This window comes from Mus caroli, unplaced genomic scaffold, assembly GCF_978045245.1.
Source record: "Mus caroli unplaced genomic scaffold, Mus_caroli_1 scaffold_8, whole genome shotgun sequence".
Taxonomy (NCBI): domain Eukaryota; kingdom Metazoa; phylum Chordata; class Mammalia; order Rodentia; family Muridae; genus Mus; species Mus caroli.
Genome location: NW_028227263.1, coordinates 141,362,624 through 141,490,585, shown reverse-complemented (window position 1 = coordinate 141,490,585; position 127,962 = coordinate 141,362,624). Strand labels below are relative to the sequence as shown.

General features: G+C 47.7%; 6 protein-coding genes across 13 annotated transcripts; 2 read left to right on the top strand and 4 right to left on the bottom strand.

Annotated features, from left to right (window-relative positions):
* The first annotated feature begins 6,598 nt into the window (after nucleotides 1-6,598).
* On the top strand, nucleotides 6,599-7,159 carry LOC110297353 (MAPK-interacting and spindle-stabilizing protein-like). Its single transcript, XM_085842490.1, has one exon. The coding sequence runs from the start codon at nucleotides 6,599-6,601 to the stop codon at nucleotides 7,157-7,159; it is 561 nt and encodes a 186-aa protein (XP_085698616.1).
* A 16,347-nt stretch (nucleotides 7,160-23,506) lies between these two features.
* On the bottom strand, nucleotides 23,507-26,630 carry Tmem86b (transmembrane protein 86B). 2 transcript variants are annotated; one of them, XM_021166173.3, is made up of 4 exons: nucleotides 26,381-26,630; nucleotides 25,705-25,785; nucleotides 25,044-25,290; nucleotides 23,507-24,220 (listed from the first exon to the last, which is right to left on the bottom strand). In XM_021166173.3, exons 2-4 carry the CDS (start codon nucleotides 25,753-25,755, stop codon nucleotides 23,838-23,840), a joined length of 681 nt encoding a protein of 226 aa, XP_021021832.1. In that variant the 5' UTR covers nucleotides 25,756-25,785; nucleotides 26,381-26,630; the 3' UTR covers nucleotides 23,507-23,837. The 2 variants fall into 2 exon arrangements, with proteins under 2 accessions (XP_021021832.1, XP_085698536.1); XM_085842410.1 differs by lacking the exon at nucleotides 26,381-26,630 and having other exon boundaries at nucleotides 25,705-26,358.
* Nucleotides 26,631-26,762: 132 nt separating this feature from the next.
* Nucleotides 26,763-58,597, bottom strand: Ppp6r1 (protein phosphatase 6 regulatory subunit 1). Of its 4 annotated transcripts, none has more exons than XM_021166168.3 (24): nucleotides 58,503-58,597; nucleotides 42,317-42,549; nucleotides 38,972-39,158; nucleotides 38,750-38,887; nucleotides 38,602-38,667; nucleotides 37,745-37,857; nucleotides 37,537-37,650; nucleotides 37,120-37,282; nucleotides 36,872-37,024; nucleotides 36,653-36,787; nucleotides 35,918-35,982; nucleotides 35,682-35,797; nucleotides 35,502-35,587; nucleotides 35,302-35,391; nucleotides 35,126-35,223; nucleotides 31,363-31,420; nucleotides 31,109-31,284; nucleotides 28,923-29,056; nucleotides 28,698-28,830; nucleotides 28,502-28,572; nucleotides 28,288-28,369; nucleotides 27,715-27,825; nucleotides 27,568-27,624; nucleotides 26,763-27,468 (listed from the first exon to the last, which is right to left on the bottom strand). In XM_021166168.3, the coding sequence occupies exons 1-24, from the start codon at nucleotides 58,575-58,577 to the stop codon at nucleotides 27,465-27,467; spliced, it is 2,658 nt and encodes an 885-aa protein (XP_021021827.1). In that variant the 5' UTR covers nucleotides 58,578-58,597; the 3' UTR covers nucleotides 26,763-27,464. The 4 variants fall into 4 exon arrangements, with proteins under 4 accessions (XP_021021827.1, XP_021021829.1, XP_021021828.1 ...); XM_021166170.2 differs by lacking the exon at nucleotides 58,503-58,597 and adding an exon at nucleotides 57,675-58,226; XM_021166169.3 differs by lacking the exon at nucleotides 58,503-58,597 and adding an exon at nucleotides 56,757-56,892.
* A 1,127-nt stretch (nucleotides 58,598-59,724) lies between these two features.
* Hspbp1 (HSPA (Hsp70) binding protein 1) lies at nucleotides 59,725-82,067 on the bottom strand. Of its 2 annotated transcripts, none has more exons than XM_021167017.3 (8): nucleotides 81,907-82,067; nucleotides 81,285-81,579; nucleotides 78,555-78,759; nucleotides 75,406-75,630; nucleotides 63,826-63,981; nucleotides 63,622-63,718; nucleotides 62,421-62,532; nucleotides 59,725-60,051 (listed from the first exon to the last, which is right to left on the bottom strand). In XM_021167017.3, the coding sequence occupies exons 2-8, from the start codon at nucleotides 81,486-81,488 to the stop codon at nucleotides 59,977-59,979; spliced, it is 1,074 nt and encodes a 357-aa protein (XP_021022676.1). In that variant the 5' UTR covers nucleotides 81,489-81,579; nucleotides 81,907-82,067; the 3' UTR covers nucleotides 59,725-59,976. The 2 variants fall into 2 exon arrangements, with proteins under 2 accessions (XP_021022676.1, XP_021022677.1); XM_021167018.3 differs by having other exon boundaries at nucleotides 81,285-81,582; nucleotides 81,907-82,065.
* Nucleotides 82,068-87,495: 5,428 nt separating this feature from the next.
* On the top strand, nucleotides 87,496-111,910 carry Brsk1 (BR serine/threonine kinase 1). 2 transcript variants are annotated; one of them, XM_021166339.3, is made up of 19 exons: nucleotides 87,496-87,962; nucleotides 89,376-89,470; nucleotides 89,579-89,664; nucleotides 91,356-91,496; nucleotides 95,433-95,549; nucleotides 95,660-95,693; nucleotides 95,780-95,848; nucleotides 100,626-100,772; nucleotides 101,191-101,222; nucleotides 101,573-101,743; nucleotides 102,540-102,637; nucleotides 102,854-103,013; nucleotides 103,185-103,245; nucleotides 103,638-104,007; nucleotides 104,431-104,479; nucleotides 104,582-104,705; nucleotides 105,341-105,539; nucleotides 106,815-106,904; nucleotides 111,581-111,910. In XM_021166339.3, the coding sequence occupies exons 1-19, from the start codon at nucleotides 87,827-87,829 to the stop codon at nucleotides 111,736-111,738; spliced, it is 2,337 nt and encodes a 778-aa protein (XP_021021998.1). In that variant the 5' UTR covers nucleotides 87,496-87,826; the 3' UTR covers nucleotides 111,739-111,910. The 2 variants fall into 2 exon arrangements, with proteins under 2 accessions (XP_021021998.1, XP_029335936.1); XM_029480076.2 differs by having other exon boundaries at nucleotides 87,497-87,962; nucleotides 89,579-89,668; nucleotides 111,581-111,909.
* On the bottom strand, nucleotides 105,531-121,048 carry Tmem150b (transmembrane protein 150B). 2 transcript variants are annotated; one of them, XM_029480077.2, is made up of 6 exons: nucleotides 120,586-121,048; nucleotides 120,176-120,235; nucleotides 120,020-120,087; nucleotides 119,509-119,636; nucleotides 116,587-116,770; nucleotides 112,088-112,660 (listed from the first exon to the last, which is right to left on the bottom strand). In XM_029480077.2, exons 1-6 carry the CDS (start codon nucleotides 120,651-120,653, stop codon nucleotides 112,452-112,454), a joined length of 717 nt encoding a protein of 238 aa, XP_029335937.2. In that variant the 5' UTR covers nucleotides 120,654-121,048; the 3' UTR covers nucleotides 112,088-112,451. The 2 variants fall into 2 exon arrangements, with proteins under 2 accessions (XP_021022000.1, XP_029335937.2); XM_021166341.3 differs by lacking the exons at nucleotides 112,088-112,660; nucleotides 116,587-116,770 and adding an exon at nucleotides 105,531-105,578.
* Nucleotides 121,049-127,962: the final 6,914 nt, after the last annotated feature.

Here is a 127,962-nt window from a genome sequence, read left to right as displayed (position 1 = left end):
TTGTTCCTTAACTAGTTTGTAACTTAGATTAACCCATTTATAATATTCTCTGTCTGCCACATGGCTGGTTACCTCTCCTCAGTTTCATATGCCTGAGTCTGGATGGAGAATCTTCCCATTGGCTGTTTCCCAGGGCCTTGTGCATTCTCCTAACAGAATTTTATTCCCTGATATAATTTTCATTTAGTTTTTGAGACAGGGTCTCACTTTGTAGCTCTGTCTAGCCTGGAACTCACTACGTAGACTAGGCTGGCCTTGAACTTACAAAGATCTACACTTGCCTCTACTTCAGTATTATTTTTCCTCTAGAGTGTTAAGAATGAAGGCATGCCAAACCACACCAGGCTGTTGTATTTCTTGAGACTTCATCTCAGATAGCTCAGGATGGCCTTGAAAGATCATGAATGCCTAATTGACTCCCTCCAGGTGCCACTGTGACAGGAGTAGACACTGTCTTTCCTAACCCTGTCCCAGAAGGCCCACACTTACCACTAATACCTTTCCCTCTCCGGCACTGGAAGGCACAGCTTGAAAGTGTAAGAAGCAGGAAGTGAGAGTCACGAGTGCCCATCTTGGATGGTGTCATCCATTATGACTTATTGGTTCACAATAAATGTTTGCCCTTTTTCGTCGTTCTCGCACTCTCCCTTCAATCAAGGAGAGTTACAAGGGGGAAGGGCGGGGAGGGAATTACCACTTACTGCCCCATGCTGAAAACATCTCAGGACATTGTTCCTGAGTCAGAGGAGGAAGGAATCAAGCTCAAGGGGGTCATAATCAAGTGTTGCACTTTGGCCTCCAGGACAGATGTCACTTCCTAACCTTCACTTCCACCCTACCCCATCCCAACTTGCCTCTCTTCTACAGCTCCTGGGATATGAGGATACAGTTATCTGCATAGCTAACCCAATAAGGCATTCCTGATTGTTCCACCATTAAGAGGTGAGGCCAGCCTGGTGTACATAGCCAGTTCCACAGTCCAGCCTGGGCTATATGGTGAGGATCTGTCTCAAAAAATAAAAAAAGGAATATTAATTCTCACTGAACCTGGCTGGAATTCACCAACAGGCTAAACAAGCTGGACAGTGAACTCCAGGATCTTCCTGTCTCTTCCCCACCCATCTCAGGTTTTATATATATATATATATATATATATAGTCTCTCCCCCACCCATCTCTCTCTCTCTCTCTCTCTCTCTCTCACACACACACACACACACACACCTTCTCTGGTGTTGTCTGGATTCTGAATGGCTAAAGGATCGTGTGCCCATTCAGGGGCAAAGCACATCTTATAAAAGATGTGTAGGATCTTCCTTTTCTTCCTTGACCCTTCCTTGACTTTGACTTTCCCTGACCCGTACTCGCTCACTCACTCACTCCCCTCCCACCTCTCTCCCAGTCCCCCTCCCCCACCTCTACCCATATCCTGTAACTGAAGAAAATGCAAGGTTACTTTCCTATTGCTCTGAAGAGATGCTGTTGCCAAGGTACGTTATAGAAGAAAATGTTTATTTGGGGCTTACAGTGTCAGAGAGTGAGACTGTGATCGTCCTGGCAGAGTGTGGAAGAAGGAAAGCAGGCACCGTGATTCAGGTTTGTCATCCTAGATTTTGGGAGCGAATGTTGAAGGATCACTGTGAGAGGAAGGACAGCCTGGGCTATAGTGTAAGGCCATCTCAAATAACACATGAATACACACAAACACACACTACTTACTGACTCTTACTGCAAATATCTGTGAGCAACCAAATGCTCCCAGGAGCTATGTGGCAGCTCTGTGCCTGGGAAAAAGATCAAGGCACCAAACACAACCACACGGACAGGCTCACTGCCCGTTTCCAGCTCCCAGCAAGTTTCACACACAGAAGCACTTCGGTCTGGAACATGTTCCCTTCAGGGGGAACTTGCAGAGGCCAATCAAAACTTAGGAAGGAAACCTTCCACCTAGCTTCTCTCTGAGGCAGGTTTCCAGTGTCCTGGAAGATCCTGGAAAGAGGGATTACAGTTACTGCACCCTGGCTCTGATTCGACAGTAAACAGTAAGGGATACAAACGCTCACTGTGGGGGCTGGAGAGATTGTTCAGTGGTCAAGAGCACAGGCAACCTCGGGACATAGGAGGTTGGGGGACACTCCAGAATGCAATAGAGACCTGGGAGGTGAGAGACTCTCAGGACCCACAGGGAGGGACCTTAGATGAAATGCCTGACACTAGGAAGAGGGAACTTAGAGAGCCACCTCCAGCAGGAAGACAGGACATCAAGTGAGCCAGTGGGGGCCATCCCACAGTCATAACTGTAACCCATAACTGTTCCTATCTGAAAGAATTCCAGGGATGGAAATGGAAATGGAGAGGAACCTGTAGAAAAGAGGGTCCAGTGACGGCCCAAAGTAAGATCCAGCTCAAGGGGATGTCCCAAGGCCTGACTCTATTACTGAGGCTATGGAGTGCTCACAAAAAGAGACCTAGCATGGCTGCACTCTGAAAGACCCAACAAGCAGCTAAGAGAGTCAGAGGCAGATATTTGCACCCAACCAATGGACAGAAGCTGCTGGCCCCTGTTGTTGAATTAGGGAAGGCTGAAAGAAGTTGAGGAGAAGGGCGATCCTGTAGGAGGACCAGCAGTCTCAATTAATCTGGACCCCAGAGATCTCTCAAACACTGGACCACCAAACAGACAGCATACACCAGCTGATAAGAGGCCCCCAACACACATACAGTAGAGGACTGCCGGGTCTGGGTTTAGTCAGAGAAGATGCACCTAACTTCAAGAGACTGGAGGCCCCAGGGAGGTTAGAGGTCAGGTGGAGTTGGGGGTGGGGACATCCACGTAGAGAAAGTGGAGTGGGGAGGAGGTGTGGAATGTGGAATAGTCGAAGAATAAATAAATTAATTAATTAAATTAAACCAAACACTAATATAAAAGTAATTTCATTTAAAAGGTCACAATGACTCCAGATCTGGCTAAGGCTGGGGGGAGGGAGAATGTATTATTAGTTAATTTTCTGTACACTGTGATTAAAATACCTGACAAAAGCAAGTTAAAGAGGTACTTTGGACTCAGGGCTGCAGAAGGTACAGGTCATCACCAGGGAGGCGTGGCACTGGGAGGCATGGCACTGGTAGGTGTGGCACTGGGAGGCGTGGCACTGGGACGTTACAATCTAATGGATTCACATATCTGAGCTCAGGAAGTTGGACCCAGCTACAACCCTCAAGCAATCCACTTCGGCCAACAAGGCACAGTCTCCTGAAAGTCCGTCCCCACATGGTGCCAATTGCTGGAATCAAGAGTTCAAACACAGGATCCTGTGAGAACATTTCACTTTCTTTTTTTTGGGGGGGGGAGTTATTTATTTATTTTTTATTAAATATTTTCTTTATATACATTTCAAATGCTATCCCGAAAGTTCCCTATACCCTCCCTCCGCCCTGCTTCCCTACCCACCCACTCCCACTTCTTGGCCTTGGCATTTCCCTGTACTGGGGCATATAAAGTTTGCAATACCAAGGGGCCTCTCTTCCCAGTGATGGCCAACTAGGCCATCTTCTGCTACATATGCAGCTAGAGACACAAGCTCTGGAGGTACTGGTTAGTTCATATTGTTGTTCCACCTATAGGGTTGCAGACCCCTTCAGCTCCTTGGGTGCTTTCTCTAGCTTCTCCACTGGGGGCCCTGTGTTCCATCTTATAGATGACTGTGAGCATCCACTTCTGTATTTGCCAGGCACTGGCATAGCCTCATACAAGACAGCTATAACAGGGTCCCTTCAGCAAAATCTTTCTGGCATTGTGCAATAGTGTCTGGGTTTGGTGGCTGATTATGGGATGGATCCCCGAGTGGGGTAGTCTCTGGATAGTCCATCTTTTCATCTTAGTTCCAAACTTTGTCTGTAACTCCTTACCTGGGTATTTTGTTCCCTATTCTAAGGAGGAATGATGTATCCACCCATTGGTCTTCCCTCTTCTTGATTTTCTTGTGTTTTGCAAATTGTATCTTGGGTGTTCTATGTTTCTGGGCTAATATCCACTTATCAGTGAGTGCATATCTAATGACTTCTTTTGTGACTGGGTTACCTCACTAAGGATGATATCCTCCAGGTACCTCCATATTTGTCCAAGAATTTCATAAATCCATTGTTTTTAATTGCTGAGTGACATTTCACTTTCTAATAATGATAAGTACACAAGGATGACTGTAGCTAAGGCTGTCCCTCAGCTGGGACAGAAGCCCCATGTGTTTCTTGCCTTTGTTCTTGTACATGTGGGTGAAAGGGTTATGCTCATAAGTTAGTAGACATTTCGGCCTTCTCAATCTATAGCAGGAGGACTTCCCATCCATCCTAAATAGTAAACCCAGGGAACAGACCAGTGCTGCCATGATACTCAGGGGACTGGCTGCAGCTTACAGATGGAGATCCCTATAGCATTCTCCTTTTGGTTTCCTGGTACTAGGCTTGGACCCTGAGGCCTCTCACACACTAGTCAAACACTCTACTGAAGAGAGACAACTCACTGAGGATGACCTTGAATTCCTGATCCTTCTGCCCTGTTTTAGTTACGTTTCTAGTCCTGTGATAAGACACCGTGACTAAGGCAACTCAGAAGAGAGTTTACTGGAACTTACACGACAGAGGGTGAGTCCAGGACCATCATGGTGAAGAGTATGGAAGCAGGCAGGCATGGAACTGGAGCAGTAGCTGAGAGCTTATATCCTATATACTGACCTACAAACATGAGAGGGGGGAGGAAGAGGGAGAGGGGGAGGGGGAGGGGGAGGGAGAGGGAGAAAGAGAGAGGTGCTAACTGGGAATGACACGTGCTTTTGAAATCTCAGAGTCACCATCTTAGCTAGAGCTTCTATTCCTGCCATGAAACATAAAGGAGGAAAGGGTTTATTCAGCTTACACTTCCATCACTGAAAGGATGTCAGGACGGAACCCAAATAGGGTAAGATCCTGGAGGCAGGAGCTGATGCAGAAACCATGGAGGGGTGCTGCTTTCTGGCTTGCGTCCCATGGCTTGCTCAATCTGGTTTCTTATAGATCCCAAGACCACCAGCCTAGGGATGGCACCCCCTACCATGGTCTGGGTCATGCCCCATTCTCAATAGAGACTCCTTCTTCTCTGCTGACTCTAACTTGTGTCAAGTTGCCACACACACACACACACACACACACACACACACAAATCAGCAGTAAAACTGTCAACTTGACACAAAACCACATCACTGCTAAGCCCAACCTTTCCTTTCTTATTCATCCCCAAGATCTCACATGAAAAACACAAATAACTTTCAAAGTTCCATCAGTCTTCTAAGCTGGAGAGATGGCTCAGTGGTTAAGAGCACTGATTGCTCTTCCAGAGGTCCTGAGTTCAAATCCCAGCAACCACATGGCGGTTTGGCTTGCAACCATCTCTAACGGGATCCAACGCCCTCTTCCGGTGTGTCTGAAGACACCAACAGTGTACTCACATACATAAAATGAATCTTTAAAAAATTCAGTCTCCTTAAAATATCCAATATCTCTAAAAATACAAAATCTCTTCTAAAAGTTCAAGGTCTTTCAGCTATGGGCACCTGTAAAGATCAACATTAAATTAAATATCTTCTTCAAATTGGAAGAACTAGGGCACAGCGCAATCACAGTCTGAACCAAGCAAAACTAAACTCCAATAGTAGAAGTAACTCAATGTCCAATGTCTAGAATCCACTCATGATCTTCTGGGCTCCTCCAAAGGGCTTGGGTCACTTCTTCAGCTCTGTCCTTTGCAGCAAACACAGCTTAGCGTCTAGGTTCTGGCTGGCTCCACCCCACTGCTGCTGCTGTTCTTGGTGGTTATCCCATGGTACTGGCATCTCCAAAACTATTGGGGTCCCTTGCTTCAATTGGGCTGCACGTTCACCAACGGCCTCTCATAAGCGCTCTTCCTGGTGCCAAGCCTCAACTTCTTTGCTTGGCCCCTTCAGTCCTGGGCCTTCAACTGCCACTGAGGCTGCATCTTCACAAATGGCCTCTCATAATACCAAGACTCAGTTGTTGTCCATGACTCCTTCCCTTCATGCTTTCAAAACCAGTACCACCTGGACCACTCTTACACATTACCAAGTCCAATGGCCACCAGGAGATCCAACTATGATTCCATGACTCCCTCTGAAACACAGTTCTCTGTGCTCTCAGGAAATATTTCCCAGAAGATTTCACCTCGGTAATGCTGGTCTCTTCTCCTCCCCTTTCCTCCCCCCCTCCTTCCTCCTCCTCCTCCTTCCTCCTCCTCTTCCTTCCTCCTCCTTCCTCCTTCTTCTTACCTTTTACTTGTTATTCTTTGGAGTTTCACGCCATCCACGCCAGTCCTACTCATCTCTGTATTCCCTTGCATCCACCCTTGTGAACTCCACTCACCAAAAGAAAATAACACACAAATAAACAAACAAACAAACAAACAAACAAAAAACCAAATTATTGCTTCCGGTGCCAGGAGGAGCTGCATCGCTGCCACGGGGTCCATCAGGCCTCCAGTGGATCTCCATTGCCTGTCTCTCTGGACTCACTGCTGCCACTGTGCCATGCCTAGGAATTCGAATCCTGCTGGGATGTTAGATGAATTTTCGTTGGCAGATGCGCTACCTGAAGAGTCCTCTGCCAAACCGCCTACTGTGACCAATACAAAAGTTGGCCATTCTCCTCCAGGGTGGCCAGGCTCCAAGTGCTCCACCTGCAGTGCCGCCTGGACTCCCCCCGCCCCCCAGGAGTGCAGCAGCCTCTATTTTGGACTAGTACCAACAGGAATGCATCCCTCCATGCCTCCAACCAGACCACCTCCCAGCCCTCCCCCCTTTCCTCCTCCTGGACCATCATGTCCCCCACCTGGTGTTCCTTATCCAGCCTCTGCAGTGCCAGGCCCTGGCCCCACAGAGCCATATGCTACACCAAATATGCCTATGCCAGAGATGCCTAGGCCATATGGTGCACCCACAGATCCAGCTGCAGCCGGTTCTTTAGGTCCTCGGGAATCCATCTCTTCTGGACCTTGGCCACCAGGAATTGAGGGGCAGCATCCTAATGTGCCAGGGCCATATCAGGAGCACGATGTGATCCGTGGGGCACTGTGCCACCGGGAGCCTGGGGACCGCTTCCTGCACCAGACCAGGTGAAGGAAGCAGAGCTTGGCAGGCAGCTCCTGCAAGCGCTTAAGCATCTAGATCAATGGCAGGGTTGTTAATGAGGACATTTCTGGCACCTCCTGTGTTTTCTGTGCAGCTCTCTTAGAAGCAACAAGGCCAGGGAGCAGTTAGTCCCATGTGCATGGCAAACCCTCTCCACCGGACTTACTGGGTTCAAGACGATCCTGGATTTATTTCCTGCTGTGTTCAGAACCTTTTAATGAGAATGTGGCCAGAACCCCAGCAGGGGCTCCTGGCTGTGCACTGGCGGTGTGGGCTCTGGCATTTTGGTGTGGTCCAGCTTCTGTCAGATCTAGAGTCTTCACCCTCACAGAAAAGCTGGGTTGCAGGGCTATGACAGCAGTGATTGGTGACCTAGAAATATCGCTGATCTTCCTACCACATGGGTCAAAACAGATTTATCAACGATACCTTCTTAATTAAGCCTAGGAACTTGGTTTGAGTGCATTTGATGCCAACATTTTTTGTCTGGAGCTCAGTCCGAGCAAGAAACCTTTCCTAGGGGCTCAGCACAGTTTTGAGAGAAACATTTTGTTGTTTTGGTAGAACTGGGTATAATGGTTGAATTAAACTTACTAATACAAGTATGTCACTAAAATATAAAAAGAAACCCTAGCTGTAGGTAGAGGAACTCCTCTTACCCCCTGGAGGATTTGTCCTCTAGGGTATATTTGAGGTTCTTTCATTGGTTTCAATATTGGATAAAGCCATCCTATTAGGCTTTGCTGAAGTAACAACTTCTTTTGGACTCCACAAAGATTGCTGGTTCTCTCCTGGGAGCTTCTTGGATATGGAGCCTGCCCTGCCAGCCTGAGCATCGAAGCCCCGGAACATATGTCACTGCCCTGCCTACCTACATAACTAAGCCAATAACTATCAGTTGCCACGGTCATCAGCTGGTGTTGGGTTTTGTTGTTCTTTGTAGGGTCATTGGTGTTCTTGTTAATAGAATTTAACAACCCACCCTGTGTGGTGTGCTCTGGACAGTACTTCCATTAAACCCTTGGTGTTTTGTTTTGTTTTGTTTAGGACTTTACGACTGAATAATTGGGAGTTACCGGACTTATTATTATTGAATGTAAGAGTGGAAATCAAAGGGATAGCAGGTTTTCTTGTTTTGTTTTCAGAACATGTCTCTTGTTGCCTTAAGTGTAGGGTGTTTCTGGGTTCAGGGAAGAATGAAGAAAAGCTAAAATAAAATGAATAAACAGTAACAAAATGATGAAAATAATCTGCAAGGGGGGGTCTGGTTTTATTTTAACCTAAGAACAATCCAGCTTTCAGAGCAAACAACGTAAGCCATGACTGGTCTACTGAAAAGACAGGTTGTCAATAAGTATTTGGTCTTAAGGGAATCCAAATTATAGAATTTGTTGACATGGCCTCACAATAATGCTTAAATAAGTACAATAGAGATGGTTGAGATGTGTACAAGGACAGTTTTTGTGAAGTTGAAGTCTTTGGTTTTGCAATGTTCCGTTCTTTACAAAGCCTCCCTCCTGCCTTTGTTGATCTTGCTATCAGTAGTGGTTAACAGTCCGTTTCTCATGACACACCTCACGTGTGGCCTCACCTAGACAGCTTTTGAAGTTGTAGATTGGAGATAGCCCCACTCTGTTTCTGGTAAGATACTGCCTCATTTCCAGTGGTTGCCTACACTTATCAACTGGTGCCACGTAGTCCTCACCCTGAGTGACTTAGAGCTAGCTTTCTCAAATGCCAAGATTACAAACTCTGGAAGTTTCACAGGGCTTTGAATCCTTCCAGTGTTTAGAGAAGCAGATGCCTAACTGAACCTAGTGCTGGTGAGCAGCGGATACTTTCGGGGAAAGCTGATCTTACTTTCAGAATCCTGCCAGTGGAAACAACAGTGGATGATGGGATCGAGATTTCATGCTTGCTTCTAGCTGCAGAGCCCATCTGAGGACTGAGCCTGTCCCATGTGCACATCCGGGGTGAAGCTCTGGTCCCTGTGTCCCATGTGCACATCTGGGATGGAGCTCTGGTCCCTGTGTCCAGGACCTTCCTGGTGAGGCACACCGCTACCAGCTGTCTAGATGAGAAGTGATTAGTGTCTTGGGTGTTTTTTAAAATGTGGCATTTTGTTTTGTTTTGTTTTTGAGGTCTCACCATGTAACTCTGGTTAGTCTGGAGCTCTTTGTACAGTTGAAGGACTCACAAAAATCTTCCTGTCTTTGTCTCCCAGGTGCTGAAATTAGAGTTATGTTATGTGGCTGGCTTAATAAACGTGTGTGTGTGTGTGTGTGTGTGTGTGTGTGTGTGTGTGTGTAAATGAATATCTTTCAAGAACCAAGTGTGGTGGCACATGCCTTTGATCCCAGCATGTGGAAGGCAGAGGCAGTCAGATCTCTTAAGTTCAAGGACAGCCTGGTCTTCAGAGAATTACGGGGCAACCAGGGCTATACAGGGAAATGAAGTCTCAAAAAAAAAATAAAATAAATAAAACAAAAACAAATGTCATTCCAAGATTGTAGTGTTCATCAGTGCAACTATTGAAGTGCCCGGCGTAGCAGGATTGTTCCCGCTCTGCTGGTTGACAGACTCGGACGTCATGAAGTAGACACTACTTTTTATATGTTCTCTATAAAAGGTTTTGTAATACTTTTTTTGAGATTATGATTTTTTTCATTTATTGAATAATGTCAAATTTGATGTATTTTACAGTCTATGCGTTTTAAGTTAAGCTGCCTGAACTGTGGTTTGAGAGACAGTTCATACTGTAAGCAATGCAAGGAACTAGATTTTGTCACCTGTTGCTGCATTTGGAAACAAAGACAAATGTTGCTTGAAGAAGTAATTATAATTAGGAGTAGGCTACTGATGTGATCATTGATATTTTTAAGGTAAAATTGTTTGCTTTTGTGTGTAATGCCTGAAAGCTTTTTAAAGAAAATATATTTTCGAGATTTCATGGTTTCTTTGTGTATTTTATTACCTGGGCCCGATTCTAGGCTTCCCTAAACCAAGTACAGAGCCCCCTTAGTTTTCCGTGTGTAGTAATAAAGAAAACAAGGGTCTGAAAAAAAAAACAAAATTATAGAAAACATCTCATCATGGAAGCTGCAGTGTGTCCCAGTGTGTCCCACAGTGCACCCCTCTCTGTCCACACATCGTGACTTGAAAATGTTCATTGCAATGAGTCATTGGTCTGGTTCGAGGTCTCTGGCTCCTGTTACACTATCAATATTGGATCCTCAACAAGACTCCTCCCTATTGTCCTGTTGTGACCCTGTGTCATGGAGATCCTACAGCTCTGGATCAGCAAGATGGCCCTTTCACACGCTCCAACAGCTCCAAGATGATGTGGATTTTTGTGGAGGCTAACTCAATGCCCTGGACCTGGGCCGGGGTGGTATCTGAGCTGGTCAGCCTGCTGGCTCTCCCACATCCACACCACCAGACTTGTGCACTACCAAAGCACTCCAATACTGCTCTGACTAGGCACTCTCAATGGCACCATGGGTAGAAGGCAGGATTAGCTCTCCTGCTTTTGTGTCTGCTGGGCCAGCTCACCTGCACCCATGCCTCCAGGGCCAGCTTCACTGTGCTCTGGAGTTCAGAGCCCACCCTCCCAAGTGACGCAGCCAGTGAGGAACAGGGCCAGCTCTCCACTCTCAAATCCCTAGACCAGCTCTCTAGATTCCCTCAGGTATCAAGGGAGTGTGGGGTGGGGGGTGGCAAAGGGCACCAACCCTGAGCCCAACCCACCTGATGTCAGACCAGGTGTGAGGTCAGTTGTCCCTAGCTCATGCCCTCAGGCCTGCTCGCCCTCACCCCTGCACCACGATCAGCTTGGCTGTGCTGCCCAGGTGAGGTGCAGGAATCCCTGTCCCAAGTTCTGCTACTGGTGAGATATGGGGCCAGGTTTCCAGAGTGACATAACCAGTGCTAGTTCTGCACAACCCCTGTTGTGCAGATGTGGTCCCAGATGGCTGCCCAGACTAGGGACGTCTTCATGGTCTCTAGTGGTAACATAGGTCATGGATATAGACACTGACACCTGCAGCTGCATGACTACATACCCAGCCATGGCCTTCAGTGGCAGCAAGGGCTGGAACTTCACCATAGCCTCAGGTGGTAGAACTGGCTAGTCACAAGAGACTACTCCTCTCTACCTCCCATCTCCAGTTCCACCTCTCTTCATAATGCTCAAACTGTTCTGCTTCTCTTTCTCTTTCTCTCTCACGAGTCTAGCACACACTTGCACATTGCACATTGCTCTCACTGCATGGGGGCCATGTGGCCGGCAGGCTTAAGGGTGACCTCCTTTGCCTTACCTATGTGCTATAGTGGCAAGAAGGTCTCTAAGTGTCTACAGCCCACCTCTATGGCAGGGTGGCAGACTGGTCTATGGATGACTTCCACTTGTGCTGCATTCTGTGGTGGCAGGTGGGGCTCTATGAGTCTAGGGCCTGTTTTTGCTATGCAATAGAGGGCAGGTTTCTGGTCACCTATCCCTGCCAGGACAGCCTGGCATGGGGATGGGTGGGTCTCCCTGGTTTCTTATTAATTACTGCTAAATTTGTGGGGGGGGCATTGAGACAGGGTTTCTCTGTGTAGTCCTGGCTGTCCTGGAACTCACTCTGTAGACCAGGCTGGCCTCAAACTCAGAAATCCGACTGCCTCTGCCTCCCAAGTGCTGAGATTAAAGGCATGTGCCATTACTACTGCTAAATTCTTAACTCCAGCTAGCCAGCATCAATTATTCCCATAAAATAAAGGTTTCACTTTAGTAGTTCTGGTATCTTGTTAATCATGGCTGATTTTTCAATCCCAGCTAACCAGAACTACAGAATCTTAAATCAAAATAGGGAACATTTCCAATAATCGTTAAACTTTCCTCTGAAATTTCACAAGTCAGGCCTCCATCATCTGCATTGCTCTCAACATTCTTGTCTTCCAAGCTCCCACTTGATGGCTTTCCTAGCTCAAAGTTCCAAAGTACTTCCACAAACTTCACCAAAACACTGTCAGGTCTGCCACAGCAACAACCCACTCCTGGTACCAACTTGTTTTCGTTAGGGTGTTTATTGCTGCCATGAAAGACCATGACCAAAAAAGTTGAGGATGAAAGAGTTCATTTGATTTATACTTCTAGATCATAGTCCATCTTTGGAGGAAGTCAGACAGGAACTCAACTAGGGCTGGAATCTAGAGGCAGAAGCTGATGTAGAGGCAACGGAGGGGTCCTGCTTACTGGCTTGTTTCCCATAGCTTGCTCAGCCTGCTTCATTACAGAACTCGGAACCACCACTCTAGAGATGGCACCATTCAAAATGGGCTGGGCCCTCCCCCACTGGTCACTAATTGAAAAAATGTCTCAAAGTTGGCTCTCATTGGAGGCATTTCTTCAATCATGGGTCCTTCCCTCTGATGACTCTAACCTGAGTCAAGTGACATACAAAACTAGCTAGTACACCCACATCTAGTGACACACTTCCTCCAACAAGGTCTCATCTCCTAGTCCTTTCCAAACAGTTCCACCAGCTAGAGACCAAGAATTCAAATATGAGCCCTTGAGGGCATTTTGGTTCAAACCATCATCATGTGCCCACCTCCCAAGGATTCTGTGCCTTCTAGGTGGGCATCTACCAACTGACCTACATCCTCAGCCCTAACTCTCTCCCTCTAGGTACATGATTTATCTGTGCAGGAGATAGTGGATCTTGGAAAATGGAATCGAAGGTAGATGTGAACTTTATAGTGACACCTTAAGAGGCAGCTGGTGTTCTCAGTATGGGGTCTGCTTTCCCAGACAACACCTTGCCTGGAACTCAGTATTTGGGTAACAAACCGGATGGAAGATACATTTTGCCCCAGTTGCAATTGGCCCTATTGTCATCTATTCAACAGAGGTGGTGGAGTCTACAATGATTCTCTTGAGGATTTCCTGGGGCCTAGATCATCCTATCACCCACAAAGGTCACAATGGTCCCCCTCACACTTAGGTAGTGAGATCTGCCCACAGGGACAGACACAATAAGGTTCTAGCTTGTTTGCTTATGCAATATGAGCAACTGAACCATGGGCCTCCTGCATACTAGGCTGGCACTGTCCTGTGAAGCCATACACCCCAAGTTCTTCACTGATAGCCTCTGGGTAAGATGCTCAACCACTGGTCTATATCCCCATCTCTCTTTTACTTGGTGTTTTTGTTTTGCGACAGGACCTCACTTTTTATTTCTAGATGGCCTGGAATTCCCTATGTAAACCAGGCTGCCATTAAACCCACAGAGATCCTGCCTCTGCCTCCATGTTCAGTCCTTTTTTATTTTTATTTTTCAGTTTTGGATGGGGTTTCAAATGGTTTCATGTTAGCTTTGAAGTTGCTACATAGTCAAAGCTGGCCTCCAACTCCTCCTGTTCCTGCCTCCCTAATGCTGTGGTTACAATATCCAACTCTCTTTTTATCTTTAACTCAGTTTTATATTTTCTTTCTTTCTTGAAGGTGGTGATAATGGAGTTTCTCTGTGTAGCCCTGGTTTTCCTTGAATTCATTTTGTAGACCAGGTTGGCCTCAAACTATCAGAGATGTAGTAATAATTTTGGAATCTTGGTTTCTTTGAAAAACACAGAAATGTGGCTAGTGAGATGGGTCAGTGGTTAAGAGACTGCTCTTCCAGAGGTCCTGAGTTCAATCTTCAGCAACCACATGGTGGCTCACAACCATCTTTAAAGGGATCTGAGGCCCTCTTCTTTCATGCAGATGCCCATGCAGACAGATGACTCATACATTAAACAGAATACATAAATAAAAACAGAAATATTAAAAGAATGTTTTCATTTTAAGCCCATATGTGGGGATATGGAGTTGCTTCAGACTGACTGCGGCAGCTGACTATGATCTGCCTCGTGCTTTAGCAGAGGCATGGTTTTGCCAGCTGCATGTAGTTTGTGATCTGTGACTGTGTGATGTTTGGAATTCTGGGAACTTTTCAGAGGGCCCTGGGAGGTAGTGGTGGAGGTGTTGGCTGTGCTCAAAGAAGAAGCAGAAGGAAAGGAAATAGATTTAGGGATCTCTCCCCCGCCCCCATCTTTCTTTCTCTCCTATCTAGTGATAGGGGTAAAACTGGGGGGATAAAGGTTGGGAAAAATAAGAACCCACAAAGCAGCAAAGGTCAGCTACACAGAGATCCACTTGCAAAGGTCTGTGCCACCATCGCCAGGCTTGTATTTCTTTCTTTAGTGCATGTACATGAATACAAGCATGCTATGACACATGCACGGACATAAGAGGACCACTTTCAGGAGTCAGTTATCACCTTCCATCGTGTGGATACAGAAAACTGAATTTAGGTCACATCAGGCTTGGCAGCAAGTGCCTTCACCCACTCTTGTCTGTTGTCATCTTACTGGTCCTCCTTTTACTTTTTTTTTTTTTTTAAGATTTATTTATTATTGCCAGGCAGTGGTGGTGGCACACGCCTTTAGTCCCAGCACTTGGGAGGCAGAGGCAGGCAGATTTCTGAGCTCAAGGCCAACCTGGTCTACAGAGTGAGTTCCAGGACAGCCAGAGTTACACAGAGAAACCCTGTCTCGAAAAAACTAAAAAAAAAAAAAAAAAAAAGAGTTATTTATTATTCTATGTAAGTACACTGTAGCTGTCTTCAGACACACCAGAAGAAAGCATCAGATCTCATTACGGGTGGTTGTGAGCCACCAGCTCTTCACTCAATGCAACCCTCACTGGACATCCCTGGGAGGCTGGGAACACAGTGGAGCATAAGGAAGAGACCAGACTCTTCAGGACTGCAGGCAGCAAGACTGCCTTGCCAGAAAGCCTTCTTCCTGGCCTGCAGATTTCTGAGCTCAAGGCCAACCTGGTCTACAGAGTGAGTTCCAGGACAGCCAGAGTTACACAGAGAAACCCTGTCTCGAAAAAACTAAAAAAAAAAAAAAAAAAAAAAAAAAGAGTTATTTATTATTCTATGTAAGTACACTGTAGCTGTCTTCAGACACACCAGAAGAAAGCATCAGATCTCATTACGAGTGGTTGTGAGCCACCAGCTCTTCACTCAATGCAACCCTCACTGGACATCCCTGGGAGGCTGGGAACACAGTGGAGCATAAGGAAGAGACCAGACTCTTCAGGACTGCAGGCAGCAAGACTGCCTTGCCAGAAAGCCTTCTTCCTGGCCTGCAAGGCTCCCTGGTGCTGTCCTTGGTGCTGATGTGGGTCTGTAATTGAGTCTAGAATGGCTGGCATTGCTCCTGGAGAACTCACCATATATAGCACAGTGCAGGTCCATAGAGAGTCCCGCCAATAAGGTCCAGAGACAAGTGGCCTATACCTTAGAGAGGCATCAAAAGAAGGACTGCTATTGTAGATGAGATGGTTTGTACATGCTCAGCCAAGGGAGTGGCACTATTAAAAGGTGTGGCCCTGTTGGAGTAGGTGTGTCACTGTGGGTGTGGGCTTTAAAACCCTCATCCTTGCTGCCTGGAAGTCAGTCTTCTGCTAGCAGCCTTCAGATGATGATGTAGAGCTCTCCTGCTCCATGCCTACCTGGATGCTGCCATGTCCCTAATTTGATGATAATGCACTGAGCTTCTGAACCTGTTAACCAGCCCCGATTAAATGTTGTCCTTCTAAGAGTTGCCTTGGTCATGGGGTCTGTTCACAGCAGTAACACCCTAACTCAGACAGTGGACTGAAAGTGGGGTTACTCTCCATATTTCAGCATTGTTCAGGGTGTGTATGTTTGTGTGTGCAAAGACAACCTCAGCTTTTGTTTTTATTGATTTGTTGTTGTTGTTTTTTCTCAACAGTGTCTCACTATTTGGCACCAAGGACAGCACCAGGGAGCCTTGCAGCCCAGGAAGGCGGCTTTCTGGCAAGGCAGCCTTGTTGCCTGCAGCCCTGAAGAGTCTGGTCTCTTCCTTATGCTCCACTGTGTTCCCAGCCTCCCAGGGATGTCCAGTGAGGGTTGCATTGAGTGAAGAGCTGGTGGCTCTCTTGGAACTCACTGTGTAGACCAACCAGACTGGCCTTGAACTCACACAGATCCATGATTCCCTATAAGCTGTAGTATGCAAAATGAGGGCTGTATCTAGGACTAGGAACAAACTGTAATTATTAAGCCCCACTTCAGCCCCTCACTGGTAGATGCCAGGGCAGATGCTCTACCACTGAACCATGGCTCTAGGCCCTCAGTGGTAGATTCTAAGAGTGTGCACCACAGCTGAGGCATCTCTAGCCCTTTTAATTTTCTTTCTCTCTCTCTCTCTTTCTTTTTTTTCGAGACAGGGTTTCTCTGTAGCTCCGGCTGTCCTGGAACTCACTTTGTAGACCAGGCTGGCCTCGAACTCAGAAATCCGCCTGCCTCTGCCTCCCAAGTGCTGGGATTAAAGATGTGCACCACCACGCTTAGTGCCCTTTTAATTTGTAATCTTTAAAAGATTATTTTATGTATCTGAGTACACTGTAAGGACATGTATGGTATGTACTCACTAATAAGTGGATGTTAGTCAATAAATATAAGTTAAATAAATAAATAAATAGATAGATAGATAGATAGTACAGAATATCAAGATACAGTCCACAGAACTCAAAAAGGTCAACAAGCTGAAGTGCCTAAGTGGGGATGCCTTAGTTCCACTTGGGAGGGAGAAGAAAGCAATCACAAGTGGAGAGGGAGGGAGGGAGGGAGGGAGGGTGGGTTCTGGGAAGTAAAGGGGGGGCCTGATCTGGTATTAGGTAAGGGGAAAGGACTGAAGCCCTGAGGGCCTACAGAAAGAATGGAAACAAGCAACCTCAGGAGGTAGGAGGTTGGGGGAACCTTCCAGAATGCACCAGAGACCTGAAGGTGAGACTCTCAGGACTCAAAGGGAGTGAACTTGTCCAACAGTAGGGAGAGGGAACTTATAGAGCCCACCTCCAGCAGGAAGACAGGGCATCAAAGGAGGGAGAGGGGGCCATCCCACAGTCACAACTCTGACCCATAATTGTTCCTGTCTGAAAGAATTACAGGGATGGAAATGGAGAGGAAGTTGAGGAAAAGAAGGTCCAGAGACAGGCCCAAAGTGGGATCCAGCTCAAGGGGATACATACGTGTGCATGCACACAGAGAGAAAGGTGGTTCCATTCAAATCCACAACACCTGTGTAAATATTGGGTGGGTATGGCCTGTCTGTAGTCTTAGCAGAGATGTGGTCTCTAGAGCAAGCTGGCTACCTAGACTTGCTCATCAGTGAGAGACCCTTCTCAACCACAAGGTGGGTAGAAACAGAAGGAAGCCAACATTAGCCTCTAACCTCCATATATACGCTTGTGCATTGCCATACACACACAAGAGCATGTACATGTACACACACACACACAGACACACACACACTTTTCTTTTTATCAATTTATTTATATCCCAAATGCTGTCTTCCCTCCCAGTCCCCCCTGCCATTGTTTACCACCACCACCACTACCATGAACTAAAAATCATATAGGGGCTGAAACCAGACTATTTATTTATGATTTTCAAAATAGGGCTTCTCTCTGTAGCCCTGGCTGCCCTGGAACTAGCTTTGTAGACCAGGCTAGCAAATAACAGAGATCTGCCTGCCTCTACCTCCTCTGCCTCTGCCTCCCTCCTGACTCCCCAAGTGCTGGGATTAAGGGTGTGTACCACCACAACCCAGCTGAGTGAGAGACTTTTGAGTTATCCAAGGAGAACATAGAAACAAACCTGTAAAAGGCAGGACCACAAGAATTAGAAGAACAGGGCTGGTGAGATGGCTCAGTGGGTAAGAGCACCCAACTGCTCTTCCAAAGGTCCGGAGTTCAAATCCCAGCAACCACATGGTGGCTCACAACCATCTGTAACAAGATCTGACTCCCTCTTCTGGAGTGTCTGAAGACAGCTACAGTGTACTTACATATAATCAATAAATAAATCTTAAAAAAAAAAAAGAATTAGAAGAACAATCTTCCCCCAAAAAGTGTCCAGTGAGCATGCCAACAGGCATATGAGGAGCAGAATGCAAAACCACATTTTTCAATGAGGGCTGAAGAGATAGCTCAGTGGTTAAGAGCACTGGGTGCTCTTCAAGAGGACCTAGGTTTGATTCCTAACATCCGTGGAGTGACTTACAACTGTCTATAGTCCCAGTTCCAAGGGCCCAGATGCCTTCTTCTGAACTCCACAGGTCCCAGGCATGCATGTGGTACACAGGCATAAATGCAGGCAAAACATTTTGATACATAATCTTTTAAAATTAAACACACAAACACTGAAGTATCTCCACACATCCATTAGGATTTCTGTTAACTACTTTTCCCATCTCTGTTTCAAAATGCCTGTCAGAAGCAACTTAAGCGAAGCCAGGTGTGGTGATGAACACCTACAAGCCTAAAATCCAGGAAGTGGAGGGAGACATGTCAGACATTCAAGGTCATCCACTCCTCCACTACACAGTGAGTGTGAGACCAGCCTGGGCTATGTTAGACTCCATCTCAAAATTTAAAAGAGGAGGAGGAAGAAAGGAGGAGGAGGAGGAGGAGGAGGAGGAGGAACTACTTAAGGAAGGTTTATTTTGGCACATAATTTCAAGAGAGTCCACAGTAATGGGAAGGATATGGTAGCCAGAGCAGCTCCATCTGTGGTAGTGGGAACTTCTTCACTTCTCTGTGGGTCAGGAAGCAGAGGGTCCAGGAAGGAGGCTCCAGCTCCACCTCCACCAGCAAGATCCAGCACCCTGCCCTTCCTCCAAACAGTACAAGGTGAGCACAGTTAAAAATACATAATCCTGTGAGGGGCATTTCACATCCAAACAACCATAACAACCAGTACTTTAAAGGGTGGTAGTGGAGAGATGGCTCAGTGGTTATGAGTGCATGCTGGGGTTTTTGTTTTGTTTTTATTGTTTGCTTTCTTTGGAAGCAGGGTCTTGGTTGGCCTAGAAGTCACTATGTGGATGAGGCTGCCTCTGCCTCCCAAGTGCTGGGATTAGAGTGTACTGCTTTGTGTACTGTTCTTACAGAGGACCCAAGTACATGGGATGGCTGCCTGAACCATCTCTGAGTATACACATACAGAGAGAGAGAGAGAGAGAGAGAGAGAGAGAGAGGGAGAGGGAGAGGGAGAGGGAGAGGGAGAGGGAGAGAGAGAGGGAGAGGGAGAGAGGGAGAGGGAGAGGGAGAGGGAGAGAGAGAGGGAGAGGGAGAGGGAGAGAGGGAGAGGGAGAGGGAGAGGGAGAGGGAGAGGGAGAGGGAGAGGGAGAGGGACAGAGAGACAGAGAGAGAGAGAGAGAGAGAGAGGGAGAGGGAGAGGGAGAGGGAGAGGGAGAGGGAGAGGGAGAGGGAGAGGGAGAGGGAGAGAGAGAGAGAGAGAGAGAGGGGGAGAGGGAGACAGAGAGAGAGAGAGGGAGAGAGAGAGAGAGAGAGAGAGAGAGAGAGAGAGAGATTTTCTGTCTTAAGAAAAACCAGGAGTGGGGGGGGGGGGCGGAGAGAGATGGCTCAGCAGTTAAGAGTCCCAGCAGCTCCCCCAGAGAGCCCGAGTTCAATTCCTGGCAATGAGATGGTTGCGCACAACCTTCTCTAATGGGATCTGATGCCCTATTCTAGTACACAGGTGTCCATGCTGATAGAGCACTCATGCACATAAAATAAATCTTTAAAACAGACAAAAACAGGACCGTAGGGAAAACAAAAACTCACAGGTTGTTATAGTGAGGCTGTAGGAAACGTGCACCTTGCACATTGGTAGAAATGTAAGGTGGTATGGCTGCTGGGGGATCCTGTAACAGCCCTTCGAGGAATTAAAGCTCAACTAGCAGGCAGGGGAAGCTCAGTGGTAAACTACTTGCTGTGAAAGCATGATAACCAGAGTACCATATCCAGCACCCATTAAATCCCAGGCATAAGAGCACACACAAACCTGTAATGACAGCCTTGGGTTGGTGGAGGCAGGAGAATGTCTGGAGCTTGCCAGCTAACCAGTCTACCCTGTGAGTTCCATTTCAGTGAGAGATGCGCTCACGGGATGGCTCAGTGGGTAAGAGCACTTAACTGCTCCTGCAGGAAACATGAAGGGTCACACCTGCCTGCCACTCTGCTTCCAGGGCATCTGATGCCCTCTTCTGACTTCTGCTGGCACTGCAGAAGTCCTGGGGTAGGTATATTTAAGATAGACTATATACATGTCAGAAACTATCAAAGAATAAATTGATGGGAAAATAAAGTTAACTAAAGTCTTTCCACTTCTGGGAAGTACCTAGAATAGTGGGATTTACAGATAGGGAAGAGGACTGGGATGCTAGTTAACGGGTATAGAATTTCAGTTTTTACCCAGCTGTGCTGGCTCATAGCTATTATCCTAGCACTTAGGAAGCTGAGGCAGAGAACTGCTGTGAGCCTGAACATACGTGGACTACAGTGAATTTTACCCCAGCCTGTACTAGAGAGTGAGATCTGTCCATAAATACAAGACAGGTTAGAAGATGGTTCAACAGGTAAAGTACTGCAACCTTTGTATGAGGGCCAGGGTTCTGATCCCCAGAATCCCCAGACAAGATGGGTGGCTATGGCAGCTTGACCGTAACCCCAATGGACAAGAAGTAGAGACAAGAAATATCTGGAGAAAGCTGGCTAGTCAGCCAGTATAAGTTCAGCAAGATTCTACTTCAATAAATATGGTGGACAGTGATTGAAGAAAGTCACTCAATGCCAACCTTGGGCCTCTGTAGGGAGCACACTCGTAGATAGCGCTGGGGAAAACAGGACTGTTAGACATGCAGGTTGTCTTTTCTGCCCAGAAGGCTGGAGATGGAGGTGCTAATAACCTAAGCGATCCTTGTACTATGTGTAGGGTCAGACTACAAGCAGGACAGGAGGCCACTACAGCCAACCTCATCTTTGCCTTATCTATGGCCAAGGGCTCCTCCAAGCAGGGTCAGAGGTGGCTGATAACCCACATGAGCTAAACACTGTATGGCCAAGGCCACATAAGATCCTCCCCTAGGCCCATAATACATGTAATTTATCTCTAAAACCCATCTTCATGAATGTGGCATGTACTTTGAGAAGTGCTACGATGTAATTATGCCTCCTTGTGCACAGGAGATTGTGTTATACCTGTAAACTTTTGTTTTCAAATTGTACAAATAAAATATGCCTCAAATAAACTGCTCAGGGTCAGACTCTATAAGTTTGAACACACTGGCTACAGCTGAGTTGGCTTGAACCCGATTTCCTTCTTGTCTCATGTGGATTGTTACTCTGATGGTCCTGGTGTCTGCAGAGACCCTCACAAGTCTCAACATGCAGGATACACATGCACCAACGTCTCTACATGTGAACACACATACACATATGCATGCACACCACACATACATAGAAAGGTTTAAAAAAAAAAAGTACTTGCTTTTGAGCCTGATAAGCTGAGGTAGGTGTTGGACCTCATCATGTGTTCTGACACAGCAGGAAGCCCAGACATGGGAAGTGACTTATCACACTGCTGATGAGAACCACCCCTAAGTTCTTCCTCCCTACTGTACACCCATCTGCAATTACCTGTCGCCTCTAGGTCCCTCCGTCCTCACTTCTTCCTGACACTGTAACTACTGTGGCTGTGTTCCCCAGAAAGCTGTCTTGCTGAGGATGTAGCTCAATAGTGGAGTGCCTGCCTAACATGCACAAAATCCTAGATTCTGTCCCCACCACTACAAAAATGTATGCATGTGTTAGTTGTAACACTTGAGAGGTGGAGGCAGGAGCACTGTAAGTTCATGGTCATCTTCAGCTACACAGTGGGTTCAAAGACTACCAGATAAATGGGGATAGGCAGGTAAAAAGGTTGGTAAAATGCTTGCTATATAAACATGGGGACCTAAAATTTGATTCCCCAGAACCCACATAAAGTCAGGCATGGTAGCATTTGTTTATAATCCTACTCCCTGGAGTTCATTGATCAGCCCCCTCCCTCACACACACACACACACACACAGCGTGAGGGGCCTGGGATGTGATCAGGCAACAGACCTTGAATCACGGGGATTAATCACGATGTTTGCTTGAGGGGCTGGCTGAGGCAGGATAGCGAATTTGAGAGTACCATAGGTTATGGGTTACATGGTAAAATCCTATCTGAAAAGAAACATATAAGGGCTGGAGCAGCAAATGACTCAGCAGTCAAGAGTGCTTATTATGGGCTGATCTGAGTTCAAGGCCAGCCTGAGTTACAAAGTGAGAAATAAATAAATAAAAATAAAAAAGATTGGGGAACATAGAAATTACTTGAATACATGTTTTGCTAAGTGGTGTTGGCACACACCTTTATTAATTCCAGCACTTGGGAGGCAGAGGCAGGCAGATCTCTGAGTTCAAGGCCAGCCTGGTCTACAGAGCTAGTTCCAGGACAGCCAGGGCTACACAGAGAAACCCTGAATGGGGTTTCTGAATGGGGTGGGGGTTGGGGGGGGGTGGAAAGGCAGCTCACAACTGCTTGTAATCCAGATCCAGAAGATCTGACACCTCCAACCTCCATAGGTACTTTCACTCGTTTTTACTGTGTACAGATACACACAGATAAATACAAGTTCACATAATCCAGTGTGTGTGTGTGTGTGTGAGAGAGAGAGAGAGAGAGAGAGATGTATGTACTTGCTGTGCAATCATGGGGACTAGAGTTTAAATCTTATAAGCCCAGCTCTGGGGAGGGCAGACAGGCTGGAGCTTGTTGGTCTAGTGGAGAAACTGCAAGCCTCAGGCTCTGGGAAGACTCTGCCTCAGACAGATGGAGAGAGAGGATACCAGATATTCTCTTCTGATGTCAGTAGGAGCATATAAGTTCACACATCTGTACACACATGTATACCCACTGTACTGGCTGGTTTTGTGTGTCAACTTGACATAGTTATCACAGAGAAAGGAGCTTCAGTTGAGGAAATGCCTCCATGAGATCCAGCTGTAAGGCATTTTCTCAATTAGTGATCAAGGGGGTAGGGTCCATTGTGGGTGGTCCTTGGGCTGGTAGTCTTGGGTTCTATAAGAAAGCAAGCTGAGCAAGGCAGAGGAAGCAAGCCAGTAAGAAACATCCCTCCATGGCCTCTGCATCAGTTCCTGCTTCCTGCCCAGCTTGAGTTACAGTCCTGACTTCCTTTGGTGATCAACAGCAATGTGGAAGTGTAAGCTGAATAAACCCTTTCCTCCCCAACTTGCTTCTTGGTCATGATGCTTTGTCCAGGAATAGAAATTCTAAGACTCACACCTAAATCATCTTTTTTTTTTCCCTCTAAATCCATGCTTGCTGTTAGAACTGTCATCATCCCCCTATACATTCCTCCCAAATAATGGTGACACTGATGTTCCAACACTCATTTTACTTAAACAGCTAGAACCAGATCTGGAGCAGTGTGAAGGGGCAGGTGGATAGGAAAGGCTGACTGGGAAAAGGAAGTGGGCATGGGGAGGGGAAGACAGGATATGGGTTGGGTTGAGGGTCCTGGAATCCAGAAGAAGCCAGGGAAGGCAGTTTGAAATCAGTGGTAGATGTGAAATTCTGCCAACAGTATGCAGATGTTAAAGATGGCCACATATCTGTCAGCATATGACTGGAAGCATTCACTTGCCAGGCTGGGTCAGTGTGGAAAGCCAAGGTCCCTATAGAAGGGGATACCAGGCTGTCTGAGGCCTGCATTAGTGGGTTTTGAGCCCTGGGTTCCTGAGAGCCGACAGGGTGAGGAGAAGCTGGGCTGCATAGTAGGTGCTCATGGTCACTAGGCGGGCAAAAGGTAAAGAGTAGACAAAAGTGTCCCAGGCCAGCACACCATCTGAGACTGTAAAGAGCACAGCACCCCAGCTAGCACTTCCACCCCAGGCAAGGCTGCGCCACAGCATGGAGTTCAAAATCAGCCCATAGGCCACCACGGGCAAGACCATGCCCTGCTCAAGGTGTAGCAGGAGGAAGCTGTAGTATGTCAGAGAGGCCAAGGTGGTGCACAGCAGCAATCCGGGCTGCAGTGGGGTCAGGCCAAAAGCCCCGAGGTAGAATAAGTGGGCAACAGAGAAGGCTGCCATGCCTGAAGAAGAGAGGGATAAGAACTCAGTGAGGTAGGGGTGGGTAGCCAGTGAGGCACAATTGGCTCCCTGCTTCTCCCTGTTGTTTCGGCCACAGCAGACATGAAGAACAATGCCCCCAAAGCACCAGCCCCCCAATGGCCACAGCACCATCATGCTCTGCTGATTACAGCACTCTTTCTTGATGGCTCTCCAAATTCTTCTTATCCTTGGGTGTTCAATCAGTTCCCAAAGCAATGGTGATAACCTTAAAATGCATAGCATCATGTGCTTGTTCTGCTCAAGTACCTGTCTTTCCAAATTGCGTTCTGGGAAGCCCCATACCCTTGTTTTCCCCATCCTACTCTAGCCAAACTGGCCCATTTGGACAAAATAATTCACACACTATTACCCCAGGTCCTTTCCACATACACTTTCCATGCCCAGGATGGCCACACTTCCCATCTACACAGATATCCTTATTCCTGTAATCCTAGCCCTTGAGAAAACTAAGGCAGGAGGATGAAACATTTGAGGCCATTCAGACCAGCCCTCATATATAGACATCTCAAAAATGACTCCTTACCTCCCCCCCACCCACCTCAGTCATGCTACACCTTAATTTTCTCCACACCACCCCATCCCACCAGGTAATCCCACATCTTCCAACCAGTCTGACTCCAAGCTCCTGGCTGAACTGTGAGCTACGCTGTCACTCATCACTGCCTTCTGGTATCCCAGAGGACCTAGGGAGGGAGGGCTCTTTATAATGAAAAGCTGTGTGTCCCAGCACTGACTCAACTCCACAAGAACCCTAGGTGTGTTGTCATAGAACTCCCTGCTCACCATAAATGAAAGCTTCAGGCCAGATGAGGCAGGCATCTCCCACAGCAGAACATACCAGAGCTCCCTGCAGGAGCCAGGTGTTGCTCCCACCAGGGGCCACAGCCCACAGGAACATAACCAGGCAGAGAATGGGCTGGCACTTGATCAGGGCACTGACCCAAGATGGCTGGTCCACAGGAATCCAGAGGAGGAAGTAAAGGGAGCAGGCAAGGATGAAGGGGGCCAGCCACCTGCGGACCTGTGGGTACTTCAAGAGAGGGAAGCTTCTCAGCCTCCCATTCTCAGCCAGTCCTGGGGGAGGGGTCACAGCAAGGCACTGTAGGAAATGTCTAATTCCAGTACTTAGCAGATGGAAACAGGAGGCTGTTGAATTCAAAACCTGTCTAGGATATATAGTGAGAACCTATTTTAACAGCCGTCCCCCACACCACCCTCATGCCAGGACCCAAGCATGTCCAGGTTGGACTTTCCGGACTCGGATCTTTAGCCACCTTGAGAACCTTTTCATTCCTATCTCCTGCAAGGACAAAACCATACCTTAAAACCCAGCCTCCTGGAAGGACAGGGGATCCAACCAACTCACCAAGCATAGAGAATCACAGGCCCCAGGACTGCCCTCGTTCCCAGACCTGACCCATCCCCCCACCTTACAGGTTCTCACTTGGTCTGAAAAGAGTGTCTCCAAGGGCAGCCCCTCTTTTCTAGCATCCATGTTGAGTTGCTTCTCTTTCGGAGCCAGCGGCTTCAGAGGGCAGAGGGGAAGCCTTGTGGTTACACATTAACACAAGTGTCCTGTGGACTCTGGGGCTGATAACAGGGCTCACGCAAGGCCTGTTCTTGTCTGGCACTTGCTGATAAGGTACCCATCAGGCACCAAGGGTCACCCCCCAGCACTTAGAAACCTGGCCACCACCTCCAAAAATGAGCCCCCTCCCCCATAGTGGAACTCCCATTGTCTCACACCCAGCCAATTATAAGGAACAATGCAAAGTTCCACAGAGGGGTAGCCCCACAACCAACCCTGGAAAACAGGAGTCCTGCCACAAACACTGGTTAAATAAATCCGGTATTGTGCCTGAAATCATTCAAACATTGCCTAGAAGGACGATCACACCACTGTACACTCACTGTTCTGCAGCCTTCCCATGAACAAGATAGGGACCTAAACTACTAGGTTCCTCAGCCGTCCCCTTAGGGATGCTGCATTGTATGTCCACTCTCAAGGCAGCTTCCTGTCTCCTCATCTCTCCCACACCTTTGTTTTTGAGACAGGGTTCTCTGCCCAGCCCTGGCTGTCCTGGAACTCAGTTTGTAGACATAGCTGGGCTTGAACTCACACAGATCCACCGGCCTCTGACTGCCACCACCACATGCCTGGTGCCTCCTATCCCCTTAATGGCAGGAAGCTCAGCTCCAAAGTCCAGGGACCTCTTGCTCTTTTTAGCAGGTCTGTTAGAGGATAGAGGTAAGAGGGCTGAGCTAACTCAGCACAGCCCTAACTGATCTGCATTTTGGAACAGGGCCAAGGAGGTACACACATCAGGATGAGAGCGCCCCAGAGTGCTAACTCCTGATGTTCTGCCTGATGTCTAAGTATTCCCCATCCCCTACACCCACACACACTCTCACAAGTGGTCCTAAGAGAATGTAGCTCTCTAGGCCATGAAGAGCAAGTTCACCCAACTCTGAGTCCCAGAACTCACAGTCCCACAGCAGGAATGTTCTGCTATCTTCCTTTATTTATATCTGCAGTATGAAACACAAGCTCTGCACACATACTTGCACACTCACACCAGCCTTGGGGGGGGGGGGAAGCTGGGACAAGGCCACTTGGCAGCAGTGCTGGAACCCTCGGGGCATGGGGTACCCAGCAACCCCCATTCTGGGCCTCTGGGGATGTTCCCCAGGGCCAGGGGCCAGATGACACCCTCTGTTACACCCCAAGGTGGTCCTGAGTGAAGCTGGGTACGAGCATCTGCACCAGAGCACAGGCCAGCGGCCTCCAACCCCAGCGCCAGCCCCTATTGGGACAGACGGGGAGGGTGTGCTTCAGAGCTGCTGGCCCAGTTATTGTCCTGGCTTCCTTTCTTACTCCTCCCTCAACATATATATGTATATGTATATATATATGTATATATATATAATATATAATATACTTCTCTCTCTCGTTCTCTCTCTCTCTCTCTCTTTCCTTTCTATGTGACTATCTTTATTCTTGGAGACAAAACTCCATAGTTTCTCTTCTCAGTGCAAATGGGGGTGGGTGAGGGCATCTCCCTGGCACCAGCCTCCTTGGGAGTCCAGAGGAGAGAATGTAGGGTGTGGGACAATAGAGTAGAGGGCCACCAAAGGACTCATCCTGCCCCACAGAGGGATTCCACAGGGAGGACAGAGGATTTGGCCACCACTGTCACCAGGCAGCTACCTGGAAACAGAGAGAAACACATGTGTCACATGGACCATGGACATGATGGGTCCAGTGACCTCATCTTGCTGACCCACCCAAGGCTATTGCCACACTCACTGGGAACCCGATGAAATAGGCCCTCCTGGGGTAGAGCCATTGGGCATCTCAAGGGCACTGTTAGGGGAGAAAAGGAAACGTGGAGGTTACTTCTTGCCCTATCAGCCCTGCTTCATTCACCAACACCACCCAGAGAGACTAACTCACCTCTGGCTTTGGGGAAGCCCCAAATGTTCTGGGCTCTTTTTCCCCTCCATGGTCTGAGGAGACTGGTGGGCCTTGAAGTCTGGGACAGAGGTAGAGGGGTCTCTGGTTGCACTGTAAGAGAGATCAATTTGACTACTGTTAGATATTCCCATATTACTGCCTGCCTGAGGCCACGGCTGGGTAACAAAGAAATCTCAGAACAGAAAAGCCTATGAGCATACTGATGGCAGAGCATAGTGGGGCTGCAGAACCATAGGAGGAAACCAGAACTTATACCCAGCTACTCTCAGTGGTCATCCCCCTGCAGGATATGCTTCTGGAGCTATGCACAGTCCTGCTTCTCATAGTCCCTGATCCTCTTGGAAGCTGTTGTTAACTCTGGGATCACAAGAGCCCTTTTAGGTGCCATTGTCCAAAACATTTAATTACAAAAAGGAACGGCTACAGGGACACAGGAGCTCAAGGTAGAGCTTAGTGCTAAGGACAGTAGGGACAAGAGCCCAGCACCCACCTCGGCAAGGAGGCTGGGCTTCCCCTACCCCCCTCCAGCTGAGATGGGACATCAATGGTCACCTGTCCAAGGAGCTGGGGGCAGAGCGCATCCCATGCAGTGTGGCCTGGACATCCGCAACACTAACCAAGGCCTGGCAGGGGGCTGTGGAGAAAGAGATGGACCATATCTCAGCTGCCACCTTCCAGCAAGCTGAGACATGGCTGTGCCGTCTTCATACATGTGGGCCTGAGGCAGAGTCCAGAGCCCTTATGGGAAAGGTATGGCTTAGCTCACCCAAGGGCTCTGCTACTTTGCTGCTATCTGTGACTTCCTGAGGTGCTGAGGGGTGTGTGGGGTCCTGAGACCTAGAAGGTAAAAGAGGAGCTTGAAAGAATGCCTGTGGTCAACTCCCAAGCCTAAGAGACACAGGAGAGCCTCCCAGACCAGATGCCAGAGCAATACCCGCCTGCCCTGCCCTGTCCATTCACACCTGAGCTGTGGGGAATCATGGGCTGGAGGGCTGGATGGGATCTGGATAGAGGACATGTCTGCCTCCTTAGAAACTGGGGGACCTGTTGGGGCATCCATAGGCACTGTGTCAAAGGTAGCAGTCCAACTCGGGCCTGTGGCAGAGGTGAGAGAACATGGACAAAAGGTGAGCTCCAAACAGTCAGAAACTCCATGTACTCCTGAACACAAGTCATCCAACACTCACCAGGCGGCTGAGTGCTGGGGCTGGGGAAGGAGGAAGGGCTGGTTCTTCCACAGGCTGCCTGGTCAGCCCCCTCCTCCTCCTCCTCGTCCTCCTCCTCATCGTCCTCCTCCTCGCTGTCTGTGCTTCCTCCACTCCTGCACAGACACCAACTCATTAGGTGATCATGTAGGGACAGCCTATGATCTGCTTCCCCAACCACGGGCCAGGACCACAGAGATGGAGAGCAAAGGCCTCCAGGGAGGTCTAGTAAGCCCAGGAATGTGGGTGCTGGAGAAGCAGCCAGCCAGCAGAGTCTCAGTCACTTGAGAACTAGACTCAGCGACTACAACAAGAGATGAGGCACCAACTCTCAAGTCACCGGCCACCCGTAACATCAAACACACACAAGCCTTTCAAGAATAGCATTGAGATGTTTAGAATCTGGGACTTAGGCAATTGTGTGGGTGACTTTCTTAACCCAGCTCTGTGAGGTTTTGGAAACTCATTAGAATGAAGTAAAGAAAGGAAGAATATAAGAACACAAAAAGCATAAAGAGGGTGTGGTGGTGCACGCCTATAACCCCAGCACTCAGGATGGTCAGAAGCTCAAGGTTATCCTCAGATACATAGCAACTTCAAGCCAGCCTGGGCTACACGATAGTATGTCTCAACAAAACAACACAACAAAAACCTTGAGAAAAAAAAGAGAAAGAGACAGAGGGATTTCTTTAAAAAACTACTACTAGTTGTGCTATATTCTATAGGGCAGCTCTATCACACCTGGGCATATATGAAGAATCTAATGAAAATAAAGCAAAGACAAAAAAAAAAAAGGGGGGGGGCAAAGACACAAGCACAAGCATGATTATTACGGCACCATTTCCAATCTGTTACAGCATCAGCCTCAGCGTCCATCAACAGAGCACTAGACAAAATGGGACCTATACACAAAAAGTCTGAGTTTTATTCAGCCATAAAGTATGAAATTACGTCATCTGCAGGATAACATGTTAAGGGAAAAAAGCAATAGTTTAAAAAAAAAATTAAAAAGGGCAGTTAGTTGGCAAGAGGGAAGAAAGAAGAAGAGAATAATAACATACATTAAAATGTCGTTTTACAAAATCTACCATTTTGTACAATAAATCTATCCCAACTTAAGTGTGTGTATGTATGCACCAGCAAGATGGCTCAGCAGTTAGTCACTTGCCACCAAGTCTGACCACCTACAGGCTGTCTAAGCCAGGGGTTGTGGCACACAGCTGTAATCCCTGCCTCAAAACATTTTAGTGACACGAATTTCAGACACAGGACCCACTCTATATTGGGTTCCTTATACTGTATGATTATAAAGAGTGGGGAAAGATACAAAAGTGATTCATGTAAAGATGTCAGGACGCTGCTGCCCATGGCAGGAGGGACAGCAGCCACGTGGGGGCACAGAGGGCTCAGGTCCTGCTCCGAGCTCTAGATGCTGTGTGCTTCCATTTTACTGCAAACCTACGGTATACACACATTTACCTGCATGCACACTATACAAATACAAAATTAACATACATAACTGCTTTTCAATCAAGTTATGAGGCAGAAGCTTAGAGCTCCAGTCATACATAAAGTGTTTATCTCAGCAAAAGTTTTAACATGAAATAATTTGATCACACTATCAGACAAAAAAAGAAAAGAAACAAAGAAAAAGACTTATCTATACAAAGCTGATGAACAATATAATTGAGAGAGGTTTCTTCTCTTTTTTTTTTTTGTTTTTGTTTTTGTTTTTCAAGACAGGGTTTCTCTGTGTAGCCTTGGCTATCCTAGAACTCACTTTGTAGACCAGGCTGGCCTCGGACTCCCGAGTGCTGGGATTAAAGGCGTGCGCCACCATGCCTGGCTTCTTCTCTCATTTCAGAAAGAGGAAGGGAAATCTGTGTGGCATCATTTGAACTCAGGAGCACAGTTTAGTGATGTAGACCTCTTCATTTAGTGCCTATCTTGATTCATATGAACTGGGTTTCTACCACTTATGACTGAAAACACCCAACTAACATACAACATTCTCATTTTTCTCATTCACTTCATTTCAGCCCAACATATTTACATACCTCTGCACTTAGTGCGTGAGTGTGTGCCCTTGTCCACATGCTTCTGTTTAAGTGCACACACATCTCCAAGCACTGGGAACTTAAGAGGTAGGTGGGCAGACAGAAACTCACCGCACACCAGGGGGCTGGCTTGCCTGGGACGCTCTCACTGGCTGGCTGCTCTGCCAGGCACCATACTCTCCATCTGACTCTGCTGAGCCTTGGCCCTCCTCCTCTTCCTCTTCTTCCTCATCATCAAACTGCTGGATCCGGTCCTTGTAGCATATCTCAAGCAGGTTGGCATTGGGCTGCAGAGGAGGACAGGAGGATGGGCTATATTGCTTGTGACTCCTCCCCTCCCCACAGTCAAGACAGGAAGCACTCACATTTTCATCGTCAGCATTTAGGGAGAAGGTAATGTTGGCAGTCTTGTCAAATGGTGCACTGGAAGAAAAGGAAAAAATGAAGTGGGACATAATTCTCACCTCCTTTGCTTGCTCACATGACACACAGCAACCCTTATTACTATGCAAATTCACCTCCTCCCTAAGATGTTATAACATCAAACCCAGTGTTCACAGAACTCTAAGGGCACGATAAGAAGGAAGTGAGAGTCGGGCGTGGTGGCGCACGCCTTTAATCCCAGCACTTGGGAGGCAGAGGCAGGCGGATTTCTGAGTTCGAGGCCAGCCTGGTCTACAGAGTGAGTTCCAGGACAGCCAGGGCTACACAGAGAAACCCTGTCTCGAAAAACCAAAAAAAAAAAAAAAAAAAAAAAAAAGAAGGAAGTGAATCCCAACAAGCAACTCAAAGAATCAGATGCAGATATTTGCACCCAACCAACAGGGGACAGAAGCAGCTGACCTCTGTTGTTAAATTATGAAAGGCTAAAAGAATTTGAGGAGAAGGGCGATCCTATAGGAGAACCAGCAGGGCAATCCTATAGGAGAACCAGCAGTCTTAATTAATCTGGACTCCAAGATCTTTCAAACACTGGACCACTAAACAGACAGCATACACCAGCTGATATGAGGCCCCCAACACACATACAGTAGAGGACTTCCAGGTCTGTGTTCATTCAGAGATGATGCACCTAACCCTCAAGAGACTGCAGGCCCCAGGGAGTTTAGAGGTCAAGTGGGATGGGAGGGTGGGGGCATCCATGTGGAGACAGGGTGGGTGGGGAGGAGGTGTGGGATGTGGAGCAGTTGGAGGGTGGGAGGGAAGGGGCAGAAATGGAATATGGAATATAAAAAATGAATTACAGATAAAATTAAATTAAAAAAAAAAGGAGGAAGAGAGTAAGTCACCTATCATATACATTCCCAACACATTCCACTTGGTTCTTACAATCACACTAAAGGGCAGTGTCCTCATCTCCTCCCTAAATATAAAAACCTCTTGGACTGGAGAGGTAGCTCGGTGGTCAAGAGCATCTGCTGCTCTTGTAGACCTGGACTCAGTTCCAGGCAACCACATGGTGGTTCATGACCACTCGTAACTCCAATTCCTGGGGATTCTACACCCTCTTCTGGCTTCCCAGGCACTGCAATACATACATATATACAGGCAAAGTCAAACACATAAAATTAAAATAAATCTTAAGACAAAACCAACAAAAACAGGAGCTGGAGAGATGGCTTAGCAGTTAAGAGCACTTCCAGAGGTCCTGAGTTCAATTCCCAGCAACCACATGGTAGCTCACAACCATCTGTAGTGGAATCCAATGCCCTCTTCTGGTGTGTCTGAAGACAGCTACAGTGTACTCATATACACAAAATAAATAAATATATCTTTTTTTAAAAAAACTAAGGAAGCAATTTACCTTGAAGGGTGTTTTCAAGGACTCAGAATTACAATCTAGGTAAGATTTTATTCATCCATCCATGGTTCCTGCTAACAAGAACTTGGGCTGTGCCCATTTGTTCATAAACATCATACAACAAAAATTACCATAAAGCATTAACAAGACACTTCCTATTCTGACACCACTCTCTGTGAGGGGTCCTAATTACCAGTACCATTTACTGCTAACAGGAAATGCAGGGGGACCAATCACTTCCTATCAGGGTTTGTGGCCTTTAGTTTGTGGCCACCATTCTCTTCCTTGTCGTTAGTGAGAACAAAAGTGCTAGAGGGAAAGAAATGGCCAGGTATCCTCCTGGAAAATATATAACACTAAGTGCCAATGAGGCAACTGCTTCAAGGAGTACAGGTACAGGTACAGGTACAGGTACAGGTGTACAGGTACAGGTACAGGTACAGGTACAGGTACAGGTACAGGTACAGGTACAGGTACAGGTACAGGTACAGGTATAGGTATAGGCTGCAGTAGCTGACACACAACCCCTGACCTTGAGAAGTCTGTACTATGGCACTCAAGTGTTAAATATGGGAATAACCAGCCACTTTTGGAGATGGCTTGCTATGTGCCAACTGTGAGGTGCTCCTTACAGGCAGTGCCTTCTGGGTAGTTCAGGCAGTTAAGTTTTTTTACTATAATTATTATTTTATGTATTTTATGTATGAGTGTTCTTTTCTCATGCATATAAGAAGACAGAATCATGCCAGGCAATGGTGGCGCACACCTTTAATCCCAGCACGGCAGAAGCAGAGGCAGGCGGATTTCTGAGCTCGAGGCCAGCCTGGTCTACAAAGTGAGTTCCAGGACAGCCAGGGGCTACACAGAGAAACTCAGTCTCAAAAAAACAAAAAAAAAAAAAAAAAAAGGAAGAAGAAGACAGAATTATAACCCATCACAGGTGGTTGGTTGCTGGGAACTAAACTCAGGACCTGTGGAAGAACACCCAGTGTTCCTAACCGATAAGCCATCTCTCTACCCCTGACAGTAAAATCTTATTGGGATCCCACTGCAGAGAGCCTCAAAATCCAGCAATCTGACCACTGTGTTCTACTTTTCCCAGAGACATCAAGACTTCATCACGACCAGGTCATCTCTCCCTGAGGTATCATCCCTACACCATATACCATACACTATGCTCATCATCCTTGCCATGAAAAATGTTGGTGTCCCACCCTCATGACCTTCCCTGTGGAAGGGAAGATGACTACAGACTGGGTTAGGTTAGAGGAAGAGGGAAGCACACAATGCCACAGCTGGGTAAACCCAAAAAGATGAACATCCTTCCACCAGCCGAGCAAGATGCCCAAAAGAAGGCCAAGGGGAAGAAGGTGGCCCCGGCCCCCGCCGTCGTCAAGAAGCAGGAGGCCAAGAAGGTGGTCAACCCTCTGTTTGAGAAGAGGCCCAAGAACTCAGCATTGGACAGGACATCCAGCCCAAAAGAGATTTAACGCGCTTCGTCAAATGGCCCCGCTACATCAGGCTGCAGCGGCAAAGAGCCATCCTCTACAAGCGGCTCAATGTCCCTCCTGCCATTAACCAGGTCACCCAGGCCCTGGACAGGCAGACAGCTACTCAGCTGCTTAAGCTTGCCCACAGGTACAGGCCAGAGACAAAGCAAGAGAAGAAGCAAAGGCTACTGGCCCATGCTGAGAAGAAAGCTGCTGGCAAAGGGGACATCCCAACTAAGAGACCTCCTGTCCTCCGAGCAGGAGTCAATACAGTCACCACCTTGGTGGAGAACAAGAAGGCTCATGAAGAAGGTGATGGCCCATGACGTAGACCCCATTGAGCTGGTGGTTTTCCTGCCTTCCCTGTGTCGAAAGATGGGGGTGCCCTACTGCATCATCAAGGGAAAGGCCAGGCTGGGGCACCTGGTCCACAGGAAGACATGCACCACTGTTGTCCTCACACAGGTTAACTCGGAAGACAAGGGTGCTCTGGTTAAGCTGGTGGAAGCTATTAGGACCAATTATAATGACAGATATGATGAGATCTGTCACCACCGGCGAGGCAACATCCTGGGTCCTAAGTCTGGGGCTCGCATTGCCAAGCTGGAAAAGGCAAAGGCTAAAGAACTTGCCACTAATTTGTGTTAAATGTACACTACGTTTTCTGTACATAAATATAACTACAAAATTTAAAAAAAAAAAAAAAAAAGAAAAGGCACAAGGCATATACCATCAGGAGGTTAAACACCACTGTGACCTCACAGAGGAACACACACAGGAAGGTACAGCACAAGCTGTCAGAAAGCAGAGTCTTAACTTCGTATGAGGAACACTTACTTCACACTTTCTTCCTGCTCCCCAAATTCCTCATCATTAAAGCCAAAGTGGTCAATGAAGGCTGAGGTCATGCGTTGCATCTGGAAGTCCATGAAGGCCTACAAGAGGCATGGGGGTCAGGGATGGGAGGGGGCTGCCTTTCCCCACTCCTCCCTCCTCCACAAGCCCACGTCTACCTGTTGCAATACAGCCTCCTCAGGGAAGTTGAACTCCTTGAGTCGGTCGTCCTCATCGTCACTGGAAGAGTGCAGGTGGTGAGTGTTTACCTAGGGATAGGATGGTGGGGGTAGTCAGGACCTGCTGAAACCCCCAGACAAGACAAGGCAAGAAGCTCTAGGAAGGAGGGGCATGAGCCACATTCCAGGTCAGGCCTCACCAGATCCACTGTGTTCTTCTTGTTGGTCTCGGCCAGGGGTCCTGACACAAATGCTTCCCATCGCTGCTGCTGCTCCTCTGGCAGCTCTGAGCACATGGATAGGGAAGAGTGTGAGGGGAGAACCTCAGCTTCCAACACCTACCTCTGCAAGCTGCAGTTTCAGTCAGCCCCGTGCCTCACCCTTTAGCAGTTGTCCCAGTTGTTCAGCATTGGGCCCCTGTTCTGCATTCTGCACCACAGCATTGGCCACCCGAGTCAGGTGGCCCATGTAGCCTTTCCTTGGGCCCCCTCCAGACCTGATTGAGAGTGGAGGTCAGTGCTGGGTGACAGGCTAGATGCCTGGGCTATCCAGGCCCCCAACCCATCCTCCCACTGTCTGTCCTATCTGTCCCCACAGGAAGGGTGCAAGTACTGACTGCACACGGTCGTTCTCCTCCCAGGATGCCAGAATGCGCTCCACCAGGCGGCAGTGCTGAAGGAGCTGCAGGAGAGCAAAGAGGACTTAGCTTGGGGATCTCTACACTCCAGAGCCCAGCAGATGGGGAAGAGGCCTTAACTCAGCAAACACAGTTCACCAGAGCCTCAGCCTGTGAGCAGAGGAAGGAAAAGGAGGAGCCAGCGTCTCCAGCTTGCTTTAATTCTGGATTTCTCTTTTTCCTTTTCTGATACAAGGTCTCAGGCAGGCTAGCCCCAAACTCTTTATGTAACCTCCCAAGTGCATCACCACACATGCTTTTTTACACTGTGCTGGGGACAATGGGGAACTTCATGCATGCTAGGTACTACCTAGCCAAGTGAGTTACATCCCAAGCCCTAATTTTGTTTTCTCTGAGACTATGTAGCTAAGCTAGACTCAAAAAGTTGAGATCCTCCACTCTGGAGCTAGCATTAAGGTGTGCTAGCGTGCATTTTGACTTCTCACATAGAGTATACAGAGCCCCTCATTTGCTCAGAAAAATGTCCCTAGTTTCCCACTCTCTACTGCCAAGTCATGCATTCACTGGCCCTCAGGAGACACCAACTTCTCCCCAGCTGTATATACCACAGCCATCCCAGGTACTGATGTTGCCCAATCGACAAGAGTAAAAGGAGGAGACAGTGGCCTCAGGCACCAAGTCCTCAGCGGAAGGGGAACAGGAGTCCTAGCTTACATGTTTCACGATAGGGTTTGGGACAGGTGTCTCAGAGCTGCTGTCTGGAGGGGGCCCGGAACTCAGCATTGCGCTCACACACACTTCCACTTGAGCATGCAGGAAGTTGTTGAATACATAGTGGAAGAAGAGGTCCTAAGGGAGTGAGGACACAGGCTGATTTTAAAAGTGCTCTGCACACATCTCTGTTTCCCTGGCCCCTGATCCCATCCCTTGTACCAGTAAGGTGTTGGGCACATCCAGCACCAGAAGCTCCTGTGTCAAGGCAGCGGCGTTGGTACTCAGGGCACTGGCCAGGAGCTTAACCACATGTAACCTTGTGTTACCCAGTGGTGGTGCCAGACTGCCCCACGTCATCTGCAGAGGCTCCAGCTACAGGAACAAAGAAAAGAAGGCTTAGTGCTCACGGGGTACTTTCTTTTCCACCCCAACTTCCCGCTAGAATCACAACAACCCATGTCTCCCACCTTGGGAGGCTCAAGCAGGAGCTGATGGAAGCGATCAAGCCGGGGACGCAGGGCATGCAAGGCACCCATACTAGACAGTGCATTATCCAGGGCTCCCTGAGCCAGGAGCTCCAACTGCCCATCCACACTGCTAAAAAAGTTGTTCATGGTCACAGAGTCAGACCTGTGAAGGAGAGCAGTGTGAAGGCAGAGTGAGCCACAGAGGCTACAAAAATGAGCCAGAAGAATACCTTGTGCCCTGAACATCCAGAGCCTTCTAACAGGTCAGAAAAGAAGAGTAGAGGACAGGCCTGACTGGAGAAGAACCATCTCTCTTACTAGCCATAGTTTTGAACAATGGCCATTCAGTCCTTGAGGCCCTGAGGGACTATAGGTGCAGGGAGGGGCAGTAAGCCACCTTAGACTGGTATACCTCACCTTGGCCTCCTAGGTTCCAGGAGGGTGAGCAACACCTGGATCCCACTGACAATGACAGACTGGCACTGCTCTCCCTCAAACATGTTACTGAGGAGCTGCTCGATGGTCTCCTGCCTGGGGAAGAGGAGTCAAAGTGAAGGGGCCACGGACCAGGATTCCCCCAGGACAGCTCCCACCCCAGGCATCAGTACTGATCCTGCAAACCCACTTCTCCAAGGTGGCCAACAGCTGGTCTGGCTCCGGGCTGTCCTGGCCTTGGATCATCTGCTCGCGGCTTAGGCGGATGATGTCACACAGGGACTGAGATGCATTGGAATGTTGCTGGGGAAGCAGAAACAAGTGAGTATGCACAAGTTAACCATCTGCTCCCAGCCTCTTCCAGACAGACAAATAGTAGTCACACGGACACAGGATACACACTATAATGAGAAAGCTCGTACCCAAAACCTCAAGAAAAGAGACATTCATGTATGCACATGCAATACCGCTCAATCACACACTCAACAACTGCTGAATAGAAAGCAAAAGCAAGCTGGGCAGTAGTGGCACACGCCTTTAATCCCAGCACTAGGGAGGCAGAGGCAGGCAGATTTCTGAGTTCAAGGCCAGCCTGGACTACAGAATGAGTTCCAGGACAGCCAGGGCTACACAGAGAAACCCTGTCTCGAAAAAAAAAAAAAAAAAAAAAAAGAAAGCAAAAGCAAAGCTCAGCCCACCCACACTGGGATAGTTGCTATTCAGCCATGAAAAGGATAAGGCATTGAGCCATGCTACAGTACAAGAGTTTCATGTAACCCAGGCTATCGTGTAGCTTAGCCTTTGCTAAGAAGCAAAGGAGGATACTTAACTTCGCACTCGCTGCCTCAAGTTCCAGAGAACTGAGATTATAGGTGTGAGCCACTCACTATGCCTGGTCTATGTGGTCCCAGGGCTTCATGAATCCCAAGAAAGCACTCTAAAACCTGAGCCATACTGTCAGCTCCCCTCCCCATCTTTTAAAGCATAAAAGGACTGTAGAACATAATCTGAAGAGGAGGAGGTTTGGAGATGTCAGCCAGCACTCACATTGTCATCTTTTGATGGGTGAATCTGCTCAATTAGCCGCTGGACAATCTTCTCTTCGTTGAGCCACTGACAGAAGAAAACAGTAAGTTCCTAAAGCAAATGCCAGCCCGTCCCACTCCACCGAGCACTTCCTGAGTAAGCTCCTCACATTGAAGACATCCTGCCGCAGCTGAGGCCGCTCCACACAAGTAAGCAGACGCAGCAGGAGATCCATGATGGCTGAGGTACCAATGTGCCGCAGCAACAGGTCCACAAAGTCATCTTTCTTGCGCAGGAAGGACACAAGCTGGGGGCACAGGCTGTGTCATAGCATAGGGTCCTGACACCCCCCCCCCAACTCCTCCCCCACATGTTGAGAGTCAGTAGGCACCTGGTCTGTCTTGCGATTGATAAGAATGCCCATGACTTTGCTGAAAAAGCTAGCAAGCAGCGGGTTGAGGCTGTCACCACTCTGCAGGAAGCCATAGAGTCGGTTCAGGAGGGACTCATCTGCACCCAGGGCATCGTTGATCTGGGGCACATCAGAGGTCAGGATTTCACAGGCTACACTAGGGTACCTAGGAAGTGAGTACAAGGTAGGTTTGAGTGCAGAGAGAAAGTGGAAGCACTGCCTTCATTCCCCACATCCAGCATTAGGCTCAGGGGTTCCTGCGTCCAGGAAGGGAAACCAAAGAGAAATAAAACCCCCATTCAATTTCTGAGCCCTCCTCAGGCTTCCTAAGAACCCACTGAGAGGCCACAATTGACTAACGGCACTTGTTGTTCTTGCAGAGGACCTGGATTTGATGCATAGCTCTTACAAGGTGGCTCACAAGCAACTGCAACTCCAGTCCCAGGGGATCCATCATCCTTTTCTGGCCTCCATCAGGAGCAAGTACTCATCATACCCATCTGCTAGTATGCAGCCAAACACCGTACACAAAAAATATATTTGAAAAATAAAAAACAGCCAGGCCTGGCATCCCACACCTTTTATCCCAGCATTCAGGAGGCAAAGGTAGAGGTTCTTTGTGAGTTCAATGCTAGCCTGGTCTATATAGTGAGTTCCAGGACAGTCAGGGCTACATTGAGAAACCCTGTCTCAAAACAAACAAAAAACCCACTGGGGCTCCCACCACCACAAAATGACATCTGACTTGAACTCAGTCCTAAAACTCAAACATTTCCTGCTCCCTCCCATCACTAACTCCTATCTCCTCTAATGCCATGCCCAGTCCCACATGCTGCTCCATCCAGCTCAGGCCTCTCCTCAGCATCCTAGCCCTGACATTATCTTTCTAACCCTCCAACCTTTGCTCCTGTCCTCAAACACCCTTGGGTACTTAACATTCCAGAAGCTTCACTACTCAGGACATCACCTAAGGCCCTAGGAGACCACAGCTATTCCAAGTCTAGCCCAAAACCTTGAGGCCTGTGCCAAGGGCCCCCAACACCTAGAAAACAGACTCCTTAATCAGGGCAGAGACGCCCAGAGCCAGCAAGGCTGCTTTACTGTCAGCTCTCTATGCCGAGTCTAGATCACAGTCCATTGGGTGCAGGTTAGTGAGGGTTGATGGGTAGAAAGGGAAGAGCAGAGAAGACATCCGGTGGGACAAGCTGGCAAATGACAGACTCACTCTGTCCTCCACAAGTGCTATCAGAGGCAGCAAGACCAAACAGGCCGTGACTCTACAGCCAACACTGCTTTACTGAGTCCCCACTGTAACAGGAAGACTGAGGAGCAACCATCATTATCTGTGTGGCTCAAGGTTTCCAGGATGGGAAAACAAGAAGGCAGGGAACAGCACAGTGAACAGGAGACACAGGGGATAGGGATGTAAACCCAGGGAAGGACCTGCACCTGAGGAAGAACAGCAAGATGGCAACAACTGCTGGGAGCCCAACAGTGTCCTGTTTGCCTGGTCCTGCCTCACCATTTGGTGCTACACCCTATGCCCCATGCAGGTGGCATATGCTTCCTCCCCATAAAGAGCCTTCATGTACTATGTTAGGGACCAAGAATGGTCAGACAGAAGCAGATACTGCACTCTTAAAGCTCAAAATCCAAAAGAGAAATAAATAATAAAAAATAAAAAAGTCCTTATATGAAAATAAGACAGTCAGGGGCTGGCTGTAGACTACATGGAAGCCCCACAGGCAGCCCCACAACAGTAGGTGGATCAGGAATGCCGTGAGCCGAAGCCAGTCTTGGCAGGATCTTGCTACTCTTAATGAAAAGAAAAAACAGCCACTTTTTCTCAAGGGGTTAAAATCTCCAGAAAATTATTTTGAAAAAAATCCAATGATAAAACTAGGCAAGAGGGGAACAGACTAGTAGCTGCCAACGTTAAGCATGGGTTAAAAAGGAGGTACCGTGTTATGAAGGGAACAGAAAGAATGTGTGGTGATGGATGTGGTCAGGATGTTGCCTATACAGTTAATTAAATGTCTGCACATATGCAAAGGAGTATAAGGTAAAAACAGAAAGCCTTCTTTCAACAGGGACTGAGCAGGTAGCAGGTATGCTCTGTCCATGTCACCATTCCAGTTGGGAAACCAGCGACATATACTTGGGGTCACTCTCAACTACTTCTTATAAACTATGTTCAACTCCACATCATCCTGACAACAATCTTAACTGATTAAAAACATAAGGGCGGTGACTAGTGAGAAGGCCAGCAGTTAAGCACATTTAAAACTTGCAGGGGACCCAGGCTTAGTCACCAGCACCAACATCAGATGGCTCCCAGCCTGTAACTCCATATCCCCTGGGCTCCTTGGAAGCCTATAGGTATGCAGTACACAGAGGCTTACACAGGTGCACATAGGACTGTTGTCAAAACTGAGTACAGAACTCTAAACTGGGTTTCGATCCCCAGCACCAGTGTACATGCTGACTGTGATGGCCTGTGTCTAACGCCAGAGCTAGGGAGGCAGGGACAGGACGATTTCTGGAGCTTCCTTGGGCCAGTGCAGCTGAACTGGCTAACTTCAGACTTAGAAGACCTGGTCTCAAAACATAAGGTGGAAGGACAGGGAGATGGCTCAGCAGGTCAAGGCCAAGCCTGAATTCAAGCACCAGAACTTATATACTTATATGGTGAAAAGAGAAACTGGAGAGACTGACTCTTCCAATTTGTGTCTGAAAACAAACACACACACACACACACAAGGAAGGAGTCAGGCATGGTGAATGCATGCTACAATCTCAGCACTTGGAAGGGAACAGGAAGATCAGGATACTTAACACAGCCAGTTCAAGGTCAGCCTGAGCTATATGAGAACCTATCTAGAAAACAACAAAATGTGCACAAGCCTTTAAACCAAGCACTTAGGAGGCAGACCTCTGTGAATTCAAGGCTAGCCTACAGCAAGTTCTAGGATAGCCAAGGCAAGACAGAGAAATCCTGTCTGAAGAAAAAAAAAAAAAAAAAACCCAAACTGAACAAAAACAAAAGCAAAAACTGAGAACAAACTAGAAAAAAGGCTAACAATAAAATGAAAGCGAGAAAATGCGGCTCCCTGTTGAGGTTTGAAGGGCAAGTGGGACTTATCCCAAGGCCTTATATTTGGTCTATCTAGAGAACCTTATCATACACAATTTTTAAAAGAACTGAACCATGAAGAGTCTTCACTAGGTCAGCTGTGATCCTTTAAAGGGCTTGGCCCTCCCTCCCTGCCTTACTTCCTAGTCCCCCAAGTTCAGTTACTGAGTAGAGGTGAGAGAAGGACTCACTTGTAGCGTAGCCGCTCCTCACCACTGGCTGGGGGCTCCTGGGTAACCCAGGCCACCATGGCCTGCAGGTGGGACGGCTGTAGCAGGAAGTCTAGGAGCTTCCGATTGACAACCTTACACTCCTGCAGCACATCCTCCTCATCCAGCAGCTCAGGTAGGCTCAGGTCCTCCTTCTCCAGCAGTGTGTCCAGGTGAGAGCTTGTGTGCAGATCAAACTTCCAAAACATGGCGCCCTGCAAGCATGGGCATAATCAACTTGTCACACACATCTAGCAACCCCTGCTGAATGAGGCACTGTCACAGTGACCAAGCACAAACACCCCTTCTAGGCCCGACACAGATTCCTCACAAGTCTGCCCTGCACAGGGGCTCCACAGGTATAGCACATAGACTGTGAACAGTATTCAGCCCTGCTAAGGAACCCAGAACCCACCATCTCAGCCTCCAAGCTGCCCCCCCTGTAGTATAAAAAGTCACTGTATCACTCTCAGCTTAAGGCCTGGTGAAGTTCTCAGTGTGCACCATCCAGGGCCTACAAGGAAAAGCTAAGTGGCATGCAGTGACCTTGGCCCATCCCATGAGCCTGTGTCCACTCCACTCTCCTTTATCTGGGCAAGGATACCATTTGAACTTCTAGCTTCAGATTCATTTTATTTGCTGAACAAATTCAAATACTTCCATGACCTCTAGTGCACAGCTGCTGCCCATGCTAGCAAATCACCCAAGGTCTCTGGTGAGGTGTGGGGTGGTGGCAGCCGGGAGAGAGGAAGTATGCTCATCTCGAGGCTGTGGCTGTTGCCTGGACACCACACACACAAACAGAGCCCAACCATACTCATCACCCCACGCCCAGGCCTGGGACAGAGAAGAGGAAAACCTGGGGTGGGGGCTCCGAGAACAGGACAGCCACTAAGCAGGACCCAAAGAAAACACATGATGGTAAACATGTTCAGTTCAGCATGAGAACAAAGTGAGCTATCAAGCCCTGACTCTAGTAGCTAGGTAAGACCAGAATACCCTGGGTACTAACCAGGTGACTGCACTATCCTGAGTCCCTGACCTGCACTAGGCCTTGCTCCTCTCAAGGCAACAACAAAGCTCCATTTTACAAAAATCTAAGTCTAAAAGAGATTGTCAACAGACCCAACCTGTGTACCAGCAACTTACTCAACAACATGCCTGGGTCCACAACTATGGAAGCTGACATCACACAGGATGGGAAGAACTGAACCCCAGTAAACTGAACCCTGAGGCTTCCCAGGCCCTCAGAGGCCATCTGGCCCAAGGATAGTATCTGTGGACCTCTTGCTACAATTAAGGCCTGACCACAAGTTCTACTCTTCACTTGTCTCCTGATAGCCTGACAACCACCAAAGGCAGAAGTCACTGCTACTCCAGGCCACACTTGATGAAGCGAAGACAAAGTAGAGCCAGCCAGGAGAGCCTACAAACTTGGCACACAGACATCAGACCCTCTCTGCCTATATGGTTCCCCCTTGCACAGATCTCTTATTTCCCAAGACCCTCTGATTCACAACCTGAGTCTAGTCCTAGAGAGACTTCCTCCACCACAGCCAGCCAGCTAGTTAGAGCTTGCTGAAGAGATAGTCAACCCCAGTGGACTCGAGCTGCCCTCAAGCACCACCTGGAAACCTATTCTACTTTTTCAACCTTCTTCATGCTATATTCCTCACACATCCTAGACACACTGCTCTTTGTTCTGTTTCTAAAACATGCTAAGCTTTGGTCTACCTCAGTGATTCTGTCCAAACAGCTAATTTCTGCTCATTCTTCAGGGTCTTCCCATTCTCGTTCTCCTTGCACAGGGGCTTTACCAATCATCTTGGCTGAACCAGGCAGCCCCCCAGCCCTGCTTTTGTCCTCTTACTCTGAGCTGTACAGAGCTCACTTAGTGCTATCCAGAAAGATTACCACACAATAACAATACACTTATTCTAACTATAAAGACTCCAGGGGCAGGAGATGACTTAGTGGTTTAGAGCACTTGCTCTTCCAGAAGGCTTAGATTCAATTCCGAGCACCCACATGGCAGTTCACAATTGTGACTCCAGTTCCTGAAGACCAAATGCACTCTTCTGAACTCTGCAGGCACATATGTGGTGCACATATGTACATAAATACCAAACAGCCATACATATAAAACATAAAAATCTAAGAAAAAAGAAAAAGAAATGTTTAATCTTCCTATGCTACTAAGAGTACACAGGGTAGCACCTAACACAGTCTCACACTGTAGTACACAGGACAGCACCTAACACAGTCTCACACTGTAGTACACAGTACAGCACCTAACACAGTCTCACACTGTAGTACACAGGACAGCACCTAACACAGTCTCACACTGTAGTACACAGGACAGCACCTAACACAGTCTCACACTGTAGTACACAGGACAGCACCTAACACAGTCTCACACTGTAGTACACAGGACAGCACCTAACACAGTCTCACACTGTAGTACACAGGACAGCACCTAACACAGTCTCACACTGTACTACACAGGACAGCACCTAACACAGTCTCACACTGTACTACACAGGACAGCACCTAACACAGTCTCACACTGTACTACACAGGACAGCACCTAACACAGTCTCACACTGTAGTACACAGTACAGCACCTAACACAGTCTCACACTGTAGTACACAGGACAGCACCTAACACAGTCTCACACTGTACTACACAGGACAGCACCTAACACAGTCTCACACTGTAATACACAGAGTAGCACCTAACACAGTCTCACACTGTAGAACACAGGACAGCACCTAACACAGTCTCACACTGTAGTACACAGGGTAGCACCTAACACAGTCTCACACTGTAGAACACAGGACAGCACCTAACACAGTCTCACACTGTACTACACAGGACAGCACCTAACACAGTCTCACACTGTACTACACAGTACAGCACCTAACACAGTCTCACACTGTACTACACAGGATAGCATCTAACACAGTCTCACACTGTACTACACAGGGTAGCACCTAACACAGTCTCACACTGTACTACACAGTACAGCACCTAACACAGTCTCACACTGTACTACACAGGGTAGCACCTAACACAGTCTCACACTGTAGAACACAGGACAGCACCTAACACAGTCTCACACTGTACTACACAGGACAGCACCTAACACAGTCTCACACTGTAGTACACAGGACAGCACCTAACACAGTCTCACACTGTAGTACACAGGACAGCACCTAACACAGTCTCACACTGTAGTACACAGGATAGCATCTAACACAGTCTCACACTGTACTACACAGGACAGCACCTAACACAGTCTCACACTGTACTACACAGGACAGCACCTAACACAGTCTCACACTGTACTACACAGGACAGCACCTAACACAGTCTCACACTGTACTACACAGGACAGCACCTAACACAGTCTCACACTGTACTACACAGGACAGCACCTAACACAGTCTCACACTGTACTACACAGGACAGCACCTAACACAGCCTCACACTGTAGTACACAGGACAGCACCTAACAGTCTCACACTGTAGAACACAGGACAGCACCTAACACAGTCTCACACTGTAGTACACAGGACAGCACCTAACACAGTCTCACACTGTACTACACAGGACAGCACCTAACACAGTCTCACACTGTACTACACAGGACAGCACCTAACACAGTCTCACACTGTAGTACACAGGACAGCACCTAACACAGTCTCACACTGTAGAACACAGGACAGCACCTAACACAGTCTCACACTGTAGTACACAGGACAGCACCTAACACAGTCTCACACTGTAGAACACAGGACAGCACCTAACACAGTCTCACACTGTAGTACACAGGACAGCACCTAACACAGTCTCACACTGTAGTACACAGGACAGCACCTAACACAGTCTCACACTGTAGTACACAGGACAGCACCTAACACAGTCTCACACTGTAGTACACAGGACAGCACCTAACACAGTCTCACACTGTAGTACACAGGACAGCACCTAACACAGTCTCACACTGTAGAACACAGGACAGCACCTAACACAGTCTCACACTGTAGTACACAGGACAGCACCTAACACAGTCTCACACTGTAGAACACAGGACAGCACCTAACACAGTCTCACACTGTAGTACACAGGACAGCACCTAACACAGTCTCACACTGTAGTACACAGGACAGCACCTAACACAGTCTCACACTGTAGTACAAAGGACAGCACCTAACACAGTCTCACACTGTAGAACACAGGGTAGCATCTAACACAGTCTCACACTGTAGTACACAGGACAGCACCTAACACAGTCTCACACTGTAGTACACAGGACAGCACCTAACACAGTCTCACACTGTAGTACACAGGACAGCACCTAACACAGTCTCACACTGTACTACACAGGACAGCACCTAACACAGTCTCACACTGTAGTACACAGGATAGCATCTAACACAGTCTCACACTGTACTACACAGGACAGCACCTAACACAGTCTCACACTGTAGTACACAGGACAGCACCTAACACAGTCTCACACTGTAGTACACAGGACAGCACCTAACACAGTCTCACACTGTAGTACACAGGGTAGCACCTAACACAGTCTCACACTGTAGTACACAGGACAGCACCTAACACAGTCTCACACTGTAGTACACAGGACAGCACCTAACAGTCTCACACTGTAGTACACAGGACAGCACCTAACACAGTCTCACACTGTACTACACAGGACAGCACCTAACACAGTCTCACACTGTAGTACACAGGACAGCACCTAACACAGTCTCACACTGTAGTACACAGGATAGCATCTAACACAGTCTCACACTGTAGTACACAGGACAGCACCTAACACAGTCTCACACTGTAGAACACAGGACAGCACCTAACACAGTCTCACACTGTAGTACACAGGACAGCACCTAACACAGTCTCACACTGTACTACACAGGACAGCACCTAACACAGTCTCACACTGTAGTACACAGGATAGCATCTAACACAGTCTCACACTGTACTACACAGGACAGCACCTAACACAGTCTCACACTGTACTACACAGGACAGCACCTAACACAGTCTCACACTGTACTACACAGGACAGCACCTAACACAGTCTCACACTGTAGTACACAGGATAGCATCTAACACAGTCTCACACTGTAGTACACAGGACAGCACCTAACACAGTCTCACACTGTAGTACACAGGACAGCACCTAACACAGTCTCACACTGTAGTACACAGGATAGCATCTAACACAGTCTCACACTGTACTACACAGGACAGCACCTAACACAGTCTCACACTGTACTACACAGGACAGCACCTAACACAGTCTCACACTGTACTACACAGGACAGCACCTAACACAGTCTCACACTGTAGTACACAGGACAGCACCTAACACAGTCTCACACTGTAGTACACAGGACAGCACCTAACACAGTCTCACACTGTACTACACAGTACAGCACCTAACACAGTCTCACACTGTAGTACACAGGACAGCACCTAACACAGTCTCACACTGTAGTACACAGGATAGCATCTAACACAGTCTCACACTGTACTACACAGGATAGCATCTAACACAGTCTCACACTGTAGTACACAGGACAGCACCTAACACAGTCTCACACTGTACTACACAGGACAGCACCTAACACAGTCTCACACTGTAGTACACAGGACAGCACCTAACAGTCTCACACTGTAGAACACAGGACAGCACCTAACACAGTCTCACACTGTAGTACACAGGACAGCACCTAACACAGTCTCACACTGTACTACACAGGACAGCACCTAACACAGTCTCACACTGTACTACACAGGACAGCACCTAACACAGTCTCACACTGTAGTACACAGGACAGCACCTAACACAGTCTCACACTGTAGAACACAGGACAGCACCTAACACAGTCTCACACTGTAGTACACAGGACAGCACCTAACACAGTCTCACACTGTAGAACACAGGACAGCACCTAACACAGTCTCACACTGTAGTACACAGGACAGCACCTAACACAGTCTCACACTGTAGTACACAGGACAGCACCTAACACAGTCTCACACTGTAGTACACAGGACAGCACCTAACACAGTCTCACACTGTAGTACACAGGACAGCACCTAACACAGTCTCACACTGTAGTACACAGGACAGCACCTAACACAGTCTCACACTGTAGAACACAGGACAGCACCTAACACAGTCTCACACTGTAGTACACAGGACAGCACCTAACACAGTCTCACACTGTAGAACACAGGACAGCACCTAACACAGTCTCACACTGTAGTACACAGGACAGCACCTAACACAGTCTCACACTGTAGTACACAGGACAGCACCTAACACAGTCTCACACTGTAGTACAAAGGACAGCACCTAACACAGTCTCACACTGTAGAACACAGGGTAGCATCTAACACAGTCTCACACTGTAGTACACAGGACAGCACCTAACACAGTCTCACACTGTAGTACACAGGACAGCACCTAACACAGTCTCACACTGTAGTACACAGGACAGCACCTAACACAGTCTCACACTGTACTACACAGGACAGCACCTAACACAGTCTCACACTGTAGTACACAGGATAGCATCTAACACAGTCTCACACTGTACTACACAGGACAGCACCTAACACAGTCTCACACTGTAGTACACAGGACAGCACCTAACACAGTCTCACACTGTAGTACACAGGACAGCACCTAACACAGTCTCACACTGTAGTACACAGGGTAGCACCTAACACAGTCTCACACTGTAGTACACAGGACAGCACCTAACACAGTCTCACACTGTAGTACACAGGACAGCACCTAACAGTCTCACACTGTAGTACACAGGACAGCACCTAACACAGTCTCACACTGTACTACACAGGACAGCACCTAACACAGTCTCACACTGTAGTACACAGGACAGCACCTAACACAGTCTCACACTGTAGTACACAGGATAGCATCTAACACAGTCTCACACTGTAGTACACAGGACAGCACCTAACACAGTCTCACACTGTAGAACACAGGACAGCACCTAACACAGTCTCACACTGTAGTACACAGGACAGCACCTAACACAGTCTCACACTGTACTACACAGGACAGCACCTAACACAGTCTCACACTGTAGTACACAGGATAGCATCTAACACAGTCTCACACTGTACTACACAGGACAGCACCTAACACAGTCTCACACTGTACTACACAGGACAGCACCTAACACAGTCTCACACTGTACTACACAGGACAGCACCTAACACAGTCTCACACTGTAGTACACAGGATAGCATCTAACACAGTCTCACACTGTAGTACACAGGACAGCACCTAACACAGTCTCACACTGTAGTACACAGGACAGCACCTAACACAGTCTCACACTGTAGTACACAGGATAGCATCTAACACAGTCTCACACTGTACTACACAGGACAGCACCTAACACAGTCTCACACTGTACTACACAGGACAGCACCTAACACAGTCTCACACTGTACTACACAGGACAGCACCTAACACAGTCTCACACTGTAGTACACAGGACAGCACCTAACACAGTCTCACACTGTAGTACACAGGACAGCACCTAACACAGTCTCACACTGTACTACACAGTACAGCACCTAACACAGTCTCACACTGTAGTACACAGGACAGCACCTAACACAGTCTCACACTGTAGTACACAGGATAGCATCTAACACAGTCTCACACTGTACTACACAGGATAGCATCTAACACAGTCTCACACTGTAGTACACAGGACAGCACCTAACACAGTCTCACACTGTAGTACACAGGATAGCATCTAACACAGTCTCACACTGTAGTACACAGGACAGCACCTAACACAGTCTCACAATGTAGTACACCCGACAGCACCTAACACAGTCTCACACTGTAGTACACAGTACAGAACCTAACACAGTCTCACACTGTAGTACACAGTACAGCACCTAACAGTCTCACACTGTAGTACACAGGACAGCACCTAACACAGTCTCACACTGTAGTACACAGGACAGCACCTAACACAGTCTCACACTGCAGCTGTAAATGATCACAAATATCACCAAAGACACACACTGCCAAACCATGCTGTCACGAGGCTCCAGTCTCTGAGGCAGGGGACTGCCAGTTAAGAATTGATACAAGATAAGGAAAAAAATCACTCCCACACCTTGGCACCCTTCAATCAAGGCCAAAGGGAGGAAGTCCAGTGAGGAGGAGGCACAAGGTCACTCAGGGCAGGCTGGGTGGGGACAGGCTAGTTCCAGGGTCAATGCAGGTGCTGAGCGTGTTATCACAGATGTGGAGTGGGTGAAGAAACCCGGGCTTCATAAGAGCCCTGCTGTGCAGACCCCTTTTCTACTTCCTACCTCACTTAATGGCAATCTCACAAGTCAAAGGACATGACAAAGTCATGACAAAGGAAGGGGACCAGCCCGGAAGGACACTGACAGAAAGGAGGGGTGAGGCAGGCAGGTTTCCTGATCTGCGTCTACCTGGGATGAGAATAATCTCAAGGGACAACCGCCACGTCAATCATGACTCACTGACTTCCTGCTGAAGGCCACGTGGTGTGAAGTAACAAAATGTTCAGTTTGGTGAACATGGAGCCTTCTCTACCCAGGAGGCTGTCCACATGGCGGTAAGAAGACAGGTCGGGAGGCTGCCGAAGGCAAGGGAAGGAAACCAGGACGAAAAATTCTGATAATACCAAGTTTCTAGAACAGACAAATATCCAGTGACAGAAAGGAGATTCATTACAAGTTTCAAGGATGTAGAAGAATTTGTAGTCAATGCTTACGGGGACAGTTTCCTTTTGAGGTAATGTTTGCTGTTATTTTAAAACTAAGCTGGGCACAGTGGTGTATACCTAAAATCAGAGCACTTGAGAGGTTGAGGCAAAAGGATCTAGATGCTTAGAGTCAATTTTGACTACATACTGAGTTCAACTCTAACCGCTGTTACCTAAGACCCTGTCTCAAAACAAAGTTCAAAAACTGTGAGAGAAAAGAGAATAATATGAAATAAAATTGACTGTGGTGATGCTACACAAAGTTGTGGATGCACTCAGACCCACTGACTTGCGTTCTTTAAATGGATAAACTGGAGGGCAAATAAATACCAGCAAAATCGTTAATGAAGAAACAAAACCTGCCAGGACCAGCATATTGAGGCCAGACCGCTGGCCTGAGAGCAGTTAGCTCTCCTGTGAGAACTTAAGCAGCTTCCCCTTTCCGCATCCCTCATTACCAACATTCTTGAGATAAGAAAGCCCTCCTTGTCAAGTCTGCATGGTGAGAAGATGGCAGAGGCAGGGTATATGATTTGAGGTGCCTTAACAATGCATAGTCACACTGAAAAGTGCCATTGTGGCCATCCACATCCTGTAAATAGTCCTAGCTACAATCTGGGCATGAGGCAGAGGCCTTCCACAAGAGCACTCTGCGCCCACATAGGCCTGCAACACAACCTTCACTACGGGCTGCCTATCTTACAGCTGAGGGTCAACTCCTGAGCCAGGCGTGGTTGCAGAAAGGACCAAAAAGACCAGCTAGCAGGCTCGAAGAACTGAGAATGCACAGTAGTGGCCATGTATGCAGTTTGAGAGTTGGCAGGGAAGCCCAGATGCTAGAGGACGAGGTGGACTCAAGAAGATACCCAAGCAGGAAGCACGGAAGGAAGAGCTTCACTGAGTGTAGTTAAAGCCTTCTCAAGGTTGTCAGCAGAATGCCATGCTGAGGCAGGTGGACAGTTTCACTCCTGTGTGCTACTAACACACTTCCCGTTTCAACAAAGTGGGGCTCAGGGTTGGTGAGACAGCTAAACAGGAAAAGGCACTTTGCTGCAAAGCCTGACAACTGGGATTCAAGCCCTGGGGACCCAAATGTGGAAGGAGAAAACTGAGTCTTACAAGTACACACATGTACACACACACACACCACCACCACCACACCACTAAATAAATGTGATAAAGTAGAGCTGTTTGGAGAAGAAAAAAAGCCTCCTTTTACAGTGGGAGACAGGTTAGGGGCAAGACCAAGCCATCATCTGTGGACAATCCCAGGTCCTAGCCTTTCAGTATTTTGTCTTTATAGCAAGACAGAAAGAAAAAAATAATTGTCAGTTCCATTTGACAAGAGAATCCTATTTTTAAAAAAGGGTCCAAAGGAAGAGAAACACACAACTACCAAGAAACAGAATCAGAATCCATGTGATATGCCCCGGTCTTCTGACACACTCTCACTTCCTTCTAAGACACCTGGTTAGAAAGCACAGGTCATAGCCTCTTAAAACCCTCCATCCCTACTCCAACCTGACCACCTTTCTCAGTGATTATGTTGGCCTTCTCTCCCCAAACTGGCTTCCAGGGAACCTAGCTGGAAGCCGCTGGAACAGGGCTTGAGCTAATGAGGTTTGTATGATGTGTGATAGCCTCTACTTGAGTCCGGAAAACCAGGAGGAATGCTGACCAAAGGCAGGCACTGATGTAGTAGGGCAAAACTCCTTGTACAAGCTGTCTTGAGACTACGCTCAGACACTTTCAAGCAGGAACAGGAGACACAAAGGGTGGCAGCACTAAAAACAGAAAAGCAGGAACTCTCAGCATTTGCCCAAGTGACTTAAGCACTTTCCTCAGATCATTCAGATACTTAGCACTATACACCCCGCCACCCCCACCCCGTATAGCTTTCAGCAGCTTCAAGAAAACGGAAGTGACAACCACTGGTTTTGAGACGGTTTGAAAACCAAGACTGGCTGCTAACGGAAGGAAGGGGGAATTATAAATGAGAAAGGAAGCCATTAGAAACGAAAGTCGCTCTACCTCTCCTGCCAGTTTTAACATCAGTAGCTCTGGCTTCTTGTTTTGCTGTACTGTTCTAAGATCTCTGACACCAGCTGTTCCTCTCAGGAACCTGCCAGTCTCTATACTGTCTCCTTCCTTGGCCCAGATAAGACTTCACTGTGGTCCCCATTCTTTCCCCACTGTTGCTACAGCCCCAGCTGTAACTCCAAACATTCTGCGTGCTAGGAAGCCCACGGACAGGTTCTTTAACTGCCAATCCTTCCATACTTGCCCTAACCACGTAGAAATGGGAGACAAAGGCAAAGAGACCTTTGGAGGGTGAGAGGGTTCCAAGACCTGACTGCTCAAAGGCTCTAGCATCAGGACAGCCCCTCAGGCTGGCTGGCTGCTCAAGGGAAGGAAAGGAGACAGACCAGCAGCAGGCAGGCTAGCTCCTTAAAAGGCTGGGTGGATCATGCCTCTGTTTTTTAATGCCACAGCCAACTCCTGGCCAAATCTGGAAAAGGGGTTTGGGACACTTAATACCAGGGATAAAGAGACAGTAACAGCAACCTAACCATCTTGAGCAGGACACACAGTGTGGCCTTCAGAGCACACCACCACCCTGGCAAAGCAAGCACAGGGGGACAACCATTTGGAGAAGGAACCATCGCTAGAAGGACCTGGTCACATGGAAAAATGAGCTGGAACTTTCCCATGGCTTAGGAAAGGCCCGAGTGAGATAACGGGGGGGGGGGGGGGGGAGGGGGGCAACCCCCTCAGATCCTAGGACCATTCTAAGGGAAATAGGAACTCTGGCCCAACCCCAAAGGAGGAATAATCAGAAAACAGCCTAAGGACACTTGGCCATGAACATGGAACATGAAAACATGATGGTTTATACTCAGGACTCATCTCCTGGAGTGGCCACAAATTTAAAAGGAAAAAGGAATAGCTTACTGAACAGATGTGAAATAGCCCCTAGAAGAACAGAAAGGAAACCTGGATTAATGGGCCAGAACTTGGAAAGTTGATCTAGTTGGGGCTATAAAGCAAGATCCTATCTTAAGACTAAACTAAACTAAATGTCCAAAGACCTAAGTTTAAGTCTCTATGTGTGTGTCCAGACAGCCTCAAACTCCAGAGCTCAAGTATTCCTTCTGCCTGTTTATTATAGGCATATACCACTGTTCCTGACCAGGGTTGGAATTTTATCTCTCCAAATCTCTCTAATTGCATTGAGCCTCAGTGTCCTCATCTGAGAAATCTCTGTAATGAAGCCCTTCCTGGAGAATTCATAAAACTGATGTGCAAAGGGAAAACCATGGTCTGGTATGGATGTATTCCCACTAAGCCAGTACTGGGCAATAACTCTTACCACAGCAGCTAGACCACTTACCTGTCTTTTGCAGCAAGTTTAATGGCAGAAGAATTCAACAGTTGAACCTCAACTGACTACGCTCAGGATGGGGGCTGTGCCTTCTACCTGCCCTACAAGCTCTGAGTCTGTCTACCTCCTCCTGAGACTTCAGACCTCTACTCTGACACCACTTCCTCCCAGAAGCCTTCTCTGGCAAGCCTCCTTCCAAAGCTCTATGAGAGCATACAAACCTCAGCTGTGAGGAAAAGGTAGGCCTGTCCAGGCATCTGTAACTTTCTAGAGATGCCACCTAAGATCTAACATACTGCCAGATCCAAAACCAAGTGTTTTGGGGGGCTTGGGATGTAGTTTGTTTGTCTGGAATGCACAAAACTCCTCAGTTCAAATCCCAACAGTGAGCCACCACTGCCATCCCAACACTTGGGAAGTAGAGGCAGGAGGATCAGAAGTTAAAGTCATCCTTGGCTACAAAGTGAGTCTGAGGGAAGATGGTTTGAAACAGATGAGACTCCGGTTCAGAATAAAAGTAAAAGTACTTGTTGGATTAATGGAAACAGAAGCCAGAGAAGAGAAAGTGATCTCTGAAGGTCACTTGGCCAGAGATCCCAAAGTAGAAAAGAGGGGCGGGAAACAAGACTGTTTTCCTTCAATGGAAAAAAAAAAAAAAAAAGATGCCACATGACCCAACAAAAGCAAACAACCAAAGAGGATGAATGTAAAAGAAAAAACACAACAGCTCCTACACCACATAGAAGCTCAAAGCACACAAGATACTTAAGCAAAATAGCAGAGTAGCAGTGTTTCTCTACTGGCATCAATAGAAGTTGAGACTACATAGCTATTTGTGGTGAGTGGCTGCTCTGTGTATTAGAAAACAATCAAGAGCATCCCTGGGTGGGATATACACACAATAAACGTGGGAAGCATACTTTCTCTACTCCTACAGTTTTGACAACCATAGGGTCTCCAAGCATTGCCAAATGTCTCCTAGAGGACATACCATACCCAATGAGAACTACTGGGATATATTATCAAAAATCAGGCCGGGCGTGGTGGCTCACGCCTTTAATCCCAGCACTCGGGAGGCAGAGGCAGGCGGATTTCTGAGTTCAAGGCCAGCCTGGTCTACAGAGTGAGTTCCAGGACAGCCAGGGCTACACAGAGAAACCCTGTCTCGAAAAACCAAAAAAAAAAAAAAAAAAAAAAATCAGATGATAATCCTAAGAGATACTGACTCGATATACTTGCTGTGTGCCTTGCATTCTGATAGGCATCTACAAACATTGCACTCAATATCCTGAACCACTTTACACAGACAGCCCTCCTATTAGCCCACTTACAGAGGAGAAACAGGTACTGACACTTGCCTAACTTTTCCAAGGACTCACCACTAGGAAAGGCAAGCACCGGGTCTCAGACTAGGTCTAACTCACAAAAACTCTTGGCTCATTATACCAACCCTAAAACTAGAGTAGTCACTGAATTTGGGCAAAATGATTTGCATTAGGCAAAGGTTACCAGGAAAATAAATAACAAAAAACCCACAGGAGAAACATTTTAAAGAGCACAAGATAACTCCAAGTGCATGTGGCAGAACACAATAAGTGCTCTCATGTGAAGTGTCCACATTAGGTGTGCAGAATGCACATAGAAACGACTCATACTGTGTGGCTGAAGCAATCCAGTCCCTGCAACACTGGCCTTGGCTCTGACAGAACTTCTCCTTTAAGATGGAAGCAACTCTGTGGCAGTTTTACAACCCGCAACCCAGTGCCACATTTGACATACAGTGCAGCTTCCTTCCCAGAAGCATCTCGCCTCCAGGTAAAGCAACAACTGCCTCAGCATATAAGGAGTGGTCAAGACCGTAACTACCTGGGCCTGGCAACATAAACATGTAATCCCAGGTACTTAGAAAACTGAGATAAGACCATTGTGAGTCAATATCCCACCAGCTCTGCAGAGTTCAAAGCAAGCCTAAAAAAATTTGCAAGATACTGTCTCATAGTTTAGAAGCAATAGGAGAGGCTCAGGCGGTGGTAGAATGCTTGCTCGGGGGCAGGAAAACTTGGAGTTGAGCCCTAGTACCACCACCGAAGAGAGGGGGAAAAGGACTACCAACCAGGTCACTTAAGGCCCTGGACAACAGCCCCAGCCAAGCCATTCCACCCTTGCCCTCTAACACTTCAACCCACTCCATCCTGGCTCCTTCAGTGTTCCCACCTTCACATATTTGCACGTGGTGTTTCTTCCACCTGGAAAGCTCTTCTTCCCACTCTCCATCTGTTAACTCCCACTCAGCCTTCCTCGACAGAAAAGCCACCCATCCGGCCGGTCTCACCAGTCTCTCCCACTCTGCGGCCTGCTGCCACAGCACCCTGGGTTACCACCATCACAACACACAGCAATTGTGACTGTCCAGCTCTGCCTTTGGCTCCCTGAGTAGATAAAAGTACCAGGGACTTCCACTGACCACTCCCTCCTGGACCCAGCAACCAGGCCCTGCGCTCAACGGGCCTCATCTCACAGTATACCCAGTAGCGCACCAAACAGTGGTTCCAAAGTGCCTCCTCACCACAGGAAGCTAGGGACAAAAAGGGACAGGACAGCCACAGCCAAGGCGAAGGAAAAAACCTGTTTAACCTTGCCTTCCTGACCAGAGGGTGAGAAACAGAAAGGTCAAGAGTCCACGAAGGCTGGTGAGAGTGAAAAGGGTAGGTAGGCACAGGGGTGAGCACAAAAGAGCAGGCAAGAGGAAGGAAAGAGAAAGGCACCCTAGAGGAGGAAGACTACGACAGGGGGGACAGGGGAGTGGGCCCGAGTCCCAAGAGAGCTGAGTCAGAATGATAGGTGGAGGTGATGTAGATCCCAGTGGGAAGAGATGGGGGTTGGGGGCTGCGGGGAGAAGAGCCTAAGAGACTTAGAGAGGGTCCCCAGTAGACGAGGAAGACGGGCTGGGAATGACAGCGAAGTAGACACAGGCCCGGCGACAGGAAATAGACTTGACGATACTGACAAGTGGCTAAAAGACTTAGGGTGTGAAAGGGAGGATACTAAGAGACTCAGGGGCGCTCAGGGGGATTTGAAGAAAAAACTCGGGAACTGAAGGCGCACGCCCGGGAACGCAGCTGCGGGGCTCACCTGCGCGGGGGGGCGGCGGCTCCTCGCACTCGGGGCTCATCGGGGCGCCCCTGCCGCCCCGCCGCCGGCGGCTCCGGCCCTGTCTAGGGGCCGGCTAAGAGGGGCGGGGGCGGCGCCGGTGGGCTCGCGCAGGCGCCCGGGCCGGAGCTCGCGAACCCGCGCAAGCGCCCTCCAGTCACAGGGAATCCCCTGCCTCACCACCGAGCGTCGACGAGTTCGGGGCGTCGCGAGAAAGTAGGCGCGCTCGTTCCACCGCAGAGCTCCGTGGCCGACGCGAGGCCGGCGCAGGCGCCTCCGAAGCAGGGGCGATGGGGGAAGTCGCCGCGGGTTACACACACTGACACGCCGGCACCCGCGGGACAGGAAAAAGAAGCCTCCGCAGCCGGACGGGTGCAGAATTGCACCGAGAGCCGACGCCCGTCCCCTCGGCTTTACTGTCACCCGAAGCGGCTGGGTCTCCCAGGCCCAGCCGTCCACCTTAAGGCCTCCGACGCAGGGCTACCTCCGCCACTGTCCCACAATGCCCCGAGCGCGGGAGGACGCAAGAAGGCAGGCTCCGCCCTCTCGTGGTCGCTCTCCGTGCGCAGGTGCGCGAGAGGCCGCTAGTTCGGCCTGGCGAGGCGCGTGCGCAGTGAGCGCTGGCGCCCAGAACCCGCCCACTCCGGAACTCCGCGGCTATCCGTGCCCACGGTTGCCAATGGTCTCTCCCTGAATAAACCTAGAGGGCCCAGTGCGCAGGCGCTGCTGCATCCAGAACCCCGTTTTCTGTGACTACATTCCAAAATCCGCTGAATATTCGGTTCTAGGATCTTTCGCCCTGAAAGCTACCTTCGGAAATCCGATTGTTATTCCGACTCCTCCAACCATATTTCTTTGACTCGAGTCAACTCCTAAGAAATTCATTCCGACTTTTCGTCCTCACGCGAAGCTGGTTGCTTTTGTTCAGCCGGGTTCTTCCGGGACGCCTCTGCCGAGGTTTTCTGGCTGACCTCCTACTCAGGCATTTGCCCAAGCGGCGTCTACTGTTGCCAGTTGCTGCACAAAGCCTCCTCTTGTAACAACCGGGAGGAACCCCTTAACGCCGGGATTCAGTCACTAAAGGGCCTTTTCTAGCGCTGAGCCTCGGTTTACCGCAACTTTCACCCCCTGCTCCTTCGTGCCCATTTTAGAGGTCAGCTGTAAGGACTAGATAAATGCATGTAAGAAACTTTAGTTTTCCTTTTTTAAAACAGCAGATTAGGACTTTATATTTCGGGGACATTTCACTTCTGTCATTATCTTGACTTTGAGGAATCTAGATATTTTCCTCCACCCCTTCTCAAATGGCTTTAATGGACTTGCTCTCACGGATTAACACCTGTCAGTAATTTTTCTTCCGTCTTGTCTCTCCTGGGCTGTGCTGCTTATAATTTTTGTTCGATCTTGTATCAACTGAGTTCTGTGTAAGAGAGCACCTTCATATTATAAAGTGAATACTAGCTCTGCTCCCGGTCTCCTTTTTGTTCAGCCTGCCCCCACCCCACCCCCATTCCAGGAAGGGTCTTCTCTCCCCAGTTAGACCTTTCTGGAAACAGTCTCATACACACACTGGAGATGTGTTTCCATGGTGATTCTAAATCCTGCCTACTTGGCAATGAAGATTAACTTTCACACAAAACTTCAAGGATGTCGAGCTGGCTTCATGGGCAAAGGTGGCTGCTGTGCAAGCCCATAACCTGACTCAACTTAAAATTCGATCCCAGTACCCACACGGGAGAAAGGGTGAATCAATGCCCCACACTGTCCTCTAACCCCCATTCACAGGCCATGCCCCTTTATACACTCAAGTATGTTTTTAAAAGTGCGTGTGTGTGTGTGTGTGTGTGTGTGTGTGTGTGTGTTTTAAAGAACAGATGGTCCCAGCACAACAAAGCAGGAAAAGAAGACAGCAGCTGAGGATAAGAGCAACACTTTTATTACACCTTTAATGACCATCTTCCTAAATCCTCTAAGCTCAGTCCTTCCTTCCTTCCTTCCAGAAGAACCTTTCAAAAAACAATGCAAGACAGCATAAGGGAGCAGGAACAATGTTTTTATTTGAAGAGCAGTGTGGACACAAGAAAGGATGACAGAAAGCAAGGGAGGGATCCAAGGGGCCAGCACGTTCCTCAGCAACCCCTGGGGGGGGGGGCTACCCAGAGATGGGCTGGCAGCCCAGGCCCAGGCCCACACAGGCCTGGCAATCCCTTAAGACAGTGCCTGGGAAGGAGGGAGGCAGGAGGCCTGGGGTTCCCACGGAGAGAATGCAAGGAGCCACCTGGTCTCACCGATCCATGCTGTCATCCGTAGGGCTAGAGAAACAGGTCTGTAACAGCTTTTCACAGAACTCCAGCTCCTCCTGGATCAGGGTAAGAGGGGAGTCCTGAGCACAGGGACAGACCTGCCTCCCACACATTCAGCAGCCAGAACACCCCTGTATTTCTGAACTACCTACCACCTTCCCACTCCGGAAGCCTGGGCTTTCCCAATGACCACTGCACCAATCATGATCACTTGTCCTGCTCGTGGGTTTCTGAACTCTAGAGATAAGAGTCTTGAGGCCTCCCAGACTGGTCAGTCTTCACATCAGCCCCCTAAGTTCAATCCCCATAACCCATTTATTGAAGGGAAGAACTGACTCCTACAAATTTTCCTGTGACCTCCACCTGTGCACTATGGCATACATGTGCCCCCCCCGCCCCCCACCAGTAATTAGATTTTTTTTTTAAAGTCCCATTTTTATGGGTATGGAGAAGGGTGTGTGTGCAGTGTGTGAAAACTAGAGGGCCCCAGAAGCCATCCACCTTGTGTGTGTGTGTGTGTGTGCACATGCATGCATATATGTTTGGGTATGAGTGCATCCATGTGCACATGGGTGTGGACACCAGAGGTTAACAAGTATCTTCCTCAACTGTTTTCCATCTCTTTCCCTTTCCTCACAATGCAGCCTGCCTGGCTGTCCTGGAACTCACTCTGTAGACCAAGCTGGCCTCCAACTCACAGAGGTCCACCTGCTTCTTCCCCAGTGCTAGGATTTAAGCTGTGTGCAAGCCTCCATCTCATTTTCCCAGACTCTACTGGACTGGCTACACATGAGCCCCAAGGGATCCCCTGTCCCTGCTTCCTGAACTGTGAACTCAGCTCCTGCTTGTACAGCAAGCACTTTGCCAACTGACCCATGTCCCCTGCCTCAAAAACTTGTTCCTATAGCAGTGTCTGTAGTAGTGAGAGACTGAAGACAACCTATACTTCCTACAACAGACAACTACATCAGGATTTCAATGAGATCACTTTAAGCTAACACAGTGAAAATGTAACTAAAACAATAAGAAGAGGTAGTTAAATCAATGAGGTAAAAAAGGCCATCCCCACTCTACACAGTAGAGCTGTGATGGAAGAAAAAAATTGTCACCAGGAGTGAGTAAAGAGAAAACCGTCCTGCTGGGCACAGGGGTGCCCAGCTTTAACCTCAGCACCAGGCCTGCAATGCTACACATAGGGACCAGGCTGGCCTCGAACAACAAATATCTGCCTGCCTTTGCCTCCCTGCTACCCTGTCTTTATTTTTGAGAGAAAAAAAAAATACCCAGCCTTGTCTTTATTTTTGAGAAAAAAAATTTTTTTTAATATACGGCTTGGTTTGTTTGCCTGTAGATGGTGGGCACCTCTAAGGGTGGAGCAAGGCAGACTTGGAATAATTCTGCTCAGGGTCTCCTGGGAGATAAATACAAATGCAGCATGTAGGGCCCCCACATTGTCTGCCTGAAACCAGGCCAGGCTGGTCTGCAGCATCCAGTGCTCTATGGGGACAGATATTAAGGTCACAAGTTCCTGGGATGAGGTCAGGATAGACAGCTGCTAGCAGGTGTCCTGCCTCTCCTAGTTACTGCTGACCCTCTGTAAACATCAGGTATGTCCACAGAGACACAGATGCAACAGATAGAGCATCGCTGATGCACATCTGCTATGCGTAGCTTTGCTAAAACCCACAGCGTTGAAGCAGAGGGTGCTTCACAAAATTGATGAGCAGAGCTGATGAGATGGCTCAGCAGGTAAAGTGCCTTCTGCCAAGCCTGATGACCTGACTTTGACTGTCCTGTGACCTCCACACAAGCACGGTGGTACTTATACCATGAACACTCCCACACATAAATACACACACCCACATACACCCTTACAAATGTAAAAAAGCAAATAATAGAGCCTGGAGAGATAGCTCGCTGATTAAGAGCAAGGGTTGCTCTTGCTGGGAACCTTGACTCAGCTCCCATCACCCACATGAGGCAGCTCACAGTTACCTGTACCTTCAGCTCCAGAGGCTCCAATGCCTTTCACTAGCTTCAAAAGGCACCACCCACCCACCCCACACGAGCACATACAAACAAAGACACTTATATACATCTTTTTAACTATGGAAAAGATTTACAATAACCACCTAGGTCCAGGAAGTAAGTATGAATGCTAAGTTAACTGTGATCACATATTACTTATCTGTTGAGTTTCCCATTCTTAGCTACAAAATTTACTCACCCATTTAACTGAATATTTAAGGATGTTTATTACTTTTGTGGTACATAATACCTCATCAGTGTAACTCTCCCTTCCCCACTGGCACAGCATGTGGTTCACAGTGTCAGATAACAGGAGAAAACACAATAGGGAGGGAGAGAAGGGAGGCAGAGGAAGACTGAGCCCATAGGCACAAGGCCCAACACCCACCCCACCTACCTGGTACTCCTCATGCTGCTGCAGCAGCTGGCAGCGGTGACGGAGCAGTTCCTCGAGGCCCAGCTCAGGCTCCTGGCATTCACGAACACCCTGAGGGAAATCTGTCACAAGGCTATGGGAGGACACAGAAACAGACCTTAGGACCCCATCTATAACAAAGACCACAGCCCAGCACCTAGCCCCTCACCACTGCTTCTATGGAGCCAAGGCCCTAGAGTAAGTCTTTGGCTCCCCATCTAGAAAACTGCTTCCCATCCCAGCAGTGAATATAAAGTCTGGATAGTGCCTGCAATAAAGTCAATGCTGGCTCTGCCATGGTCCAGGTGCGTCCAACTTTTGACACTGAGACACACTGTTGTCAGTTGTCATCTAAAAGATCATGCTAGAGAATCGTATGCTTGGATTATTTTAAGAAATCTTGGTTGACTGGTGGTGGCACCCTCCTTTAATTCCAGCACTCAGGAGTCAGAGGCAGGCAGACATTTGATCTTAAGGCCTGCCTGGTCTACAAAGTGAGTTCCAGGAAAGACAGGGCTATAAAGAGAAATCCTGTCTTGAAAAAAAAAAAAAAACAAACCAAAAACCGAAACAGAAACTGAAACCGGAAAAAAAAAAAAAAAAGAAAGAGAAAAAGAAAGAAAATCTTACAATGTGGGAGCTGGAGAGATGGCTCAGTGGTTAAGAGCATTGGCTGCTCTTCCAGAGGTCCTGAGTTCAATTCCTAGCACCCATATGGTGGGTCACACCTGTCTGTGACTTCAGTTCTAGAGTTTCTGACACTCACACACAAACATACATTCAAGTAAAACACCAATGAACATAAAATAAAGTGATTTTATATATATATATATATATATATATATATATATATATATAAATCTTACAATGCCTTTAAAGTAAGTTTACAATTCTGTATTGGGCAGCATTCTGGGGAACATGTGGACTAAGGTTAAAAAAGCCAAGAACACTAATTTGTTCTCTCTGTGAACTGTAAGAGGGGCTTCTCCCTCCCAAGAACTGTGAAGAGATGCACTGTGTGACCCTTGCACCTCTCTGGCCTACAATCTTTTTGTCTCCCGCAGGGATAGTTAGGGATAGTTCCAGTGCAGGGACCCAGTGTAGGAGCAGGCTAGTGCCTGAGCTGCTCTTTCTGTGGGAACCCATACAAGGCCCCCTCCTCCTAGGACCCCGGCACACCTACCTGCACAGGGCTCCAAGCACATGCTCATGGAAAGGACTGTGCTCTGTCCTCACAAGGGCCACCAGCTGCTGGACCATCCCCATGGAGCAAAGGGTTCCTGGGGGAAGAGCTGTGGGAGTCAGCAAGGACGTTCCCATACCACTCCCATGCGCCCCAGATGCCTTTCTCAGGCCATCGGCTTTCCTGTCACAAAGGCCAGCTCACCTTTGTGCTCAGGGTGGCCCACCAGCAAGTTCTGCAGCAGGAATGCTGACTTGACCTTGAGCTTCTGCACTTGCTGCTGCATGGCCCGCATCAGCACTGAGAATCCATCCAGGCGGAGGAACTGCAGCAACCCAGCCTCTTGCTCTCGGACGAGACCTGGAGGGAGAAGCAGAGCTCTGAGGTCCCAGTCACTATGGCCTTCATCATCACCACCACCACAGGCACCAACACCACTAGCGTTACCCCTCTCACCACCATCTCAGTTACTACAACTAACACCACCCATTCACTATTATCATCATTGCCATCACAGTCAGCATCAATTCTAGCACTACCATCACCATCAGCAGCACCACAATACCATAACCATTACTAAACCCATCAATATCACCATCATCACCTTGACCACCACCACCATTTCCACTAATAGCCATCATCCCCTGAACTATCACCATTACCACAGCCATGAACGACACCCTCACCACCATATCACTATTAGCATCACAACCAGCATTATCATTACTACGTAGTCACTACTTCCATTTACCAGCACTATCATCACAATCACCACCACCGCCATCACTTCAACCATCAGTAGTACTGTCACCATCCCATTGTCAGCATCATGACCACCACCACCGTCACCATCATAGAGCTCATCATCATAACCCGTATTTCACCCTCTTACTGCATGTAACTCAGTGGTTTTTAGCATGTTCACAAGCTATGCAACCATGGCTATCACTAACTCCAGAACATTTACATCATGCTGGTACCCAGTGGATGACATTCCCATTCTCAAGAAGTGTCCTCCTGCCTCTGCTACCACAGGTCTAGTTTCTTTCCCTATTGATTTGCCTATCTTGGATACCTCCTCTGAATGGACTCACACAACACGAACCTTTGTATCTAGTTTTATTCACTCAAATGTTTTCAAGGTCCATTCATGTTATAAATTCTGTAACTACTTCATTTCTTCTTACACTAGAGCAATATTCTATCTTAGAGGCATATAACTTGTCTTTTGCTACTTTGTGGGTTGTTCTTTCTTCCCTCCTTCTCCATCCCTTTTCTTTCACCCTTTCAATCCCCTAGCACTAGATAAGAGGAAAAAAGGATAGAGAGAAAAGGAAAGAGACCCCTGAATAAAGTCAGGGGTCCGAAGGGGGCAGGCAACGTTTTTGTTAAGACTACGTCCTGCTGATTAAGGCATTGCTGATTGGGGCAAGACTGATCTTTAGTGTAAGTATCTACTTTCTTCTTGTACCGTCTTCTTTCTGTGCACTGACTACTTAACACACCATGACCAACAGCAATCAACAACCACCCCTGCCTCTTGGAACCCTTGCATTTATAAATCCTCTGAAAAGTTCCCGAATTATAACCATCACACAATCACAGAAACTATCTGCACCTGGCAAAATCATGTCCCTGCTAAAGCATGAGGCAAATCACAGTCAGCTGCTATGGACAGTCTGAAGCAGCCCCATATCCCACACCTGGGATTAAAACAAAAACATATTCTTATAATATTTTTGTGTATAATATTTTGGATACCTCCTATGAATGGATATTTTTGTGGTTTTTAGAGAAGCCAAATTTCCAAAATTGCCTTTGTAGAGACAAAAGCACATGTTTGTGCATTATCACCTTTTTACTTCTCACATATACCCAATAGATAGGTGTTCTTGGGTTCCCAATTTATCTATTTGTTCATTCATTCCGTCGTTTACTTATTGTGGTCTTTTTCTGTTTGTGTACATGATACATATGTGTATCATGCATGTGGAACCCAGAGGGAACCCAGAGGTCGTGTCCGGTGTTGTCCAGAATCACTGCCCACCTTATTTACTGAGGCAGGGTTTCTCACTGCACCTGTAACTTCCCTGGTTATAGCAGGCTCAATTACTAGGAGTTCCAAGGACTACCAAATCTCTACCTCCCCAGCTCTGGGATTACAGCCCTAAGCCTCCATGTTTGTCTTGTTACAAAGGTACTAGGCATCTAAACCCAGGTTCTCATGCTTGCAAGCATTTTACCAACTGAATCATTTCCCCAGCCCTTATTTATTAGTTTTAAGATGAGGTTTCGTATGTCTCAGTCTGGCCTCCAACTTGCTCACACAACCAAAGATGGCCTGAGTTCTTCTTAGCCTTACTGTTTCCACCTTCAAAATGCAGGGATTAAAGGAATGCACATGTCTTAAATTCCCATTTAACAGACACGACAGCCAGGCTTCAGAGCATGTATGATCTTTCTTCCGAAGGCAACAAGGATTCTGAGAAGCCTTCAAGCAGGGTAACCAGCCAACCAGGGATGCATCTGCAGGAAGGTCAGCTCCAGAACAAGCTCCAAGCCTTCACTGCTCAGTTAGAAGCCACTGCAAGTTCAAGGCCACTAGGTACCTCACATGTGCCAAGTGTGACTAAGGATCTGGGCTGTCTGTCCCCTTTCAAGTTCATTGAAATATAAAGTCAACAACCAGAGAGGCAGTACATTTTTCCTCTAAACACAACTCTGTTGTTTTAGTAAAACTATACACCAACCTTTGGAAATTCTACACCTAAACTGAGATGTGCTGAGTGTAAAATGCATACCACAGACTTCTGAGACTTAGCATAACATAAGGACACAAAAGATCATTAATAGTCCATATGCAGGGGCAAGAGGGATGGCTCAGTGGTTAAGCTCTTAACTCTGGGCTGCTCTCCCAGAAGACTCAGGTTCGTTTCCCAGAACTCACGTGGTGGCTCACAATCACCAGTAAGTTCAGTCCCAAGGGATCCAATGCACTCCTCCTTCTCAAGAGCTGCGCACCAGGCATACAAGTTAGTTGTACAGGCACACATCCACATAAAACACCCATACACTCATAAAAAATAAATTTTAAAAAGTTTAAAAATCGAGAGGGACTGGAGAGATGGCTCAGAGGGTAAGAGCATCGACTATTCTTCCAAAGGTCCTGAGTTCAAATCCTAGCAACCACATAGCAGCTCACAACCACCCGTAATGAGATCTGATGCCCTCTTCTGGCACATCTGAAGACAGCTACAGTGTACTTATTTATAATAAATAAATAAATAATCTTTAAAAAGTTTAAAAATCGGTCTGTACCCACTATGTGCTCTGGAGCTGGGGTCATAGGCAGTGACAATTGCCCGATGTGGATGCCAGGAACACTGTTCATCCTCTGCAAAAGCAGTATGCTTCTTTTTTAAAAAATAAATAAAAACTTGCTGAGCCATCTCTCTAGCTTATTTTCTTTTTCAAGATAGTGACTTACTACTGTGTGCTGTTGGGCTGGCCTTAGACTCGGGATTCTCCTTCACCAATCTTCTACATGCTGGGGTTACAGGCCTGTGTTACCATGCCTGAACTTAATACAACATCATTTTAAACAAAGAAACGGAAAGACTTGGGGCTGATTCAGCAGTTAAGAGCACTAGCTGCTTTTGCAGAGACCCAGGTTTGGTTCCCAGCACCCATATGGCAGCTAATGACCAACTCTAACTACAGGTCCAGGAGACTGAATGCCCCTTCTGGACTCCGGGAGGTTTTTCTGAACTCTGGGGGTTGCATTGTTGTTGTTTGGGTTTTTGGTTTTTGGTTTTTTCCAGACAGGGTTTCTCTGTGTAGCCTTGACTGTCTAGAACTCACTCTGGAGAACAGAGTGGCCTTCAACTCATAGAGATCCACCTGCCTCTGCCTCCCAAGTGCTGGAATTAAAGGTGTGTGCCAGCACTGCTCCACTGTTTGTTTTTAACAGAAAACTGGTTGTAGCGGTGTGCACCTGCCATCTCAATGTTTGGAAATGAGAAGACTTCAGTCAGTCCAAATCCAAGGCAAGTACCAAACCAGCCAAGCTTATGTAGTGAGACTCTGTCTCAAAAAGCTGAGTCCTAGTGGTGATGGCGGTGGTGGCAGCTGCGGCGGCACATTCTTTAATCCCAGCACTCTGGAGGGAGGAAGGGGGGCAAACAGATCTCTGAGTTTGAGGCTTGCCTGATCTACACAGTGAGTTCCAAAATAGAGAAACCCTGTCTCAAAAATAAATAAATAAAATAAAAGATAAAAAGGAAAATAAAGCCAGGAGGTGGTGGCGCACACCTTTAATCCCAGCAGAGGCAGAGGCAGGCGGATTTCTGAGTTGGAGGCCAGCCTGGTCTACAGAGTGAGTTCCAGGACAGCCAGGGCTACACAGAGAAACCCTGTAAAAAAAAAAAAAGGAAAATAAAAATAGCAGGTCATGGTAACACATGTGACCCTATTACAAAAAATACCTCAAAATAAAACTAGATAAGATAAATAGATAACAAAATAGTCCAGAGGTAGGAGACATGAGGCAGCACAAATTCAACTGGCAAACACAGCCCGAAAGCTGTACCTCCAAAGCATAACTAGGAGAAGGATGGTCCTTGACCCCAGGGCTTGTCCACCTGAACATGGTCTGCATTTAGGGAGGGATCACGAGCACAGCTACATGAGGACGAAAGCCCTGACCCCAACAACTCTAAAACTAAGAATACTCTGGTCATTACCAGTCACCATTCCACAAGGACCATTGCTCACTTACCTCAGCCTCCATTCTCATCTACAGCCCTCACTCACCCCGCTTTCCATGAACCCTGCCTGAGCCCCCAGGTCTCCTCTGAAACAGGGAAGGCAGAATGGATGCTACTGCTCTCAACTGACAGCCAAGTGTCATCAACGCACTCCACACTTCTCCCGTTAAAAAAGCTACACTTACTCTGTGCTGAAAAGCAACGAGCAGCCGGGCATGGTGGCGCACGCCTTTAATCCCAGCACTCGGGAGGCAGAGGCAGGCGGATTTCTGAGTTCGAGGCCAGCCTGGTCTACAGAGTGAGTTCCAGGACAGCCAGGGCTATACAGAGAAACCCTGTCTCGAAAAACCAAAAAAAAAAAAAAAAAAAGAAAAAGAAAAGAGTGGCTAAGGTCACAGTATTTCTTCACAGCAATAAAAACTCTGGGACAATGGCATTCTGGAGAAGTCAAACCATGGGTGAGGGGGTGTGCCATGCAGGCAGGTCTGAGAGGTTCTAGGCAGTGAAACATCTCTGTATGGTTCCATTGTGATGGACGCATGTCATTAGAGGCCTGTCCAAACCAGAGTACACAATATGCTACAGATCATAGATGAGACAGCAATCTGGTTTATCAGTTGGAGCAAATGTAACTCTGCTGCGGTGCTGATAAGGAGGGAGGCAAGAGACCAGGGTAAGAGGAAATTCCTCTATACCTCCCACTCTGCTTTGCGGTGAAGCTAGAGAGCCTCAGGCAGGAGGACCAGATGTCAAGGTCATCCCTAGCTACAGGGCCAGTTCAAGGCTAGGCCTTGTGAAACTGTGTCTTACAACCGAGGATGGCTTAGTGTAAGAGCATTTATTGTTCTTCCAAAGGACGAAAGTTCAGTTTTCAGAACCTACAGCAGGCAAGTCACAGCCACCTGTAACTACAGCTCCAGGGGAGCTGATACCATCTTTTGTACACTACAGTACCTGCTTTCCCAAGTACAGGAAAACATTTATACACATAATTAAAAACAAAACACGAAGATCATTGCAAGTTTGACGCTTGCCTGGGCTATATCGGAGGTTACAAACCAGGTTACACAGGCTTACAGTGAGACTTTGTCTCAAAAAACAATGGGCCACCAAGATGGCTCAGCAGGTAAAGACATAGGCACCTGCCATCAAACCTGATAACCTGAGTTTAATCCCCGGAACCCAATGTTGGAAGGTGAGAACCAACTCTCACAAGTTGCCTTTAGACAACCACACTTATACTATGAGCACACATGCCCATGCAAAATGTAAACAAACAAACACCGTAAAAATCTAAAAACAAAACCAGATATGGTAGCACACACTTGTAATCTTGGTATTTGGGAGGCAGGGGGATCACGAGGCCTTGGCTAGATAGCAAGTCTGAGGTCAGCCTGGAGTACACAGGACTCTGTATGAAAAAGAAGAGGCAAGACTAGTGAGTCAGCTCAGAGGGTAAAAGCAGTCTCTGAAGTGCAAGGCTGACCTGGAGATCCTTAGGTCCCTCATAAAGGTAAATAAAGAGAGCTGACATTACAGTTGTCCTCTGGCCACCACAAGTATATGGCAACGGCATTCACTGCCCGCCTCTCCAAAGGCAGTGATGGCACACAGCTTTGACCACAGCACTCTGCAGTCAGAGGCAAGGGTGGAGGTGAGAGGAGAAGCAGCAGAAGCAGGGATCATGTCCACAGGAGGTGCCTGTCCCTGTCCCTTCCCCCACCCCAGGCCTGCACATGAATGACTCCAAGGACCCATCTCTGAGTCTTTCTGAAACCCTTTCTCTGTGCAAACAAAGAACCACTTACAAAAGTGAAGTGACAGGGCAACCAAGTCTGTGCCCTCACAAGAGAGGGCTAGGAATGCAGTAATGTCCCTGCCTTAGGCAGTAGGAGCCCACGTGACCAAGCCCTACCGGTTCCTAGCACAGAGCCCTGGAAAGCAGCCACATAACACCATACTATAAATCTACCCATGGAAGGGCAGACACCACTTGACTGTGCACTCTAAAGTGATATGCAAACTCTACTTCAGAGTAAAATGGCAGTGTTGTTTTGTAGCACTCCCACTGCATCTAGAAGACCCACCACGCCAGGGGGCAGGGCCACTCAAGCAACCTCAGGCTTCTTGCCTCAGTCCTCAAAAAGCTTCCTTCAGCAGCAGGCAACAAAAGACAGATAGCCAACAGCAGAGGATCTATGTGGGCTCAAAGACAGTATCACTACTACAGTCCACTGCCTGATGACCAAGGCCTCAGAAAGGGCAAAATCAAGAACTACATAAGTAGGCTGCTCTTGAGCCCTGACCCCCAGGAATGGTAAAAGATGACAGTCACTACTATGTAAAGAAGAAAGAAGACGAAAGTGGTCGGAGATCAGCAGAACCATCCAGATGATCTGTTACCAGGCACATACAAATGAGCAGAGGAAGAGAGGCTTTGTGCATGTCTGTATACCACATACACACACACATACACACACACACACACACACACTCATAAAAACATGCACCATGTACAAGAAGGGGACCAGGTGGTCTGGGACAGGAGCTTTTCACTACATAATCTTTGTACCTGTCAGACTCTGAACAATGTAACTTTTTATAGATTTCTGTTTTGTCTTCATTTTCTTTTCCCCTCTCCCTTCTCTACCTCCCTCTGCCTCCTCTCTCCCTAGATCTTATATAGGCCAGGCTAGCTTTGAACTCACTATATACCCAAGGATGACCCTGAACTTCTTCTGATCCTCCTGACTCCACCTCTTCACCTCCCAAAAGCTGATGAAGTTACAGGCATGCACAACCACACTTGCTTTATGTGGTACTTGGGATCAAACCCAGAGCTTCCTGTATGCCAGGCCAGCACTCTACCAACAGAGCTCTGCTTCTCATTAGCCTTGATCCTTCAACGTGTAGCACAAGCTGACCTCAAAAAAAAAAAAAAAAAAAAAAAAAAAAAAAATTGGCGGTGTTTGTTTGTTTGTTTGTTTTAGAGACAAGGTAGACTAGGCTGACCTCAAACTCAGAGATTCACCTGCCTCTGTGTCCTCAGTACTGGAATTAAAGGCCTGAGTCAGGTGACCTCAAGTTTCCAGGCATCCTCTAGATTAGCTCCCAAAGGTTGAATCACAGATGTGTATCAACATTCTCAGTACCCTATATTTTCAATACTATTGAATGTCTTCATTGGAGGCACAGGGTATTTAAGACACATTCTCCCTGTAGACCCCAGGCTGTCCTAGAACTCACAGAAACCCTCCTGCTTCAGCCTCCCATTTACCAGAATTATAGGTGAGTTATCATGTCCACCTTATTTAATGTCTTTCTAAGAAGCAGCTGGGACTGAATAGGCTGGAGGGACAGGTCAGCAGGTAAGAGCATGTGCTACTTCCAGAAGACCCACATTCAGTTCCCAGCACCCACAGCAAGTGGTTCCAACCACCTATACCTCCAGACCCAGGGAATCCAATGCTTCTAGCATCTAAGGGCACTCATGTGCATATGCCTACACACAGAAACAAACACATATACACAGAACTAAAAATAGTTTTTAGATATTCTTTAAAAAAATTAAGAGAGTCTGAAAAGATGGCTCAGCAGCTAAGAATACTTATTGCTCTTTCTGAGAGAACCTGGATTCAGCTCACAACCACCTGTAACTCAAGTTCAAGGAGATACAATGCCCTTTCTTGCCTCCTCCAAAGGAGGCACTGTATATGTGTAGTGCACACATATATATGCAGGCAAAAAACTCATGCACATAAAAAAACAAGATACAAGTAATAAATCTTAAACTCTTAGACGAAAGCATCGCAGGTTCTTCACTATGTGGCTCCAGATCTGGGTGTAGCAGATTTAGTCCGCTTCCCTACCCTAGGGCTAGGTTATCCTGTGTCTGTCTCTTCATGTCCCTAATGTGGGTGTTACTTCCCAGAGGCTGCCCTGCTCCAGACCTCCTTCCTGCCTCGGAATCAAATCCTTTACCCCTGCTTAAAGGCCTTTCCTACCCGAGCCTTCCGTGTTTTTCCCGCCAGCTTCTATGCCCCAGTAGCATCTGACATCCACGGTGAACAAGCACATGGAGACCAGAGCTCAAGATGCAGAGGAAGGCATCTCCTTCTCTCCTTCTTTCCAAAATCTAGCTTTGTAACCCATTTGGATCTCAAATTCATGGCAATCCTCCTAAGTCCTGGAATTATAAGTATAGGCAGCCAGGCCTGGTTTTACATATCCCAGTCAGACTGGGGGTGTGTGTCAGTTGGTAGTAATAGGATGTTTTCCTGGCTTTCACAGAACCCTAGGTTCTACTCTCAGCAGCTCAGGAACCACGCATGCTGGTGCGTGCCTGTATTCCCGGGCTCTGGAAAGATACAGGCAGGAAGACGAGAAGTTACAGGTCATCTTGTGGTACAGAGAGAGTTCAAGAGTTCAACCTGGTCTGTATGAGATTCTGTCTCAAAAATGGAAAGAAGTCAGAAGTGGTGGTGCACACCTTTAGTTCCAACACCTGGAAGCAGAAGCAGATGCTCTAAGCTCAGTGCTAGGTAGTTCCAGGACAGCCAGGGCTACACCAAGAAAACTGTCTTGAAAAAAAAAAAAAAAGAAACAAAGAAACAAAGAAAGGAAAGGAAAGGAAACACTCAACCTTGCAGAGATGAATAAGGAGTCCCTGCATGTCCTTGTGAGCCTACTCCCAGGTGCATACCCCCAAGACTCCCAACCCCTGCTCACAGCAGCCCAACAGCCAAGAGGCTGAGACAACCCAGACTCCCACTGGCAGATGAACAGATAAACAAAATGTGCTGTGTCAATGTGAAGAAATGTCATTCAGCCATAAAAAGGAATGAAGTACTGACGCATGCCAGAACAAGGATGAACACTGCACTCGCTGAAAGAATCCAGAAGCAAAAAGCCTTATGAGGCACACACCATTCAGTTTACAAGAAATGTCATGAACAGGCAAGTCCTGAGACACATTAAACAAGTGCCTGCAAGAGCTGGGCTTAGCCGGGCGGGGGTGGCGCACGCCTTTAATCCCAGCACTTGGGAGGCAGAGGCAGGTGGATTTCTGAGTTCGAGGCCAGCCTGGTCTACAAAGTGAGTTCCAGGACAGCCAGGGCTACACAGAGAAACCCTGTCCTGAAAAAACAACAACAAAAAAGAGCTGGGCTTAGGGGGACACGGGAGGGACTGCTGGATGTGATGAATGTTATGAAGTTGAGAGGGGGTGAACAACCTTGTGCATACACTAAAAAAATACTACACTGTGCACTCTACAAGGATGGATTTAGCTGGGCCTCAGGACATAGGCTATAATTCAACCTACTTGGAATATGGAGGCAGGAGAATGACAAGTTCAAGTTTTGCTTAGACTGTACAGTAAGTTCAAGGCCAACCTAGGAAAACGTAACAAGATCCTGCCCTCAAACAGAAAGGTAAAGAGAGTTGGAGGTGTGCTTCAATATACCATATACAAAGCCCTGGGCTTGATCAGCAAAACCCCATAAACTAATCTTGGTGATACATGTTTGTAATCCCAGCACTTCAGAAATGGCAGCAGGAGAATCTAAAGCATTTGACTGTAGGAGAGATACTACAAGACTCCACCCTTCCCTTAGATATTCTACCCAACTTCTGCTGGGGGAGGGAGCAGGAGGAACCATACTCCTCAGTGTGGTAGTTATTGGTAAGTTGCCCTTGCTTTGGCAAATAGGCACTCACCTCATGAAACCATCCCTAACTAAATGTAGTGGATCAAATAAACAAAACAACGAAAGAGACATGAATGAAAGTAGGAGGGAGACTTGTTGACAGAAAATTTCCGTGAGTTTAATGCAAGCCTGGTCTATAGCTAGTTACGGGCCAGCCAGAGCTACACAGTGATAGCCTGTCTCAAAAAAAGAAAGAAAGAAAGAAAGAAAGAAAGAAAGAAAGAAAGAAAGAAAGAAAGAAAGAAAGAAAGAGAATTTTATGGTCATTTGCAGCTACAAAAAGAGTTCCAGCCTGGTCTACATGACACATTGCCTCTTAAAAACAAAAACAAAAACAGCAACATATATAACTTATATTATGTAATATTACGTACAATATTATGTAATATATAATTGTATATATTTCCTATATAAATATGTACACACACACTGAGGACCTGAATGGTAGAAGGAACTACATACACAAAATATATAAATTATAAAAATAAACCAAAAACCAGCTAGTGCTTTAACACAATGATTTTCTTTCTGTCCCCGAGGTGGCACCTAAATCTTCACTACGTCTGCCCACGCCTTGGTTCCCTTGCTTCATAGCTGTGAGGGCAGAGAGCATTCACACAGAGCCACCGCAGCACTCACCGAGTGACTGCCCTGTCTGCAGAAGAGAGCATTCACACAGAGCCACCGCAGTACTCACCGAGTGACTACCCTGTCTGCAGAAGTGCTGCTTGGTTGTTGAGGGTTTGGGGTTTTGGTTTTTTGTTTTTGTTTTTTGTTTTTTTTTGGCTTGTTGTTGTTGTTTTTCGAGACAGGGTTTCTCTGTATAGTCCTGGCTATCCTGGAATTCACTCTGTAGACCATGCTGGCCTCGAACTCAGAAATCTGCCTGCCTCTGCCTCCTGAGTGCTAGGATTAAAGGCGTGCACCACTACTGCCTGGCTAAGTTATAACTGGTCAATGTTCCTATGTCTCCAGTTGGTGGAGACCACAAACACAGCTCAGTATCCCACAGTATGTAGGATGATCCCCAAGGCAGAAAACCAACTGACCCCAAACATGGACAAGGACTCTGATACGTATGAGAAGCTCAAGCTGGAACACAAGGTCATCTATCACCACTATCAGGGTCTAATTAGTATCTGGCTCTGACTTCACTACTCCGGCTCCTGCACCACACAGAGTCCCAACAAGAATACAAATCAAAAAGTAAAGGAAGCACCCCAACCTTTGCTCCCCTGTGGATCCAGCAAACCCCACCCCTGTGGTCAACACTGGCCCCAGGCCCTCCCCTGAAATCCTGGAACACTCACAGGAAATGGCGAAGAGAGCCTTGACTCGTACCGTGTCGCAGGAGTCCCGGTCGAGCAGCCGAAGTAGCTTGCGCAGGGCACCCAAGCCCAACACCTGCTCCTGGATGGCTGCAACATTCTGACTGCATGTGCCGATGAGCTGTGCTGCTCTCCAGCGCAGCCCTGCAGCCCCTGCCTCCAGGTATCGACCCACCAGCAGATGCATGCCTGACAGCTGGCAGAAATCTACGGACAGGAGAGGAGAGAAAACTGTCAAAGCCCCCAATTCACAGGCTGACCTCTTACTCCTTAGAATTTAGAGACAAGGTTTGAAACAGGGCATTCATTTAGAGACAGGGTATGAGAAGAAAGGCTGATGAAAAGATTTGGAAGTGAGGCCGGTCTGTAGCTAAGGCTCAGTTGGTGGAGTGCCTGCATAGCCTTCATAAAGTCCTGGGTTTGGGTCTTAGCACCACATACAATAGACATAGTGGTACACTCAGCACTAAGAAGGAGGCAGTAAGATCCTAAGTTCAAGGTCATCCTCAGCTATGTAGAAGTATTACGTCTCCCTGGTTTACATAAGATACTGTCACAAAACAAGAAATTGGGAGGAAGTGGGGGTCATGCCTATTACCCCAGCTACCTGGAAAGCCAAGACAGAGCAGGGTATACCAGTGCACTCCTAGCACTTGGGAGGAAGAGGCCAGTGCACCTCTGTGTGTTTGACTCCACCAGACTGATATATATATATATATTATATAGTTCCATTCCAGCACAGACAGCTGCATAGTGAGATTCTGTCTAAAAAACAAAACGCTGAGACAGGAGGATTAAAAGTTCTGCATGGACTTCAGAAGGAGTTCGAGGTCAGACTCAGCAACTTTCTGAGACCCTGCCTCAAAGCGCAAAATGCAGAGAGGGCTAGCAATCTAGCTCAGTAGAGTAGGCTTGCCATACTCAAGAAGTTCTGAAACCTGGAGGTGACACTGCAAAATATTGTAAGTGTCCTGAATGCTGCCCAGTGCTGGCACAAGCCTGTAATTCCACCACTTAGAAGGTATAAACAGGAGGACAGTCACAAATTCAGCGTCAGCTAGGATGTCATAGACTGTCTGGGCAGTAGTGTGCACGACTTTACTCCTGGCACTCAGAGGAGGCAGGCAGAATCTCTGAATTCCAGGACAGCCAGAGCTATACAGAGAAACCCTGTCTCATAAAACCTCCCTCCCAAAAAAAGTAAAACAAAACAAAAAAATTAAATAAATAAAAGAGATGGATGCTACATAATTATATACTCAAAATGGTTACTTCTGTTTTGTGACGTTTTAATATTTACATATTTATTTATATTTATTAGTTTTGTGTGTGTGTGTGTGTGTGTGTGTAGGCATACACATGTTATGTACGATTTTAAAGGTCAAGGCTCTGGGAGGTGTTTCTCTCTTCCCACCATGTGAGTTTCCAACTTGAACTCAGGTCACTGGGTGGCAACACTTTTTCCCACTGAACCATCTCACTGGCCCATTTTGTGATTTTTTTTTTTTACCTTGATAAATAAAAGTAAAGTTTTAGAAACTCGGCCTGGTGACACACACCTGCAATTCCAGCACTGGGGGGAGGAAAAAAGAAGATTAGGAGTTCAAAGCCAACCCCAGGTACACAGCAAGCATGAGGGTAGCCTGGGCTGCCTGAGAATTTGTCTCAACAACAATAACAAAAAGAATGTGGGGCTTGAGGAATGGCTCAGTGATTAACAACACTTGCTGTTCTTGTAGAGGACCCATTTTCGGTTACCAACTCCCACATAGGCAGACTGTAACTCCATTTCCAGGGGATTCAAAGTTCTTCTCTAGCCTTTGAGGGTACCAGATATGCATGTGGTGATACACACAAATACATACATGCAGGCACTCACACATAAACACAAAACGCCTTTAATCCTAGCTCTCAGGATGCAGAGGCAGGGGGATCTCTGTGGGTTTGAGGCCAACCTAATATGTATACATAGTGAGTTCTAGGCCAGCAAGGGTAACACAATGAGAACCTGTCTCAAAAAAGGGGGAAAAAAGGGCTGGAGAGATGGCTCAGTGGTTAAGAGCACCGGCTACTCTTCCAGAGTACCTGAGTTCAATTCCCAACAACCACATGGTGGCTCACAACCATCTGTAATGAGATCTGATGCTCTCTTCTCCTGTGTCTGAAGACAGCTACAGTGTACTCATATACATTAAATAAATACATACATACATATAAAAGGAAAAAATGGGGCGTCTATGGAAAGATGGTTTTGTGGTTAAGAGCACCAACTGCTCTTCCAGAGGTCCTAAGTTCAATTTCCAACAACCACACAGTGACTCACAATCATCTGTTATGGGATCCAATGCCCTCTTCTTTAAGACAGCAACAGTGTACTCATATAAATAAATCTTTAAAAAAGAAGGAAAAAAAGCTGGTTGTGGTAGCAAATGTCTTTAATCCTCCTTTAATCCTAGTACATGAGACACAGAGGGAGGTAAAATACACAGAGGCAGGTAAAATACCTGTGAGTTTGAGACCATCCTGAACCACAGAGTTCCAAGCCAGCTAGGTCTACATAGTGAGATCTTGTCTCATTTAAAAATAAATAAATTATATATACATACATACATACATATGAATGTGACCTACAGAATGCACCTTGACCATGGATACTTCAATGTCATTCCTTACCCTAGACCTACACATGTCCATCCCACTCCTTTGACAGGAGGATGTCTGTCTGTTCTGATCACAATAGCACCATCCTACCTCAACCTTTGCACTAGCTATTCCTACTGCTTTGAATGCTTTTTGTAAACCAGGAATACCCCATGATACACCCTCACTCAGGTCTCTGATCAAACACTGTACTTCAAGGCGGCCTCAGATTACTACTCCATCCCAAACCACCTCCCTTCCCTTGAGAGAGTAAGCAAATTAGAGAGTAAATATCAGTCCCAGGACTCATCAGGGAAGTATCAGAACAAATCTGTCACCACAGGGACTTGGTGGGGTATGAGGAGGGCTTTGTTCCTGTGCTAATAGAAAGGTGAGGCTGGGAAGAGCAGGTGGTTCAATCCAGAATAGGGGAAAGGGCAGAGCCAGACAGCATGTGGGACAGCCTGGGGAGTGCTGAGGGAAGAGGGTACCTGCTGCATTGTCCATGTTCTCGCACAGGTCTGCCAGCAGCTCTAGTGCGCCTTCACGCTCCTGCTGGTCAGTGGCCAGCTCAGCTTCGCCAGCCATTGCGGGTGTGGCCTGGGACAGGACCCGGAGGCAGTTCTTCATCTGCTCCACCTCCTCTCTCTGGCCCCGGAAGGCGGCCGACATGGCTTCCTGCAGCCATTGGCGTCTCTAGGGAAGAAGGGAGAAGGATGGGGGGAGAAGATGTCTCTCAGTGATTGCCCAGGGAGTGACACTAATAGGACAGCCAAATGCAAAGGCTGATGGCTCTTTCCATCAACAAGTATCTAGGAGACGTCTTGGGGGAAGCACAGGAGTCTCTCATTCTATAGTGCAGTCTGGCTTCCAGCTCACAGCAGTCTTCCTGCCTCAGACTCCCAAGTGCTGGGATTAACAAGCAAGAGCCACCACACTCAGATGTTTACACAGGGTTTTTTTTTTTTTTTTGGTTTTTCGAGACAGGGTTTCTCTGTATAGCCCTGGCTGTCCTGGAACTCACTTTGTAGACCAGGCTGGCCTCGAACTCAGAAATCCGCCTGCCTCTGCCTCCCAAGTGCTGGGATTAAAGGCGTGCGCCACCACCGCCCGGCCACAGTTTTTACTCATAACTTCTTTTCTAGGTACTAGGGAGTCAGTTCTGAGACAGACTGGTTAGAGAGAACAAAAGTGTTGTTCAGAGTGTATGCAAGACAAACACAGAGAGAAGCTAGAGGGAAAAAAAAACATGTAGTGTGACAGGAGATGGCAATATGACAAGTGCTATAGATTAAGCACAGTGGAGGATCATGGGAGTAGAAGTTGGCCTGTAGAACTTAAATGGGGTCATCTTGGAGAGTCAGCTGTCAGCAATGAAATAGGCCAGGGAATAGCCAAGCAGATACTAGGAAGAATATTCACGACAGTGGCAATCACCAACAAGCCAAGGTGGCTGAAGCAAGGTTAAGTGAGGGAAGAAAAAAGTTGAGGAGAGAGAAACACCTCAGGAAAGGAGCAAGTTGGATCTTATAAACAGATGTAAAGGCCTAGATTCTGCTCTGAATGAAGTGGGTGGAGCTGCGAAGGGAGTTCTCCCGAGGAGAGGTAGAGAGGTGGACTGAGAAGCATAAGAACAGGGACAAGAGCGCTTACTAGGATTCTAAGTAGTCCATGCAAGAGAAAAGTTTATGGAGCAGATTTCAGTGACACATGCTTGTAATCCCAGCATGGGGTGGGATGGAGGCAGAAGCAAGTTCAAGAACAATCTCAACTGTGTGTCAGTGTGAAATATGGCCAGATCCTGGACGCTGGGTGAGCTAAGGGAAGAGGGGAGAAAGAGGAGTCAGGCTGATACAGCGGTTCTGTCCTCAGCAACAAGACCCGCCCCGTTACCCAAAACATGTCAGGTTTGAAGATCAGCTATACAACCGGGGGCTGTGGTGAGCTGGATGATTCTGTATTGTGACAAATGTCCTGAGAACTACATGAGGTTTAGTATCCCTGGTCTGCACTTGCTACCAAGTTGGAACAAGAAGGGCTCTCCAGCCATGCCAACTGTCGTCTGGAGAAATTAAAAAAAAAAAAAAAAAAAAAGAGCCGGGCGTGGTGGCGCACACCTTTAATCCCAGCACTCGGGAGGCAAAGGCAGGCGGATTTCTGAATTCGAGGCCAGCCTGGTCTACAAAGTGAGTTCCAGGACAGCCAGGGCTATACAGAGAAACCCTGTCTTGGGGGAAAAAAAAAGCCAGAAAAGATAGAGACTGGGGAGAACAAGAGATAACAAAACAAAGGAGTCCAGAGGAAGACCAGAAACTACACTGTCCCCCAAAAGGGCGCTTCAGGAGGACTGAAATGGCTAGCATACACCTGTAAGCCCAAGACTTTGGAGGTGGGGCAGGAAGGTCAGGAGGGTAAGGTCATTTAGGCTAGCCTGGTCTGTTTGAGACCGCAATCTCAAAACAGGAAAGAAAAGGGGAAGAAGCTGTAAGGCTTTGAAATCACGCTCATGGACAAATTTGGGCAAACTACCTCATTGCTCTATGCCTATTTCCACCTTGTACTATAAAGATTTAATGACACAACATGTATAAATTATTCTGTAACTTAACTGAATTACTATAATATTCTATGTATCGTAAATGTCAGCTAAAAAAAATTACATGCAAAATTCCTATCAACCTTTAAGACAATTCTGTCAGGTTTTATTATAGCTATTCCAAATTCATTGATTTAAAAAAAAAAATCAGAGGCAAAGAAAGAATGTGAATTGCCCAACCAAGGTCATGGTTGGCAACTGGCCAAACCCAACTATGCTGTGTACAAGTCAGTATAAACTGGAACATCAGAACTGCCTGATGAGACATTATCATTACTATTATCACCATCAATTCAAAATGAACGAACACTTGAGGATTCGAAAGATTAAATAATATACCCAAGGTCACACTTGTGGAGACAAGGCTGAATCAAGTTCTGCCTGGGTCTAGAGAACCCTAGCTTGCTTTTTAACTTTTCACTCATCATGAGACTGACTATTCTGCTTCCCAATACAAGGCTGCGATCAGACACTTTACAGCTGACCTTCACCCTATCATGATGCCACATTTAGACTCTAGCTCACCACCCAGGAAGACAACAGCTTGTAGCTCACTAAGCCACTCTCCCCAAGACACTTAGATCCCCAGGACCCTCACCCAACCTTCTTAGTCCTCATACTTTACCTCCTCGCTCATGGGTTCTGGAGGGGGGTCTGGCTCCTGAGAACCCGCAGTAATAGCCATCTGCAGCAGGCCTTGGAGGTTCCGTGGAGGCCGGGGGTTGCCTGAGCCCCCCGCCGAGGAACCACTGCCCCCTGACGAGCAACCCTGAGAGGCCGGAGGCAACGCAAGAGGGAGGCGACTGCCCCCTGAGCCTTTGTCTGCCATGGACCTTCTGTGAAGGAAGAATGTGTTTAAAGGAAATTGATGGTCACCGCTGAGGCAGCAATGGTGTCCGGATGGGTCGACTCTTGAAGGTCTGCTGAGAAGGTGGAGTTTTGAAGGTGTTAGGAGTCTTTTCATGATCCCAAACCATTCTGCCTGCAACCACCTTAGCCATAGCCCCCTTTCCTTCCTTCATACTAACAGGACCCTTGCCCAAATCCAGATGTCCCTCCTTACTCCCTAGCAACAGGCCCCACCTACTCCCTGGCAACGAGCCCCCCCAAGCTCCCCAGCTTGCATCCTCGTCTCTTAGCAACCCCACTGCCCCGCCTCCATGGCAACAAGCCTTCTCTCAGTCTCCTTAGCAACAAGTCTCCTCCCGTGTCTTTTAAGAGGGGCGCCCCAATGGGGCTGATCTCACCTTGCCGGGTCTAGAGCTGCCACCACGCCTAAAGATAGACTAGGCTGCACCTGACTCTATTGGGCGCCGCCATCTTTGCCGGAAATACGCAGTTCTCACACGGAAGTGCCTCACCCCAAGCTGTTTGCCCAGTTCTAAGCAGCACCTCTTGGCAGATGCGGCACTTAGCTCCGCCTCTGTCGACTAGGCCCCCACCTCTTTCTCATTGTCACGCCCCTACATTTCGCGCTTTTGTTATAAGCCCCGCCTCCTAGCTTCTCTGTTTATTTTTGCAAACAAGGGACTTTCATGGCGAACTCCTCCCCTCCCAGACATAGGCCCCGCCTATGCCCATATTCCCCGCCTCTTTTCTAGGCCTTTCGGCCTGTCCCAGTCAAGTCACGCCTCTTAGTACCTGGAACTTCAGCTTGTCCTGTTCGGCCACGCCCCTGCGTAGGCCACGCCCCTTCTCTGCTGCTGCTCAGGCGGTTTTGTTCCTCACTCAACTGATTTTAACTGCATTTGCTCCTAGAGTCTCGGGATATCGCCCCTAATATCCCACCTTTGTAACCTGAGATTCGGGCTCACTTTTTTCTAGGCCTCAGTTTCCCCATTTATTACCGGTTTCAGTGTGGAATACTCTGTGTGAGTTGTGTATATATCTTCATGTGACTATGCATGGTGTGTGGGAAGTCCCATATCAACGTCAGCTGCCTTCCACCTTCGATCTTCCAATCATTTAAAAAATATTTTTAGAGTTATTTATTTATTTATTTATTTATTTATTGGGTTTTTCGAGACAGGGTTTCTCTGTGTAGCCCTGGCTGTCCTGGAACTCACTTTGCAGACCAGGCTGACCTCGAACTCAGAAATCCACCTGCCTCTGCCTCCTAAGTGCTGAGATTAAAGGCAGGCACCACCACCACCCGGCTAGATTTTATTTTTAAAGATTGTTTTTAATTATGTAGTATTGGGGGAAGAGGCAGATGCCTGTAAATGCAGGTTTCTATGGGGCCAGAGACAAAGGACAAACTAAAGCTGTAGTTACAGGCAGTTATGAGACAACCAATATGGGTGCTAGGAACCAAGCTCAGGCTCTTTGCAAGAACAGCAAGAACTCTTAATGACAAGCTATCTCTTCAGCCTCTTAAATTATTGTTGTTGTTCTTTTAATTTTTTGTAGACTTAACTATTTACTTGTGTACAAATAGTTTGTGGTTGGTTAGTTTTTGTTTTGCTTTTTGAGACTGTTTTACGGTATAACCTTGGCTGTCCTGGAACTTACTCTGTACACCATGCTGTCCTCAAACTCACAGAGATCCACTTTCCTCTGCCTCCTGAGTGCTGGGATTAAAGGTGTGCGCCACCAATGCCCCTGAATGTTTTGCCTGCATGTATGTGCGTGCACTGTATGCTTGCTTGATGGATTGCCAGGAACTGGAGTTACAGATGGTTGTGAGCCATCATAATTGGGTGCTAAGAATTGAACCTGAGTCTTCAGCAAGAGCAATAAAGCAACGAGAGTTCCTAATCATTGACCTCTCTCTCCGTCCCACCCCACCCGTTTTGTTTTTTGTTTTGGAGATGGTTTCTTATTTTGGTGTTTTGTTTTGAGGAGGCTCTCAGTAGGTAGCCTTGGCAGGCCTGCAGAACAACGTGAGCAGGTTGCCCTACAACTCATAAATATTCACGTGCCTTAAAAGTATGCACACTCACCCTGCCCTGTTTTATTCATTTTTATTTTGTGTATGAGTCTTTTACCTACTTGTATATATATACACGCCTTATGTACCTGCTTGGTGCCCTTGTGGGCCAGAAGATAAGGTTTGTTCCCTGGAACTCTTACTATTGCTGTTAACAAATATCTTGTTTTTAATTTTGTTTTGAAATGGGTTTCTCTGTGTAACCCTGGCTGTCCTGGAACTCATTATGTAGACCAGGCTGGAATCAAACTCAGAGATCTACCTGTGTCTGCCTCCCAAGTACTAGGATTAAAGGTATTTGCCACCATTGCCTGGCTTGATTTTTGTATTTAAAAAGAAATTATTTTTTTTATTAGTACTCAGTCTGCATATACATCTGCATGCCAGAAGAGGGCATCAGATCCTGTTATAGATAGTAGTTGTGAGCCACCATGTGGTTGCTGGGAATTGAACTCTGGACCTCTCGAAGAGCAGTCAGTGGGGTTTTTTTATTTGTTTGTTTTGGTTTTGGGGTTTTTTTTGGGGGGGGGTTGTTTGTTTGTTTGTTTTTTCGACACAGGGTTTCTCTGTGTAACCCTGGCTGTCCTATAGACCAGGCTGGCCTTGAACTCAGAAATCTGCCTGCCTATGCCTCCCAAGTGCTGGGATTAAAAGCGTGCACCACCACTTTCCGGCTGCAGTCGGCGCTCTTCACTGCTGAGCAATCTCACCTACTCCAGACTCTTTATGTATGTGTATATGTGTAGGCCAGAAGAGGGTTTTGTATTCCTTGGAGCTGGAGTTACCAGTAATTGTGAGCTTCCTGACATGGGTTCTGGCAACAGAACTTGGGTCCTCTGAAAGAATAGAACTCAATTGCTAAGCCATCTCTCCAGCCTTACCTTTTGTATTCCTTGGAGCTGGAGTTACCAGTAATTGTGAGCTTCCTGACATGGGTTCTGGCAACAGAACTTGGGTCCTCTGAAAGAATAGAACTCAATTGCTAAGCCATCTCTCCAGCCTTACCTTTTATTTTTATCTATTTTTTTTTTTTAGATAGGGTCTGTCACTGACCCTGGAGCTTGCCCATTAGGTTATACCAGCTGGCTATTGAATCCCAGAGAATCTTCCTGTTTCCACTTCTCTATAACCATGTACTACTACACCCACCCTGTGGGTGCTGAGACTCAAACTCAGGTCCCTTATCATGTGCAACAAATATTTTACTAACTAAGCCATTTCCCTAGCCCTATTCTCTAGGTTTTTAAATAGGATCTCTGTAGCCCAGGCTGGTCTTGAACTTGCTATATACCTGGGCTGATCTTGAATTCCTCTTCCTCTCAAGTACTGTGATTACAGGTATGTGCCATTATTAATAGGACTCCTCTTACTCTAGAGAATCTCAGTAGAGATGGAAAAGCTATATGATCACATTCCTTATAGGTTATTAAAAATGTATTTATCTATATATATGTATCTATCATACTGTAACTTTCATAGTATGCAAGGAGCTTGCATCTAGGCTATCATCATGGTGTGTACGTGTTCAATATTCATATATACATATAAATATACTATGTACATTTATACTATGTGGCATCATATATCATTAGACATATATACATCATACATAGACATATATATGTACATATACATATATGTGTGTATATAATGTATATACATACACACACACACACTCTAGTTCTAATTCTCAGAACCTATAAATATATGACCTTATATGCCAGAAGAAATTTGAAGATGAGATTCATTTAAGGATTTGTTTGTTTGTTTGTTTGTTTTTGCGCAACAGGGTCTTACTATATAGCTTTGGTTGGCCTGGGACTTGCTAAACTCACAGAAGTTTGATTGACCCCATCTGCATGATGAGTGCTGAGTTTAAAGTATGTGATCTGCTCTCAGTTACAGATCTACAACATCCTGGTGTATCTTGATTCCAGCCTAGTCTATATAGTGAGTTCCAGGACAGCCATGGCTACACAGAGAAACCCTGTTTCCAAAAACAAACACCCAAGGTGGAGAGCTCCTGAGGAAGGACACTAGAGGCTAGCCTTTGTCCTCCACAAACATTATGCACTCGTGTGAACTCACATCTGCACACACACATACAAATAATAAATTACAGATGTGGGGAGAGTAACCAGACTACATTATAGACATGTGAAATTTTTTCAAAACTATATTTTTTTTTGTTTTACTTTATTTTGTTTGTTTTTTGAGACAGGGTTTTATCATGTAGCCATGGCTGTCCCGGGGAGGAATTTTGTAGATTTAGCACCCTGCCATATCCTTACCATTCAGAACAGTGTATGTCTCAGATTTGATACTGAAATGAAGATGGCTTGATAGGCTTACCACTTCAGAGGAGCACCAATTTGCATTGATGCACCCTGTGAGAAACTTGGGGATGGAATGGATGTCTAACAACTTAGGGTGCCTGCCATAAAGAAGTCTATGGCTTAGACGGAAGCTTAATAGGGACCAGATTCCACACAGCTGAGTGCAGACCTACGGTCCTCCCACAGAGGCACATGGATTATACTGAGGCCTACCTGAAGTTTACAGGACTTAACAAGCAAACATTACACATCCAGCCTGCACTGGGATCTATCTGCCTACCTATCAAGGTATAGGAGACATTAAAGCATGGTGGTATCAGACTGTTTTTAAACAATTTTAAAGGAGTTGGAAGAAATATGTATATGGATAACTGGCTGTGCATAAGTGTACCACATGTGTACTTTGATCCCCGAAAACCAGATGGAGTTACATACAGCCATGAAGTACTGTATAGATGCTGAGAATGCAAATCCCCGCCCGGGTCCTGGGAAGCAGCCTACTCTTCCTAACTGCTGAATCATCTCTCCAGGACTGCCATTCCACTCTTGAGAGACAGAAGCAGGAGGGTCTGAAGTTCAAGGTCATCTTCAGCTACATAGTTTGAGGTCAGCTGGACTTTGTCTTAAAAAAAAACAAAAAAAAAAAAAAACAAAAAACAAAAAAACCCAAGAGCAGGACGTGGAGCCCTGATAACAGTGGGAACATAGACTTAGCCCAAGGAGTACACAGTGTTGACCTTAGAGGACATAGAGAAATAGATCACACTTGGGTCTCCAACTCCCCAAAGTCCTTCCCTTTTCTATCTTTGTCTCTTTTATCCTCTGCCACCACCACCACCACCACCCACACACACACTCCACAGTCTGTTCCCATCTAAACCAAGCATCTTTCCCTCCTGTGAATACATGGACCCTTGACAGTCCTTATTTCTCTTTGTCCCCCTCTCTCAACATCTTCCTTTGCATTTCTGTCTCCTCATCCCTGTCTGTTGTTTGTCTCCTATCCCTGTCTGCCCCTTTCAGCTCTTTTTTGAGGGGGTGGGTTGAGAGGGCGTTCTCACATAGTCTAGGCTGTCCTCAAACACACTTTATAGCTGGAATGGCCTTGAACTCTTAATCCTCCCCGCTCCGTTATTACCTCCTTCACTCCTCCACCCTGTCTCTGATATTCTGCATCTTCCCACCTACTAATGTATGTCAGACTTCTCTTTGTGTCTTCATCTCTGCTCGTCTACTACTGGTTCTGTAGCTCTCTCCATCCTTCCCTCCATCCTTTCAGGCATCCCTCTCTCCTGCAGCATCCCTCTCCTACAGCATCCCTCCACCTACCCATACATCCCTCCACCTATCCCAGCATCTTCCCACCTCCTCCCCGTCCGTCCAGCTTCCAGGCCCGCCCCCTGCCACTCCCCCTCCCCCTCCGAAAGGGTTAACTGTGGGGAAGGGCCGGGAGTCCCCGGATGGTGATGTCAGCGTGCCGGAGAGAAAGGACGAGGTGGCGGGGGGAGGCGGAGAGGAGGAGGAGGCGGAGGAGAGAGGGCGCGTGGGGGGGCGGGGGGGATCTCGGCCTGCAGCATCCGCCGGCCCCACACTTCAGACCCCCCCTGCAGGGGGAGGCACAGGAAGGGGGGGCCGGCCAGGGACGGGCTGGGGAGGGGGGGCCGCGCAGCCCCCCCCCGCCATGCTGATTCCAGGGGCCTGACCCCCCCGGCAGCCCCCCCTCCCCCAGCTCTGCGGCCCACCGACTGGGGGGGCCAGCCCAGCCCCCTGGGGACCCCCGGAGAAGTGGGGAGCAACCGGGGGGGCCGGGACGGAGGTGTCGCCGGCCCCCACCGGAGGAACGGGGCGACGGGCCGCAGGGGGGGCGGCCGGGGGACCGGTCGGGCCGGGACCAAGGGCACCATGTCGTCCGGGTCCAAGGAAGGTGGCGGGGGCTCCCCCGCCTACCACCTCCCACACCCACACCCACACCCACCCCAGCACGCCCAATATGTGGGCCCCTATCGCCTGGAGAAGACGCTGGGCAAAGGACAGACAGGTGAGAACCTAAGCGGACACCTGGGGCGGGGGCGGGGTGCTGGAAGGGGCAGAGGGCGGGACCATGGATATTTAAAGGGCAGACCCCTGGGTCCCTCATAGAAAAGGGGCTTGGGTCCTGAGTTCCAAGTGCCCACGGTGTACGGAGTAGAGTCTGACGCTGGGGCCTTGAGATGGCAGGGGTCTGGGACTTGTGGGTCCGAGGGAGAAGTAGGGGTCTGGACTACTGTGGCTCAAATAACCCTATTGGGGCAGATATTGGAGGGGCTGCAGGAAGCTGTGGGGAAGTAGGCCCATTACGGGTGTGGGACCCGGGCTAATTCTGCAAGCTGAGGCAGGCGGGTGCTGCAGTACAGCCGCAGGCAGGGTGGAGGTGCAGGCTGGGTGGAGGTGCATCCATCCCGAGAGAGGCTGCTATCCTGTCCCTCTTATGCTCAAAAGCGGTCACTTGCGCTCGGTGCAGCAAGCTGGAGCCCTAGGGTGTGAGGTCAACTACATTCTCTCCATTCTGCAGTGTGGAAATAGAATGGAGAGGTGGACTGTAGAAAGCTCAGCTCCCAGCCAGAAGTGGCCCTGGAAAGCAGAGTTATCTTTGATTGATGCTAAAGGCTGAGTGTGGCCACAACCATCTCCTTCTAGGCAGGGGATCGAGGTGAACTGGGAGACGACCTCCAGTGTTCCAGGCTGTGGGTTCTGGGTCCCTATGCAGTTGAGTTCCAGGCCTGAGATAGGAAAGGGAGGTCAGGCCTTTATATCCTGGTAGTAAGAGTGTGACGCACTGTTGACCTCAATTCTTGAACTTTGGCAGAAGGGGTTATGTACCTGCACCGCTGGGCCTGAGGGAGGAGGGCTGGGGCCAAGACTACTGGGTCTAAGGAAGGAGGGATAAGATCTGGATTCCTGGGACTGAGAAGAGGTACCTTACAGAGCTGAGCTCTGGACTCTGAGGAGTGGTCAGGGGATACGCATGCTTTTTGACCATGACAGCTATTTTTTAAGAGTTAAAAAATAATAATTGCAGGCTTGGGTTTTGGAAGGAGGTGAGGATGGGGAGGCTTGGGAAAGAAGAAAAATTGAGAGTCTATTTTGTGAGATTATAGGGCTTCTGAAATCTGAAAAGAAAGATGAAGTTGGGCAGACATACCAGAAGGCCAGAGAGTCAGAATGAAAGGCCAGGAGAGGCTGGTGGAGGGAATAGGCGAAGGGCAGACAGTCAAAAGGACCAAGAGTGGGCAGCGTGCTTAGGAAAGAGTTATGTTTTCTAGGCATGGCAGCTGTTGGCTACCAGTTCAAATGCAGAAATTGGGGGTAGAAGAAATGGGTAACCAAGCCGGGGGTGGGGGTGGGGATGTGTTGACAACTTGAGAGCTAGGGTGAACTCCAGAACACCCCATATTTTAAATCCGATCTCCAGGTCTAGTTAAACTTGGAGTCCACTGCATCACGGGTCAGAAGGTCGCTGTCAAGATCGTGAACAGGGAGAAGCTGTCGGAATCGGTGCTGATGAAGGTGTGTGTGTGTGTATATGTGTGTGTGTGTAGTGGGAGTGTCCTTTGGCGCAGAAGGAAAGGCGGGGAGGTGATACTGACCCTTTCTCTTGTGGCCCTGGCCCCTCAGGTGGAGAGGGAAATCGCCATCCTGAAGCTCATTGAACACCCACACGTGCTCAAGCTCCATGACGTCTACGAGAACAAGAAATATTTGTAGGTATTTATAGACGCCCGGCCCCTCCGTCCTCCCTCTCCACGGTGTAGACACCGCTCCAGAAACAGGACGCAAGCTTCCGGGCTAGCGATGTAACTCGGTTGCTAGAGTGCTCCTGTGGAATGCAGGAGGCCCTGGGTCCAGCCCCCAGCACTGCATAAGCCTGTGGCAGCCCTCAAGGATCATCCCAGCTCTTTTAAGCTGAGGCCGCACTGTCCAAAGGTCAAGGTCATCCTCAAAAGGTCAAGGTCATCCTCAGCTCCACTGTTTTTAACTTTAAGGTTGGATCACTGAATGCTTAGTCCTTCCCTTGGGTATAGGAGCATCCCCCAGTCTACACTCTGCCTGATACTACAACAGAGTAGAGTGGTCCTGAGTGCAGAGCAGAAGCTGTGCCTCTTGCTGCTATCTCTCTGCCTCAGCCTCCCGAGTAACTGGGGTTACCAGCCTGTACCACCAAACTCAACTTCCTGCCTCTTTCTTCCTAAAACAATTAAGGTTACATTAGCTTAGAAGCCTAAAGGATCCTTCCAAATTCTCACTCTAGGACACCTGAGGTCTCTCCTATCCCAACATCACTTCCGATGCCAAGGCTGGCCACCCCAACAGTAGGCCTCCTGGAGTCCTGTGTCAGTATCACAAAGTCCATTACCGTCCAGTTAAGATGGGGGTGGGATCAGCTGTCTGGGCTTCAGAGAATGACTCTTTGTGCAGACTCTGGTGGCCCAAAGAATAGCTGGAGTGGACAAAGGAAGAGGGGACTGGCCTCACAGTTCCCCTCCCCACCCCCCAACCTTCCCAGGGTGTAAGATAAAGCCAGTACTCCAATGTTCATCAGATTGGGAGAATAGGTTTCCCCAAGCTGGAAGCAATGTGCAGCCCCGGGTCCTCATGGGAGTTGTAGTTCTTAGGCTTCCCAGGTGTGGAGGCAAGGAGAAGCCACTGTCTTCACAATTGATGGTTACCATTCCCACTCCACAATCAAAGCTGAGACAGGGCTCATGAGAGTTTGTGCTTCACATGGGAATCTAGCTATCCAACAGCTCGAAAATCGACTTTTTGTTTCCTGGGAACTGATTGGAACTGGAGGTTTAATCTTTCAGAGCCTGATGGGATTTGGTGGTCTCTAGAATCCAGGTGGCTGATGGGAATGTCCCAGAGGCTTATGGGACTTGGGAGGGGTTTTGTTTTGTTTTGTTTTAAACTTCTTTACATTGATGGGAGTTTTCCTTTATCTTTGGTGTATACTGTAATTGTCACTGCCCAAAAGTGAATGCAAACTTGGATTTGTTCACAGGCTACTGAACAAATTAGAGGCTTGGGCTATGGGTGGGGGATTGTGCTAATGGAAGTAGGGTCTTTATTTCCCAGAGTTCGGTGGGGATTATGGTTTCTGACCTCAGGTGCCAATGAGGTTACATTATCTCCAAAAACAACCAAGAGTTTCCTTGGGAATCAGTGCCACATGGGACTAGTGGGAATTGAGTCTTGGTTTCCTAGAGACGTGTGGATATTGGAATCACTTCTCTTGGAGGCTTGTGGCAACTGGAATCTCTTTCTCAGGGACTGCAGTTGAAATTTCTTCCTTGCAGAGACTGGAATTGGGGCTTCACTGTCTTCAGAAAAGGGGTGCCAGGCCTCGGTCCTTCACATGCTCCTTCCAGCCCTCCGCCCCGTCTGTGTCTTTCAGATACTTGGTTCTTGAGCATGTTTCTGGTGGTGAGCTGTTCGACTACTTGGTAAAAAAAGGGAGACTGACACCCAAGGAGGCCCGGAAGTTCTTCCGCCAGATCGTGTCAGCACTGGACTTCTGCCATAGCTACTCCATCTGGTGAGGGGACAGCTGCAGCGGGGTGACGACTGAGGGTGGTGGACCAGGAGGCTGGTTGCTGCAGCCACATGAAGGGCTGAGCAGAAACCAGTGTGGTTAGCCCTCAACCCTAACCTTTTGAAAATTCCTGGTATTGTAACTCAGGCCATACAATTTACCCTTTTGAAAAAGTGTACAGTTTAGTAGTTTTAAATACATTTTCAGCCTTGTGCATGGTTGCTATGTAATTTTGGAACTTTCTTTTAAGTGTGTGTGTGTGTGTGTGGTTTTGGGCTTTGGCGTGTGCTAGGCAAGCAAAACCATTTGCAATACATCCCCAACTTTTTTTTCACTTTTTCTTTATGTGTGTGAGAGAGAAACTGGGTTTCATAAAGCTCCTCACTATGTAAGCTAGGCTGCCCGAAAACTCATTGCTGTCCCCCTGCCTCAGCCTCCTGTTTAATCATATTACAGCTGTGCACCACACATAGTTTTGGCTCTGTATTTGGTGGTTTGTACATTTGATTTCTTATTGATGTGTGTGAGAAAGAGTTTGCATACATGTGTGCAACAGTGTGCATGTAGGGGTCACATGACAACTTTTAGGAGCCTGTTCTGTCCATTTATGGACCCTAGGGATCAAACTGAGGTCCTCAGGCCTGGAGGCAAGTGCCTCCTCCCTGCCCACCCACCCCCACCCCCCAGCCATCTTGCCAGCACTTCTGTGCTGCCCAAACCTAAGTCAAGGTGACTACATTTCTATCCAATGGTTTCTTCTAGAAGCTATACAGTTTTTGGTTTTGGGGTTTTTGTTTTGTTTTGTTTTTGGGTTTTTTTTTTTTTTTTTTTTTTTTTTTTTTTTTTGATTTTTCGAGACAGGGTTTCTCTGTGTAGCCCTGGCTGTCCTGGAACTCACTCTGTAGACCAGGCTGGCCTCGAACTCAGAAATCTGCCTGCCTCTGCCTCCCAAGTGCTGGGATTAAAGGTATGCGCCACCACGCCCGGCTACGAAGCCATACAGTTTTATCTCTTGCATTTAAATTTGGTGTCCCTTTCAAGTTAATAATTGTGTTTGATATGAGGTAAGAATCACAGTTCATGTTTATGATGTTAATATCCCAACAGAGAGATACTTCTTTTCCTCAATGACCTGCCTTTAACCCAGACAAGATATGATGCATGTAGCATTTAGGGTGAGGGGTACATGCCTGTGACCCTAGCACCTAGGAGACAGAGGCAGGAGCTCCATTGAGAGTTTAACACCAGCAAGCTCTATATAAGGAATTCTAGCCCAGCCAGGGCTACATAGAAAGACCCTCTCTTTAAAAGCAAAAAGAGATGTGGCTAAAGAGATCTCTCAGTGGCTAGAACATGTAATGCAGAGGATCCCAAGTTCAAGCCCCACCACCCATATCTGAAGCCTCCCAGCTGCTGTCAGTCCAGCTCCAGGATCCAGGAAGATGAAATACCTCTGGCTTCACACACACACATACACACTCACGCGCACTCGCACACGCACTCACACGCGCACACACGGTAAATCCTTTAAAAAGGCAACTGAACTCAGATTATTTAAATTAAATTCAACACTTTTTTTAAGCAGCCAGGGTGTGAAGCTCTGAGGTTGAGGACTGCATTGAATCTGACCCAGTCACCGACCACTCCGATAGAATCTACAGATCTTGAGGAGTTTGGTCGAGGATCAGAAAGGTCCTGACCAGTTGTCTGCCTTGGGTGGCAAGGTTTGTTTGTTTGTTTGTTTGTTTGTTTGTTTTGTTTTTTCCAAAAAAAAAAGTTTCTTGAAGCCTATTGTGGCTCACAGCTGTAATCCCAGCACTCGAGAGGGGGAAGCTGGTAGATCTTTAAAAAGTTCTAAAAATTACTTGATATGCACTCCTAACAATAACAACAATGACAATAGGAATAACAGCTGGGCATGGTGGTTCACATGGGAGGCAGAGGCAGTCAGATCTCTCTGAGTTCAAGGCCACCCTGGTCTACAGAGTGAGTCCCAGAGACAGCCAGGGCTACACAGAGAAACTCTGTTTGGGGGTGTGTGGGGGGACTGGGGAGATACTTGATATGGAATTATTTTTGTTTTTCTTGGGGGTAGTAAGACTCTCACGGTGTAGCCCAGGTTGGCCTGGAACTCATGTCAATCCTCCTGCCTGTATACCTCTATACATGAGCCACTATACCTTGCCATATTTTTATTTTATTTTATTTTATTTTATTTTATTTTATTTTATTTTATTTTGGTTTTTCGAGATAGGGTTTCTCTGTATAGCCCTGGCTGTCCTGGAACTCACTTTGTAGACCAGGCTGGCCTCGAACTCAGAAATCCGCCTGCCTCTGCCTCCCGAGTGCTGGGATTAAAGGCGTGCGCCACCACCGCCCGGCGCCATATTTTTATATTTCTCTTTTAAAAACAAGCCATTTGTTTATTCACTAGGAAAAGGGTGCAGGCTCCATAACTCACATGCTGGAGTCAGAAGACAACTTTGGGTTCTTCATTTGTGTGGCTTCTGGAAATCAAACTCAGGCCGTCACTCTCAATGGCCCAGCTTTTATATTTCTTTTTGTTTGTTTGTTTGTTTGTTTTGTTTTGTTTTGTTTTGTTTTTTTGTTTTTCGAGACAGGGTTTCTCTGTATAGTCCTGGCTGTCCTAGAACTCATGTTGTAGACCAGGCTGGCCTCGAACTCAGAAATCCGCCTGCCTCTGCCTCCCGAGTGCTGGGATCAAAGGCGTGCGCCACCACGCCCAACAGAGCTTTTATATTTCTAATGACTGGTTCAGGGTGGATGTGATGGCACATACCTCTAGAGACAGATGCAGGTAGATCTCTATGAGTTCAGGGACAGCCAGGTCTTATACATTGAGTTCTATGACAGCCCAAGGCACCATAAAAAGACCCTGTCTTAATAAATAAATAAATAAAATTTAAGCTGAGGCTGCAGAGATGGCTCAGAGTTTGCGAGCACGAGCTGCTCTTTAAGAAGACCTGGATCCAGGGGCTGGTGAGATGGCTCAGTGGGTAAGAGCACCCGACTGCTCTTCCAAAGGTCCAGAGTTCAAATCCCAGCAACCACATGGTGGCTAACAACCATCCGTAACGAGATCTGGCGCCCTCTCCTGGAGTGTCTGAAGACAGCTACAGTGTACTTACATATAATAAATACATAAATCTTTAAAAAAAAAAAAGAAGACCTGGATCCAGTTTCCTGCACCTATATGGTAGGGGATCCAGGGGATCCAACACCCTCCTCCGACCTCTTCAGGCACCAGGCATCCAGCATTCTCCTTTGGCCTCCAAAGTCGCCACACTTACATAGTACATAGACATATATTCAGGTAAACACTCAGACGCAGAAAATAAAATTTCAAAATGAATTAAAAAATAAAATCACCTGCCGGGCAGTGGTGGCATACGCATTTAATTCCAGCACCCTGGAGGCAGAGGACAGCCAGGACAGGCAGAGAAAACCTGCCATGAAATGCAAGCAAACAAAAAAGCACAGTAGAGAGGAAGGCTCTAGATGTCAGTGTTTTGCCTCCCCAGGCTTCCCATACATGTGCACATGCACATATACAAAAAGGCATGAAGACTCAGGCACGGTGGTATATGCCTGTAATCTCACTGCCTGCAGGAGTAAGGCAGAAGGACTGATTCAAATTAGAAATCAATTTGAGCCAAGACCTACCTTGTAGCATGACTTTGTTACACACACACACACACACACACACACACACACGAAAGTCAGGCTTAACGGGACATATTTGTACTCCCAGGATTTCAAGGCTATCCTCAACTACATAATTGCTGTGAGGATAGCCTGAGCTACATGATGCCTCTGTCCTTAAAAAATATTAGAAGTATCTCACTTTAGGAGAGACTGAATGAGTGAGGATGGGCTTCCCTATAGCATCCAAAGCTGAGCCCCACCTGTCTGTCTTAGTCACAGAGACTTGAAGCCAGAGAACCTGCTCTTGGATGAGAAAAACAACATCCGCATCGCAGACTTTGGTATGGCGTCCCTGCAAGTGGGGGACAGCCTCCTGGAGACCAGCTGTGGGTGAGTGGGGGTCCCTCCATGGGTTCCTGGGAAGGGGAAGAAGCTGGCTCAGAGAGAAGAAGAGGCTCATAGCCTCTGACCACCATCCCTCTCTCTTTCTCTTTCTCCAGGTCCCCCCATTACGCATGTCCAGAGGTGATCAAGGTGAGCTGAAGAGCAAGGGGAGGTTAAGGGGAGTGGACAGAGTCGGGACAGAAATGACATTGAAGTGACACCTTTTGCCTTTTCAGGGGGAAAAGTATGATGGTCGCCGGGCAGACATGTGGAGCTGTGGAGTCATCCTATTTGCCCTGCTTGTGGTAAGGTGCCTTTTGCTGCTACCACTGTGTTTCTAGAACAGCATCCCCCTGTGGAGGATAGAACCTTACATGCATTCTCACTCCTGGCTGTGTGTGTGTCTGTGAGATTTCCCATATGTGTGTTTGTGTGTTCTCTTAAATATTTGTATGTGTGTGTGACTGCATGGAGTGAGTGTGATTTCTTGAATATATGTAGGTGTTTATGAAAGAGAGGAATCTTGAATATGTATGTGTGTGTATGATTGAATGACTGTCTCCCATCACATGTGTGTATATTCATGTGTCTGGTATATGTGTGTGATCTCTCAAATATGTGTATGTGTGATCCCATAAATGTAAACATGTATGTGTGGGTATGTGTGTGATCTCCCACATGTGTGTGTGGGTTTTTTATAGAGAGCAGTGGTCACAACCTTTTTAATGATGCAACCTTTTATTTAACACAGCTCCCCGTGTCCTGGTGTCCCCTAACCATAAAATTATTTCCATTGCTACTTCTTAACTGTCATTTTGCTGCTGTTATGAATTGTAATGTCAATGTCTGTGTCTTCTGATGGTCTTAGGCAGCGCCTATGGATAGGCCCAGGGTGTTATGCACAGGTTGAGAAGCACTGATTCAGAGAGGGACAGGCAGTGTAGCATGTCTCCAGCCTCGCCTTAGATAGGCAAAGATGGCTTTGAACTCCTGATGCTCCTGCCTTTGCCTCCCAAAGGTTTAGATCACAGGTCTTGGTCACGCTTGGCTTGGGCAGTGCTAGCCACTGAACCCCAGAGCTTTGTGTGCTAGGCCTAGAGCGCACCTCCATCCCTGCTCGTTCTGTGGTTCACCGATGTAAACCCTCAGCCCCATGGTCATTTCTCCCACACATTTCCCAGAGCCTCCCTCTGGCCTCCCTTGCCCCTTCCCCAGGTTGGATCTTGCAATAAGTGTCCTTCTTCCTGCCCATGATCTGGGTTCTCAGTATGCATTTTGTTGTATAATTCTAAAAGCCTTATCCCCCCCTCCATGTCTATCATAAGCCCCTTGAGGCTGGGGCTCATGACAGTGGCTTTCATCTTTGTTCATTTAGTTGACTCATCTCTGAAGATGCAGGGTTGGTCTGTCCTAAACCCCCTAATGCACAGTGAACTAATAACTCACTTAAAGCAAGCTTTCGTCTTTGTTTGTTTGCTTCTTTCTTTCTTTCTTTCTTTCTTTCTTTCTTTCTTTCTTTCTTTCTTTCTTTCTTTCTTTCTTTCGCTTTTTGAGACAGGGTTTCTCTGTGTAGCCCTGGCTGTCCTGGAACTCACTTTGTAGCCCAGGCTGGCCTTGAACTCAGAAATCCGCCTGCCTCTGCCTCCTGAGTGCTGGGATTAAAGGTGTGCGTCACTACGCCCGGCTCTCAGCATTTCTTTTTAAGGTTTTTTATTTACGTCCCTCTGTGTGTGTGTGTGTGTGTGTGTGTGTGTGTGTGTCCCCTGAAGCTGGAGTTAGAGGCAGTTATAAGCCTCCTTGTGTAGGTGCTGGAAACTGACCTTGGGTCCCCTGGAAAAGCCCTCAGTGCTCTTAACCACTGAGCCATCTCTCCAGCCCCCTGAGCATGTTTGTTTCTTTTTAAGATTTTTTTTTCTGTGTATGAGTGTTTTGCCTGCATGTATCTGTGAACTATGTGCTTGCCTGGTGTCTGAATCCCCTGCAACTGGAATCATGGGCAATTATGAGGACAGCATATGGATTCTGCGAAGCAAGCCCAGATCCCTGCGAGAGAGAGCAGCAAGGACTGAGAGCACTTAGAGCTGATGAGTAACCATTTCTCCAGACCCAATTTGGTTTTGGGGGGTCTGGGGTTTTTTTTGTTTTTTGTTTTTGGTTTTTTTGCTTGATGATCGGTTGGTTTGTCTTTGGTTTTGAGCCAGGGTTTCTCTGTGTAGCCCTGGCTATCCTGGAACTCATTCTGTAGGCCTGGCTGGTCTTGAACTCAGATTTCCCCTGCCTCTGTCTCTCGAATGCTGGGATTAAAGATACCATGCTGGAAGTTGAACCCAGGGCTTCGTGTATGCTAGGCAAGCTCTCTACCCACTGGGTTAGATCTCCAGAGCCAACGCTCAGCTTTCTGTCATCAGTAGGGAAAGGACAGAGTTCAAATCTCTGCTTCCTCATGCTGGACAAGTAAGTCGCTCCCTTTGTGTAAGCCTCAATCCTCCTAATCAAGTAATTATATGTGAACCGAATAATTACATGTGGATAATTACAGTACCAACAATTGTGAAGGTTTAAATTAAATACAAGATCCCAGGTTCCCCTCCAGTACTGCAAACAGATAAGCAACAAAAACCACATTACAGCCGGGCAGTGGTGGGGCACACCTTTAATCCCAGCACTTGGGAGGCAGGGGCAGGCCGATTTCTGGGTTCGAGGCCAGCCTGGTCTACAAAATGAGTTCCAGGACAGCCAGGGTTATACAGAGAAACCCTGTCTCAAAAAACAAAACAAAACAAACAAACAAAAAAAACCCACCACATTACAAACAACTTAGAGTAACAACTGACCTTGATGTGTGTGGTTTTTGTTGTGGCCAGAGGATAGAAGGAACTTAGCTGGTTTCTAACAGAAGCAAGACCTCACTATTCCAGGACTCACTAACTCACTGATCACAGTGATTATATAAAATTGGACTTCCGAGAGTAATGAGGACCAGCTGTGCTGTGGCTGATATTTTTAATCTGTCCCATAGCCTTTCCCAATAGAATCCTCACATCCCTTACACAGAGGCGAGAAGCTGAGGCTCACTGCCAGTGCCATCAGGCACCAGAGCCAAAGGCAGGCTGTCTGACTCCAAGACCAGTAAGAAGGTGCCCTCTTCCCATCTACCTTCACCCTGCATTATGTCCATGCCCCTTAGATACCAGGGTCAACCGTTTAAAACATTTGGGAAAGCCCTCAGACTCATCTCTCCCAAGATCCCTCCTCTGATTCCATGTCAGACCAGACCCCCTTCTTGCTCTGTCCCAATCCTGAACATTACATTAGCCTGTTCCACCTGTATTCCCCACCCCACCCCCGTTTCTCCTTTTATTCTCTTATTCCCTTTGTTATATTTATTTACTTATTCATGGAGGGGTTATGCTGGCAAGAGTATTCAAGGCATGCTTGAGGTCAGAGGACAGCTAGCAGGAGGCAATCCTTCCCTTCACCACGTGGGTCCCAGGGATCAGCTCTGGTGCAGAGGCTTGGCGGCACATGCCGAGGTTACATGTCATGTCACCGGCCTATTTGAGACAGGTTCTCAGATATCCCAGGCTGGCCTTGACCTCATTATGTAACTGGAGATGAGCATCTGATCTCCTTGCTTCTACTGCCTCCCTCGCAGGGCTAGGGTTGCAGGACTCAGGTCCACGTCCCGTGTCTGCAGTGCTGAGAATTATGCACAACATGGTGCATGTGCTTAGTAGAAGAGCACTCGACTGCCAACTGAACCACAGCCCCAGCCAGTTTCTTTCTTTCTTCCCTTCTTTCCTTTTCTCTCTCTCTCTCTCTATCTCTCTCTCTCTTTCTTTCTTCCTTTGTTTGTTTTTGTTTGGTGTTTGTTTCAGACAGGGCTTTTGTTTGTAGACCAGGCTGGCCTCCAGCCAACAGAGGTGGCCTGCCATGTCTAACCAAGTTCTAGGATTAAAGGCGTGCACTGCTACACCAGGCCCTCTTCATAGTTTGTTTGTTTGAGACAGGGTCTCACTGGTAACCTTGGCTATCCTAGAACTTGCTCAGTAAACTAGGCTGGCCTCAAACTCATAAAGATCAGCCTGCCTCTCCCCCAGTACTGAGATTGAAGGTGTGCTCGAGGAAGGTGTGCGGGAGGAAGGTGTGCACGAGGAGTTTAGAGAGAGGCTTAGTTGGGTTTGGATGTAGTTTTGTTTTGTTTTAATCTGGTTTTCTTTGTGGCAGTGTGTCACATCACCCAGGCTGGCCTCAAAGCCCAATATGTAACCGAAAATGACCTTGAACTTCTGATCCTCCTGCCTCCACCTCCCGAGTGTGGGGTGTAGGCCTGTGCCACCACAGTGGTGCTGGGGATGAGACCCGGGGCTTCCTGGAAGTTAGGCAAGCACCCCAGTGGCTGAGCTACATCTCCAGCCCTATATAGGTGAGGACAGTAAGTGCCCAACCCAACTCTCAATTGTTTTTTTAAAAAGATTTATTATATGTATATGAGTACACGGTAGTTATCTTCAGACACACCAGAAGAGGGCGTTGGGTCCCATTCCAAATGGACCATGTGGTTGCTGGGAATTGAACTCAGGACCTCTCTAAAGAGCAGTCTCCTAACCGCTGAGCCATCTCTCCAGCCCATCACCTGGACAGTGTTAAGCTCCACCTAAGGAAGGCTGGAAACCGTCCTGGTGCTGTGGCCCTTTATTCCGTTCCTCATGTCGTGGTGACTCCCGACCATAAAGTTGTTTTGGTTGCTACTTCATAACTGTGATTTCACTACTCTTACGTTACGAACCGTGATGTAAATGTCTGTGTTTTCTGATGGTGTTAGGCGACCCCTGTGTGAGGGTCATTTAACCTGCCAAAGGGGTCATGACCCACAGCTTGAGAACCACTGCCGTAAGGAAAGAGACAATGATGTAGCTCACTTGGTAGATTGCTTGCCCAGGACACATGAAGCCTCTGGTTCCATCCCCCAGACTACATGAACTGGGCCTGGTGGTGCATGCCTATAACCCCCGCCCCCAAGAGCTGCCACGCCAGGTTGAGAATCACTGACCTGAGGGCTCTTGATGATGTCTTGCACAGGGGGCACTGCCCTTCGATGACGACAACCTGCGCCAGCTACTGGAGAAGGTGAAACGTGGGGTCTTCCACATGCCTCACTTCATCCCCCCAGACTGCCAGAGCCTCCTGAGAGGGATGATTGAAGTGGAGCCCGAGAAAAGGCTCAGTGTAAGCAGCGAGGGGCTGGCAGAGGAGAAGTGGCTCCTGAGAGCTCCTGGAGGGGCCTGCCTGTAAATCCTGGCATTGGATGAGTTTGCTGGCTAAGCTACAAGCCCAAGGTCCAGCAAAACCTAAAACTTAGAATCATTCCCAAGTTGGACCAAGGACCCCAGGCCTTGGGGACAGCGCATTGAGGGATTGGCAGGAGTTGAAAGGCTGGCACTTGGCATGCAGTAAACTGCTACCTGGGGTTTAAAACTGGTCAGTCTGCAGGTGCTTAACCACCACCAGGGGAAGACATGATGTCACCCTGCTTCGGGATGGGTCAGTGACCTCCCGGAGCCAATGCTAATCAATTTTATGTTATTGCTTGCTAGCTATTGTATGTGACCTAATTTCTGCTTCTCTGTGACCCACCCCTTCACAGCTGGAGCAAATCCAGAAACATCCTTGGTATCTGTGAGTAGGAGGGAATTGAACAGTTGGGTACCTGCGGGAGGTGGGGCACCCGGGTCAGAATAGAAAGGTGGAGGGTGGAGTGCCATATTCCTGATGGGTGGGATGGGATGGAGGGACCTACAGTCTCAAACTTCAGAGTATGGGCAGAGGAGGACAAAGCTAAAGAAAGGGAGGGTGTGGAGTCTAGAGAGAGGAGGGATCCCGGACTCTTTGAGTCAGAGTTTGAAGAACTAGGGTCTGGTCACCCTCAGTCTGAGGAAGATGGGGACCCAGACTCGCCAGATCCTGGGTTGAGGAGTCTGGGCATAGGACGTAACACTAGGAAGATAAGCGTTTCTGTACCATTCCAGGGGCGGGAAACACGAACCAGACCCTTGCCTGGAGCCAGCTCCAGGCCGCAGAGTAGCCATGCGTAGCCTGCCTTCCAATGGCGAGCTGGACCCTGACGTTCTGGAAAGCATGGCGTCTCTGGGCTGCTTCAGAGACCGCGAGCGGCTGCACAGAGAACTGCGAAGCGAGGAGTAAGAGCTCCCCAAATCCTTTTCACCGGCGCCCCACTTCACGGGTGGAATGGGTTGTGGCAGTTCCCTAGAGAGCCTGAAGGGGGCGTGCCGCATCCAGTTTTATGGATCTGACAACTTTAGTGCTGGTGCACGGGAGCAATCTGGAAATGCTCAGAGAAAGCAAGCATTAAAGCTGAGACAGGCGTGAATGGTGTCTTCATTACGTAGAACTTAATAAGTGCTTAAGTGGTGACGAACACTGAACATAGGAAGCCAACTATGTTGGCTTGTGGGAAAAAATGGCATTTTGGGTCCAAAAAACGAGAAATAAGACCTGAACACCTGTGTCTGAGGGAGGAAAGCTAGGGGCTTTCACTTGGGGGACTGTGGTGGGAGGGGTGAGGTCTGAACTCGAAAGTTTAAGGGAGAAGGGCTGGGGTCGGGATTCCTTGGTCCAAGGAAGAAGGTCTGGACTTGTACCCTTGGATATGGGGGCAGATATGTTAGGTGGCCTGAGCTCAAAGATCCACAGCAGCGAAGGGAGGGAGGGAGGTCTCATTGAGACACAAGTTTCCTTACCTTACATGGGGTTTTGTTTGTTTTTCATTGTTTTTAGTTATGTATGAGAAGAGGGTGTATAGACCAGAGGATAACTTGGCGGGAGTTTGGCCCTCTGTTTCCACCATGTGGGTCCCAGGGGTACAACTCAGGTTATCAAACTTGAGTAGCAAGCACCTTTATCCATCTCTCCAGCCCTGGGCACCGATCGCTGACCTCAGTCCTCCCTTAACCACCTCCTTCTTCCCCGTCTCAGGGAAAACCAAGAAAAGATGATCTATTATTTGCTTTTGGATCGGAAAGAGCGGTATCCTAGCTGTGAAGACCAGGACCTGCCGCCTCGGAATGATGTTGGTAAGAAGGCAGATTGGGCGGTTCAGATCCCAGGACTCCTGAGGGAGGAGGATGCTGTAGGCCCTGGGAGTCTGTGTTTGGGCAGCTGGGCTTTATGAGGACCGCTCTCTGCTCTGCCCCTTAGTTTCCCCATCTGTTTACAAGGCAGTCACAGATATGCTGTGTATACCTGGGCAAACTAATCTACCGGGTGGGTCAATAACTCTCTCCCTTCAGACCCACCTCGTAAGCGGGTGGATTCCCCCATGCTGAGCAGACACGGGAAACGGAGGCCAGAGCGGAAGTCCATGGAAGTCCTCAGTATCACGGATGCTGGGAGTGGTGGCTCCCCAGTGCCTACCAGACGGGCCTTGGAGATGGCCCAGCACAGTCAGAGGTGAGGGAGAGGCTGTACCCTCTGGAAGAATCTTCAGTCCCGGAGCATAGATCGTTCTAGACCCTGCTCAACCTCCCATGCCTGCTCCCTCATCTGGGAGGACATGGAAATGGAGAAACACCTGAACCTTCTGAAACTCTCTCAGATAATTTTTTTTAACCCTCTAAACAGATCCCGCAGCGTCAGTGGAGCCTCCACTGGTCTGTCCTCCAGCCCTCTGAGCAGCCCAAGGGTAAGATTAGACCCTCAAAGAATTAAGAGAAATCAACAGAAAATGCAATTTCATGAGGCATTCTTGCCTGAGAAGTGTCAAAGACACCATTTTTGTCTTCTCAAGATTGGGTTTGTAGTATGTTTTGGGGGTTTTAATTATTTATCAGAAGTTCTTTGAGTACTTTCAGCGTGCCGATTTCTGCTTAGGTTAGGGTTGCAGCCTTAGTGTGTAAGTTGGAGACAGTACTTCTGCCTAAATCCAGAGTGGTGGGTGGGGCTGATTGAACTACAATTCCCAGCATGTCTTGCAGTCCTCCCTAGCGATTCTGAGCAAGTAACAATTAATCCCAAATAACAATTCCCTCCGGGAAGTTGTAGTCCAAATCCTCACTAGGCCCTGCTTTTCCACAGAGTCCGGTCTTTTCCTTCTCACCGGAGCCAGGCGCTGGAGATGAGGCTAGAGGCGGAGGCTCCCCAACTTCCAAAACACAGACGCTGCCTTCTCGGGGCCCCAGAGGTGGGGGCGCTGGAGAGCAGCCACCACCCCCCAGTGCCCGTTCCACGCCCTTGCCTGGACCACCAGGCTCCCCGCGCTCCTCCGGCGGAACCCCCTTGCACTCACCTCTGCACACGCCTCGAGCCAGCCCTACGGGGACCCCAGGAACGACGCCACCTCCCAGCCCAGGCGGTGGCGTCGGGGGAGCCGCCTGGAGAAGTCGGCTCAACTCCATCCGCAACAGCTTCCTGGGCTCCCCTCGCTTCCACCGGCGCAAGATGCAGGGTAAGGGTCTCAGCAGATGCTGGGCTAGGTTTGCCAAATGCTGGATTCTAATGTGGGAAGGAGGGGCTAAACGTCATATGAAAAATTTCATGGGGGGGTCTTCAGGTAGGAAAGAGAGCCTGATTCCCAAATCCCAAGACTCTAATGGTGATGATAACGTTCAGAGAGAGGCAGGTCTGGGGGCTGAAGGGAGATGGGAACAGGTCCTGCCACAGTGTACTCTCGGTCGCCTACTCATTGGCCCGTAGGAGCTTGTGCCTGCCCTGGGGATGTGTTCTAGCCACACTGCCTATCTGGAAGGGCCAGGACTGACTACTCAGTCAGTTAGGGTTAGCCATTTGGGAGATGACTGAATCCACAGGGTGCTGGATGATAACTAATAAGAAGTAAGTGTTGACTACTGCCTCTCCTCTCCCTAACTAGTCCCTACCGCTGAGGAGATGTCCAGTTTGACACCAGAATCCTCTCCCGAGTGAGTTCAACAAGGGAAGAAACTAAGTGGGAAGCAAGGGGACTTGTCTTTTAACCCCTTCCTGACCCTCCCTCCTCCTCCTACCTATCCCATTCCACCCAGGCTGGCAAAACGCTCCTGGTTCGGGAATTTCATCTCCTTGGACAAAGAAGAACAAATATTCCTCGTGCTAAAGGACAAACCTCTCAGCAGCATCAAAGCGGACATTGTCCATGCCTTTCTGTCGGTGAGAGTCCGGCATCCCTATCGGACCACAAAGCTATACCTCCCTGCCACTCCATCCCTGGGAGACTCATGGGATTTGTAGTTTTCCAGCAAGAGGTGACCTTGATCACTATGGAACAGGGAGGCAGGCACAGGCTATTGGGCCTAAAGCCTAAAAGTGGTGAAGTAAGACCCTAAAAACAGGTTCCTGAGTACCAGCAGGAGATGAGTGGGTTGCCTTGCCATGCCAAAAGATCTGAGGAGGTGGTCCAAGGAGAGACCTTTCTCCATGGACCTAAATGCTTCACACTTAATACCATTCCCGCAGCCCTTTGCTGTAGGTAGGACTGTGATGGGATTTTCAGTTACTAAGACATGTGACTTGTAGAGGAAAGAAAGGTGTATTCCATAAATGGTGCAGGAGCCTGGAACTGTCCTGTAAATATCAGAGGCCACATGAGTTTAGGATCCACTCTTCAGAACATAGGGCAGGGGAACTACAGAAGACGAGCCAGTGGGCAGTGGGGTCTCCCAAGGCCTAATTTGTTATCCTCTTACCCATTGCTGATGGGACTTGTTCCTTGTCCAGAGCCAGGTGTAGGATGGTTATCTGTCCCTTCAGTTCACCTCATCCTTATATATATTCGTACCTTCTAGATCCCCAGCCTGAGTCACAGTGTACTGTCACAGACCAGCTTCAGGGCCGAATACAAGGCCAGCGGCGGCCCCTCCGTCTTCCAGAAGCCTGTCCGCTTTCAGGTGGACATCAGCTCCTCTGAGGGTCCAGAACCCTCACCCCGAAGAGATGGCAGCAGTGGAGGTGGCATCTACTCAGTCACCTTTACTCTCATCTCCGGTGAGTCTCTCTTGACCAGCTTTGGGGTATTTGAGATCTCTGAAATAGGATATCAGCACAGGAGGGCATCGAGATCAGAAATCAGTACAGAATGCTCTGGTTCTGCCAGTGCCCCTGCCCCTAGCACACACACACACACACACACACACACACACACACACTTTCCTTTCCCAGTCTTTCCATCACATGTATTGTGAGAAATAGTTCACAGGTATCAGTAATCACTCATTTTATAAGGTGCTTCATGCTACCTTCTCATCTCCATCTTCTAATAGAAGAGTAAGCATGCTCGCCTCAAACATCAGTGCCTTTCCCAACGCAGATATCCTCAGTCCATCCATGGAGTTCTTCCTGTGCTCAGCTGAGCTGCAGCCTCAGAATTTTAACTCTAGGCAGCCATGACCAATCAAGACTTAGCCCGAGATAGGAAAAAACTCGGGGATAAGTTTCTTCCAGTTCTTGGTTCTTTGTCACCAATTTTAATATGTTATGATCAGGAGATGAGTTTGCTCTAAGAGTTTCTAAATCAGGCTGCAGTGTGTGCGTGTGTGTGTGTGTGTGTGAGTGTGTGTGTGTGTTAGACAGAGAGACCGAGACAGAGAGACAGAGAGAGAGAAAGACAATTTCCGGGGATAAGTTCTCTCCTGCCATGTGAGCCCCAGGGGTTGAGCTCAGGTTGAAAGGCTTGGCAGTGAGCACCTTTACCCTGAACCATTCTGCCAGCCCAAGATTTTGTTGTTTTTGGTTTGTTTGGTTTTTTGGTTTTTGTTTGTTTGTTTCTCTCACTTATTTTTCTATGTTAAAAGATGTTTATTTTATATATGTGGGTTTTTGTCTGCATGAATGTCTGTGCAACACATGTGTGTCTTAAGGTATCAGATCCCCTGGGGCCATCATGTGGGTGCTAAGAATCAAGCTCAAGCCCTCTGGAAGAGAGCGACCAGTGCCCTTGCATCCTGAGTCATCTCTGCAGCCCCTCGCTTATTTTTCTTATGTATTTCCGCCCCTCCTCCCATCCTTAAGGAAAGTTAAATGAGCACCAACACCTGTTTTAAATAGAGACCAACACTTAGTGTTATAATGAAATGGAGATGTCTGGGCATAATAGTGATCCTTAGGTGCAGGATAGAGAGCCCTCTGGGGAACCAGTTATTGGTGCAGGTCCTAACAGAGTCAGGAAAATTAACCCTGAAAGGACGACAGTCTTGCTTGTGGAGGGATCCTGCGTGCCCCAGCTCTCAGTCACTGTGTTCCTGTTTGCCCATCTTCCCTCAGGCCCCAGCCGTCGGTTCAAACGTGTGGTAGAGACCATCCAGGCACAGTTGCTGAGTACTCACGACCAGCCCTCCGTGCAGGCCTTGGCAGGTAGGTGACAGATGTGTGGTGGGCACACATCCAGGGTGACCAGTGCAATCTCAAGTCTCTCTGCTTCTCTTAAGCTGGCTCACTTGCTGGACTTTTGGCCAGTGTCTTGCTGAGGTCTCCCCTGCACTGTTAGGAATAGATTTCCCCCAAGAGGCTGGAATCCAAGAGAGGAGTTTCTCAGCTACCTGAAAGCCCTAAAACGACAGTGGCCCCCACGTTGGAAGCAATGGTGCCACAGAGCTATGGAGCCAGATCTGCCCTGTGGGAGAGTGATCAGTCAACCCAGTGTGCCTGGAACTAGGGGCTAAAGCCAGGGGAGATAGGACAGATTGGTGGCCCTCTCTGCAGGACCCAAATGCCACTGGCATTGAAAAGCACAGTTCTCAAATGGCATCCAGGGAGCAGAGCAGAGGCCAGGCCTCAGGGAAGTGTTTATAATTCATTCAGGTTTCCATAAGAGAATAACATAAACTAACCAGAAGTTAGTTCAGACAGAGGTAGACCGTTTGCCTAGCACTGAGAAAGGTCTGGATTCAGTCCCTAGGAGAAAAAAAGAAATGCAATAAACTTGAACTGGGTGGCTGTTTGGATTTGGTTTGGTTTGTTTGAGACAGGTTTTTTTGTGTGAAACCTTGGCTGTCCTGGAACTTTCTCTGTAGACCAGACACTGACTTTGAACTCACAGAGATCTGCTTGCCTCTCCCTCCCAAGTGCTGGGATTAAAGAGGTGGCTTTTTAAGCAAGAGGAGACTGAGTATGGAAATGCATACATGCCGTAGTCCAAGCATTCAGGAAGCTGAGGCAGGGAGATTGCTATCCTGAGGGACTAGTTCCAGGTCATTTTGGCCACTTTATAAAACTATCTAAAAGCAACAAGCCGGGCTGAGGCAGTAGCTCAGATATAGAGCTCTTTCCCAGCATGCATCATGTTCTGGGTTCAATCCTAACACCACATAAACTAGAAGTGGCATTATACAGCTGCTGTAAATGTCAGCCAGCACTTAGGAGGTGGAGTCAGGAGGATCAGGAATTCAAAGTCATCCCTAGCTATATATATCGAATTCAAGGCCAGACAGATATTCATAGGACTTTATCTCAAAAATAAAAAATAAAGAATTTTTTAAATTAATTTTTAAAAAAATTGCAATTGGGCAATGCTGGCACGTGCCTTAAATCCTAGCACTTAGGACACAGAGGCAGGTGCATCTCTGAGTTTGAAGCCAGCCTGGTCTACAGAGTGAGTTCCAGGACATTCAAGGCTACATGGAGGATCCCTGTCTCAAAAACACAAGCAAATACATACATACATACATACATACATAACATACATACATAAGATAGTATTATCTATTTTATGTATATGCACTTTTGCCTGCATGTATGTCTGTGCACCATGTACATGCTTGGTGTATGTGGAGGCCAGAAGAAGGCATCATATCTCAAGTTACAGAGGGTTGTGATTTGAGAATGGAATACTGTCCTCTGGAAGAGCAGCCAGGGCTCCTAGCCATGGAACCCAGGAATTTGTGTTCAGAGACTGGAAGGCCAAGTTCAAGGCAGCAAGAGAGATTTTGTGTCTGCCTACAGATCATTTCCTCATTCTTAGAGGGCCTCAGTGTCTCTAACATGGTGGAACAGCAAGGGAGTAATTTGTATTTTGGTTTTTTCCCCAGACTTGGTCTCATATATCCCAGACTGGCCTTAAGCTTGGAATGTAGTTAACAGATGACTTTGAACTCCTAGTCCGCCTACCTCTGTCCCAGCTGCTAGGATTACAGGCGTGTACTACCAGTCTGGCTTTCACTGAGGTCTTTTATAATTTCAGGGCACTAATCCCAGAGGCCCTATGGATTTAGTTATGATGATTTCAGCATGTGAATTATGGGGGACACAATATTTAACCTGTAGTAGAAGTGTCTGCCATAGCAGTCAGAGCTACAAAGATGACAATTCTATGTGACTAAAAGGTTGGCTTAGGCTAGCAGGCTCCATTGTAGGATGCAAGAGAGGAACATGCCAGGTGCACAAGAGTCTGGTGAGATCAGCCTAGCATTCCTCTCTGTCTCTGTTCCTTGTGGAAGGGGTCAGGCAAAGAGAATCTAGCAATGAGTCTAGCAGCCACCGGAGGACACTAGTGGCTTGACTCTTGACGGGGCTAGTCTTGACCTTGAGTTCATCACGCATGATTGATTGCCATTAGTAAGTGACCTCAGAGATGGTCCCTGAACAATACAGATTTTTCAGCCTGCTGTCCAGGAGGTGAGGCACCCAGGGTGACTTCAGGATGTCTTCCTGAGAGCTGTCCTCTCTTGCTCTGCAGTTCCTACCTTTATCTGTGGCCACTTCCTCCAGAACATTACTGACATTACTGGTTCATTTAAGGACTTGGGTCTGCCCAGATAATCCAAGGTAGTCCTCCCACCCACAGGGATTATCCTGAATCACAACACATGGTCTCAGCGTCTTCCCAGATTCCCAGCTTTATGTGAACATATGTGGGATGCCATCATTCAGCCTATTACAGCCTCCCTGAGGAACATTTGGCAGTATGTGGAGACTCTGATTTGATTGTCTCACTTGCAGAGCAGGAAGTTGTTATTGACATCATGTGGATGGGGACCAGGGATGCTGAAAACAACCCTGTAACTCTCACCACACAGTTACTCAGGCCTCCACATCAGTGCCCAGGAGGATTAGCTAGCCCACTGGCTGCTGCAACAGAATACCTTACAAAAGCAACTTCAGGACATGGGGACTAGCAAGAAGGAGTAGCACTTAAAGGTGCTTGCCATTGAACCTGACAACCTGAGTTAAGTTCCCATGACCCACAGATGAGAGGGAAAACAAATTCCTGCAAGATGTTCTCTGAGCTCCACACTGAAGCCCTGATACATACACCACACATGTGTGCACTCATGCATGCGCGCACACGCACACACACACACACAGAGGAGGAAGAGGGAGTCTGAGGCAGCTGGCCACATTGTCTGCATTTAGGATACAGAGAGTAATAAATGCTGGTACCCAGCTCTCTCTCTCCTTCTTATTCAGTTCAGGACCCCAGCCCCTGGAGTGGTTCTGCTCACAGTAGGTCGTCTTTGCATCTGCATTATCCTAACCCAGACCATCCTTTACAAACATCTCAGAGCCTTGCTTCCACAATGACTCTAGATTCTGTTAACCTGACCTGTGAGCCAGTCACTTGGGAGGCTGAGGCAGGAGGATCAGGTATTCAAGGTCATCCACTGCTACAGAGTGAGTTCAAGGCCAGCCTGGGCTATTATATGAGATCCTGTCTCAAAAAAATAGTAAAATAAAATAAAAAATATAGTGGGTGATGGCGGGCTAGAGAGATGGCCCAGTGGTTAAGAACACTTGCTGCTCTTACAGAGGATCCCAGCACCCACACAATTGCTCATAAATATCCAGAACTCCAGTTCCAGGAGCTCCGCTGAACTCTGTGGACCCCAGGCATGTACATGGTGAACATGCCTGCAGGAACCACGCATAAAATAAATAACACCTAAAAACAAACAAACAAACAAACAAACAAACAAACAAACCTCAGGGGTGGTGAAATGGCTTAGTCAGTACCACGCACGACAACCTGAGAAGCTCATCCCCAGAGCTGTGTGAAAAAGCCCAGAGCTGGGGCCTTAGCTCAGGGGTAGAGTACTTACCTAGCAAGGCAAGGCTTTACTCTCAGCTCCAGGAAAAAGAGAAGCCAGCCACTGCAGTGTAACCCTGTAATCCCAGCTCTGGGCAAATGGAGACAGAAGAACCCCTAACCCAGCTAAGCAACTCTGCTAAGTTCCAGGTTCCATGAAAGAACCAACTCCCCCAAATTGTCCTCTGACCCCCACTTGTGTGCTGTGGCACTTACAGGTCGCCACACAAAATAAATACATTAAAAAGAAAGAAGGAAAGACATGTAATCTAAGAAATAAGATGAGTCGGCCCTGATGGCCTTTAATGCCAGTATTGTGAAAGCAGAGTTTGAAGACAGCTTGGTCTATATAGAGAGTTCTGATGTTGACCTGCTTGTACACATAAGCTTGTGTGCACACACGTGCTACCACATGCATATGTAGTGTGGCCTTCAGGTCAGCAGATCCAGAAAGATACGAGACACACACCGAACAATTTGCAATACTTCGAGCCTCAATCCCATAGAATTACCTAGTTGTAGATAAAGGGTATTACAGCCTGATGGTTGCCCCAGAGAGCAGAGAATTTCTTGTGGTGAGCTGACCTGGGCCTCAGACAAACTGGCCAGGTTTTTCAAAGCCAAAATGTACCTATGAGCCCCATGTAGGAACGAGTATGCTTTTTCTATGGCAGCTGTCTCTGGGATTTGAAGTTCCACAAATGGCGGACATAATAACCTCTATTATGGTTGTTATTATGACTAATTTACATTTATTTGTGTGTTTGGGGTGAGCACCGTGGTGTACATGTGGAGGTCAGAGAACAACTTGTGGGAGTCAGTTCTCTCTCTCTCCATCTGTATGGGTCCCAGGGATTGAACTCAGGTCATCAGGCTTGGTGACAACCTCTGCAGAACCATCTCACCAGCCCAAGTTTGGTTTCTTGGTGCCACTGTGACCAACAAACAGGAGCCTCAACCTGGGTTCAACAGCTTGCCTGCCCATGGAAAATTACTTCCTCCTTTGCAGATGAGAAGAACGGAGCCCAGACCCGGCCTGCTGGGACCCCACCCCGAAGCCTGCAGCCCCCACCAGGCCGCTCTGACCCTGATCTGAGTAGCTCTCCCCGCCGAGGACCCCCTAAGGACAAGAAGCTCCTGGCCACCAATGGAACCCCTCTACCCTGACCCCAGGGGGCCAGGGAAGGAGGGGAGCCCCCCTCCACCCCCCTTCCCTGCCCCCCTACTGTGAATCTGTATATAAGGCCCAAGGAGTATGCTGGGAGGGGGGACACAAAACTAGGCCTTGCCCTGCAGGGATAGGGCTCCAGGGGCCATACCCAATGGGGGGAGGAGGTTCTAGGGCAAACAGGGGGTGGGAGCTGTTTTTATTTATTTATTAATTTATTTATTATTTTATTTATTGATCAATCTCTGCGGGTGGGGTAGGGGAGGGATGGGGGTGGCTTAGCAGATCCGGACAGGGTCCTCTGTCTCTGTGTCATCCCCAACCCCCACCCCCCTTCCTGGCCCCCTGCTCCCCACCAGGTCCTTCTCCCCCTCCCCTATGACCTTCTGTACGGATTTGCTCTCCCGGAAGGAATTCTGGTTTCGCGTGATCCTGCCTGCGTCTGTGTCTGATTCCGCCGGCGGCAGCAACAACAACAACAACAAAAATAAATAGCCTTGATCAGGGACAGCTGGCTGGCCTTTGCCTCTCAATTCCTGGGGTGCTTCTGATCACAGGGACAGGTGGGTACCAAGATACTGCCTGTCTAAGTAGTGAGCACAAGTCCACTTGCCGTGCATTCGTCAGAATGTCCACATCAGCCTCCAGTGTATTGTTGAGTGAGCCTGGGTTAGCCCCATCTTTCTTCCTCTATCAGTAGCAAGGGGTCTCGTCAGAGCACCTGTGCCATCTGTATATTTGGAGACCCAGAGGGAGCTTGTGGGAGGCTGGAGTCCAGATGGGGATGTAAGTGCAGGGTGCAGCCACGCAAACTGGAGAAGTCCACGGCAAAGAAGCCAAATAGCATAAAGAGCAACATGGCCACTACCCACTCGCAGATAGCCGAGGCAGAGCGCATATTTCGGGCGTGCAGGACAATCACTTCACGCCAGAGTCAAGGGTCACACAGCACATGCTTAAAGCCCCGGCAGCCCACCTCAGATGCTCTGACACTTCAGGCTGGGATCAATGCATCTTTAGTCCTATGAGGTTCTTTCCTCTCCCGGCATGTCTAGTCACACTCCACACCCACATCCCTTCAAAGGAATTGCAGCTGTTACCCCGTTACCCTCCAAACCTTGCTCCCTGTCCATCTGTTCCTCTGTCCTCTCTAATGGCTCCGATTAGTGCTGGAGAACTCCAAACCATTTCCATTCTGGATCCTTGCTGATACCAGAATGACTCTTCCAAGAAAAATACCATTTCTACTCCCTCTGCATGCATTGCTGCTTGGCTAATCTCTTTCCCTTGGATGGGGTTTATTTTGTGACAGGCTGTCATATAGCCCAGGCTTGCCTTGAAAATAGTATGTACCTGACACTGACCTTGGAATCCCGATCCTGTGTCCATCTCCCTAATGTTGGGGTTCTGGGCATCTGGCACTACAACCTGTTTATGCAGTACTGGGGAATGAACCCAGAGCCTCCTGCACAGGAGGCAAGCAAGCATTCTACCAACTGAGCTATGTCCCCAACCCCCAGGCTTGGACTTTTTATAAGTTCCTCCCTATTTTGTGACCCATAGCCTCCTCCACATGAGCTCCTTAACAGAACAGAATCTCCTTGGCCTAAGCCTGTCCCTCTTTCTAAGGTACCCACTCTCCCCTTGGAAATAAGTAGACACGTGGGAACCCCCAGTCCCTAAAGCAGACCCTCTGTCTGCTCTCCCCATCACCTCCTGCTGCTTCAGCCAGGTTCCCTCAACTCCTTAAAACATAAACCTTTTGCTGGTGGTGGGTCCTCATGAAGAGGCAGGTGGATCTCTGATTTCTGTGAGTCTGAATCTACACAGTCAGTTCCAGGCCAGCCAGGGTTCTGGTGTGAGATCCTATCTCCAAAGGGAAAAAAAGAAAACAGAGACGTTTTCTCCTTAGCTTGCTTACCTTAGGAGGTCCAGCCCAGAAGGGACAATGGGTTTTTTCCTGCTGGAACCTCACCAGTCCCCTTCCCTTTCCTCCGCATTATTTTCTATCAACGTACACCTCTTTTCCTTATGTGTGTACTATGTGGAGATCGGAGGACAATCCAAGGGAATCCTTTTCTCCTTCCACCATGAGGGGATCTAACTCAGTAGATTTATTTACCTGCACAGCCATCCTTCCCTTCTATGCATGCTTTGTCTTGTTTTGTTTTTTGTTTGTCGAGACAGGGCTTCTCAGTGTAGCCCTGGCTGTCCTGAAACTTGCTCTGTAGACCAGACTGGCCTTGACCTCAGAGATGCCCCTCTGCCTCTGCCTCCCCCTCTGCCTCCGCCTCTGCCTTCTGGGTGCTGGGTGCTGGGTCTGGGATTAAAGGCCTGTGCTACCACTACTGGGATCTATGCATGCTTTTTTTTTTTAAAGATTTATTTATTTTTATTATATGAAAGTACAGGGAGTCAGACCTCATTATGGATGGTTGTGAGCCACCATGTGGTTGCTGGGATTTGAACTTCGGACCTTCGGAAGAGCAGTTGGGTGCTCTTAACCGCTGAGCCATCTCTCCAGCCCAATTTTTTTTTTTAAATGTACTTTTCTCATCTCTCTTTAAGTTATTCTTCTCTAAAAATTTTACTAAAGTTACTTGCAAAATACACAGTTTTTGAGAAGGGGTCTACATATTGAACCCAGCGCCTTTCCTAGCAAGCTTTCTAACCGCTGAGCTGTGTCTTTAGCTTCTTGATACGGTCTGCCTGGCACAGAAATTATCCTCCTGCCTCAACATTCCTGGTGCTAGCATTACAGCTGTTCGCCAAATCTGGTTTCATTCATGGATTTAAAAGCTTCTTAAAAGTGGCAGGTGGGGCTGGAGAGATGGCTCAGCGGTTGGGAGCACTGACTGCTCTTCCAGAGGTCCTGAGTTCAATTCCCAGCAACCACATGGTGGCTCACAACCATCTGTAATAGGATCTGACTCCCTCTTCTGGAGTGTCTGAAGACAGCTACAGTGTGCTCACATATAATAAATAAATAAATCTTTTAAAAAAAGTGGCAGGCACACCCCAGAGGAATGTTTCAATGCGTATGCACACTGACTGCTTTTATCGCAGCACTTGGGAAGCAGAGGCAGGCAGACCTCTGGATTTGAGCCGGCCTGGTCTTCACAGTGAGTTCCAGACAGCCAGGGCTACACAGAAAAACCCTGTCTCGGGGAAAAAAAAAAATAGATAGAAAAAGAAAAGAAAAAAGAAAGAAAGAAAAAACCCTAAGAGACAGAGAGAACCTGGGGTTGATTACCAGCACCCACTGTTGACTCACAACCATTCATAACTCTAGTTGCAGGGGATCCAACACCTTCTCTGACCTCTGTAGGCACCAGACACACATGGTACATAGATGCAATACTGGCAAAATATTTATACCCACCAAATAAAATAACAAACCTAAAGAAAGAAGCCAAGGGCTAGGGCAGGCAAGATGGTTCAACAAGTGAGGATGCTTGCCACCAAGCCTGTAATCACATGGTAGAAAAATCACCAAGAAATCACATGGCAGGAAAAAAAAATCTCAACGCTGCGGCACTGGAGCACCCACACATACACTCATAGGCACACACCAAATAAACAAATGTTTACAAAGGGTGAGATGAGGCTGAAGAGCGTAGCTCTTGGTAGAGGGCTTGCCTAATGTGAAAAGCCTTGAATTCAGCCCTCAGAACCTGGGGAAAAAGCAGGGAGTGGTGCCCCACACCTAGAATCCTAGTAATTAGATAGAAGGAAGAGCAAAGTCCCAGGTCATCTTCGCGTCTTTGGCTACACAGTGAGTTTGAAGCCTCCCTGAATTACATAGCTGGCGTTACATATTCTCTCTCTCTCTCTCTCTCTCTCTCACACACACACACACACACACACACACACACACACTCACACACCTGACAGGCTCTATTAGTAACATTTCTGATTATGCCAGAGCAAATCCTCCTTCCCGTCTAGGCCATGTTGGGTCACTAGTGAACACTCTAGTTGGGAAAAGATGGTTGAGCAACTAACTGGTCTTTTGGAGCACACAAGTCATCTTGCAACCCATGACTAACTCCAACCAGGACTCTCACCTTGTCCAAGAGACTTCCGTTGCCTGCGCCTACTGCAGCTCTTCAGCACCCAGAAAGACACTTGACAACAGAACCTTCTCCTAATGCCTATTGATGCCACGTCAGGCATGGATCTAGGCATCTCACAGTCAGTTCTAGTTCTTCCTCACATACTGAGGTCAGCTTGTTAACTACCTGCATCTTCACAGGGCAGGTCTCACGACATAGCACAGGCTTGCTTCGCACTCGCAGTGATCCTTCTGCCTCAGCCTCAGCTACCTGCATTTCATACGTGAGGAAACCAGCAGAGGTTCCCCTACGTAATATATGGAGAAATTGAGCTTCCTGAGCAACCAATCTGACCTCAAAGTCAGTCCTGTCTACTGCAAAGGCCTACCACATAGTCTAGGCTGACCTTGAACTCACAATCCTCCCTCCCTGGCATTAGGATTACAGGCTTGTGCCACCATGCCTGGTTTCCACTTTCTGCTTGGGAGCTGTGATCCTGTTTTTGTTTTGTTTGTTTGTTTTTGTTTTTGTTTTTGTTTTTAGAGACAGGGTTTCTCTGTGTAGCCCTGGCTGTCCTGGAACTCACTCTGTAGACCAGGCTGGCCTCGAACTCAGAAATCCGCCTGCCACTGCCTCCCAAGTGCTGGGATTAAAGGAGTGCAACACCACTGCCTGGGGGGGAGCTGTGATCCTGGATGAACACTAAGGCCCAGACACATGAAGGGACACCCACTGTGGTACACAGCAAAGGGAACAAGCCAAAAGAGAAGTCCTCACCCCTAGGAAGGATACTGGCCACGATGAGGATGGTGGAGAGGCTGCAGAGGCTCAGGCGTAGAGACTTAATCCAGTGGGGCCCAGGTTGGGGCAGGCCTTTCATCCACCAGGACAGAAAGAACTGTAGCCAGAAGTACAGGTTGCCCAGGATGAAGGCCAGAAAGGCCCCTGCCAGGTGTGTGGGCTTCTGGTTCTTGTCCTGGGGAAAGGGAGGAAAACTGAGAATAAAATGATGGCAACAGCAGGAAAATGATAGGAAGAAAAGACTTTGAACAAGTACAACAGTTATAGTTTAAAGTGCAAACCCAGGACCGGTGGGATTGAGCTGGTAAATGCTTTCAAGGGCCTACAGAGGAAGCAGAGAAGTAGTGCCTGAAAGTTGTCCTCTGACCTCCACTCACATGCTCAGCACACATGTACTTCCTCCTCTCTCTCCTCCCCTCCTCCCTCCCCCCCTCTCTCTCCCTCCCTCTTTCTTTCCCTCTCTTTCCCTCTGTGTGTGTGTGTGTGTCTCTCTCTCTGTCTCTCTCATACACACACACACACACACACACACACACACACACACACACACACACACACAAATAGAATCTGCCACCCTATCACCAACTTTTAGATCAGGTACCTTGGCCCTTATTAGCTCAACAAAGCAATCATAAATTTTGTTGTTGTTGTTATTTATGTGCATGCCACATGTCTGGAGGCCAAAAGAGTGTGCTGGATCCCGTGGCACTGGAATTGTAAGCAATGAGTGCTAGGAAGCAGATCTGGGTCCTCCAGAAGAGCAAGAGCATTGTTATTAAAGGGCTCAGCCATTGAGATTTACATTCATTGCTGGGTCCTCAGCCCTCAGGATCAACAACAGCACCTCCCACAAAGCAGATGTTCAGGAAACACGCATAGAGTAAACTTTGCATTCTCAGAGTGGGGAGAGGTAACATACCCCAAAGGGGAGGAAAGTCTTGTTGGTTAGTGTTAGGAGTTTGTTTTGTTTTGTTTGAGACAGGGTCTTTCTGCTTGGTTACCCCAACTTCTGGATTAAACCTAGGACTTAACGCATCAGGGCAATAACCCTACCCAGCTACATCCCAGCCCTAGAGACAGGGTCTCAGAGAGCCCAGGCTGGCCTCGAACTCCTGATCCTCTACCTCCCAAGCACTGTAGAATAAATAGGTTTGAGCTACCATGCCCAGCAAAATTTTGGCGTTTTTGTTTGTTTTAAATATTTCACTTATTTTGTGGGCGAAAGGTAGTATCACACCATGGAGCAAGTGTGGAAGTTAGAGAATAAGGTACCAGAGTCAGTTCTCTCCTTCTATCACGTGAGTTCTGAGGGTCAAACTCAGCTTATTGGGCTTGGTTGCAAGTGCCTTCACATGCTGAACCATCTCAATAGCTCCCAGATTTTGATATTTGACAGGTGAAACTTTCTTAGCTATAATAATGGTTTGTGACTTACAGAAACACATGTTAAAATATATATAAGTAGTTTTTTTGGTTTGGGGTTTTGGGCTGTTGTTTTTATTTTGTTTGTTCATTGTTTGGTTGGTTAGTTCGTTTTTTGAGATGGGGATTCTCTGTGTAGCCCTGGTTGTCCTGGAACTCAATCTGTAAACCAGGTTAGCCTAGGACTTGGATATCCACCTGCCCTTGCCTTCAGCGTGCTGGGATTAAAGGCGTGTGCCATCATGCTTGGCTTAGGTCTTTTTTTTTTTTTTTTTTTTTAATGTCCTGTGTAATAGCACACACAGTCGTTTTAGCTGAAGCAGGAAAATGAGGAGTTCAAAGTCAGTCTTGGCTATATAGTAAGTTCCAGGACTGCCTCAGTTAGAAACAAACTTTGTTTTTAAAAAAATTCATGAAAAATCAGGGTAGTGGCACTGCCCTTCACTGCCAGCACAGTAGAGACAGACACAAGAGAAAACCAAATTCAACATAGATACAAAATCAGATTTTCTCAAATTATGTCATGGAGAGAGATGAAGACTAGAGAAAGGGCTAAGGACATTCCTTGGAAAGGCACAATAATAATATCAGGAACTAGGAGGGCAGCTCAGGCCACACAGTGCCTGCCCCATAAAACAAGAGTGGGGCTCACCTGCAATCCCAGAACTAACTCAGGAAGTAGAGGCAGGAGGTCTAGGGGAGTTCACAGCTATCCTCCAATACATATCGATACATATTACAATACATATCCAATACATATCCAATACATATCCTGGCCTTGAGACCCTCGCAAAAAGTCCTTAAGGAAGGAATATAATAACAGTAACACAGTCGTAGGTTGAGAGACATAGGAACAAATGAGCAAGCAAGCAAATAAATTAAGAAAATGACCATGGAGGCAGTCTGAATATCCTGTGGTCTCACCCACCCTGAACCTCCTCAGCTTTCAGCAAGAGACTGTACATCAGAGGCAGAACATAAAACACAGTAACAAAATAGACCAGTGAGATTTTTCCTGTCCTTTGTCCATTCATTCATTCTAAAGTTAATCTACAGATCTTCATGAATGCCAGAACTAGAATCTGTGAATCTCTGTTCATTTCTGACCACCCACAGATAAACTAGATTGCTCTAGGGTATAGCCAACAGCAACTTAATAGAATTCGGTGGAGATTCTGGTAAGACTCAATCATTGTACCACACTGCAACAATTTCATGAGGAAGTGAGGCAGATAATGGTGGCTGCAATAAAATTCTCCCAACCTTCGAGGGTTCCACAAGGTTCTGAACACACAGCCTAATACATACGGGACACTCCATAAAGCCCTCTATAGTGCAAGAGTCGCGAGAACTACAAATCCCAGAAAGCTTTGCGAGCCGAGTACACAGAAAGAGCCACCAAAGCCGCAGAAAACCTAGGGAAATGTAGTCCAGTTTCCCGCCCCCGCCCCCCCACCCCCCACCCCAAGGTTGCCTTCCAGCGCATCTCACCTGGAAGTTGCCTACTATGGAGGTACCCAGGGCACAAAGGATCCCCGACCACAGAATTAGCTGGTTTTGCCAGGTTTTGACGCCCCAGTCCCGGAGTTGGTGATGACGCACAATGCAGATCCAAACAGCTAGGAAAGAGAAGTGAGCCAGAGCCAAACTCATCACAAGATTCGCAGCTGGAGGGGAAGATTTGAAACAGGAAAATGCTGGTGTCCGAGTTAAACATAGGATGAGGGAAAAAGGGATTTGGAGGTACGGGCTTGGAGGTTTGAGGGAGAGGGATCTGGATTCCTAGGTCTGAGGGGGAAAGACTGGGGTATGGACTCTGGGTCTGAGAGAAGAGAATTGGGGTCTAGACTCCTGGGTGTGAGGAAGCATGAACCTTGGGGTCTGAGGGAAGAAGGCTGCTGGCTTTCAGGGAAACCAGTTACTCTGATCTGAGGAACGAGGAGATGGGGACCCTTTAGGCACCTTTGGGCTGGCAGTGAAAGGAAAGGTCTGTAATATTTACCTAGAGCAGCTCCTATATTGAGGACTTGGCCGAAAATGCAGCTCTGAGGAGCATAAGAGCCACAGATACTGCAAAAGAAGAACAGGGTCATCTTTTGGCTCCTCCCAAACAAGACCCTCTATTTGCCTCCCCCATCACCACCTCAGCCATAACAACCTGATAAAGGGGAAGCCTTCGTTGAGGTCCACAGAACCATTAACCACAGCGATTGCAAAACTGAGACGAGAGGAATACGGGAAGTTAGTAAGGGGAATCTTGTAGATAGCTTTCCTTTCTGTTCGCTAAACAAAACACTTTGCTGTGTTAATGGACTTCTGACCTCTACCCTGTGTCACAAGAAGCCATCCAAAAACCAGCTGTCCTCCCTCAGACCCAAAAATCCAAACATTAGCTCTCCTTCCTTAGACCTGGAGTCCAGTCTCCAGCCCTCCTCCCTCAGACCTGGAGTTCAGTCTCCAGCCCTCCTCCCTCAGACCCAGGAATCTAGCCCTCCTTCAGACCCAAAAGTCCAGACCCCAATCTTCCTCCCTCAGACCCAAGCATCCTTTAGGGCCTCTGCTACTTACACAATCCAGATGCCAGCTATAGCCCACAGAAATAAGATGACAGGCAGCAAGGACAGGTAATTCCACATTGCTGGGCTCTGCAGTAGAAGTGAAGAAGCTGGGTCTCCAAGCAGTCTTTAGGTGTGTGGTGCTGAAGACGGCCCACCTGCTTTTGTGGTCCCACTGGCTGGAAGCCTGGCCTTGCTCGGGGCTCTTTTCCCTATCTTCTTCAGACCTAATCAACTGATGTTGGTCTGTTTTCCTGGCTCTTCACTGCCAGCTCCCAGGCTCCGGGTTCCCTTAGGGCCCTCACCTTTCCAGGTTCCCTCAAATTCTCTCCATTTCCTTGATACATTTAGATCTGAGTGGCAGTACCAGGAAAGAAGGTGATTCCAGGTGTGGCAAAAGAAGGCAGGCTCCCAGTTCCGGAAGAGGCAAAGTCCAGGCTGCGTGTGTATGAGATATTCGGCTGTGGGTCTAGTCAGTTGTCATCTTCTGTAATCCTACCCAAACAACTACTTCCTGTCTCAGATTCGTAAAAGGGACACCCTTGCTTCAGGGAGCCCCTAACTTCCTTCCTACAGTTTTGTGGGTTCAACGTCCAAATCCCCCTGTACTTTATCCTCCCCACAAACTCCATACAGCTTCCTGAATGCATGCATACATGTCACTTCTGGAGTCCAGCCACCATTACCTACCTGCAAATGCAGGTCTCTTTTCTGGATTCTTCTATCGCCCCTGCTGACCTGGAGTTGGTGATGTTCCCGTCCTGTCTCCTGAAGAGCTGGAATTTCACTCACGTACCACGAGGCTGCTTGTCCGTTCTGGGATTGTGCCTCTGGGTTCAGTCTTTTGGGTTGTTGATGATCCCACCCCACATGCTCCTCTTCTCTTCCCTTCCCCTCACCCTTTCTTTCTCTGTTCTAACAAGAGTTCCCCGGGCTGGAGAGATGGCTCAGCGGTTAAGAGCACTGACTGTTCTTCCAGAGGTCCTGAGTTCAAATCCTAGCAACCACATGGTGGCTCACAACCACCTGAAATGAGATCTGACGCTCTCTTCTGAGGTGTCTGAAGACACCTACAGTGTACTTATGTATAATAATAAATAAATCTTCGGCCCTGAGCAAGCAGGATTGACCAGAGCGAGCAGAGGTCCTAAAAAAAATTCAATTCTGAATAACCACATGAAGGCTTACAACCATCTGTATAGCTACAGTGTACTCATATACATAAAATAAATAAATAAATATTTTTTTTAAAAATCCCCCAAATGGGCAGGGTGTGAGTGGGGAAGGCGATAGTGGTTATAAGATCCCCATCTGCAATCTCTACCCCCACAAGCAGCTCCTTAGTCTTTCTATCTTTGTTTTCTGACACAGGATGGATCTTAGTACATAGCCTAGATTAACCTCGAATGCAAGATCCTCCTACCTCGGCCTTCCTAGTGCTGGGATTAGGGCCTAGAGAGACAGCTCAGTGGATAACAGCACTTGTTCTGGAAACCTGAAAATCTGGATTTGAATACCCAGTACCCACCACACAGGCAGGCCTGTTTGTGCACACCACTGTTGCAGCAACAAAGTCAAAGACAGATTCCCAAGAGCCAGCCTAGCCTAAAAGACAACAAGCATCCCTTCAGATGAGGAGACCTGAGGGAACAGGGAAAGAAGTCACCTGACATCTCCTCTAGCCCTAACTTGTATGCGTGCACTCACATGGTGCTACATGCCCCCCCCATGAAATAATAATGGTAATGATAAAAATAATTAATGCCAAGCTGGCCACTGGTGGCACACTCCTTTAATCTCAGCACTCAGGAGGCAGATGTGGGCAGAACTCTTAAGTTTGAGGCAGCCAGCCTTGTCTACATGGCAAGTTCCAGGACAGCCAGGGCTACATTGTAACAGCCAGGGCTAAACCGAGAAACCCTGTCTCAAAAACCAAATTATAAAGAATGGCCAGTAAAACAGCAATAGACAGGATACCTGCTGCGAGGCAGGAGGGCAGACTTGAGTCCCAATTTTCATCTCTGGGACATGAACGATATAGAGAACTGGTGAAATGAGCCCTACATTCATGCCATGGCACAGGCAAAGTCAGCAAAGTAATAATTGACAATAATCACCAAAGCCAGCTGCCATCGTCCTTCAAACCCTTGCTCCCTTCTCGTACCCTCACGTTTAGGTCACATCTCCATCTTCAGCTGAGGAATCAGGAGTCGAAATCCTTTCCCTTTCCCCATCAGCACCTACCTCCTCTTTCTCTATGTGCTAGCCCAGAACTCAGAGATCCACCTACCTACCTTTGCCCCTGAGTGCTGGAATTAAAGGTGATGGACCACTACACTTGCCTAGCTTTTCTGGCTTTGTTTTTGTTTTTTAAAGATGGTCGCATGTAGCCCAGGCTGGCCTCAAATTTACCATGCAGCGAGGTTAACCATGAACTCTTAATTCTCCTTGCCTCCAGTTCCAGAGTGTTGGGAACCTAATTAGTTTAGACCTTTTGTTGTTGTTGTTGTTGTTGTTATTTTTGAGACAGGGTTTCTCTGTGTAGCCCTGGCTGTCTTGGAACTCACTCTGTAGACCAGGCTTGAACTCAAAAATCTGCCTGCCTCTGCCTCCCCAGTGCTGGGATTAAAGGCATGCACCACCACTGTCCAGCTAGGCCTAATTCTTCAGGGTTCCTGCATGCTAGGCCAGTACTTTTACCAACTGAGCTGTATCCCAGCATTCCATTTCTTTTTTTAATCTTTAAAACATTAAATTAATTTAATTAAATAATTAATTGTTTAAACACTACATTTGTTTGTTTATTGAAGCAGGGTCTTGCCATGTAGCCCTATATAGCCTGGAACTTACCTACCTGTATACTTACCTGGCTGGATCCAAATTCACAGAGCTCCTCCTGCTTCTGCCTCTGAGTGCTAGCTTTAAAGGTGTATGTCTCTATAACCAGCTACTTAATTTTGAGGGGAGTAAGGAGACATGGTTGTACCTGTGTGGCACAATGACATGTGTGTAAAGGTCAAAGGACATCCTATAGGACTCAGTTTACTCCCACCATACAGATATCAAGGATTGAACTTAAGTCACATTCTCTCTCTCTCTCTCACACACACACACACACACACACACCACACACACACACACACACACACACACACACACACACACACAGGTGCCCTTGCAGGCCAGAAGAGGATGTCGAATACCCTGGACCTGGAATTACAGCTGGTCCACTGAGCAGGGATGCTGAGAACCAAACTCCCATCCTCCGAAAGAGCAGGAAGTACTCTTAACTTGTGAGCAATCTCTTCACCACCTATCTTGTATCTTTATGTTGCTTGCTTGATTGGGTATATAATCTCACACACTTGAAACAGTTCTGGGAAACTGGTTACATAATGGAAACTGACCTTGAATTCCTGATCCTCCTGCCTCACCTTCCCAAGTTTCCAAGGGCTGAGTTGGCTATGCCCCAGCCAGTCTAGCTTTTTGTATTCTACCCCCTCTCCCCCTCCCCCTCCCCCAGGGCCCCCCTCTCCCTCTCTCCCTCCCTCCCCCTCTCCCCCTCCCTCTGTCTAACACAAGGTCTCTCTACATAGCTCTAGCTGTTCTGGTACTCACTGTCTAGACCAGGGTGGTCTCAAATTCAGAGAGTCCCACCTGCCTCTGCCTCCTGGGTGCTGGAATTAAAGGCTAGTGCCACCACATCCTACTAATTTGGTAAAAATGTAATAGGAAACGACTCAAAATCCCAGCACTGAGAAAAGGAAGTGCGTACAAAGTCCCATTCCTAACCAAGAAGCCATTTGCAATTGATACCTGCTGATAAAGGCAAAATCGGCTTGAGTGTCATATCAACCACAGCCCACAACCCGTGGGCAGTTGACCAACACAAAGTGGATTTTGCTTTTCTGTTTGTTTGGTTTGGTTTGGGTTTTTTCTACTTTCTTTTTTTTTTTTTTTTTTTTTTTAAGATTTATTTATTTATTATATGTAAGTACACTGTAGCTGTCTTCAGACACTCCAGAAGAGGGCGCCAGATCTCGTTACGGATGGTTGTTAGCCACCATGTGGTTGCTGGGATTTGAACTCTGGACCTTTGGAAGAGCAGTCGGGTGCTCTTACCCACTGAGCCATCTCACCAGCCCTCTTTTTTTTTTTTTTTTTTAATTTATATTTATTTATTTATTTATTTTTGGTTTTTCGAGACAGGGTTTCTCTGTGTAGCCCTGGCTGTCCTGGAACTCACTTTGTAGACCAGGCTGGCCTTGAACTCAGAAATCCGCCTGACTCTGCCTCCCAAGTGCTGGGATTAAAGGCGTGCACCACCACTGCCTGGCTTCCGTGCTTTTTCTATGTGCATGCTTTTATTTTGTTGTGTTATCTTCTTTTCTTTCTTTCTTTCTTTCTTTCTTTCTTTCTTTCTTTCTTTCTTTCTTTCTTTCTTTCTTTTCGAGTATTTTTGTTTGGATTTTCCTGTTTTGGTTTTTTTGTTGTTTTCTTCTGAGAGGGAAAGAATATGAAGTTGAGTGGATAGAGGGGTGGGAAGGCTCTGGGAGGAGTTGAGGGAATAAGAGAAGCATGCGGGCTGGAGAGATGGCTCAGTGGGTAAGAGCACCGACTGCTCTTCCAAAAGGTCCTGAGTTCAAATCCCAGCAACCACATGGTGGCTCACAACCATCCCTAATGAGATCTGACTCCGTCTTCTGGTGTGTCTGAGGACAGCAACAGTGTACTTACATATAATAATAAATAAATCTTAAAGAGAGAGAGAGAGAGAGAGAGAGAGAGAGAGAGAAAGCATGTGATAATATATATTTAATTTAAATGTTTTAAAGGAAGATAAAAAAGAAATGAAAATGTTTAATAGATTAATCACTCACTGGGTTAGTGGGTTGTCTTAATTTGGGGCTATTTTAACTAAGTCTCCTGGAGCCTTTTGTCTCCCACCATTTGATGCCAGCACTGTCTCTGGACTTGGTCATCACAAAGGCCAACACACCAGATGTAGCTCCTTGACCTCAGAGTTTCTGTTTTGTGACTTACCCATTCTGTCGTCTCATGTTCTGTCTCAGCAGAACACAGAGTGAGACCCACGCAATATCCTTTTCATGGCTGTGTAATAGTCCACTGATCCCATCTCTTTGGTCCTAGACCTTAAATTCTGCCAGATTTCCAGTGTTTTGGCACTTAGGACTCTGGGTCCTGTAATACTAGACTTTTCCTAAAGAGACTTGACTTTCATGTTTCCTAGACACATGAAATGTGTTTACTTCCCCAAGTCTCGTGAGTCTCCTGTCTCCCTCCCAGAAGAAAGGTTTCATTTGGGAAGAAGCCATTGTACAACAGGCTTCCTTCCCTGAGACACAGAAAAGGAAGCTAAACAGAGGTAACTAGCAAAGGGGTTTGGGACTAGAGACACCTATGATCTCAGCACGCTGGCAATGGACAGGAGTTTCTGAAGGTTGAAATCATCCTCACGAGTTCAAAACCAGCCTGGGCTGTTGGAAAATATATTTTCTTCTTTTCCCCCCTTTTTCCTTTTCCTTTCCTTTTCTTCTTTTTTGTTTTGTTTTTGTTCTTTGAGAATATTTTTTTTAAATATTGAGGGGCTGATGAGCTGGATCAGGGAGTAAATGTATTTGTTACACAAAGCCTGGCTATCTAGCAATCTAAGTTTCCTCCTGGGACCCAGAACAGTAGTAGATAAAGTGCTTGCCATATAAACCTGAGGGTGTGAGTTTGGTCTCCAGACGCCATGTGGAAAAAACAAAAAATAAAATAAAAATTCTGGGAATACTAGAGAGATGGCTCACCATGCACCGAGATTGCCAGGCTGCCCACCTGACAACGTGCATTAGGCCTTGAGGACTCACACAATAGAAGATAAGAACCAACTCTTGCTGGTTGTCATCTAAGATGTCCTACAAATGTGCTCTAGTTGCACACTCACACAGACAAATGAATAAAACATGCACATTTTTAAGTTTTGATTTAATTGTGTTTAATTGAATTTTGTGAGACTGTCCTGGAACTCGCTCTGTAGATCAGGGTGGCCTGGAATTCACAGAAATCCACCTATCTTTGACTCCCTAGAGCTGGAACTAAAGGTGTGCACCACCACACCTGGCTCATAAATGCAATTTAAAAAAACAAGACAAGGGCTGGTGAGATGGCTCAGCAGGTAAGAGCACCCGACTGCTCTTCCAAAGGTCCAGAGTTCAAATCCCAGCAACCACATGGTGGCTCACAACCATCCGTAACGAGATCTGGCGCCCTCTCCTGGAGTGTCTGAAGGCAGCTACAGTGTACTTACATATAATAAATAAAAAACAAGACAAAACAACTGACCGTTGAGGCTTGCCTATAATCGCAGTGCCAGAGAATCAAAGACAGGTGGATTCCTGGTGCTCACCAGCTAACCCACCCTCGTTTACTTACTTCATGAGTTCCAGGCAGGTTACAGACCCTGTCTCAAAAATCAAGGTGGCTAGGTGGCTAGTACCTGGAAAAGGCTTGCACACACATGCACATATGCAGGCATACACAACAGCACACATAAGTGCACCTCCCCCAAAACAATAACATATAAACACATGGGAGTGGGGAGAGCAAGGTGTAATGGGCACAGTGGCCCCGGAAGAAGAGATTACCAGAGTGTATGGAAAATGGGGAAGTGGGACCAGGGAGCTTCTAAGTCACCTCATCCGCCACACTTAGACAGAAGAGTGAGAATTTGCAGTGTGCACAAAGGCTTCTGCAGTGTTGAGGCCCAAAAACCTGGCACACGGAAGTGCAATGCCTTGGTCAGGTCTGTGGGAAGCTGCCATGGAAGAAACAGTAAGACCCAAAGTTCTCAGATACCATAAAGGCTTGGGATGGTTCCGAGGGTACTGGGGGATCTTGTGAGGTCTTTGAACCAGGCAGAGTAAGAGGAAAGATGGAAAGGATACTGAAGGATGGAGACAAGAAACAAATAATGAAGGTTGGGTGTACCACGCATGGTGACACAGGCCTTTAATCTCAGCACTCAGCAAGCACACACAGGTGAGTCTCTGAATTTGAGGTAGTCTAGTCTAGATAATGAGTTAAGACCAGCCAGAAGTACATAATGAGACCCAAGGAAGAAAGACAGACATGTACAGACACACATACAGAGATAGACACAAACCTTCAGAGAGTAACAGGAAGACACACACAGAGACAGACACACACACACAGGCAGACAGAAACACAGAAACAGACACACACAGAGAAACAGACACAAACAGAACACGTACAGGGATAGAAACACAGATGTTTCTCTCTGTAACAAACACACAGAGACACACAAGCACACAGAAACACAGAGAAATGGACAGACACAGACAGACAGACAGACAGAGAATGAATG

Bases quoted from the DNA above. Each gene is read 5' to 3' on its own strand.
- LOC110297353 (XM_085842490.1), top strand. From the start codon at position 6,599: ATGTTAGATGAATTTTCGTTGGCAGATGCGCTACCTGAAGAGTCCTCT.
- Tmem86b (XM_021166173.3), bottom strand. From the start codon at position 25,755: ATGGATGCTAGAAAAGAGGGGCTGCCCTTGGAGACACTCTTTTCAGAC. The intron at 25,291-25,704 runs GTGAGAACCTGT...CCTCTCTTGAAG, and splicing joins AGACACTCTTTTCAGACCAA to TACCCACAGGTCCGCAGGTG. The intron at 24,221-25,043 runs GTGAGCAGGGAG...TCTCTTCTTCAG, and splicing joins GCCTGAAGCTTTCATTTATG to GCATGGCAGCCTTCTCTGTT.
- Ppp6r1 (XM_021166168.3), bottom strand. From the start codon at position 58,577: ATGAATTTCTTAGGAGTTGACTCGAGTCAAAGAAATATGGTTGGAGGA. The intron at 35,983-36,652 runs GTAAGCTAGGAC...GCTCTCCTGCAG, and splicing joins CAAACCCTATCGTGAAACAT to CTCCTTCAGCACTGCCGCCT. The intron at 29,057-31,108 runs GTGAGTTTCTGT...GTGTCTGTGCAG, and splicing joins AGCCAGCCCCCTGGTGTGCG to GAGTGGAGGAAGCACAGACA.
- Hspbp1 (XM_021167017.3), bottom strand. From the start codon at position 81,488: ATGGCAGACAAAGGCTCAGGGGGCAGTCGCCTCCCTCTTGCGTTGCCT. The intron at 63,982-75,405 runs GTGAGTGTTCCA...TTCTCCCTCCAG, and splicing joins GGCTCTCTTCGCCATTTCCT to GTCTCGTCCGAGAGCAAGAG. The intron at 60,052-62,420 runs GTAGGTGGGGTG...ACCCTGATCCAG, and splicing joins AGCAGCATGAGGAGTACCAG to GAGGAGCTGGAGTTCTGTGA.
- Brsk1 (XM_021166339.3), top strand. From the start codon at position 87,827: ATGTCGTCCGGGTCCAAGGAAGGTGGCGGGGGCTCCCCCGCCTACCAC. The intron at 95,550-95,659 runs GTGAGTGGGGGT...CTCTTTCTCCAG, and splicing joins CTCCTGGAGACCAGCTGTGG to GTCCCCCCATTACGCATGTC. The intron at 106,905-111,580 runs GTAGGTGACAGA...CCTCCTTTGCAG, and splicing joins CTCCGTGCAGGCCTTGGCAG to ATGAGAAGAACGGAGCCCAG.
- Tmem150b (XM_029480077.2), bottom strand. From the start codon at position 120,653: ATGTGGAATTACCTGTCCTTGCTGCCTGTCATCTTATTTCTGTGGGCT. The intron at 120,236-120,585 runs GTAAGTAGCAGA...CTCTCGTCTCAG, and splicing joins ATAGCTGGCATCTGGATTGT to TTTTGCAATCGCTGTGGTTA. The intron at 116,771-119,508 runs GTGAGATGCGCT...CCCTTTCCCCAG, and splicing joins CCATAGTAGGCAACTTCCAG to GACAAGAACCAGAAGCCCAC.